This window comes from Entelurus aequoreus, linkage group LG07, assembly GCF_033978785.1.
Source record: "Entelurus aequoreus isolate RoL-2023_Sb linkage group LG07, RoL_Eaeq_v1.1, whole genome shotgun sequence".
NCBI lineage: Eukaryota > Metazoa > Chordata > Actinopteri > Syngnathiformes > Syngnathidae > Entelurus > Entelurus aequoreus.
In genome coordinates this window covers 59,401,748-59,545,926 of record NC_084737.1, presented here as the reverse complement: position 1 = coordinate 59,545,926, position 144,179 = coordinate 59,401,748, and the positions used below count along the sequence as shown (strand labels likewise).

At 41.5% G+C, this 144,179-nt stretch overlaps 3 protein-coding genes across 7 annotated transcripts in view; 1 reads left to right on the top strand and 2 right to left on the bottom strand.

Moving 5' to 3' along the window:
- arhgap1 (Rho GTPase activating protein 1) overlaps positions 1-22,864 on the bottom strand; it is a 50,746-nt gene extending 27,882 nt beyond the window's left edge. Inside the window, exon 1 of the mRNA XM_062054107.1 lies at positions 22,736-22,864. The gene's annotated coding sequence lies outside the window, so the exon portion shown is untranslated. The remainder of the gene's footprint in view (positions 1-22,735) is intronic.
- A 25,134-nt stretch (positions 22,865-47,998) lies between these two features.
- Positions 47,999-91,083, top strand: anos1a (anosmin 1a). 2 transcript variants are annotated; one of them, XM_062052167.1, is made up of 13 exons: positions 47,999-48,221; positions 50,261-50,308; positions 55,353-55,418; positions 55,530-55,752; positions 67,424-67,608; positions 67,699-67,828; positions 71,015-71,214; positions 78,195-78,321; positions 78,408-78,506; positions 79,953-80,041; positions 80,167-80,332; positions 89,750-89,964; positions 90,031-91,083. In XM_062052167.1, the coding sequence occupies exons 1-13, from the start codon at positions 48,018-48,020 to the stop codon at positions 90,184-90,186; spliced, it is 1,908 nt and encodes a 635-aa protein (XP_061908151.1). In that variant the 5' UTR covers positions 47,999-48,017; the 3' UTR covers positions 90,187-91,083. The 2 variants fall into 2 exon arrangements, with proteins under 2 accessions (XP_061908151.1, XP_061908152.1); XM_062052168.1 differs by lacking the exons at positions 67,424-67,608; positions 67,699-67,828.
- A 36,570-nt stretch (positions 91,084-127,653) lies between these two features.
- pnpla4 (patatin-like phospholipase domain containing 4) overlaps positions 127,654-144,179 on the bottom strand; it is a 19,191-nt gene continuing 2,665 nt past the window's right edge. The window contains exons 2-6 of one of the 4 annotated variants that reach the window (XM_062054094.1): positions 135,346-135,440; positions 135,125-135,260; positions 131,937-132,002; positions 131,747-131,858; positions 127,654-128,082 (exon numbers count right to left, since the gene is read on the bottom strand). In XM_062054094.1, the coding sequence (XP_061910078.1) occupies positions 127,994-128,082; positions 131,747-131,858; positions 131,937-132,002; positions 135,125-135,260; positions 135,346-135,440 (498 nt within the window). In that variant the 3' untranslated portion in view covers positions 127,654-127,993. Of the gene's footprint in view, positions 128,083-131,702; positions 131,862-131,936; positions 132,003-135,124; positions 135,261-135,345; positions 135,441-144,179 lie in introns of those variants that run through there. The other 3 variants (XM_062054093.1, XM_062054095.1, XM_062054096.1) reach the window with 3 other exon arrangements.

The window sequence follows — 144,179 nt, the reverse complement described above, 5'->3', positions numbered from 1 at the left end:
GAATAGTGTGTGTCCAGGGTGAGAAGAGTCAGCTGTGATCCGACCCACACGCCTCCTGGTCCTGGAGGAGAACAAGTCCTGGAGGGATGGGAGCTTGCAGCCAATCACCTTCTCCGCAGCACGTACGATGCGTTGCAGTCTATTCTTATCCTGGACTGTGGCGCCGGGGAACCACACTGTGATGGAGGAGGTCAGGATGGACTCTATGATGGCTGAGTAAAACTGCACCAGCATCTCGGTCGGCACCTTAAGTTTCCTCAGCTGCCGCAGGAAGTACATCCTCTGCTGGGCCTTCTTGATGAGGGAGCTGATGGTCAGCTCCCACTTGAGGTCCTGGGTGATGGTGGTGCCAAAGAAACGGAAGGAGTCCACAATGGGGACGGGGGTGGGAGAGTCAATCAGGGTGAGGGGGGATGGTGGGGCTGTGACTTTCCTGAAGTCCATGATCATCTCCACTGTTTTCTGGGCGTTCAGCTCCAGGTTGTTGAGGCTGCACCAGGACGTCAGCCGGTCCACCTCTCTCCTGTAGGCGGACTCATCGCCATTCGAGATGAGCCCGATGAGGGTGGTGTCATCCGCAAACTTGAGCAGTTTTACGGATTGGTGACTGGAGTGCAGCAGTTTGTATACAGGGAGAAGAGCCAGGGGGAGAGTACACAGCCCTGAGGAGTACCAGTGTTTGTGGTTCGACTGTCCGAGACAATCTTCCCCAGCCTTACGTGCTGTCTTCGGTCTGTCAGGAAGTCATTAATCCAACTGCAGAGGGAGTCGGGCACGCTGAGCTGGTAGAGCTTGTCTCGTAGCAGTCCAGGGAGGATGGTGTTGAAGGCAGAGCTGAAGTCCACAAACAGGATCCTAGCGTAGGTTCCTGGGGAGTCCAGATGCTCCAGGATGAAGTGGAGGGCCAGGTTCACTGCATCATCCACAGACCTGTTGGCTCTGTAGGCGAACTGCAGTGGGTCCAGGAGGGGGGTGGTGATGTCCTTGAGGTGGGGCAGGACCAAGCGCTCAAAGGACTTCATGACCACAGACGTCAGCGCGACCGGCCTGTAGTCATTTAGTCCTGTGATCCGTGCTTTCTTGGGGACAGGGACAATGGTAGAGGTCTTAAAGCAGGACGGCACGCGGCATAGCTCCAGAGAGGTGTTAAAAATGTCAGTGAAGACAGGAGCCAGCTGGTCCGCACAGTGTCTGAGAGTGGAGGGGGAGACACCATCCGGCCCGGGGGCCTTCCGCATATTCAGCTTCAAGAACTGCCGGCGTACATCCTCTTCTTTAATGGAGAGGGTCTTTACAGTCTTATTGTGTTTTTGGAGTCCTGTGATGTCATTGGAGTCCTTTGAGTCCTTTAACTCCTTTAATGATGTGCTGGCATTGGTGGGGAGGGTGATGGTGGGGGGAGCATGGCTTTGATGAGCTGAAGGCCGTTCATGACGACAGTAATGTGTGTTGAGGCCCTGAGCGAGAGTCCGGTCATTCAGGGCCTGGGGGGTTTTGGGCTTATAGTTCGTAAGGGCCCTTAGACCTCTCCAAACTGCCGCAGAATCATTGGAGCGGAACTGTTCCTGTAGACGGTTAGAGTACACAGATTTAGCTTTCTCCACTTCCCTGGTGAAGTGGTACTTCGCTTCTCTGTATGTACTTCGGTCCCCGCTTCTCCACGCAGCCTCCTTCTTCTTGCGCAGCTGTCGGATCTTGGGTGTGAACCAGGGCTTGTCGTTGTTATAACAAACCCTGGTGCGCGTTGGAATGATGCGCGCCTCATTGAACTGTATGTATGAGGTCACAGTGTCCGTATACTCGTCCAGATTGTTCGTGGCCGCTCCAATTGCCTCCCAGTCTGTCGTTTCCCAACAAGCATGCAACTCGTCCACAGACTCGGCGGTGAAACACTTAATGTTCCTCATAACAGGTTTAGCCAGTTTCAGTCTCTGTCTGTATGAAGGGATTAAGTGCACCATCACGTGATCTGATAGTCCAAGAGCAGCGCGCGGGACTGCATGAAAAGCCTTGCTCAATGTAGTGTAGCAGTGATCCAGCGTGTTCTCCTCTCTGGTTGGGCATTTAATAAACTGTCTATACTTTGGTAATTCCTGGCTCAAATTTCCCTTGTTAAAGTCACTAAGCACGATAACAAGAGAGTCAGGAAAAGACCGTTCCACATGTAAGATCTGTCCTACGAGCGCGCGCTGAGCGTCACGCACGTCCGCGCCGGGCGGGATGTAAACAGCCACGAGAATGAATGAAACAATCTCACGCGGTGAGTAAAAGGGCTTACAGTGGATGAATAAATATTCCAGAGAAGAAGAACAGTGTTTAAAAATCGCTGTCACGTCTGTGCACCAGCTATTGTTGATAAAGAAGCATAGTCCCCCGCCTCTTTTTTTGCCAGAGAGCGCCGCGTCTCGGTCCGCGCGGAGGAGATGAAAGCCCTCCAGTTGAAGCGCGCTGTCCGGGACACTTGCGCTCAGCCAAGTCTCCGTGAAACACATGATGAGGAGAAGTCCTTGTTCCTTCTCATCAGCAACGCTAGCTCGTCCATCTTGTTGGCAAGTGAGCGGACGTTGGAGAGGAAGATGCCTGGTAGAGGCGTGCGTAATCCCCGTCCGCGAAGACGGACAAGTGCGCCCGCTCGCTTTCCTCTTCGGTGCGGTTTCCCTCTTTTGAGCACAAAATGGACCAAATCCGCAGCTGGCGCTAAGATGACCGGTAACAAGTCCATAGGGATGGTGGATCTGATGTTCAGTAGCTCTTCACGGGTGTAAGAGCACCCGGAAACACAATTTATGTACAAAAACAAACAAAACAGAGCGCACGAAAGCACAGAGGCAGCCTTCATTGGCGCCATGATGATGACGTATGACTGCATATAGAAACAAAAAAAATAAACCCCTGACTGGAAGGATAGATAGAAAATCAACAATAATATTAAACCGTGGACATGTAAATACACGGTTAATGCTTTCCAGGCTGGCGAAGGTTAACAATGCTGTGCTAACGACGCCATTGAAGCTAACTTAGCAACCGGACCGCACAGAGCTATGCTAAAAACATTAGCTCTCCACCTACGCCAGCCAGCCCTCATCGGCTCATCAACACCCGTGCTCACCTGCGTTCCAGCGATCGGCAGAAGGACGAAGGACTTCACCCGATGCGTTTGGCGGCCCGGAGACGTAGGAAGTCAAGGTGAGGTCGGCGGCTAGCGCGGCTAGCACTCCAACAAAGTCCTCCTGGTTGTGTTGCTGTAGTCCGCTGCTAATACACCGATCCCACCTACAACTGTCTTCTACGTCATCATACCGCGACGTTTCAGCCGGATATTTCCCGGGAAATTTTAAATGTCACTTTATAAGTTAAAGGCCTACTGAAACCCACTACTACCGACCACACAGTCTGATAGTTTATATATCAATGATGAAATCTTAACATTGCAACACATGCCAATACGGCCGGGTTAACTTATAAAGTGACATTTAAAATTTCCCGGGAAATATCCGGCTGAAACGTCGCGGTATGATGACGTATGCGCGTGACGAAGTCGGAGTAACGGAAGTTATGGTACCCCGTAGAATCCTATACAAAAAGCTCTGTTTTCATTTCATAATTCCACAGTATTCTGGACATCTTTTGCAATTTGTTTAATGAACAATGAAGGCTGCAAAGAAGACAGTTGTAGGTGGGATCGGTGTATTAGCAGCGGACTACAGCAACACAACCAGGAGGACTTTGTTGGAGCGCTAGCCGCGCTAGTCGCCGACCTCACCTTGACTTCCTACGTCTCCGGGCCGCCAAACGCATCGGGTGAAGTCCTTCGTCCTTCTGCCGATCGCTGGAACGCAGGTGAGCACGGGTGTTGATGAGCCGATGAGGGCTGGCTGGCGTAGGTGGAGAGCTAATGTTTTTAGCATAGCTCTGTGCGGTCCGGTTGCTAAGTTAGCTTCAATGGCGTCGTTAGCACAGCATTGTTAACCTTCGCCAGCCTGGAAAGCATTAACCGTGTATTTACATGTCCACGGTTTAATAGTATTGTTGATTTTCTATCTATCCTTCCAGTCAGGGGTTTATTTTTTTTGTTTCTATATGCAGTTAAAGCACGATGCTATCACGTTAGCTCGTAGCTAAAGCATTTCGCCGATGTATTGTCGTGGAGATAAAAGGCACTGAATGTTCATTTCGCGTTCTTGACTCTCATTTTCAAGAGGATATAGTATCCGAGGTGGTTTAAAATACAAATCCGTGATCCACAATAGAAAAAGGAGAGTGTGGAATCCAATGAGCCAGCTTGTACCTAAGTTACGGTCAGAGCGAAAAAAGATACGTCCATCACTGCCTCTCAAGTCCTTCACTGTAACGTTCCTCATCTACGAATCTTTCATCCTCGCTCAAATTAATGGGGTAATCATCACTTTCTCGGTCCGAATCTCTCTCGCTCCATTGTAAACAACGGGGGCTTGTGAGGAATACTAGCTCCTGTGACGTCACGCTACTTCCGGTACAGGCAAGGCTTTTTTTTATCAGCGAGCAAAAGTTGCGAACTTTATCGTCGATTTTCTCTACTAAATCCTTTCAGCAAAAATATGGCAATATCGCGAAATGATCAAGTATGACACATAGAATGGATCTGCTATTCCCGTTTAAATAAAAAAAAATCATTTCAGTAGGCCTTTAACCCGGCCGTATTGGCATGTGTTGCAATGTTAAGATGTCATCATTGATATATAAACTATCAGACTGTGTGGTCGGTAGTAGTGGGTTTCAGTAGGCCTTTAAACACACTAAGAAGACGTATCGTATGTTTAAATGTACACATACTGCCAGTGGTGCAACTGCTACACTCTCCAACTACTCGTCCAGAAGTAGTCAAAGTACGACACCCTTTTCAACTTATTGTCAATCTTGTACTAACAATAGGTTCAATTCCGACACATTTTGTTTCTTGTGCACACACGTCTTTTTCTCACACACAACACATCTCATTATCCCTCAATAATCTTTTAGGCACAAACGTCCAAAATGCGTTGCAAAAAACAATAGCGTCCTCTGCTGCGGCTCATTCAGAAATTGCACAGTCCATCTTCACGTAGGTATATTTCTCTGGTTTATAAGTAAAATTTCTATCCATCGATCCATTTTCTACCACTTGTCCCTCTCGGGTTCACGGGGGTGCTGGAGCCTATCCCAGCTGCATTCGGGCGGAAGGCGGGGTATACCCTGGAAAGTCGCCTCCTCATCTATGGGGTGGACCACGGTGGCACGTGTCACCCCTAAATTCTGACAGGCCACCCCAGGTGCCACCGCACTCAGAGGCGAAACAATTTGAAGCAGTGTTTTTCAAACTGCGCTACATGTACCACTCGGGCTCCATCTAGTGGTATGCCAAAGGTATGCTTAATTCAGAGGTCCCCAAAGTAAGCACGAGGATTTACCCATATTTACTTTTAAAACATGAATTAAGAATTTACAGATTACAGCTATCAGTACTCACCACATGCTTCATAGTAATGAATAAAGCACAGACTCACTATATCAGTGGTTCTTAACCTGGGTTTGATCGAACCCTAGGGGTTCGGTGAGTCGGCCTCAGGGGTTCGGTGGAGCCTCTGCCGCGGAGGTCAAGACAAACCCGACTCATCGTGTAAATAAAAACTTCTCCCTATCGCCGTATTATGGATACCACCGGCCCCGAACAATGTTCCCTCTAATGATTTGCAGGTTTTGATTGATTGATTGATTGAGACTTTTATTAGTAGGTTGCACAGTGAAGTACATATTCCGTACAATTGACCACTAAATGGTAACACCCGAATAAGTTTTTCAACTTGTTTAAGTCGGGGTCCCCTTAAATTGATTCATGATACAGATATATACTATCATATATACTATCATCATAATACAGTCATCACATAAGATAATCACATTGAATTATTTACATTATTTACAATCAGGGGTGTGGAGGGGGGGGAGGATATGGACATCAAGTAGTGGACATAGAGAGAGAGAGAGAGAGAGAGAGAGAGAGAGAGAGAGAGAGAGAGAGAGAGAGAGAGAGATCAGAAGGCATAAGAAAAAGAAAAAGTATCTGCATTTGATTGTTTACATTTGATTATTAGCAATCCGGGGAGGGTGTTAGTTTAGGGTTGTAGCTGCCTGGAGGTGAACTTTTATTGCGGTTTTGAAGGAGGATAGAGATGCCCTTTCTTTTATACCTGTTGGGAGCGCATTCCACATTGATGTGGCATAGAAAGAGAATGAGTTAAGACCTTTGTTAGTTCGGAATCTGGGTTTAACGTGGTTAGTGGAGCACCCCCTGGTGTTGTGGTTATGGCGGTCATTTACGTTAAGGAAGTAGTTTGACATGTACTTCGGTATCAGGGAGGTGTAGCGGATTTTATAGACTAGGCTCAGTGCAAGTTGTTTAACTCTGTCCTCCACCTTGAGCCAGCCCACTTTAGAGAAGTGGGTAGGAGTGAGTATGTGTAATTTGTTGTGAGTTTATGCAGTGTGTTGGTTTTGTTCTTTGAACAAGGTGATGTTCATGCACGGTTCATTTTGTGCACCAGTAAAAAAAAACATATAACTTTGTATTAAATTGGAAAAAAAAAACATTTTATTTTTCACTAAAGAAGGATTTGGTGAATGCGCATATGAAACTGGTGGGGTTCGGTACCTCCAACAAGGTTAAGAACCACTGCACTATATAGATACTAATTGAACAACCATTTCAAACTCATGGTGCAATTATTCGGAAACCAATACAAAACATTAAAATATGTGAAAGACACCATTTTCCTACTGAACTACATGAACATTATACAAAATGTCTAATAGTACCACATAAATAAAAAAGTCCTTTTAGTAGACATGATGGGTAATATATACAAAACACTTTCCACACTTGAACATGTGTGATGCATTTTAGTTGCTTGAGGGACATTTATAGAAAATGAATGGATGGCTAGATATTTCTGATGGATTACAAAACACTTTAAGCGGTCAGGAAAGTAAATATGGTTCACATACTCTTTGCTGAAGGCTCCGAACAAGGCTTTTAAATCTGGCGACATGGTAGCACTTAAAACAGCCAGAGCTAACCTGAACCGTGCCATTAGGGTTGCAAAGCGTGCTCACAGTCAGAAAGTGCAGGACTTCTTCGAGAACCCCACAAACACTAGACGAATGTGGCAGGGCATACAGTTAATCACGGACTATAAAGCTGCCCCCCATCCCTGTGACAACAGCATCAGCTTCCTTAATGACCTAAACAACCACTTTGCAAGGTTTGAGGCACTTAACACCACTCCGGCGAGGAAATCCATCCCTCGCCCTGATGAGCAGCGGATGTCCGGAAAACCCTGAGGAGAGTGAACCCCCGAAAAGCAGAAATACCTGATGACATTCCGGGAAAGGTGCTTAAGGGATGTGCAGACCAGCTAGCTGGGGTTCTCACAGACATCTTCAACACCTCACTGACCCAGTCTGTGGTACCATTATGTTTTAAGACAGCCACAATCATTCCAGTGCCTAAAAAAACCCAAATCTCCTCCCTCAATGATTATCGTCCTGTGGCACTCACCCCCATCATAATGAAGTGCTTCGAGAGGCTGGTAAAGGAATACATTGGCTTCAGACTTCCCCCCACATTCGACCCATACCAGTTTGCTTATCGCCCTAACCGCTCCACAGAGGACACCATCTCCTCTAGTCTGCACTCCACCTGAGCTTAGAACATCTGGAAGGAAAGGACACACGTGCGGATGTTGTTTCTGGACTTCAGCTCGGCGTTCAACACCATCATCCCGCAGCACTTGGTGAGCAAACTGGCTCCCCTTGGATTCAGTACCCCCCTATGCAACTGGCTGCTTGACTTCCTCACAGACAGACCTCAGTCGGTGAGAGTGGGCGACAACACCTCCAGTGCCATCTCCCTGAGCACCGGCTCCCCCCAGGGATGTGTTCTGAGTCCGCTGCTGTTCACGTTGATGACCCATGACTGCTGCGCCAGGTCCACTACTAACCACATTGTGAAGTATTCGGGCGACACAACAGTAGTGGGCCTCATCCGTGACAACAACGACATGGACTACAGGGAGGAGGTGAAACATCTGGTTGACTAGTGCAGAACCAACAACCTGGTCCTGAACGTCGACAAGACCAAGGAGATCATCGTCGACTTCAGGAAGCCCAAATCCAGCCACGCTCCACTCTTCATCAACGGCACAGCGGTAGAGATGGTAAGCAGCACCAAGTTCCTGCGGGTGCAGATACCTGACAATATGACCTGGTCACTACACTACACACTCAGCAGCGCGTGCACTTTTTGCGTCGGATGAAAAAAGCACAGCTCCATCCCCCCTTTCTCACCACATTCTACAGAGGCACTATAGAGAGCCTGCTGACCAACAGCATCTCTGTCTAGACTGGAGCCTGCAGTGCCTCAGACTGGAAGTCTCTGCAGAGAGTGGTTAGGACGGCGGAAAAAGATCATCAGGACTCCTCTTCCTCCTATCCAGGAGATCGCAAAAAGCCGCTGCCTGACCAGGGCTCAGAAAATCTGCAGAGACTCCTCCCACCCCCACCAAGGACTGTTTTCACTGCTGGACTCTAGAAAGAGGTTCCGCAGCCTCCGTAGCAGAACCCCCAGGTTCTGTAACAGCTTCTTCCCTCAGGCCGTAAGACTCTTGAACGCATCATAATAATCCCCTCAATTCCCCCCAAAAATGGATTAACTCGCTGGAATATAAAGACAATATAACATACATCCATAAACGTGGATGCATATGCAAAAGTGCAATATCTTTATCTGTACAGTAATGTATTTATTTATATCTGCACCTTATTGATTTTTTATCCTGCACTACCATGAGCTAATGCAACACAATTTTGTTCTTATCTGTACTGTAAAGTTAAAATTTGAATGACAATAAAAAGGAAGTCTAAGTCTAAGTCTAGTCTAAGTATTTAATATTCAATGTTTTATCGATTATACTTCATATTGAAGTGGCGTGCAATCTAAAGCCTGGTGTATGCCTTGGTGTCACGTAACTTGTGTAGGCGCGCACATACTTAGACTTAGACTTCCTCTTATTGTCATTCAAATTTGAACTTCACAGTACAGATAAGAACTAAATGTTGTTGCATTAGCTCATTTTAATGCAGGATAAAGAGCAATAGGGTGCAGATATAAATGAATAGATTACTGTACAGATAAATATATTGCACTTTCGCATATGCATCCACGTTTATGGATGTATGTTATATTGTCTTTATATTGCCAGGTAATCTTGATCGGCGGATTAAGCATGCACATATTCAGGTGGAGGGCAATCTTTTCCGGTGTGTAGTGCGCGCACATATTGGCAGGCAATCTTTATCTGCACGCACATGTTTGGGTGGCGGGCATTCTTTTTTGATTGATGATGACCGATGATGAGCAGCCAGGTTCCAGACTTCCGTGGTCCTTCACTAAACGTCATTTTAGATCCAATATATAATTTTTTTACACAACCGTGTTTAAAGTGTTTGCCTGCCAATACTAGAACAGGCGCATTCATCTGTTTTGAGCATTTTCTCAGTCCCACCATCTTTTGTTATTCCACTGTAACTCTAGTTTTACTCTGTCCAGGTCAGGTATTTGTTGTGCAAATACTCTTAAAGGCATACTGTGTAATATTTTAAATTATTCTGTTGCCAGCAATGTAAAGAGGGGATTTGAACGAGGACCTAATCTGTTTAAATTTAAATAAAATGTTTATAAATAAATGATGAATTTAACATCCTGTTTAGTTGTTTAAAATGGATCCTTAGTAGTTGCTTCACAGTAGCCACTAATCTTCCTGGGGTCAATACAATGACAACATCTAATTAATCTCAAGAATACATACACAGAAAAAACCCTCAATAATAAAAGATATGCCTATAAAATGCTATACCTAAACAGTACTACAACCCATAATATACATAATAAAGAATACAATGGAATTAAAAAACGGTCTTTAGTGTAGTAGCTTTTTAAGCTTGTTTTTAAAAGCCCTTACATTATTTGATTCCTTAAATGCACGAGGCAGCCTATTCCACTAGGAAGCAGCTCTGTAAAAAAAAGTTGTTTGCATAGCACATGTTCTTTAACCTGACTCTCATCAGATCCTTGTAGTTCGCTGAGCTCCACACAAGGATCTGGAAAATCTCAGAAGGAGATGTATTTCAGAAGGCGAGGCCTTGTAAAAAAAATCATTGTATGTGATTGGATAAACAACTTGTCGGTTATCTTGAATGACGTGCTACTTCAACCACTCACATCGAAATCAACCCGTGATGCTGATGAGAGCGACGCTGGGAAATACAAACCCGGTCGGAAGAAGAGCCAAAACATCCTTGCCACCAATAAATGCCTTCAAAACCGTTCCCTGTTAATTTTTTAAAGAATTAATATTAAATAGATTCAACAAAACAGGTGCAATAGCAGAATCAATGTCAGCACACAACGCAGCAAGGGCTGCGGGCCGCCATTGTTGTTTGAATCAAACAGTCGCTTCGGCGCTACGTCACATCTTTCAAATCCCGCCCGGCAATCCTGATTGGTTCATTATTTTTTGCTATCTGGAAGGAGTTTGCAATGCCTTCGAGCCCAGATCCTTGTGTGGAGCTCAGCGAACTACGAGGGTCTGGCGAGAGTCAGGTTACATGTTTTTTTGCTCCTGGTACTACAATGTTTCCATTAGTCTGTTGTCTAGTGGAGTGTCTGTTAAAAACATATATTTTAGAACAGAGGTCGGCAACCTTCAACATAGCCAATTGAGCCCATTTCTCCCAAATAAAACCCACCTAGAGTCGCAAACCCTGTTTGATTCCTGAAATGACGATAATACCACTTATAATTTCGTTCCACTTATGCTATAGAATTTATTAAATCAAACACTTGACAAAATACGACTCACATTTTATTTCTGGGTGTAACAAAGCAAATCACCAAATTATTTTGAACACTAGAAAAATACACTGGTCCTTCTCTTAATAATGGATTTTAAAAAATCAACTCACTCCAAAATTTGAAAGGCATACAACTGCGGCATATTTAATTTGACTAAAAAGGGAAAACAACAATCTCGTCATCAATGAAAGCAAATTAATAAAAATGTAAATAAATACAATTTTTCTCTTTTTTGATCCGTCCATTGCTAGCTTAACGGGGGTTTACCGCCAAAAACAATACAATTGCTTGGCAGCAAGACATGACACGTAGGGGCTGTGACATACAGTTCGATCGACAATATATTAAAATATGTTTTATTTTCATATGACAAGATCCCAGAACTCTCCAAAATAACAACTGTTAAATTACAATGAACTAACTCAATAAAATAAAATGTAATGAATTAAGTAGCCATTATTTGTAGACATTTTGTTTAAAAGCCAAAGGGAGCCACAACGGAGGCATGAAAGAGCCGCATGCGGCTCCAGAGCCGCTGGTTGCAGACCTGTTTTAGAGTGTAATAATCTGCTGTCAATGTAACTTCTGTTAATTTGTGCAATAACTTGCTGCCAATGTCCATCAATTTTCTACCGCGTGTCCCTTTTTGGGGATTTTGTGTAATTTGTGTTTAGGATTCCAGTTTGTATTTCTTCCTTTTACATGTTTTTTCTACAAAACCCAAAACCCGTGAAGTTGGCACGTTGTGTAAATTGTTAATAAAAACAAAATACAATGATTTGCAAATCCTTTTTAACTTACATTCAATTGTATACACTACACAGACAAGATATTTAATGTTTGAACTGAGAAACATATTTTTTTTGCAAGTAACCATTAACTTAGAATTTAATGGCAGCAACACATGGCAAAAAAGTTGGCACAGGGGCATTTTTACCACTGTGTTACATGGCCTTTCCATTTCACAACACTCAGTAAACGCTTGGGAACTGAAGAGACCAATTTTTTAAGTTTTTCAGGTTGAATTATTTCCCAATCTTGCTTGATGTACAGCTTAAGTTGTTCAACAGTCCGGGCTCTCCGTTGTTGTATTTTACGCTTCATAATGCGCCACACATTTTCAATGGGAGACAGGTCTGGACTACAGGCAGGCCAGTCTTAAACTGTTGGACAATTTGCTCACGCATTTCTTCACAAAGTGGTGACCCTCTCCCCATCCTTGTTTGACTGAGCATTTCATAGAAGCTGCTTTTATACCCAATCATTAGGGGTGTAACGGTACACAAAAATTTTGGTTCGGTACATACCTCGGTTTAGAGATCACTGTTCGGTTCATTTTCGGTACAGTAAAAAAAATATTTATATATACATTTTTTGGTTATTTATTCACCAAATTTGTAAACAATGGCTTTATCCTTTTAACATTGGGGACACTATAATAATTCTGCCCAAAAATAGAAATAGCTCTGTGTGTGATGGATGTGAGCCACCACTAGGCTGATCAGGGCAACAACAGGCAGTCATGAATGCTAAGCATAACAATAACATACATTTACACACAGGGTCGATTGCCAGGGTTAATGTGGTCAACATATATAAAATGAAAATTAAATAAGATAAGGCTCAGAATGTTTTCTTAACAAAACCTTTCTACATATAAAGTGCTTTTTTGATTGATTGATTGAGACTTGTATTAGTAGATTGCACAGTACAGTACATATTCGGTACAATTGACCACTAAATGTTAACTCAGATAGGGCTGGGCGATATATCGATATACTCGATATATAGCGGGTTTGTCACTGTGCGATATAGAAAATGACTATATCATGATATTCGAGTATACATTCTCACGCAGTTGCTTTTAGCTGCAGGCATACACTACAGGCTCTTCCCACTCTTTCTTGTCTGTCCTTCTCACAGACAACAAGTGCACCTTCTTACATACGTCACATACGTATACGCCCTCGCGGAGCAGAGAGCTAGCAGCATGGCTAAAGTTAGCTGTGGTGCGAGTGGTAATACGAGAGAAAGAAGGTGCGAATCTGGTAACAAATGAAGGAAGAATTAATTCCCAAGGAAAACAGCAGGGGGTCCATCGTCTGGCGGTGGTTTGGCTTCAAGTGGGAATATGTTGAACAGACAATCGTAATTTCTCAAGTGCGGGGAAAAAACATTGCTACAAAAAGTATCATTACTGCTAATATGTAGCATCATTTGAAAAGTCACCTGTTAGAGAATGAAGAGTGCTTACTCCGTATGTCAACATCTCCGTTCGGTGCCACACGCCCACACCATCAAAATGCCGAGGCAAAAATTTCAGATCAACACCGTATGTAGATTAACTACTATCACAGTATTGGACAGGACGTTGAAAATGTGTAATAAAGTTGTACTTTATATAAGAAAAAAATGGCATACAAAACTATCCTTATATCTTGTTATCTGTCATTCATTCACCCAAAGGCTTCTAATCCTCAATCTCAACAACCACAATGCACCTGCTCCCGGTCTTTTTAACATCCGGTTTGCCGCAATGAATTGTGGAACATGCAGTATTTTAGTTAACCCTTCGTTGAAGTAGAAAACAACTCAATTCAATGTCGGTGTTTCTCAAATAATCAATATCAAATACATGTATAAATCAAATCAATTCTTTTTAAACTCTTTTTAGCTGTAAATAATAATAGATAAATTTATCAGCATCTAAATCAAGCATGCAAATTATGAATGATCATCACACAAGAACTATATAACCCATACGTTACAACACCGTATGAAAAAAATAGTCAACAAAAGGAGACAACGTCCGCAGGAACCTACCACATAGCAAAGGACGTACAGTCGTACACAATTTGATTTCCTATTATGCAGCTAATTTTTATTTGACACTTATTGAAATATTTTGTGTGACATCATGCACAAAAGTGCACCTTATTTGTTTTAAACTACTGTAGTGACGTTCTGTACAAAAAGTGCACTTTAATTTAGTGTTGTTATATGTCATCTTAGTGACATCATGCACAAAAGTGCACTAATAGCTTGTTTTAAAATGTCTCTGACAATTTTGCACTTTCTGTTTTGGAAATGACATGAATGTTTGTGCCACTGCTTAATAACTGTTTAATAAATACAGTTTTGGTAAATTGACTTACTGTATTTTTCGGAGTATAAGTCGCTCCGGAGTATAAGTCGCACCGGTCGAAAATGCATAATAAAGAAGGAAAAAAACATATATAAGTCGCACTGGAGTATAAGTCGCATTTTTGGGGGGAAATTTATTTGATAAAACCCAACACCAAGAATAGACATTTGAAAGGCAATTCAAAATAAATAAAGAATAGTGAACAACAGGCTGAATAAGTGTACGTTATATGACGCATAAATAACCAACTGAGAACGTGCCTGGTATGTTAACGTAACATATTATGGTAAGAGTCATTCAAATAACTATAACATATAGAACATGTTATACGTTTACCAAACAATCTGTCACTCCTAATCGCTAAATCCCATGAAATCTTATACATCTAGTCTCTTACGTGAATGAGCTAAATAATATTATTTGATATTTTACGGTAATGTGTTAATAATTTCACATATAAGTCGCTCCTGAGTATAAGTCGCACTCCCGGCCAAACTATGAAAAAAACTGCGACTTATAGTCCGAAAAATATGGTAGTTGTGATTTCCCTCTCTGCATGAAAGTTTAAAATGAGCATATATTAATGCAGTATGAACAAGAATGTTTTAATGTAGACACATAGAATCATAATACTGCTGTGATTATATGTATCAAGTGTTCATTCAAGGCCAAGGCAAAATATTGAGATATATTGAGATATATATCGTGTATCACGATATGGCCTAAAAATATTGAGATATTAAAAAAAGGCCATAACGCCCAGCCCTAGCCTCAGATTAACTTTTATTTCCCCCCCCCCAGCCTTTAACCCTGGTGACTTTCACTCAACCTTCATGTTTTTTGCCAGAAAAATCAGTTTATCCACATTGTCTGCAGAAAGAGCAGACCTATTGCAGTTACAATGTCTCCAGCTGTGGAAAATACCCTTTCGCTGGGCACGGAGGTAGCAGGTATGGCGAGGTAGTGCCTGGCTAACTTGGCAGTAAGAGGATATATGGGCTCATTGTTCTTCCACCATAGAAGTGGGTCAAAATCTAGTTTTTAATGCAATATGGTCTTAAATCTGCTGCTATAAAAACACCAACGGCATTTGTTATTGCTTTAGCCCTGCCTGACTCGCCGAGGAGAGGCTGCTTGAATGCGGTGTTTGCACGACGCCCATCTTTCTCTTCGTTGAAGCGATGTTCACTTGGGGGTGGTGCTGCTTCAAATGGGTTAGCATGTTTGACGTGTTGGCAGAAGCATACCCTACTGCTGCTGGACAATGTCGGCAAACAGCTTTCGTTTTGTCCGCCTCTCGTCCTCCATTGTTGTATCGCACCGCGAAGCCGAAGTGTTCCCAAACGGGAGATCTTAACGAGGCAAGAGGGTCTTCCAGCTCTGGCTTTTACATGTTGTCGTAGCCTAGGCTGACCATATTCTGAAATCCCAAAAAGAGGACACATATATGCGTGCCGAGGCGGGCAGCACGCCAAGGCCGGGACTAGGTGAAAATTTGCCAATGATACTCGAACTTGCTTTATAAATAATATATTTATTTAGATAAAGCATTTTTTCTCCTCTGTTGACAGCAGTGTTGGCGCTAGGAATTTTCAAAATGGGGTCCCACAGTAAATTTTTGGGGTCCCACTTTTTTGTAAGCGTTTTGAAACAAAATTATAAACGTATGCATTATCCTGTTATATCTCACATTCTATATCAGACCTGGGCATTCTGCGGCCCGCGGGCCACATCGGGCCCTTTGTGCGTCCCTGTCCGGCCCGCGTGAACCAACGTTCCCTCGAAGGTGCGTGCCTGCGCTATTGCGCACTGCTCAAGCGTCTGCTGCGCGCACCAAATATATGCCGCGCACCAAATCAAATCCCATCTGAATTCTAAACAAAATAAACATATTTATTCTATGTAATTTTGCAATGCAACTTTGAGTGACAGTGACAACAAGCGGCCCTAACGGTGTTCGTCAACACCGTTCAATTGAACACCGTTCAATTATGGTAACGTCTATCGAGATGCTTCGAGGACAGGAATTATATCGATCACTTTATTGAGCAAAACTGTTTATATTCGGACATAACCACACCAAAAACATGAGTAAAACAATTCTATCTCGAAAAACTAGTCATTTTCTGCCGTACAAACCAGGCCAAAACCAACTTGTCATCTGTCACCAACACGCATAGCACTAAACCCCTGGTGCGTTTATGGCCGCACAAAAAGTCGGACAACTCAAACACCACACAAAGTTACACTATGACTTCTCAGTCATACGTGTGCTTATTTTACTGTCATTTATTATTAATGTTAATTTATTTATATTAGTCATGGAATGCTGTTATATACACTATGTTGAAGTATTACTATTATTATTAATTATTATTGTTATTATTATTATTATTATTATTATTTATCTTACGGTATATATCAAAAATAATATTGAGCAAAATTTAATTGAAATATTGTCGATGTGGCCCTCCAGCAGTGCTCGGGTTGCTCATGCGGCCCCCGGTAAAAATGAATTGCCCACCCCTGTTCTATATTGTGTTTTGGAAAAAGGTTGTCATAAACGTTACTTAATTCATTAAAAAAAAAAAGAAAAAAAGAAAACAAATGTGTATACATATGTACATTTTTAAGATTAAGATTAAAGCACCAATGATTGTCACACACACACTAGATGTGGTGAAATTTGTCCTCTGCATTTGTCCCATCCCCTTGGGGAGCAGTGGGCAGCAGCGGCGCCGCGCCCGGGAATCATTTTGGTGATTTAACCCCCAACTCCAACCCTTTGTTGCTGAGTGCCAAGCAGGGAGGTTATGGGTCCCATTTTTATTGTCTTTGGTATGACTCGGCTGGGATTTGAACTCCAACCAAATGTATTCAGTTATAAACATGCATTCACTTTCTTCTTTCCTTTATGGATCTAAACGTTACCGCTGCTAGTAGTTTTTTCTATGTTTTTATTTAATAAGTTGTTGGTGTATTTATTTCAGTATAAAAGTGTAAAAAGTGTTTTGCTTCGGTCATGAAATGATGATAATGGTGTGCCAGGGCATTTACATACATTTTATATTTAACATACATTTGATATTTAACGCTTAAATATCTGGAGTCTACATCAACTTCAGATCTATTCCTCATTTCAAAATGTTTTAGTTTTTTTTATGTTGTTTTTTTGTTTTCCGCCCTTTTTTGTCAAACAAAACTATGTTTTTAATGGCAAACACACAAAATATGCAAAATCTTCCACCAAAAATATTATTCTAAGTGGAATATTTGATGTGAAGTAATCGGAACCTTTGATAGGTCAATAATTCATAACAACATTGATTTTGATTCAATATTATGTTTTGAGCAATGACAGTTTGAAAGAAAAAAAAAAAACAGCTTTGTTTTATTAGTCAACATTGCAACTTTTTCTAAATTACATTTAACCTTTAAGCTTCTTTATTTCACTTTTGTTATGTTTTTGTTTATTTTAATAGTATTTTTAGAATATGCCATGGGCCTTTAAAACATTAGCTGCCGGCCGCAAATGGCCTCCGGGCACACTTTTGACACCCCTGCTATAACCTGTCAGGGTCCCAGCTATGGGTTAAATAGCATTTCAAAGACCTCAACGGTGGAAGTGGCGGAGGATGACACTGCATGTCACAACGTCACTGAAGGCGGATGAAGGCTGCAACAGAGGGTGGTCTCCAGTCGTCATGGATCCATGCCACTGGATCAAGGCCCCTCTCTGCCAAGGACCGTGTGGTGGCTGCAGGCGCATCAGTCTCCCCACGCTAAAAGACGTCACACGCAGGCGTCCTCCCGAATGGGAACCCATCCATTCTGAGGACAGTCATACTCGACTACGAGTGACTGCCGACGATGAGATAATAAAAAATGTAATCTTATAAATCTATCGATAAAAAGCAGAGCCTGGAGATGCATGCGGATTTATCATAACTCTCTCGCTCTCTCCCCTCCCTCACGAATGCTGCTGCGCGCACAATTTGTTTTGTTTTTAACCCCTTCTTAACCCTGAACGTACATAGAAAATACACGCAACCCTAACTCAAAATGCCGGACATTTGAGGTATTTAAGAAACTCCGCACGGACAGACCCGCAAAAGAGGACATGTCCGGTAAAAAGAGGACGTATGGTCAGTATATCGTAGCCCGGTCGCTGCTAGCATACCGTGTGTTGTGCCTCGGTGTGCATTGTTTAAACAACGTGCGGTACGCTACTTAATGTTCATGTGGAAACCCGTTCGGTACACCTCCAAACCGAACCGAAACCCCCGTACCGAAACGGTTCAATACAAATACACGTACCGTTACACGCATACCAATCATGGCACCCACCTGTTCCCAATTAGCCTGTTCACCTGTGGGATGTTCCAAATAAGTGTTTGATGAGCATTCCTCAACTTTCTCAGTCTTTTTTGCCACTTGTGCCAGCTTTTTTGAAACATGTTGCAGGCATCAAATTCCAAATGAGCTAATATTTGCAAAAAATAACAAAGTTTACCAGTTCGAACGTTAAGTATCTTGTTTTCGCAGTGTATAGGTTGAACAGGATTTGCAAATCATTGTATTCTGTTTTTATTTACTATTAAAACAATGTGCCAACTTCCCTGGTTTTGTACATGTTAAATCTAAAGTAAATCTAAAACATTCACTGATTATGGGGCGGCATGGTGTAGTGGGTAGAGCAACAGTTCCAGAAACCTGAGGGTTGCAGGTTCGCTCCCCGCCTCTTACCATCCAAAAAAAATCGCTTCCGTTGTGTCCTTGGGCGGGACACTTCACCCTTGCCCCCGGTGCCGCTCACACCGGTGAATTGAATGATGAATGATAGGTGGTGGTCGGAGGGGCCGTTGGCGCAAATTGCAGTCACGCTTCCGTCAGTCTACCCCAGGGCAGCTGTGGCTATGAAAGTAGCTTACCACCACCAGGTGTGAATGAATGATTCTACATGTAAAAGCGACTGGGTACTTAGAAAAGCGCTATATAAATCCCAGGTATTATTATTATAATTAAAAATGAATCGATATGAAAATGATAAAAAGGCCCTCAAAAAAATATCGGAACCATTAATGTACATACTGTAAGTAACTTATCATTTCAAACAGGAAAATTCCCAGACAAAATTAAAATAGCTAAAGTAATACCACTTTACAAGACAGGAGATAAACATCAATTCACTAACCATCAATTCACTAACTACAGACCAGTTTCATTACTCCCACAATTTTCAAAATTTCTTAAAAGGATATCTAATAACAGATTAGACAAATTTATATATACATATATATAATTACTGTCAGCTAACCAATATGGATACGGAAAAAAAAATCTCAACATCAATAGCACAAATTGAAATATCCGAAGGAATTACTAATGCAATAAAACGTAATCAATGTGCAGCTGCAGTATTTATGGATCTATCAAAAGCATTTGATATAAACAATCACAATATCCTACTGAACAAATTAGAACAATAGGGCATTAGGGGAGTGGCTTTGAACTAGGTGAAAAGTTACTTAACCAATTGGAAGCTATGCGTGAGGCTAAAAGATTACATATCAGAATGTTGGGAGGTACTGTATATTGTGTTGTACCCCTGGGGTCAGCTCAAGGACCAACACTATTCAATCTATAAATAAACAACATCAGTCAAACCACAGAAGACCTTAAGGCAGGGATATGAAACATGCGGCCCGCGGGCACAGGTTCAACGCGGCTTGCGAGACAAGTTTGTTCAGTGTAATATTGAGCTGCATTGTTAAATTAAAGAAACTGCTGTTCTAAATGTGTCCACTGGATGTCACAATAGTAATTCCATCCATCCATCCATTTTCTACCGCTTGTCCCTTTCGGGGTCGCGGGGGGTGTTAGAGCCATACCGGAAGAGCAAGTATACCAAGCAAGAGGTACACGCTAATGCGGGGCTGCGACTGCTCCCCCTTGATCCAACATAAAACAAACAGGAGTAAAATAAACAATGGGTAACCCTACTTAAAATGCTGCATGAGACACTGCACATTGATATATCCATTCATCCATTTTCTACCGCTTGTCCCTTTTTTTGGGGGTCGTAGGGGGTACTGGAGCCTATCTCAGCTGCACTTGGGCGGAAGGCGGGGTACATTGATATAGTTCTGCGAAAATACTTGTCTTCTGTGCAACTTTTAAGAAAGTGAACAGTGTGTGATTTACTGCTGTACTGTCAGTCTTTTAAGTTTGTATTATTGGTCTGTTGAAATTGTTCACACGTTGTACAGCTTTTATTTTTCTATTAATACACAAAGATGCCTCGAAGGCAGGGAGTAACTCAACACTCAACAATCAAATGCAGATTCTTTTTCTTATGCCTTCTGATCTCTCTCTCTCTCTCTCTCTCTCTCTCTCTCTCTCTCTCTCTCTCTCTCTCTCTCTCTCTCTCTATGTCCACTACCCACCCCCCCTCCACACTCCTGATTGTAAATAATGTAAATAATTCAATGTGATTATCTTGTGTGATGACTGTATTATGATGATAGTATATATGATAGTATATATCTGTATCATGAATCAATTTAAGTGGACCCCGACTTAAACAAGTTGAAAAACTTATTCGGGTGTTACCATTTAGTGGTCAATTGTACGGAATATGTACTTCACTGTGCAACCTACTAATAAAAGTCTCAATCAATCAATCAAAAACTCTTGAATAGTTTTTACATCTGTTTAAATGGTTTGTTGAGTTAGCAGAGGATTAATATGTGGAAATGACAAATGAGGTAGATGGTACATAGAAGAGTTTTTATTTATGCTTTATTTTGTTTTTTGTTCAACCCAAGATGAGCTGTGACTTAAATTCTAATTGCTTTTTAGATACACTGAGATTACGTCTAAGTTAATTGTGTTCTCTGTGGTGTTTTTGAAACGGCACCAAGTTTTTACTCAGAATTTGCAATTAACTTGAAGTGTTTTGTCAAGAGGATTATTTGTGATGTGTACATAAAACGAAGAAAACAATCTGAAGTTGTCGTAGTTGTATTTAAGTTATTATGCCATGATTTTGCTCAATGCGGCCCCTGAGCGGAAATGAGTTTGACACAAAATACCTCAAGTTAATATTATTCGCAGATGAAACGACTGTATTCTGCTCAGGGGAAAACCTAAAGAAAGTAATGAAAACAAATAAGGTAGAAATTAACAAACTAAAAAGATGTTTTGATAAAAACAGATTAGCCTTGAATTTAATTAAGCAAAACTAAAGTTATGTTACTTGAATAAAGCAAGATAAAAACTCAAACACAATTAAAAAATAGATGGTGTAGACATTGACATTGTACAGGAAAATATGTTTTAGAGGAGTTATAGTAGATAACAAAATGAGACAAAATGAGACAAATCTCAAAATACAGACAAATCTCTCAGCGCAAGTGATCAATCATTTGGTTTCAGTTTCAATTTACTTCAAACATGCTATACAGCTGGGCAAAATTTTTACTCTAGTTTTATCAAATTTGGATGGATTTATTTTATAAGCAAAATGCGATAAAAAAGGGTTGAAATCCCCTTTCGCACACGTGCGACAGTTTTTTATTTATTTTATAGTTGCATGTTTTATTTTTATGCGCATTTGCGAGTAAATTTGTTGCACCGTACAACACTGTTTGGGGGGCGGGGGGGCGTGAAAGAATAATGCTAAATTAATAATATTAAAACCACAGTAGACAAAAATGGCTACAAACTTAGCACAAGTGTTTGGGACAAGTTTGGGGAGATTTTGACAAGTTGGGCTCGCAGACCCCAGTTTGAGAATCACCGTTTTTTTTTTTTATTCCAGGCTCTGTAACGTTAATTTGTCTCTTGATTGGCTCCCTTGTTTTCTTGTTAATTTAATGTCGTTAAGTGCAGCGCAGTTTTGAGCAAAATGCCCACGCCGATGATGATGCGAGGGCATTGAGCGCGTACTACGGAAGGGGATCCCGCTACCCCTTGCATAATTTTCAAATGTGTGCGATTTAGACATTTGGAACGTCGAGCGCGATCTAATTAAGACGTTTACATGCATTTTAAAAAGCTGGTTGTAACAGAATACATACTATGATTATTTCTAGAGCACGTATGCTTAGTATATTGACAGACACATCCAGCACTGTGCTAACTTTACATCCTTCTCTTTTTTGGTTTTGGATTTGGTACATTATACTTCAGGTGTATTCAAAATGTCAGTATCGGATGAAAGAAAAAGTGAGCAGCCACGTATTGGTACAGCAATATCACATAGATTAAGAACAGAATAAAGGAGACAAAAACACTGAATTTGTGCTGACGTCCAATTTGTGCTAATCAAGCTAACGTTAGCAGAGCTAGCTTATAAAAAAACATTAGCAAAGCCGTCCCTTTTGAAACACTACAACCCGTGGTGTGTAAATACCACAAATACGGACATTAATTCTGTATAATATCTAATCCTTGTAGATGTGTCTTATTTTATCAGTGATACAAATTGAGGGAAAACCATACGATCATCGCAGAGAATTGTGGCTACAGTAAGCATAAACAAACTGGTGCACAAGCAACAATGGATAAACTGCGACCTCGCCTGACTGTCACGTGTACATCCCAACAATTACAGGATACAAATAAAACAATAATAAAAGTATGTGTTATTTCGTATTTACCTGAGAGCTTTTAGGGTACAAATGTCTCACCACAGACTTGATCCGCACTGCAACAACAAACCAGTGATGCAGCACCTTTTCCGCATTGGCACTTTCAAAATATATCCGGCTTTCCGTTTCCCCCCAACACTGTATACATGTCAAAATAAAAGCAAATGTGCGACGTTTAAAACCATACAAAAAACATTTGTATCAGTAGACTATATGAATTAATACTGTCGGAAGCTGTGCTTATTTAATGTTGTTTGACACAAATATAAATATAACTCACAAAATTATTTATAAAGCTAAAATAGGTGCAACTGCAGTCATCAACTTAAAGTGCCCTCTTTTGGGGTTATTATAAAATGTGTTTTGAACTGCAAATACAAATTCATTTACAAACTTGATCTTTTTTATTGAATTTTTGTACAGTCTGTCTCTCTCAGTTAAATGAGCCATATGTAATCTCCCCGTGACTGCGTGGGTTCCCTCCGGGCACTCCGGCTTCCTCCCACCTCCAAAGACATGCACCTGGGGATAAGTTGATTGGCAACACTAAATTGGCCCTAGTGTGTGAATGTGAGTGTGAATGTTGTCTGTCTATTTGTGTTGGCCCTGCGATGAGGTGGCGACTTGTCCAGGGTGTACCCCGCCTTCTGCCCGATTGTAGCTGAGATAGGCTCCAGTGCCCCCCGCGACCCCGAAGAGAATAAGCGGTAGAAAATGGATGGATGGATGTAATAATCTGGCCGGAAATGGTACCGCAATCACCGTTAAAATTCTGTAGTCCCCTCCCCCTCTCCATGACTGATGTTGCCAGATACGCATCCGAATACAGCTCGATCCACTGGGGTACTCCAAGGAACTTCAACTTTCACTGCCTCTTAAAGTTCAAGTTAAAGTTAAAGTACCAATGATTGTCACACACACACTAGGTGTGGCGAAATTTGACCCATCCCCCTTGATCACCCCCTGGGAGGTGAGGGGAGCAGTGAGCAGCAGCAGTGGCCGCGTCCGGGAATCATTTTTGGTGATTTAACCCCCAATTCCAACCCTTGATGCTGAGTGCCAAGCAGGGAGGTAATGGGTCCCATTTTTCATAGTCTTTGGTATGACTCGGCCGGGGTTTGAAGTCACAACCTACCAATCTCAGGGCGGACACTCTAACCACTAGGCTGGGGGTTGAGGTGCTGGCACCATAATAGCTGAATACACAAGCGTTTTGTCAATAAAACATCTCCAACCAACACATTTTACACAGAAATTAGGCTATTTTCAGGAATAAGTACGTCATCCCTGCTTACAATATCACAACAAATGGCAATCATTTGGTTATTGTCAGTTGTATCAGAAAACAAAGACTAAAACGGACTACAACCAACGCTAGCAATGGTTATACTGGTGAAAATAAGTAGAGCAGGCTTAGCAGCCTAATTTACGCACAAAACTAAAGCGGAGACATTTTACCAAGGTATGCCTATTAGCAATGTTCCCTCTAATTTTTCATGTGTGTGAGCAAACGCACAAACACCCCGAGCATTCAGTGGAATACAGACATGCACACTGTGGCCATACCAGCAGCACATTTGTCTCAAACCTGACATAACAATTTAAATGTCTTATTATTATAACCAAGTGACAGTAGTCATTTTCATGAGATTATTTTCCAATATATGTGATTTGTCCTACTTAAATATATATATTTTTTAAATCAGCTATGCACTATAGTATTCTATGCCTGGGTGGGGGTCCTGCTTTGGAAAGATTGTGTACCCCTTTCAGAGATCACATTCAGTTCCCCTAAAACATGCACATGTTGCATGAGATGAAGTGTTTATTAACTTTCTGTCTGTAAAATAAATATTTTTATTAGCAATTCTGTAGTTTTGTAACATAATTTCATGATTAATATCCAAAAAATTAACATTCTTAAGAAATGACAGTAAGCACACTGATTGAAGAGTCATAGTAAAACGACCTGAAATTTACACTTTATGTATAGTGTTGGAGTTGTCCAACTTTTTGTGTGGCCATAAACGCACCAGTGGCTAATTGCCTAGTGTATGTGTTGGTGCAAGTGAGAGAGAGAGCAAGCGGCTGCTGTTGATAGAACAGATGACAAAGAGTTGCTTTTGGCTTAGTTTGTACGGTAGACAATCACCAGTTTTGCTAGATAAAAGTATTTAAAACATTTTTTTTGTGTGGTCATGGCCGACAAAAAATTTCGCTAAATAAAGGGACCGATGGAATTCCTGTCCTCCTTAAAGTGTCTGGCGCTGGCTGGTCTCCGTGATCCTGTTGGCGTGTGGTTGCCGGTCGCAGTTTTTTCAATCGCTTTGATTTGATTGAGTGGTGCTGGCTATCTGGGGGTATTGCAGCTGCTGTTTCTGCTGCCGTTTGCTTGTGGTGTGGGCGCCCGTGGCTGCTGGGTCCGGTGCGGGGGGGTGGCTGATGTTGTGACTGGTGGCAGCGTGCGCACGTGGTGGTTGTCGGAGCTGACGAACTTGCCGGTTTCATACTCGTTTATTGTCGTGTTGGTTGGCTTGTCGAGTGTGGGCCTGGGATGCCTTTGCGCCCTGGCCGTGACAAACGCTACTATTTTGAAAGGCGAAAGTTACTTTACAAAAGTATAACGCAAATTTCCCCCGATAATTTATCCAGTAATATTCATAATGCCGACCATGGGTGCCATTGTCAACTGCCACAATCGAGGTGGGAGAGATATTCCTAGCTTGTATGGCATTCTTAAGCATATTTTTGGACAAGCAGGAGCGGCTGAAAAGAAGAGTTATGTCACAGCGGGGTCTCGAACCCACAATTCTCCCGCAGCAAGATCCTCCAACACTCTGTCTGGCAGCATGCCAGGACACTCCCCCGCATGCGCCAAACGCTTCACGCCCACGCTTCACGCCCACGCTTCGCCGCAGCTGCAGATTGTCAGCGATCAGCGCACCTGGCAGTAATCAGGAAGACAGCATAAAGACCAGTCGCTCTTTGGAACCTACGCCGGGACGTCGTTAACTCTCAGTATACCCGCCTTGTTCTGTGTGCTCGAGCTCTGTGCCTCGACCTCCATCCGGATTTTGGACTGCCTCCCTCGATCCTCGACCCTCACCCGGGGGCCCTCAGACGCTTGTCGGGTGCCTCGCCTAAGGAGGGGGGTACTGTCACGGTGCGGTCTCGAACCCACAATTCTCCCACAGCAAGATCCTCCAACACTCTGTCTGGCAGCATGCCAGGACACGCCCCCCCCGCGCGTGCCGAACGCTTCACGTCCACGCTTCGCCGCAGCTGCAGATTGTCAGCGATCAGCGCACCTGGCAGTAATCAGGAGGACAGCATGAAGACCAGTCGCTTAACCTGAATTTCTTCGTGGTGTCATCTCCTTCCACCCCTCGCGTACATAACAAGTTAGCGACAAAGGCAACCACCGAGATGTGGCGTACTGACGACTTCATGTTTGTTCGGATCATTACAGGTAAAACATTCAGTAAGAAAAAATAATCTAAAATAAATAACAGCCCACTTTGCATTAACTTAATGTGCTTGGACGAAGTACTTTGATAGTAGTTGTGTTGATAAAAAAAAATAGTACTTATTTCTCTTATCCGAACAATAGCCTCCATCCACACAAAACTATAAGTGAAGGGACATGAGATCATTCTCTCAAACCTGCCTTACAGTCAGTGTGATGAGATGATTTTAGATCGGTTGTTCCTGACTATCCAGGGTTTTGAATTTGTGACGGATCATTTCTGAGAATGGATCACTAACCTGCCTTGACGACACGATGTCCACTGGGTTTATACAGATAAACACAAATGCCACGATCCCGTCCACAAACAAAACCGTCATTGCTATCTTGACTCTTATAATTTTGAAAGTCTTTCAAAGTGTAAAATGGGCTGGGTTGAACAATTAAGTAGTTCACAAAGTCCGGGTGTGAGACAGCGGAAGATGTTGTGGATGGTCTCTGCTCTACTTGGATTTGTCGAGCTTGTACGGTTCCCTGCATCCGATTACGTCTGTTTGCTCCTTATAACAATGAAGGGACATTTTACCTACTGACTCACAGTATTTCTCTATCTTATCTCATCCGGTGTAATGTTATTTTCCACGGAATAGTTAGAGAATATTACGTGTAGCGCTTTCGTGAACGATGACGCTCGCCCTTCAAAATGGACTTCCGAGAAAAATCCAAACCCCTCTATAAATCTTAAAATCAGCAAGAGGGTTAAATACATATTTTGATTATATGAATCGGTACCAGGAAGGACAACAAACTTTTATCCCCAGGTAGTCAGACTGATCAATAAGCACTGCCTGACACCTGTAGAAGTTCAGTATGCATAGATTGAAAAATAATCTGTAGCAGCTACATGGGTTTGTGAGTGACTCATTTTATATCTCCAAGCTTAGAATTCACAATAAGAACTGATCATGAGCCATTAATCTCACTGCTAGTGTCTCGGCCCAGAGGTGATCTAGCGCCAAGAATTATTCGATTTAGGCTAAGACTTTTAAAGTTTAATTTCAAGATTATACATGCCCCAGGTAAACAGCACGTCACGGCTGACACTCAAGAGCCTCGCAAGGACTGGAATGCAGTGCCTCCATTGACCATATTCTGCAACACCTGCCAGCCACGAAGGTAAACTGTCTCACATCAAGGAAGCTCACAGCACAGACACCATCTGTAAACAGCTCAAAACACTCACAGAAAAAGGCTGGCATCGTCACGGGAGAAGCATGCCGGAACAACTTCTACCTTTCTGGCTTGACAGAACCAACATCCACATGGCAAAGAGCCTGCTTCTCAAAGGTATGAGGAGGGATACAGGTGGAAATCTCAGAGAGGCTACATGAAGGCCACTAAGGAGTGACAATATGTGTAGCAAGAGCACAATAATCATTGTGGTGACCAGGCACAACAAGACAGATTAAAATATGTTGCCAGGTTTCACAGTCAAAGACAGAGCCTTTGATGATCACACCCATCGCTGTATCCCTACTCCCGATACATCGAAGAAGCAAACCTACCACCCAGGTAACACCTAACGTTAACGTAACGTTCCCTTATGGTTCTCTTTTGGTTATGCAAGATGAGAACGTTCTAAGAACGTTCTAAGAACGTTCTTAGAACATTAAAAAATAAAGTTTTTGATATGTTCTAAGAACGTTCTAAGAACGTTCTAAGAACGGTCTTAGAACATATTAAAAAATATATATATTTTTTTTTAATATGTTCTAAGAACGTTCTTAGAACGTTCTTAGAACGTTCTCATCTATATACCAAATATAATTTGCCTGCAATGGAAACAGCAACTGTTAGGCTTTTATAAGTGTTTTTTTTGCAAATTTACTTTTTATACAGTATGTTGTAACATACTGTATAAAATATCTGCGAAAGTGTTGTGTTTTGTGAACAATCTGACGCCGGCTGAGTCAAGGCTGCACGCACAGTAGGTGGCGGTAATGCACACACAAGGTTGCTTGCCAACCGCCATAAAAATCAGAAGAAGAAGAAGAAGAAGAAGGAGCAGAAGACTGCACGCATGCACAATTGAAGCAAGAACTCCACAACCAAACGTTCTTTGAACGTTATAAACGAACGTTCCCAGAACAATGCCACAACGTTCTAACGTTCACATAACGTTCCCTTGTTACCTGGGCAACCATGACATCTACAACAGTGAAGCATTTAAAGGGAACTGCACTTTTTGGGGCAATTTTGCCCATCATTCACAATCTCTCTATGCAAGACAAAAACACATACTGTATGTCTTTTTTAATGCATTTTAATTAGAATTATATATTTATTTAATGAAAAAAACTGCTCTTCTAAATGTGTCCACTTGATGTCGCAATAGCAATTCCAGTGTTACCCACGTCACACATCACACTGTTTAAAGATGACGTGTCAGCTGACTTTAAGCGCCCTCTGGATTGGCTGCCACTACTCCAATCAACGCAGGTGCAAGCAATCAGTTGCTCCTGTTGTGGTTGGTGGCAGATTAATGCTGTAGCGATGCACAATACCTTTTTTATTGAAACTCAACATTGTAGCTGAGATAGGCTCCAGCGTCCCCCGCAACCCCGAAGGGAATAAGTGGTAGAAAATGGATGGATGGATGGAACAGATAAAATAACGAAACTGTAAGATGCAAAGACTTAAGTCAATATGACCATCATCTTTGTAGTTAGAATTCCGTGCAGCGCTCACACTTTATTGACGGCACAATGTGCACTCTGAACTCCATTGTAATAATGTGTGTTTCTACATTTGTTATATGTTCTATTTTATTGTATGCTTAAATGTACCATTCTACATTTTCAGAATGTGATTGTCCTATTTTTGGCTGAAGTAAGACAAAATAAATAATTTTGAAGTTGTTCTAAATATGTAAGAAGTGATTTTTAAATTATTATGCCGTGATTTTACCAGTCCGGTTGGAATAGATTTTCCTACATGCGGCCCATGAGCAGGTTTCACTGTCGTTGCCAACATGAGCGTTGAAGTCACCCAGTAGGACAAGGGAATCACCCGGGGGAGCACTTTCCAGTACTCCCTCGAGCGCATCCAAAAAGGGTGGGTAATCTGAACTGCTGTTTGGTGCGTAAGCACAAACAACAGTCAGGACCCGTCCCCCCACCCGAAGGCGGAGGGAGGCTACCCTCTCGTCCACCGGGTTGAACTCCAAAGTGCAGGCTTTGAGCCGGGGGGAAACAAGAATTGCCACCCCAGCTCGTCGCCTCTCACTGCGTGCAACGCCAGTGTAGAAGAGAGTCCAGCCCCTCTCGAGAGAACTGGTTCCAGAGCCCTTGCTGTGCGTCGAGGTGAGTCCGACTATATCTAGCCGGAACTTCTCTACCTCGCGCACTAGCTCAGGCTCCATCCCCCCAAGCGAGGTGACGTTCCACGTCCCAAGAGCTAGCTTCTGTAGCCGAGGATCGGACCGCCAAGTGCCCTGCCTTCGGCTGCCGCCCAGCTCACAATGCACCCGACCTCTACGGCCCCTCCCATGAGTGGTGAACCCAAATTGGCTTTTACCCCTCAAAGACTTGTAGAGGATTTTCTCAAAGTTTCCAGCGCAGCACTTCATTTGCCTGTGTGTCAGGAAATCTTCTGTGCTAGTGGGGAATGTTTGCGGTTAATAGGTTAAATCTATTAATGGGATTTTTGGCAGCTTCCAAACAGGATTACAGATTTACCTCCTCAATCATGCAAAACGCTGGATTGAGGAGGGACAAAAAAAAGTACTACCTGTATGTTTTAAAACGGTGAATCCACCTACTAATACTTCTTCTTTTAACAGAACATAAGGAGGTGAGAGAAAGTTTAATCTTTCTGTTTCTGTTTCAGCGACAGACTTGGGTAGACTATAGTAAAACAGGCCAGAGCAGGGATGGACAAACTACGGCCCGCAGGCCATCCTGCTCGTTGGTCTTCTTAACCCTTGTGTGGTGTATGGGTCTGTGGGACCCGTTTTCGATTTTTATTAAAAGAAAAATGATACAATTAATACATTTTTCAAACTGAGACTCACTGGCTTAGGCTCATTTTCTGTGAAGAACATATATCAGAATACATATTTAATGAACACACACCATACAACCCCCCTACACATTTCTATTACAAATAAGATGTCCGGGTCCACTGGACCCGGGGCTAATAGAAGTGTAGACATTTATGTTCTGTGTACCACACACACACACGCACACACACACAGCAGGCCTAGACAGGGGGAGGACAGACTGTAGGTACTAGAGATGCGCGGATAGGCAATTATTTCATCCGCAACCGCATCACAAAAGTCGTCATCCACCCGCCATCCACCCGAACTAACATTTTATCAAAACCACAACTTCCCGCCACCCACCCGTTGTTATACATCTAATATAGACGATACAAGGCATTCCTGTTAATGAAATGACACTGATCCAATGCAGCAGAGACATTCAATGCGTGCCACGCAATAATATCTCTTGGCCACGCATTAGAGAAGTGGTCCCCAACCACCGGGCCGCGGCCCGGTACCGGTCCGTGGACCGATTGGTACCGGGCCGCGCAAGAAATAAAAAAAAATAAAAAAATAAAATAAAATAAATAAATAAATTAAATCAACATAAAAAACACATTATATACATATTGTGTATGTGTATGTCAATATAGATCAATACAGTCTGCAGGGATACAGTCCGTAAGCACACATGATAGTATTTCTTTATGAAAACAACAGCCCCACCCACCCCCCAACCCCCCACCCACCGGTCCGTGGTACAAATTTTCAAGCGTTGACCGGTCCCCAGCTACAAAAAGGTTGGGGACCACTGCATTAGAGCATACTTGCCAACCGTCCCGGTTTTACCGGGAGACTCCCGGTATTCAGCCGGAGCTGGAGGCCACGCCCCCTCCAGCTCAATGCGGACCTGAGTGGGGAAAGCGGCGACGGTCTGTTTTCACGTCCGCTTTCCCACAATATTAACAGCGTGCCTGCCCAATTACGTTATAACTGTAGAATGATCGAGGGCGAGTTCTTGGTTTCTTATGTGGGTTTATTGTTAGGCAGTCTCATTAACGTCCTCCCAGCGCGGTAACAACACACAACAACAGCAGTCACGTTTTCGTCTACCGTAAAGCAGTTCGTCTGCCGTAAACTGCAATGTTGTGACACTCTTAAACAGGACAATACTGCCATCTACTGGAAAGCCTCCAGAACACTGAAATTCAAGTATTTCTTTTATTTATATGTATAATAATATTTTATTTATATGTATAATAATATATATATATATATATATATATATATATATATATATATATATATATATATATATATATATATATACATATATATATATATATATATATATATATATATATATATATATATATATATATATATATATATATATATATATATATATATATATATGAAATACTTGAGTTGGTGAATTCTAGCTTAAATATATTCCCCTCTTAACCACGCCCCCAACCACGACCCCGGCCCAACCACGCCCACCCCGACCACAATTTCGTCCCCCTACAAACACCCCCCCCCCCCCCCCCCCCCCATTTACTTCCGTGGTCATGTTTCCTCTTACGTCATTGACAGCGATCGATAGCACTTCGGCTTTGACTGCCCGTCGCTGGAAGGATACTTCGTCTTTGACAGCTGCTGGAATCTGAAGAAATCGATGATTGTTTTTTTTTTGTACAGGCGCGAAATAGGACAGTCGCGTGCGGGTTAAGGACCCCCGGCAACTCTGTGACTTTATTGGACGCAGCCCCGGAAGTAAATGGGGGGGGGGGAGGCTTTTGAAGGGGGGAAGAAATTTGGCGTGACAGCTGCAGCAGTGCCTGATGAATAATTGCCTGTTTCAAAGAGTGCTGCTCGTTTTTCGTATGTGGGTTGTCACATATGCATGTACACTAGATGGCAGTGTTGCCCTGTTTGAGACTGTCACAGCATTGCTGTTTACGGCAGACGACCTGCTTTACGGTAGGACAAAAACGTGACTGTTGTTGTTGTGTGATGTTTCCGCACTGGGTGGACGTTCATGAAAACTGCCTACAATAAACCCACCTAAAGAAACAAAGAACTCGCCCTCGATCATTCACATGGGTAACAACATTTAACTATGTATTTTTTTTTCTGAATTGGTTCAACCGCCACCCGCCCGAATCTATTTAAAATATATTTTTTTCGTCATGCATCCGCCCGACCCGCGGATTACCCGCGGACTCCGCGGGTGTGCCCGCTAACCGCGCATCTCTAGTAGGTACACAGAACATCAGAGGGTCAAATGCAGTGCCGGCCCAAGCCTCCATGGGGCCCAAAGCAAAATTTGATTTTGGGGCCCTCTATTTCTGCCAATAATATTGATTGTTGATCATTCACACACCTACTATAAACTCATTGCGGCTCTGGCAGTGTTGTTTACATTATCCTATTGTCAGCCTGGCATGTCTTTACAAATGACATGTCATTTATAAAGATATGGGGGTGGCCCAGTTAAGAACATAAATAATACCAATGAATGAACGAATGATGTCCAGAGTGCCACATATGGTTCCTAATCTTAAAATGTAGAAAACATTCAGCTACAAGAGTGGCCTGGGGTTGAACAGTCCAAGTGATAAAGCTTTGTATTTACAGTAAAAGTGTCATCTTGTCTCATCAGTCTTGTACATATTAGTCTTTAATTACTAGTTTATATTTTTAGTTAATTGTTCATATTTAATGTTTACTTTGTACAAAGAGAGCGCAGTCTACTGAAGTTAAATTCCATGTGTGTTAAACATAACTGGACAATAAAGCTGATTCTGATTCACTTTATTATTTTTGGTAACAAAAACCTGAAACAGCAATGTGCAAAAATAATTCGTAGTGCAAGAAAAACAAAGTGCAACAATAAAATCACTTAAATATATATAAAAAGAAACAAATTCAATTGTACAAAAAACAACATAATTAAATTAAATATCAAGCAAATACTTAAACAATATTAATGAACAGAGTTACCAGAAACAAGGTAACATAACGGTTTATAAACAAATATAAAGTTACTACATATTAAAACTATGTAAATGTACATAACGATGTGCAAAAAATTTTTGGGGAAAAAATCAAAATAAACTACCTTAAATTAAGGTCCTTAATTCACACATTTGACCATCACATCACAGTTTTGTTCCTCTGTTCTTCACCACCCACACCACTCCACCCACTCCTTAAAACCTGTGCTTCCTGGCTTTTCTGGAGGGCAAAGTCATTTATGACATCACTGTAAGAAATCTGATGGCCGACTTTGTTATTAATACTAATCACTGCCAGTCCACTCAGTCTTTCTTGAGCCATGGAAGATCTCAAGTAGTTTTTTATTAATTTGAGCTTGGAAAAGCTCCGCTCTGCAGATGCAACAGTCACAGGAAGAGTGCAGGCTATCCGCAGAGGCTCTGCGGATATATTATATTAATTAATAATTAATAATTAATTAATAATATATTATATTAATTTCCCTTCAGGTGTAATGTTTATACTAAGAAATTAAATGTATACTGTATGGTGACAGTCTTTTCCTCACCTGATTCATCACTCACAGTTGAGCCTGAGGATGTGGACTGGCTCTGGGCTGATTCTGTGCCTCCAAAGTATTTTAACAATGCTCCTGGGGAAGTTTCACATAACTTATGAGTTGATGTAAAAAATAATGTTTATTTTACTCACATAAATTACTGTGCTCTGCTGCAAACAATTTGTGCAAACAACATATCTCACTAGTAACCTGATGCTAAAAACATATTGCTAGCACCGCGCTAGCTAGCTAACGTCACCTAGCTAAAGCTAATTACAGCTACAAATCTCTTTGATAAACTTTTTATTACCAAGTCATGCAAACATACCTTTATCATGGCATTTTTTCTCCTCTTCCACTTTCTTCTTCTTCCTTTTTTCTGCACCTGAAGGATATGTCCTTTTTTGTGACAGTGTTTTGCCTCTATCTGCGCTTTTGATGCCCAGTGCGCACTGGCATTGCACGGCAGGCGGCAAACGTCACAGGTGCAGCAGAGGCAGCTTTACATTTAAAGAGAGGCAGGAAGAATTTGATTGATTGATTGAGACTTGTATTAGTAGGTTGCACAGTGAAGTACATATTCCGTACAATTGACCACTAAATGGTAACACCCGAATACGTTTTTCAACTTGTTTAAGTCGGGGTCCACTTAAATCACTAGGCCTAGATCAGCAGCAGCACTCTGTTGACCTAAAATTGTGTTTTTGTACAATAATATATCTTTGATAATTTAGAAATCATCAGTCAGACTCGTACATGCAAAAAATAAAAAATAATAATTTTTTGTTAAATGCTTTAGGGGGCCCCCTGGTGGCCGCGGGGCCCTAAGCAAGCGCTTAGTACGCTTATGCCTTGGGCCGGCTCTGGTCAAATGTGTGAGAAAATGAGAGCAGACAGTGTTGACAAACAATGTTGCAACTTTGTGTGGGAACCGCAGGTGCAGAAACACATAAGAAGAATCCCTTTGGGATGCAGAAACTGGCAGAGAAATTTCCATGCAACGTTCATATTGTTGTTACTCAGCCAGTGTTTGTGGGTCTAACCCTCACACTTACTTTTTATTGTCATTCAAATTTGAACTTCACAGTACAGATAAGAACGCAATTTTGTTGCATTAGCTCATAGTAGTGCAGGATAAAAAAGCAATAAGGTGCAGATATAAATAAATAGATTACTGTACAGATAAATATATTGCACTTTTGCATATGCATCCACGTTTATGGATGTATGTTATATTGTCTTTATATTCCAGCGAGTTAATCCATTCTTGGGGGGAATTGAGGGGATTATTATGATGCGTTCAAGAGTCTTACGGCCTGAGGGAAGAAGCTGTTACAGAACCTGGGGGTTCTGCTACGGAGGCTGCGGAACCTCTTTCTAGAGTCCAGCAGGGAAAACAGTCCTTGGTGGGGGTGGGAGGAGTCTCTGCAGATTTTCTGAGCCCTGGTCAGGCAGCGGCTTTTTGCGATCTCCAGGATAGGAGGAAGAGGAGTCCTGATGATCTTTTTCCGCCGTCCTCACCACTCTCTGCAGAGACTTCCAGTCTGAGGCACTGCAGGCTCCAGTCCAGACAGAGATGCTGTTGGTCAGCAGGCTCTCTATAGTGCCTCTGTAGAATGTGGTGAGAAAGGGGGGATGGAGCTGTGCTTTTTTCATCCGACGCAAAAAGTGCATGCGCTGCTGAGTGTGTAGTGTAGTGACCAGGTCATATTGTCGGGTATCTGCACCCGCAGGAACTTGGTGCTGCTTACCATCTCTACCGCTGTGCCGTTGATGAAGAGTGGAGCGTGGCTGGATTTGGGCTTCCTGAAGTCGACGATGATCTCCTTGGTCTTGTCGACGTTCAGGACCAGGTTGTTGGTTCTGCACCAGTCAACCAGATGTTTCACCTTCTCCCTGTAGTCCATGTCGTTGTTGTCACGGATGACGCCCACTACTGTTGTGTCGTCCGCATACTTCACAATGTGGTTAGTAGTGGACCTGGCGCCGCAGTCATGGGTCATCAACGTGCACAGCAGCGGACTCAGGACGCAGCCCTGGGGGGAGCCGGTGCTCAGGGAGATGGTACTGGAGGTGTTGTCGCCCACTCTCACAGACTGTGGTCTGTCTGAGGAAGTCAAGCAGCCAGTTGCATAGGGGGGTACTGAATCCAAGTTTCCAGTTTGCTCACCAAGTGCTGCGGGATGATGGTGTTGAACGCCGAGCTGAAGTCCAGAAACAACATCCGCACGTGTGTGTCCTTTCCTTCCAGATGTTCTAAGCTCAGGGGTGGAGTGCAGAGGAGATGGCGTCCTCTGTGGAGCGGCTAGACTTCGACGCGCTGGCAAAAAAGGGTGAGCAACAACACTGCTCCCACTGAAAGAGAATGAGTTAACCTTGTCATACCATTTTTATGTTTATTTGAGGTTCTGATATGATATTGTTGAAAATAAATGTATAGCCCATGTTTGGGAAGTCTACTCTTAGTACCAACAGAAATTATATGCTTTGAAATGTATAATGTGCTCGCCCGGCCCGTCTGTCAAATTTCAAAAGGCAATGGTTGGACTCGCCTGGTTGTGCTCTGGCTCTGTGGCGCCCTGTCTTTGGCGGGGGCTGCTGCTCTGCGCACTTCCACCGGTCCTCCCCGATGGGGTGCTTCTGGCTGAGTCCTGGAGGGCCTGTTCCTGGCCTGCTGGACCGCATAGAGCCTGTGGTTCTCTGGTGATTGAGCTTCATACCTGCTATGTGGGGTGGGGCTTGCTGGGTGGTGCGTAGTCGTCCCCCTCCTATTACACATATTCAATGACAAATAAACACCATATCTACAGATATAAATACGGACGCATACATACACACTATCATTTACATTTTATGTATTGCTATTTCAGCATTATTACTCACCACTCTCTGCAGAGACTTCTAGTCTGAGGCACTGCAGGCTCCAGTCCAGACAGAGATGCAGTTGGTCAGTAGGCTCTCTATAGTGCCTCTGTAGAATGTGGTGAGAATGGGGGGAGGGAGCTGTGCTCTTTTCATCCGACGCAAAAAGTGCATGCTATGCTGAGCTCCTTTTTTAAGAGCGCCGGTGTGTAGGGACCAGGTCAGATTGACAGTTATCTGCACCCCCAGGAACTTGGTGCTGCTTACCATGTACACTGTTGTGCCGCTGATGAAGAGTGGAGTGTGGCTGGACTGGTCGTCCTGAAGTCGACGATGATCTCCTTGGTCTTGTCGACGTTCAGGACCAGGTTGTTGGTTCTGCACCAGTCAACCAGATGTTTCACCTCCTCCCTGTAGTCCATGTCGTTATTGTCCCGGATGAGGCCCACTGTTGTCCGCATACTTCACAATGTGGTTAGTAGTGGACCTGGCGCAGCAGTCATGGGTCATCAGTGTGAACATCAGCGGACTCAGGATGCAGCCCTGGGGGGAACCGGTGTTCAGGCGGATGGCACTGGAGGTGTTGTCGCCCACTCTTACAAACTGGTGTCTGTCTGTGAGGAAGTCAAGCAGCCAGTTGCATAGGGGGGTGCTGAATCCAAGGGGGGCCAGTTTGCTCACCAGGTGCTGCGGGATGATTGTGTTGAACGCCGAGCTGAAGTCCAGAAACAACATCCGCACGTGTGTGTCCTTTCCTTCCAGATGTTCTAAGCTCAGGTGGAGTGCAGATGAGATGGCGTCCTCTGTGGAGCGGTTAGGGCGATAAGCAAAGTGGTATGGGTCGAATGTGGGGGGAAGTCTGGAGACAATGTATTTCTTTACCAGCCTCTCGAAGCACTTCATTATGATGGGGATGAGTGCCACGAGGCGATAATCATTGAGGGAAGAGATTGTGGGTTTTTTAGGCACATTAGCAGTCTTAAAACATGATGGTACCACAGCCTGGGTCAGCGAGGTGTTGGAGATGTCTGTGAGAACCCCAGCCAGCGGGTCTGCACATCCCTTAAGAACCTCACCCGGAATGTCCTCAGGTCCCGCTGCTTTTCGGGGGTTCACTCTCCTCAGGGTTCTCCAGACATCTGCTGTGTCCAGGTTGAGTGGCTGCTCATCAGGCCGAGGGATGAATTTCCTCGCCGGAGTGGTGTTGAGTGCCTCAATCCTTGCAAAGTTGTTGTTGAGGTCGTTGAGAAAGCTGATGCTCTTGTCACAGGGGGGGAGTAGCTTTCTTGTCCGTGATGACATGTATGTCCTGCCACATTCGTCTGGTGTTTGTGGTGTTTCTCAAAGAAGTCCTGCACTTTCTGACTGAGCACGCTTTGCAACCCTAATGGCAAGGTTCAGGTTGGCTCTGGCTGTTTTAAGTGCTACCATGTTGCCAGATTTAAAAGCGTTGTTCCGAGCCTTCAGCATTCCACGTACCTCACTGTTCATCCAGGGTTTCTCATTGGCCTTGTTTACACTAACATCCTCCATGCACTTCTGAATGTATGCGGACACAGACTCTGCATACTCCTCCACACATGTGTGATTATTGTCTGTGGCGGCTGGCTTGAACATGTCCCAGTCTGTGCATTCGAAGCAGTCTTGTAATGATTCCATTGCTCCCTCCTCACCTGCTTCACTGTAGCGTTTTTCCTGATCAGCAGGGGCTTGTATGCAGGAATTAGCATCACAGAAAGATGGTCTGAGGAGCCGAGGTGGAGGTGGGGTGTAGTTTTGAATACCTGTTTGATGTCCAGTGTGCTTCCACCCCTGGTTGCAAAATTTATGTATTGATGGAAATGGGGGAACACAGTTTTCATGTTAGCTCAATTGAAGTCCCCCTCCCCCCACCACATCCCACCTCCCCGGATTGTAAATAATAATATTGTGCAACTGATTGTCTTGTAATTAATGTACATCAGAGCTATTCAAATGTTGGTATTTTTGGTATTTAGTGTATTAGATTCTGCAACCAGTGTTTGGATACCACTGTACATAATATCTGAAGAGCATGGAAATAAGCATTTCACTGTGGTGTACTCTGCATGTGACGAATAAAACTTGAAACTTGAAACTGAAACTAATCAAATGTATGTACTTGTTCTTATGCTTTCTAGCTCACTATGTTCACTGCTCGCAGTACATATCCTATGAAGTGAGACCTACACTGTCACAATGTCCATTCCTCAGATGATAAACTTGTATGATGACTGAAATATGCTGCAAGCAAACTACATGCCCCCTCACCCCCACCCCAAAAACCCTCCACATCCCACCCCCCGGATTATAAATAATTAAATGTATATACTCTGATGATTAACTTGTATGATGACTGTATTATGCTGATAGTATATATGTGTACCATGAATTGATTAACGTGGACCCCGACTTAAACAAGTTGAAAAACTTATTCGGGTGTTACCATTTAGTGGTCAATTGTACGGAATATGCACTGTACTGTGCAATCTACTAATAAAAGTTTCAATCAATCAATCAATCAAACCCTGCCACGATGAAAACTCCCTCTGGATGTGTAGAGTGCAGTTCATTGATAGAGCAGTATAAAGCATTCAGGGCTTCTTTGGTGTTTGCACTGGGAGGAATGTACTGTGAAGATCATCAATCAATGATCAAGCAATGTTTATTAATATAGCCCTAAATCACAAGTGTCTCAAAGGGCTGCACAATCCACAACGACATCCTCGGTACGAGCCCACAAAAGGGCAAGGAAAACTCACCCCAGTGGGACGTCGAGGTGAATGACTATGAGAAACCTTGGAGAGGATCGCATATGTGGGTAACACCCTCCTCTGGGGGAGACCGAAAGCAATGGATGTCGAGTGGGTCTGACATAATATTGTGAAAGTCCAGTCCATAGTGGATCTAACATTTTAGTGAAAGTCCAGTCCATAGTAGATCTAACATAATAGTGAGAGTCCAGTCCATAGTGGGGCCAGCAGGAAACCACCCCGACCGGAGATGGGTCAGCAGCGCCCCAACCCAAGTACCCCAACCGATGCACAGGCGAGCGGTCCACCCCGGGTCCCGACTCTGGACAGCCAGCACTTCATCCATGGCCACTGGACCTGTGTGTGTCCCCCTCCACAAAAGAGAGGGGGGCAGAGGAGAAAAGAAAAGAAAAGGCAGATCTACTAGTCTAAAAGGGGGTCTATTTAAAGGCTAGAGTATACAAATGAGTTTTAAGATGGGACTTAAATGCTTCCACTGAGGTAGCATCTCTAACTGTTACCGGGAGGGCATTCCATAGTACTGGAGCCCGAATAGAAAACGCTCTATAGCCCGCAGACTTTCTTTTGGCTCTGGGAATCACTAATAAGCCGGAGTTCTTTGAACGCAGATTTCTTGCCGGGACATATGGTACAATACAATCGGCAAGATAGGCTGGAGCTAGACCGTGTAGTATTTTATACGTAAGTAGTAAAACCTTAAAGTCACATCTTAAGTGCACAGGAAGCCAGTGCAGGTGAGCCAGTATAGGCGTAATATGATCAAGCTTTCTTGTTCTTGTCAAAAGTCTTACAGCCGCATTTCAGAATCAGAATAGTTTTATTGCCATTGTTTGAGAACGGGTTCACAAACTAGGAATTTTTCTTGGTGCAATCGTGCAACATAATACACATATAACACAGATTTGGTAATAACAAGAGCTGTAACTGAGCTATCAGATCGTGTTATAGACTTAGAAGGAATTCAAAGGAGCTACTGTTAGGAGTTATTGTTCACGTGCCTGATGGCCGAGGGGAAAACAACTGTTCAGGTGGCGGGAGGTGTGGGTCTGGATGGACCATAGTCTCCTGCCTGAGGGGAGAGGGGAGAATAGTTTGTGTCCAGGGTGAGAAGAGTCAGCTGTGATCCGACCCACACGCCTCCTGGTCCTGGAGGAGAACAAGTCCTGGAGGGATGGGAGCTTTCAGCCAATCACCTTCTCAGCAGCACGTACAATGCGCTGCAGTCGATGCTTATCCTGGACTGTAGCGCCGGGGAACCACACGGTGATGGAGGAGGTGAGGATGGACTCGATGATGGCTAAGTAAAACTGCACCAGCATCTCGGTCGGCACCTTAAGTTTCCTCAGCTGCCGAAGGAAGTACATCCTCTGCTGGGCCTTATTGATGAGGGAGCTGATGGTCGGCTCCCACTTGAGGTCCTGGGTGATGGTGGTACCAACTGTAATCTTTTCATGCTAGACATAGGGAGACCCGAAAATAATACGTTACAGTAATCGAGACGAGACGTAACAAATGCATGAATAATGATCTCAGTGTCGCTAGTGGACAAAATGGAACAAATTTTAGCGATATTACGGAGATGAAAGAAGGCCGTTTTAGTAACACTCTTAAAGTGTGACCCTTACGAGAGAGTTGAGTCGAAGATAATACCCATATTCTTTACCCAGTCGCCTTGTGTAATTGTTTAGTTGTCAAATGTTAAGGTGATATTATTAAATAAATGTCGGTGTTTAGCAGGACCAATAATCAGCATTTCCGTTTTCTTGGCGTTGAGTTGCAAAAAGTTAGCGGACATCCATTGTTTAATTTCATTAAGACACGCCTCCAGCTGACTACAATCCGGCGTGTTGGTCAGCTTTAGGGGCATGTAGAGTTGGGTGTCATCAGCATAACAGTGAAAGCTAACACAGTATTTGCGTATGATGTCGCCTAGCGGCAGCATGTAATTACTAAAGAGTGTACCGAACCCTGGGGAACTCCATATGTTACCTTAACATAGTCCGATGTCACATTGTTATGGGAGACGCACTGCATCCTGTCAGTAAGATAAGAGTTAAACCAAGACAAAGCTAAGTCTGACATACCAATACGTGTTTTGATACGCTCTAATAAAATATTATGATCGACAGTATCGAAAGCAGCGCTAAGATCAAGAAGCAACAACATAGATGACGCATCAGAATCCATCGTTAGCAATAGATCATTAGTCATTTTTGCGAGGGCTGTCTCCGTAGAGTGATTTGCCCTGAAACCGGATTGAAAAGGTTAATGATAAATGATAAATGGGTTATACTTGTGTAGCGCTTTTCTACCTTCAAGGTACTCAAAGCGCTTTGACAGTATTTCCACATTCACCCATTCACACACACATTCACACACTGATGGCGGGAGCTGCCATGCAAGGCGCTAACCAGCAGCCATCAGGAGCAAGGGTGAAGTGTCTTGCCCAAGGACACAACGGACGTGACTAGGATGGTAGAAGGTGGGAATTGAACCCCAGTAACCAGCAACCCTCCGATTACTGGCACGGCCACTCTACCAACATCGCCACGCCATCGCTCCCGGTTCACAGAGATTGTTAGACACTAAGTGTTCATTTAGCTGCTGTGCAACAATTTTTTCGAGGATTTTTGAAATAAAGCGAAGGTGGGACACCGGTCGGTAGTTTACCATGAGGTCAGGATCGAGGTTAGGTCTTTTGAGCAGAGGATGAATAACCGCTTTTTTGAATGCTAGGGGAACAGTACCAGAGGAAAGTGATAAGTTTATAATATTTAGCACTGATGGACCTAATAATACAAAAAGCTCCTTGATAAGTTTCCCAGGAAGTGGGTCAAGTAAACATGTTGTTTGTTTTATCCCACTTACACGCTGTAATAATTCCTCTAATGTTATTTCATCAAAAAGAGAGAGACTATTTTGGAGGGCAGTATCCGTCGTATCTGTGTTAATATTATCCAGTTGTAGCCGGGATGCTTTGTCTTTAATCTCCTTTCTAATGAGTTCAATTTTCTTATTAAAGAAATTCATAAAGTCATCTGCCGAGTGGGTGGCGCTAGTGGGAGGAGTCCCTTGTTGGGTTAGCGATGCTACTGTACTAAACACAAATTTATGATCGTTTTTGTTGAGGCGGATGAGATTTGAGTAATATTTAGCTTTAGCTAAGGTAACCATGCGTTTATAAGTTATTAAACTATCACTCCATGCTTGATGGAAAACCTCAAGTTTAGTCGCGTGCCATTTGCGTTCCAGCTTTCTCCATGATAATTTATGAGCTCTAGTTTCTTCTGAAAACCATGGGGTACGCCTTTTAGGGGCCCTTTTTTGCTTTAGAAGTGCTATACTATCAATGGTTCCCTGTGTATCAATGGTTCCGCACAGGGCGTTGTCAAAGTTGTTAGTGAGGTTATCAATAGAGCCAACATAATTTGGGAATGGTGCCATTACCGAAGGCAGTAGGTCAGCAAGAGTCATCGTTGTGGCAGCATTAATGTTGCGGCTGCTATAGCAGTTATTATTATTTTTAGCTTGTTGACAATGAGTCAGAACTTCGAATTTTATAAGGTAATGATCGGACATTACTTTAGTATACGGGAGTATCATAACTTTGGAGGTGGTGACACCCCTGACAAGCACTAGATCTATCGTATTACCGTTGCGATGCGTGGGTTCATTTATTATTTGTGTAAGACCACAGCTATCAATTATAGTCTAGAGCGCCACGCACTGAGGGTCCGATGGGGTATTCATATGGATATTAAAGTCCCCCATTATGATTATATTGTCGGCGTGCGTCACTAGATCAGCAACGAACTCTGAGAATTCACTGATAAAGTCCGAATAGGGCCCTGGGGGGCGGTAGATAACAGCCAGGTCGAGAGGCAGCGGTGTGACAGACCTCATAGTAAGCACCTCAAACGATTTATATTTATTATTTAGGTTAGGGGTAAGGTTAAAGGTTCATAACACTGAATTCCTGGGGTATATAAAATGGCCTGCATTTTATAGTCAGTAGTTCTACATCGGGAGAGCAGTGACATGAGACCATCTCCCCGTTGTTGCACCAGTTGTTGTTGGTGTATATGCAAGTACCGCCGCTTCGGGATTTACAGGTGAGAGTGCTGCTCCTGTCCGACCGAAACAGTGTTAGCCCCTCGATGCGAACTGCCTCATCTGGAACAGATGGTTTCAGCCACGTTTCTGTGAGAAATATGGCACAGCAGTCGCTCATCTCCTGTCTTGCATTTAAATCTAGCTTTAGGTAGTCCAGTTTGTTCTCCAGGGAGCGGACATTTGAAAGCAGGATGGAAGGAAGCGGCGTTCTGTGAGGATTAAATTTTAGCTTTGTTGTTAGCCCCACTCGGCATCCCCGTTTCTGCTTCCAGTCACACCGCTTTCGTCTCCTCCGTCGACGGTCCCCGCTCGTACGAGGCTCCACTGCTTCACAGCTTCACAGGCCGCTGGGTGTAGCCGGCGTAGTATTCCGATGCTACCGAGGAGGTCCAGAGTATACGCATCTTTCGGTCTAAAACTGTTCGATTTATCTAGATCTAAAATTGCCTGGTGGTCGTATGCTACCTTGGAGTGACTACACTGCAAGTTAACTGTGACATTTTCAGAATTGACCAATTTATTTGCCCAAAAAGTTCCATTACTACCACGGGCCTCTGCACCGCCATCTTTCCTACTAAAAATAGACTTAAGTCCACAAAACGGCAAGTAAAAATTCAGATGGTTCAGTGGTTGCATGAACAAATCCAATCACATTTCTTTGTAACCTCGCAATCAACTTAAAATCGGCTGCAGACGTGTGTGTGTGGCTTGGCACACCCAGACCACGGCCTCTTATGAAGACACAAATCTATTGAAAGTAGTATAGTGCACGATTTGACCAATCTCAAGTCAGTAGGAGGTGCTTCTTTCTTGCGTTTTGATTAAACAACTGTTACGGTGGGGTCACATGTTAATGCGCTGATCGTTTCTCTAAGATGCAGACGGAACTCCGGAGGCAGCGTGCAGATAGGACAATGATTTATTTACCGTAAATCAGTCAGGCAGGAATACAAGCGGAACAAGCGTGCCAATAGCACAGGTAGCGATGGAAAAGCTAATGAGAAAGCTTAGCATAGAGAACAAGTCAACAAATGGTGAAGCTTAGCTCAGGAATCAAACGATATACGTAATTGTTGCGTAAAGCAAACAAGACAGCCAGACCGAGTGTGGCAAAAAGCAGGAATAAATAGCTCTCTGATTAGTGCCCGGGAGCAGGTGAGCGTCCCGAACACTAATCAGAGGCAGGTGAAAATAATCAGCACCCATGGCAACTAAGAAACACAAACCCAGGGGTGCTGAAAACAGAACTAAGGTAATCCAACTAAAATAAAACATGATCAGGGCAATGGATCAACATAGCGATTGTCAGCCTGACATTGCCGTGTCCCCCGAGAATTCCTTAAAAAAAGGAATGGTCGTGTCATGAAGAAAGTGAAAAATAAGATAGATGTGCATGGGCAAAACTGCCTCGGGGAAATTAGTGCTGCACCTTGTTCGAAAAGATAGTGACTACAATGATTGTAAACTTTAGACAAAATGTGTTTTTACAGTAGCCAGATTATAGTTTCATGTGAAACCCCCCAGCTCCTTCCGGAGATCCAGAGAGGTACAATTGAGCTAGAAAATTGATGGATGGATTTGTTTGAAGTCTTTTACATTTAAACATGACAGCATGTCACAAAGAATAAAAAATACTTTGACTCCTGTTTGACTACTCAACATAATAATGAAGTACAGAACAGCTTCTTGCGGGGGCAGCCGTATACGTGACATCCTCCTCGGTCTCCGGTGCCGCCACCACCCGCTGCTGCTGTCCACCTGACATGGCCAAGGAGTCACAAGATCATGTTTTGACAGCATCAGGTCGCGAAATGAACAGCTAAATTAGTAGATAAATTAGTAGATGTCCTCACAAATAAAAAATAAAAATAAAAATAAAAAGTACCAATGATTGTCACACACACACTAGGTGTGGCAAAATTATTCTCTGCATTTGACCCATCATCCTTGATCACCCCCTGGGAGGTGAGGGGAGCAGTGGGCAGCAGCGGTGGCCGCGCCCGGGAATCATTTTTGGTGATTTAACCCCCAATTCCAACCCTTGATGCTGAGTGCCAAGCAGGGAGGTATATGAATATGAAGCATTAAATGCTTTGCCTCTTTCTTTTTTACATTGTTAAAATCAAATGTTGCTGAGCCCAAATGTCAGTGTGGGGGAGGCAATTGTCCATATGTCTCTACGATGGGCACATCAATCGGTCTGAGGAGTAAAAGTTGGAGCTTTTTTATGTAAACTGTTACCCAGCCTCTGTGTCGCTAAAGTATCCACAGCATGTAGAATGTACGTACGGTAGCTATGGAGATGCCCTGAGGCAGCGCACATTCCCACGTCAGTGTCAGTCTTGATACAGTACATCTCAACTTTGCCCTAAAAAATAAACGTATGGCACGTTTTCGTGCGTACGCAAGCTTGTTATATGAGGCCCTTGGTGTGAAAGTCACCGCACGTCACTGTATTGAAGTGTATTGACAAAAGCATTTCATTTGAGACCCAAAAATGGATGCATCCAGTGATGCAGCAGTAGCGCACTCTTACTTGCGAAAAGATAATCAAACACGAGAACCAAAAGGGACAAAATAATCTAAACCGTATCACTTAAAGACCTACTGAAACCCACTACTACCGACCACGCAGTCTGATAGTTTATATATCAATGATGAAATCTTAACATCGCAACACATGCCAATACGGCCGGGTTAACTTATAAAGTGCAATTTTAAATTTCCCGCTAAACTTCCGGTTGAAAACGCCTTTGGATGATGACGTATGCGCGTGATGTAGCCAGTGAAACAGAAGTATCTGTCCCCCATTGAATCCAATACAAAATAGCTCTGTTTTCATCTCATAATTCCACAGCATTCTGGACATCTGTGTTGGTGAATCTTTTGCAATTTGTTTAATGAACAATGAAGACTGCAAAGAAGAAAGCTGTAGGTGGGATCGGTGTATTAGCGGCGGACTACAGCAACACAACCAGGAAGACTTTGACTCGGATAGCAGACGCGCTAGCCGGTGCTAGCCACCGACCGCACGGATGATCGTGGTGAAGTCCTTAATCCTTCTGTCGATCGCTGGAACGCAGGTGAGCACGGGTGTTGATGAGCACATGAGGGCTGGCTGGCGTAGGTGGAGCGCTAATGTTTTTATCATAGCTCTGTGAGATCCCGTTATACTAAGTTAGCTTCAATGGCGTCATTAGCAACAGCATTTTTAAGCTTCGCCAAGCTGGAAAGCATTAACCGTGTATTTACATGTTCATGGTTTAATAGTAGTGTTGATTTTCTGTCTATCCTTCCAGTCATGGGTTTATGTATTTTGTTTCTATCTGAATTTGAGACTGATGCTATCACGTTAGCTCCATAACTAAGTTAGCTTCAATGGCGTCGTTAGCAACAGCATTGTTAACCTTCGCCAGGCTGGAAAGCATTAACCATGTAGTTACATGTACATGGTTTAATAGTATTGTTGATCTTTTGCCTATCTTTCCAGTCAGGGATTTATTTATTTTGATTCTATCTGCATTTGGGCCCGATGCTATCACGTTAGCTCAGTAGCTAAAGAGCGTTGCCGATGTATTGTCGTGGAGATAAAAGTCACTGTGAATGTCCATTTCGCGTTCTCGACTCTCATTTTCAAGAGGATATAGTATCCGAGGTGGTTTAAAATACAAATCCGTGATCCACAATAGAAAAAGGAGAGAGTGTGGAATCCAATGAGCCAGCTTGTACTTAAGTTACGGTCAGAGCGAAAAAAGATATGTCTTGATCTGCATTCTAGTCATTCACTCTAACGTTCCTCATCCACGAATCTTTCATCCTTGCTCAAATTAATGGGGTAATCGTCGCTTTCTCGGTCCGAATCGCTCTAGCTGCATTGTAAACAATAGGAAAATGTGAGGAGCTGTTCAATTGACTACGTCACGCTACTTCCGGTAGGGGCAAGGCTTTTTTTTTATCAGATACCAAAAGTTGCGATCTTTATCGTCGTTGTTTTCTACTAAATCCTTTCAGCAAAAATATGGGAATATCGCGAAATGATCAAGTATGACACATACAATGGATCTGCTATCCCCGTTTAAATAAAAAAAAATCATTTCAGTAGGCCTTTAAACTACGTAGTAGAAATTCATGCCTGAATGCCCTTCTCTTTTTTGACCTTAAAATAATTATCCTCGACCTCAATCAGACCTGCAGTCTTAAGCAGAAATTGGGTTGGGTTCCTATGGGCTAAATGTGATGGCTTTTATGCCAAAATATCTAACTTTTTCCAGGACAAGTTCCCACGAGAACCACACACTGAAATTCAAATTGTACTGTATCAACATCCTATGCCAAAATGTTCACAACTCCCTTACATCATGTATTGTATGGAGCTCCTCCCCCAGCTATAAAAAGAGTTGCACAGCAGAAGTTCTATATGACTGTCCCACCACTGCTCTCATTCAGACAGAAAGATGTGGATTGCTGTGATGCACATGCAGCAGTGGATTATTCCCCTACTCTTTATCTTTCTCTGCGATGTCTGCTCCAAAAAGCTGCTCCGTTGCATCAAGGATGATGATGATGATGGCAAAGATGGCGAGTCCTGGCTGGAGAGTTTCCCAAGGGCGCGGTGCAAGTCCCGCTGCTTGAGTTTGCACAGCGCAGCAACACTGCAGGTAAACTATAGATTGCAATCGTACGCATATTCAAAAGTTATCAGCCATACTACAAACGTTACTGCACATTATGCCCAAGAGTGATTACAAAGTTAAGCTTCATTCACTAACCATGTTACAAAAAAGGTCAGTTAGGATAACACATACTGTCGGTTGTAGAGAACATTCAAACCCTTTATCTATTTGAGCAAAAATATTGAAATTCAATGATTAGGTGCATTTTCAAACAGTTAAAATTATGCACAAAGCAAACAATAACCTTCTACCCAACAATGTAAAATCTTTTTTCTCAACAAAAGAGGAATACAACCTTAGAGAAAAAATGTACTTGAAATATTTATATGCACGTACCACACTTAAAATCTTTTGCATATCAGTATGGGAAGTGATTTATGAAATGGATTAAACAAGGAAGTCAAACACTATTTTCTGTGATCACTAAGATGATCCAGTTTAAGAAATTGTTCAAACTCAAAGTGTTTACAAAGAACAAGGAAGGATAATCCTGACAACATCTTGAACCTTTTGAGAAATCTTATTCATCTCATTATGTCAAGCACAACTTATAAAAAAACTATTATTCTTTAGATCTTTACTAATAAATCCATCCATTGTCTACCGCTTGTCCTTTTTGGGGTCGTGGGGAGTGCTGGAGATTTAATTTGTTGGCGTTACAAATTAAGCACAGGTAGTGAAAAAAAACAAATTAAATTGCTATCAGAATCAGAATCAGAATCAGAAATGAAATGGAAAAGAGAAGAATTTGTAGGGGCGGCATGGTGAAATTGGTAGAGTGGCCGTGCCAGCAATCGGAGGGTTGCTGGTTACTGGGGTTCAATCCCCACCTTCTCCCATCCTAGTCACGTCCGTTGTGTCGTTGGGCAAGACACTTCACCCTTGCTCCTGATTGCTGCTGGTTAGCGCCTTGCATGGCAGCCCCCGCCATCAGTGTGTGAATGTGGAAATACTGTCAAAGTGCTTTGAGTACCTTGAAGGTAGAAAAGCGCTATACAAGTATAACCCATTTATTTAATTTATCATTTGTAGAATTAATGAGGCGCTCCCAGCAGGCGCAAGACATTGATACAATGTTGATTATACATACATGTCCTTTAAAAGCGATTTTGAAACAACGTTGCCAAATTGTTGTATTAGTATTTAAGACAACATTGATGTCCAACGTTGGATCCACATTACTGGTTGCGAAATTACCAAATTTCAAGGGTCAAATCAACGTCACAACCTGACATTGAATAAACAACATCAAAAAGCATGTTGTTTCAACTTTGTATTTGTGTTGTAGAATATTGGTTGGGAAATTACCAAAATTCAATGGTCAAATCAACGTCAGAACCAAACTTTGATTAAACGGCATCAAAAAGCATGTTGTTTCAACGTTATGTGTGGGTTGCTCGAAGTCCGGACCTAATTCAACAAATTCTCAACGTTGTTGTGCCTGCTGGGCTGCTTCTTCCTACTCTTTTTCGGACATGTTGTAATGAGAAACTGGAAATATATGATGTACTATTTTGTAGGTTTGAGCATGTTCGTAATCAATAAAAAACATAACCATAACCAAGCCGTTCTTGAGCAAATCTCTTCTAAACGGCCCATTTATCTATTCACTGCAGTCACTGCAATGGACATTCAAAGTTGTAAAAAAAAAATATATATAAAATTGCATGGGGAAAAAAAATATTAAAAAAACAATTAATCAACCAAAAACTTCACAACACCCATACAGTACCTCGGCGGACCCCCTGTTGAAGACCCTGGCTTAGACAAGGCAAACAAGAAACAAACCCTGTAGAGTAAGACAAACTATGTTGCCTGTAAACCATATTTAAGATTTATCATGGACCCTTTCATCTTGTCTGAGTCAGAGTAATTTATTGTGTGAATTTCCTACAGCACAGATGCACAGCCATTCTACTGTAGGTCAATAAAGGGCCGGGATATGTTATTAGCAACAATCATGTTTCAGCATTTACATGTCATTGTTAAAATAACTAAAATTGTATTGTTTTGTCTCCTTTCAGAACAATGGATCACTGTCATGGTGCCATAGTCAAAAGGAGTGTGCAAAGGTAGGTTGCGATCACACATGAAGCTTGACGGCTTCATGTTCTCCTTTGCAAATACTTTGCTACACATTGAGGTGTCTGTTCTCATCTGTTCTCGAAGGAAAATCCATATATTTACCAACTGTGTTGTTTTTGCAAATTGCCTTGCTCAACTATTATACCTGTATACTGTAATATCTAACTTTATATGTCTTCCACCAAAGCGTTTTTCAAATAGCCTGACAGGGTGTTGTCATAAATTAGTAGATGACACCCTGCTGTATAAAGAATCCCTTTTAGGAAAAAAGACTACTTTACCTGGTCAAAGAACAATGACCCACTAAAAACAGATCTGTAGCCACCGGTATAATGACTGGCTTTGCATATTTACCTCCATTGGATTGGGTTGAGTGTCATTAATGCACACACCAACACTATATCAAAGTGGCCACTTGCATCCTTTAATTTTTCTGTATGTGACCCTCCTAAAACAAAGTCTACAATTTAATTACATTTTGATTGTTTTATATTTCCAAGTCCACGTTCATAAAAGGCACAAGCATAAAATCTTAAAAACCCATTAGCTACGGGTTACTACCATTTAGTAGTAACCAGAGGTGGGTAGAGTAGCCAGAAATTGTACTCAGGTAAGAGTACTGTTACTTTATAGATTTATTACTCAAGTAAAAGTAAGGAGTAGTCACCCAAATATTTACTTCAGTAAAAGTAAAAAGTATGTTGTGAAAAAACTACTCAAGTACTGAGTAACTGATGAGTAACCTGTTCGTTTAATGATAACGGCAACAAATAATGCACAAAGACATAAAAATAGCAATGAGAAAATTCAGATCCAGGAATATCTCTTAAGCAACTAAAACTTAGACTTAGTCTTCCTTTTTATTGTCATTCAAATTTGAACTTTACAGTATAGATAAGAACGAAATTTCGTTGCATTAGCTCATGGTAGTGCAGGATAAAAAAGCAATAAGATGCAGATATAAATAAATAAATAGGTTACTGTACAGATAAATATATTGCACTTTTTCATATGCATCCGCGTTTATGGATGTATGTTATGTCTTTTTTTATTCTAGCAATTTAATCCATTTTGGGGGGAGTTGAGGGGATAATTATGATGCGTTCAAGAGCAAACAATAATATATATTAAATAATAATACATTAACATAAAAAAAATTAAGGCAAATTGATCCACAATAACTTAACAGCACCATAGGCTCAGTAGGCAGAGATTACAAAGGAAAATAAAAAGTTAGCCTTTACGCAAACCATAAACTGATAGGTGTGGGCTGCACTTGGGAAGACACTGATTGGTGTTTCTATGCATGCGTGTGTGTGTGTGTGGGTGTGTGTGCGTGTGTGTGCGACTGTGCGTGTGTGTGTGTGTGTAAGAAAGGAATTTGTAGCGTCTTCGCTGCACTGTTCTTTAGGGAGAATCTCGAAGCTAGGCTCTGCCAGGTTTCTTCAGCCAGGGAAAACAATACAGATTAGAATGTTTGTGTTTGAGTGAGCAGAATATTTTTAAACATTTCACTCTAATGATCTGTTCTCGGTCTCAAATTCATCATACTTCGCAGAGCAGACAGCTTCTTCAAGCTGCTATCCAGTTTGCTATTTAGTCCAAAATCAGAAAAGTCTGAGTGCCGACAGCTCTGAACATCCTTCAATCATTTGTGGCAGTTATGGGTTACCTTGAATGGCTTCCAGTATCTTCCAATTTGTCAATACACCAATCAGCAGATGTCCTGTTATCATGGCTCCGAATAGGTAGATGTCTTCAACATCCTCGACTGCATGCCGCACTCCACTTCTCCCATGAGTCCACTTTGTGTCTATAACAACCATTCCGTCAGGGCAGGCAAGTTCCTAAGCTTCTCATTGAGAAGATTTTGTCATTTTTGTTGAGAGGCCAGTCGATCAATTCCATTGTTTAGATTTTAAAGAGCAGTGCAAAAAAAGGCTCCAAGAAATATGTTGAAGAGGTTCATTTAGCCTACTAATGTGTATTTATAAATGGTTGATTTATATAGACTAGTAAGGTTGCAGAAGCAAGAAAGCCGAAACTTGTCAGGTACAAAACTTTACCTTACTAGCCTATATAAATCAACCATTTATAAAAGGCTCCAAGAAAGTTAAGAAAAGACAAGACGAAAGAAGCAAAAGCAAGAGAAGTTGAAAACCAAGCAAGAGGGAAGGAAAGCGCCCGCTTTTGGTGAGAGCCATAGAGAAATTTGCCAAAACAGTACGATGATTGCACGTAAAGTACTGTAAAACCATGCAGATTATATTTGTACATTCTCTATTTACTGTATTGCTGCTGGTTTTTGGCAATGATTATGACCATTTGATGTGTTTTACTTTATTTTATTTTATATTGGTGAAGTTATTACTTACAGTGGGTATCCTTTTATCTATTTTGTTGAAATAATCTAAATTACTATTCTGTTTAACTTGTATTCCAAAAAAATTATGTCAAAATAAATGTAATATTTAAAATAATTAAAAATTCCTTTTTAGGTACCCATTCAGGAATTACTTAACACCAGTGCTGTTTCAAATGTACTGATAATATTCAAACCATACCCAACCCTGATTACAACTGATTGTACAAATACTTCTGGACTGATCTCAACAATTGCAGTGACTTTATTTCAAGGGGGCGCAGCCACAATCTTTTGCCAGAGCTTGCAGCAATGGACAGCATGAGAAATGGCAGCGTCACTCTGAATTAGTGTGGCAATTTTCTTTGGAGGCTTGCAAGGGTAGATGGAAGATGGCAGACCAAGCGCCGGAATGTCAAGTTGATGTTGATGTGCACGTAGTCTACTTTAGCTCTAACTGTGTAAAACTGGCTATTAAGTTTCTTAGACAACAACTGCAAAGCAGGGGTGGGCAATACTGCTACTGGATCGACACCAAAATGGTAATACATTCATTATTATTAAATATTTTAGTATCATTAATCATATGAATAATGATTTATTAAGATTTATTATGTTACTAATAAATACAAGCAATTACTGTATTAGCTGACAACACAAAAAGCTAATGCACATGCGTGTGTTACGTCATTTTATGGTAAAACACAGAAGAGGGCTGGGTATAATGCTTACAACATAAAGTTAGCACCCTCTATGATTCTGCATAAAGGCTGCAAACAGCATCTTTCAAAGCAAATGGGAGAATAGGGCCCTTAGTGCATAACAATTCCAGCAGACATCAATAATTAATATACAAATTCTGGAAATGTACAATGGCGTTAATCCTAAATTAATCCTGCATGTAAAAGTCCAAATGTTGTCAAAAAAGTTACAACCTGCTTGTGTTGTAATGTTGATGTGGTGGGTATTGAGGAAAAGTTATGTTGCTTGTATGGACAGCAGCAGAGAAACGTGTCTGCGAGTTTAAAACTGAGCACTTATGTTAAAGGCCTACTGAAATGATTTTTTTTTTTTAGACGGGGATAGCAGATCCATTCTATGTGTCATACTTGATCATTTCGCGATATTGCCATATTTTTGCTGAAAAGATTTAGTAGAGAACATCGACGATAAAGTTCGCAACTTTTGGTCGCTGATAAAAAAAAGCCTTGCCCCTACCGGAAGTAGCGTGACGTCACAGGTTGAAAGACTCCTCACATTTCCCCATTGTTTACACCAGCAGCGAGAGCGATTCGGACCAAGAAAGCGACGATTACCCCATTAATTTGAGCCAGGATGAAAGATTCGTGGATGAGGAACGGGAGAGTGAAGGACTGGAGTGCAGTGCAGGACGCATCTTTTTTCGCTCTGACCGTAACTTAGGTACAAGCTGGCTTGTATTTTAAACCACCTCGGATACTATATCCTCTTGAAAATGAGAGTCGAAAACGCGAAATGGACATTCACAGTGACTTTTATCTCCACGACAATACATCGGCTAAGCACTTTAGCTACGGAGCTAACGTGATAGCATCGGGCTTAACTGCAGATAGAAACAAAAGAAATAAACCCCTGACTGGAAGGCTAGACAGAAAATCAACAATACTATTAAACCATGGACCTGTAACTACACGGTTAATGCTTTCCAGCCTGGCGAAGCTTAACAATGCTGTTGCTAATGACGCCATTGAAGCTAACTTAGCAACGGGACCTCACAGAGCTATGCTAAAAACATTAGCTATCCACCTACGCCAGCAAGCCCTCATCTGCTCATCAACACCCGTGCTCACCTGCGTTCCAGCGATCGACGGAGCGACGAAGGACTTCACCCGATCATCAATGCGGTGGGCGGCTAGCGTTGGATAGCGCGTCTGCTATCCAAGTCAAAGTCCTCCTGGTTGTGTTGCTGCAGCCAGCCGCTAATACACCGATCCCACCTACAACTTTCTTCTTAGCAGTTTTCATTGTTCAATAAACAAATTGCAAAAGATTCACCAACACAGATGTCCAGAATACTGTGGAATTTTGCGATGAAAACCGAGTTTTTTGTATTGGATACAATGTGTCCGCATACTTCCGTTTCAACGATTGACGTCACGCGCATACGTCATCATACATAGACGTTTTCAACCGGAAGTTTCGTGGGAAATTTAAAATTGCACTTCATAAGTTAACCGGGTCGTATTGGCATGTGTTGCAATGTTAAGATGTCATCATTAATATAGAAACTATCAGACTGCGTGGTCGGTAGTAGTGGGTTTCAGTAGGCCTTTAAGCATGCTCACTGTGTAATGGAATGGAATAGTGTTTAAGAAGAGCCTCAGACTGTCAGGAAATTACATCAATTACAATACATACCTAAGCAATGTCTCCTTCAAGGGATTGCGGTCTATGGCTGAGCATTCAAAATGAGGCACCAGTATGTGCTATCTACTGTATTGGTTACTACTGTTTACGTTGGCACCGGTGACATTATGATATTGAGTTTTTGGTATCTATATCGCTTCACTGCTTGGTCGCAACGTAACTGTGAAAATATGGTGCAAAATCCTTTTCCTTGAGTATTATCAGAGAAATATAAAGAACCAATAAACATGTCAACATTGTGGGCTTTCTGACAACTTCCACAGTGTTTGGAGCCGTGTAAAAACTCTGGGTTTATGAAAAAGAAGAAGAATTGCAGAGAACTGTGTGAGGTAGACACTGCAACACACTTACGTGCATCATAATACTGTATTAATGTTATATGCATTGGATTTAAAGGGAGTGAAATTGAAATGCATTTACCGCAACATCTATCTATTTAGAGGTTGTTTCCAAAAAAGCACTGGGAGTGTTTGGCCAGCTGTCAGTTCCTTGTGTCAGTGATGGAACTGAAGCAAGGTGATTGTCCTCCTCCGGACTGGGCCACTGGCTTTGCGGCCGCCTGTGTCGAGAGCTGTGATTATGACACAGAATGTCCAGCTCAGAAGAAGTGCTGCTCCAACAGCTGTGGCCACACATGCCAGACTCCTAAAGATCTCTACAAAGGTAAGGATGACAAGAAACTAACACTCAGAGGCGGTGTAAACAACACACATCCAGTTCGCATGTGCTTAAGTAAAAAATGGTGAGCAACTGGTGCGCATTCTCCCCCTTGACTTAAGTCTGTTTCTGAGCGCCTTAAACCAAGATGCACACTTTGGGTGGAACAAGCCTTAAATAAGATGAGAGACTTAAGTAGACTTAAGTACTTTTGTTTTTATGCACCTCTGAGGCTGGAATAACATTTCTAGATCACTGCAGGATTCAGCCAGTAAGGTGGTGTCATATGCCTATCTTAGATGATTGATATTCAAACCCCCTATTTTGACTCTGATTGCCTCACATTCATCCAAAGCTTTGCTCATTATATCTTCTGCATATAGGTTAAATAGAAGGGGTGCTAGTATACATCATTGTGTGCTAAGGCGGGCCTATACTTAAATGTGAAAAAAAAAACAGATAATGACAACAGAAAACATTAGAGAGTTCAAGTTGGATCAAGAATACAAAGACGCATGAGGTGGGTGGGGTCGGGGTGGTCGGGGGCGGGGTTAAGGGGGAGGAGTATATTTATAGCTAGAATTCACTGAAATTCAAGTATTTCTTATATATATATATATATATATATATATATATATATATATATATATATATATATATATATATATATATATATATATATATATATATATATATATATATATATATCATGAGGGAACTCTCCTGAAGGAATCAATAAAGTACTATCTATCTATCTATCTATCTATCTATCTATATATATATATATATATATATATATATATATATATATATATATATATATATATATATATATATATATATATATATATATATATTTATATATATATATATATATATATATATATATTTATATATATATATATATATATATATATACATAAAATAAATACTTGACTTTCAGTGAATTCTCGCTATATATGTATATATGTATTCTATTATATATATACATATAAATTAAATAAATACAGTGAATTCTCGCTATATATGTATATATGTATTTTATTATATATATATATATATATATATATATATATATATCATACTTGCCAACCTTGAGACCTCCAATATCGGGAGGTGGGGGGGGGCGTGGTTAGGGGCGTGGTTAAGAGGTATATTTAAGAGTATATTTACAGCTAGAATTCACCAACTCAAGTATTTCATATATATATATATATATATATATATATATATATATATATATATATATATATATATATATATATATATATATATATATATATATATATACATATATATATATATATATATATAAATACTTGACTTTCAGTGAATTCTAGCTATCTATCTATCTATCTATCTATATATATATATATATATATATATATATATATATATATATATATATATATATATATATATATATATATATATATATATATATATATATATATATATATATATATATATGTGTGACGGTCCACAACTGTATGTGGCAAAATGCAGCTCCACACTGCTGTCGCTTCAACATATTACTGGCACCAGGTGGATTATGAATTTCTTTTATTACAGTGTCCTGCAAAACAGTGCAAATAGTGAGACTGTGAGTCCACTTGGGTCACGGGATTATCAATCACAGTTCTGAGCACTTCCCGCAGGTAAAGTACATACCACTTCTCACCAGCAACAGGCGCTGTTGCAACACTTCATTCATAATTTAATCAAGCATAATGAACGTCTGTTTCTACACAGTTATATACATATATATATATATATATATATATATATATATATATATATATATATATATATATATATATATATATATATATATATATATATATATATATATATATTGTGACAGTTTGACCCCACACTGTCACTGTTTGACCTTTGGACTTCCTCACAAACCGTGCACATTTGTTGGGAAGCTCAACATGGACAAACTACAAACATTCAATCTTGTTAGCTAGTGAAAAGCATGTGCTCAACAAACAAATTGTTACCTGTCACCCACCATGGCTCTGAACAGTTGACTAAAAGAGTCAGGGTGGGGTTGAGGGCTTTATATAGGTGAACACACCTGCATTCACTAATTAGGCCAAATTTGGGTCAAACCATGATTATCAAAAGCTGGGTATTACAGAAGGACACTGGACATTTGAAAGTTGTGTTGTCTAAAGCCTGAATATACTGTGTACAAAAATGACTGCTCTACACATGCAAAAGTACTATGTGAATACTTTTTAGACATGTGATGCTTATTTATGGTGTAATTTCCAAAATAACTGTTTTCTTAATTCCCCCTGTCAAATTGGTCCCAGCTAGTGGGCGGAGCTATGGGCTATTTAAGTTGGAAAATGCCGTTTTTCTGACAGTCTGCTGTTGGTCACTGCCAGAGGAGGTTCTCTGTCCTGAGCAGGAGTTTCGATCTTCATGCATCATCTACTGAGATTGTAGGTGCTTTGTTTTCCTGTCATTGTTCACCTTTTGACACTTTTTGGGATTTCAATAAATGTTTGTAAACTGTTACCAACTGCGTGCCTTGCCATCCTTGATTTGAAAGTCTGGTTTGCAACGGTTACATTACCTTCACCCGAGGCGGGGTGTGACATATGGTGGCAGTGGTGGGATGGCAAGCCGCAGAGTTTACAACAAATCTGGCAGAGGGCAGGCCAGAACTGGTTTGAGATCCCAAGTGTCGAAGGTGGCAATGACAGAGGAGACTGATGAGATGGCTGGTCGAGGGGCCACGGCGATGAGGCTGGACCGGACGACTATGGCTGAGGAGCGTGAAGTTGGATGGAACACAGAGGAGTCTGAAGAAGACGTCAAAGGTTTTGAGAACTCTGGGGCTAGGCGTAAGCAGCATAGGAAGGGTTCTGGGAAGGCTAGGTGGTCTGCTGAGCCACCAAAGACTGAAAGAGTGCTAAGTGAACCTACCCTGGTTAACATGTTCCAAGACTTTTTGATTGGACAGCAACGTAGGGAAGCTATCATAGTCTGTGAACTCCAGGAGTTAAAAAATGTCTGTACAAGGCCTAGCCTAGATCACTCACTCACTAACCAAAATGCTAACCGTACTACTGATGATAGTCGTTATGAGCAGTTGCCCAAACCCAGAACTCGCCCACAGCCAACTCCTAGTCCTCAAGCGTCGCCGTCCAGAGATTCCTTGCCACCTGACCATCATCTCCGACAAGGCCCAAAGATGCTCCCGTTCCAGAAGGGTGAGGACATCGAAAACTTTCTTGTCCGCTTCGAGCGCATCGCTCGCACCTGGGGCTGGCCTCAGTCTGACTGGGCCTGCCGACTTGTTCCACTCTTGACCGGCAAAGCTCTGGATGCCTATTCTGCGATGGAGGAAGATGCTTCCAACGTCTATACTGACCTTAAAGAAGCCCTCCTTGCTAAGTTTGATATCTCTCCTGAGACTTATAGACTCCAGTTCCGGTCAACCTACATTCCCCCTGGTGAATCTCCCAAGGAGACTTACAACAGACTCAAAGGTCTCTACAGAAGATGGATCAAGCCAGAGCAGCATTCCAAAGAAGACATTGCAGAGCTCTTCATTCTGGAGCAAATGCTTCGCATGCTGCCCAACGAAATGAAGACTTGGGTGAAGGAACATGAGCCAGAAGACGGACTTACTGTTGCTAAACTTGCAGGCCAGTACTTGAATGCTCGTAAAGGACTCCGAATGCCAAGGCAGCAGAACAACCGTGTAGCAGCCCAAGGTGCAGCCGACCTGTCACACCAAAGAGGTGTGCAGAAAGCAGGTGGTTATAGCACCTCAGGGGACAACAGACTGCTCCCGAGACAGAGTCCAGTGAAGGATCTCATCTGCTACCACTGCCAACAGCCAGGGCATCGAGCCCCAGTCTGCCCCTTGAAAGGTCCCAAGCTGTCCAGCTTCTGTCATGTTCCCCATCCATCTGTCCCAGCTTCAGTCATGGCACCTGCTCTTGCACCCAATTCTGAACCTGAGGCCAAACCTATCATGGTGCCAGCTTGTGTTAATGGCCGTCCAGTGCAAGCATTGTTGGACACAGGTAGCTCCATGACACTGTTGAACCATTCTTTTGTGTCACTTGGTAATCTTGACTATCAGCATGCCACAGCCATTCAATGTGTCCATGGTGATCAAAGAATATATCCCGTGGCTGATGTGACCATCGTCATCGATGACCAGGCTTTCTTGCTCCGTGTGGGGGTTCTTGATCACATGCCCCATGACATGATCTTGGGCAGAGACTTGCCTATTCTGCATGATCTTGTTCATCAGACACACACGCAGAAAGTGAAGTCCAGTTTTATTCCAGCCATTCAAGAGGCTTATCCAGTACTCACCCGTGCCCAGACAGCCAAGATAGGGCTGGAGCCTCTTCCTGACTTGGACCCTTCTCTATGCCAGGGTGGTCAGAAGGGCCCGCCCAAAAGTAAGAGCCAGCGCCGCCTGGAGAAAATCCAAGGTACTCCACTGTTGGGTAATGTGTCAAGCTTGAAACCTGATGAAGAGTGGCAAGTACCTGAAGACATCCGAGAGCTACAGAGAGCTGACGTCTCACTGGCTCCCCTGCTGGCTAAGATGAAAGATGCAAACATCCCCTTGCAGCCAAACCAGGGTGAAAAGTATGTCTTGGAGGATGGAGTTCTGTATGTAGCAGATCAGTCAGAGAATCGCTTGGTGGTCCCTACCTGCTGTAGGCCCCTTGTACTGCATCTTGCTCATTCCATACCTTGGGCTGGTCATCTTGGGCAAGACAAGACTCTTGCTCGAGTCAAAGCTCGCTTCTTTTGGCCTTTAATGGTCAAAGATGTTATTGAGTACTGTCAAACCTGTCTACAGTGCCAGAAGACCTCTCCGAGACGACCTGAGAAAGCCCCACTACTCCCTCTTCCTCTCATTGATGTTCCTTTCCGGAGGATTGCAATGGATATCGTTGGACCCCTGGAGAAAAGCAGTGGAGGCCATGAATACATCCTTGTCCTCTGTGACTATGCCACCAGATTTCCCGAGGCCTTCCCACTAAGGAGTATCAAGACTCCGAAAGTCATCTCTGCACTTGTACAATTCTTCTCACGAGTAGGAATTCCAGATGAAATAATCACGGATCAAGGAACCAACTTCACCTCAAAGCTCATGAAGCAGCTTCACAAACAACTTGGAATTACTGGCATTCGCACCACCCCCTATCATCCACAAACTGACGGGTTGGTGGAACGCTTCAACCAAACCCTGAAGTCCATGCTGAGGAAGTTTGTAGACGACACCGGTCGAGACTGGGAGAAATGGCTTCCCTTCTTGCTCTTTGCCTATCGAGAGGTACCCCAAGCCTCTACCGGGTTTTCGCCTTTTGAGCTTCTTTATGGGTTCCCTGTTCAAGGCCCCTTGGACCTCTTGAAGAAATCCTGGGAATCCAAACCACCTGCACCACAAGGGGTACTTTCTTATGTGCTGCAGATGCGAGACCGGCTGGAGCAATACAGAGCCAAGGCAAGAGAAAATCTTGGAAAGGCCCAGATGAAACAGAAGACCTGGTATGACCAAAAAGCACGTCACAGGGTGCTATACCCAGGTCAAAAGGTCATGCTCTTGCTTCCAACCTCAAGCCATAAACTGCTGGCCCAATGGCAAGGTCCTTACTCCGTGGTCAGACAAGCTGGTCCAGTCACCTATGAGATCTCACATCCGGATAAAGGAAAGGCATCCCAAGTGTACCACATCAACCTTCTGAAGGAATGGAAGGAGAGGAAATCCTCTGTGGAAGGAAAGGATGTCCAGGCCAGTCAAGTACCTACTCAAAGCAAGAAGTTGCAAGAGAAAAAGGTGATGCTGGCACGGGAAGTGGAAATGGAGGATGATGTGGAGGAGACAGATCTGTCCATGCTCACTACACCACAGAAACCTGATGTAAGCCACTTGTCTGCACAATCTGCCCTTAAACTATTGCAAGTGTGTGAAGAATTCCCAGTATTGTTCAGTGGAAAGCCCGGAAGGACTCCACTAATTGAACATGTCATTCACTTAAAAAACCCAACACCTATCCGTCAGCGCCCATACAGAGTGCCTGAGCGGATGGTGGAGCCCCTCAACCATGAAATCCAAACCATGCTGGATCTAGGAGTGATTGAACCCTCAAACAGTGAGTGGTGTAACCCCATTGTCCTCGTTCCTAAAAAAGACAACACGATACGAGTTTGTAATGACCTACGCAAAGTGAATGCCGTTTCTAAATTTGATGCTTATCCTATGCCACGTATTGATGAACTTCTTGAGAAGCTCGGCAAAGCTGTGTTCATCACCACCCTTGACCTGTGTAAGGGATACTGGCAAGTCCCTTTAAAGAAGGAGTCTAGGGAGTACACTGCCTTCCGTGGACCAAAGGGTCTCTATCATTACACAGTGATGCCGTTCGGACTCCACGGAGCCCCCGCAACCTTTCAGCGGCTAATGGATCGCGCTCTGCAGGGGTGTGGCCAGTTCTCTGCTGCCTATCTTGATGATGTGGTGGTTTTCAGCACTTCCTGGAAAGACCACCTCTCTCACCTGCGTCAAGTCCTGCTCCGGATCCATTCTGCTGGGCTCACTCTTAACACCCAGAAATGTGAGTGGGCCAAAACTGAGGTGTGCTACCTAGGTTACCATCTTGGCAACGGGCAGATACGCCCTCAGGTGGACAAGGTGAAGGCTATCCAAGACAGTCCTAGACCGCGGACAAAGAAGCAGGTCCGGTCATTCTTGGGGCTTTCTGGGTGGTACAGAAGATTTGTGCCCCACTTCTCTACCATCACAGCTCCTCTTGTCGAGCTGACTACCAAAGCATCCTCTAATCCAGTCAAATGGACAGAAAAATGTGAAACTGCCTTCACAAAGGTCAAAGCTATTCTATGCTCTTTCCCGGTCTTACAAAGTCCTGACTTCAACCAGCGATTCCTTGTTCAAGTTGATGCCTCCGGTGTGGGCCTTGGAGCCGTCCTAGCCCAAGGAAAGGAGGGCGAGGAACAACCGCTTCTATATCTGAGCCGTAAACTGCATCCCAGAGAAACTAGGTACTCTGCCATCGAAAAGGAATGTCTTGCCATCAAGTGGGCATTGGACAGCCTACGTTATTACCTTCTGGGACGGACCTTTGATCTGGAAACGGACCACAGAGCATTGAGCTGGATCAACTCCATGAGGGATAAGAACTCCCGTGTCACCAGATGGTACTTGGCGTTACAGCCCTTTTGCTTCAATATCACACATCGAGCTGGCAAAACTAACTTGCTAGCTGATTACCTGTCTCGTCTCCCTGAACTTGCTGTCGCTGGAGAGGAGGGAGGTAATGTGACAGTTTGACCCCACACTGTCACTGTTTGACCTTTGGACTTCCTCACAAACCGTGCACATTTGTTGGGAAGCTCAACATGGACAAACTACAAACATTCAATCTTGTTAGCTAGTGAAAAGCATGTGCTCAACAAACAAATTGTTACCTGTCACCCACCATGGCTCTGAACAGTTGACTAAAAGAGTCAGGGTGGGGTTGAGGGCTTTATATAGGTGAACACACCTGCATTCACTAATTAGGCCAAATTTGGGTCAAACCATGATTATCAAAAGCTGGGTATTACAGAAGGACACTGGACATTTGAAAGTTGTGTTGTCTAAAGCCTGAATATACTGTGTACAAAAATGACTGCTCTACACATGCAAAAGTACTATGTGAATACTTTTTAGACATGTGATGCTTATTTATGGTGTAATTTCCAAAATAACTGTTTTCTTAATTCCCCCTGTCAAATTGGTCCCAGCTAGTGGGCGGAGCTATGGGCTATTTAAGTTGGAAAATGCCGTTTTTCTGACAGTCTGCTGTTGGTCACTGCCAGAGGAGGTTCTCTGTCCTGAGCAGGAGTTTCGATCTTCATGCATCATCTACTGAGATTGTAGGTGCTTTGTTTTCCTGTCATTGTTCACCCTTTGACACTTTTTGGGATTTCAATAAATGTTTGTAAACTGTTACCAACTGCGTGCCTTGCCATCCTTGATTTGAAAGTCTGGTTTGCAACGGTTACATTACCTTCACCCGAGGCGGGGTGTGACATATATATATATATATATATATATATATATATATATATATATATATATATATATATATATATATATATATATATATATATATATATATATATATATATATATATATATATATATATATATATATATGTATGTATATATGTATGTATATATATATATATATATATATATATATATATATATATATATATATATATTGATTTTATTGTATAAATAAAAGAAATACTTGAATTTTAGTGTTCATTTATTTACACATACACACACACACACACACACACACACACACACACACACACACACACACACACACACACACACACTCATCTACTCATTGTTGTACTTGAAAATACAATGCTTTGTTAAGGGTTGAATTGTCCATCCTCTTTCTATTCTCTGTCACTATTTTTCTAACCATGCTGAACACCCTCTCTGATGATGCATTGCTGTGTGGCACGCACAAAAGTGCTTTCATCAAATGCACGAGAGTGTGGAATCTTCCATCTCTCCCTAGCATGGCCCAAAACCGGTCAATCCTTGCTTCCTGGGGAAGTTCTTCCCTGGCAAGCAATTGGTACTCCAGTACTTGTACCCGGAGGCTGGTCAGGTCCAATCGCAGCTGCGGCAGACTTTTTTTTGGGGGGGGGTGTGTGTGGCCTCCAGCTCCGGCTGAATACCGGGAGTTTGTCGGGAGAAAATCTCTGTCGGGAGGTTGTCGGGAGAGGCGCTGAATATCGGGATTCTCCCGCTAAAAACGGGAGGGTTGGCAAGTATGATATATATATTAGGGATGTCCGATATTATCGGCCGATATATGCGTTAAAATGTAATATCGGAAATTATCGGTATCGTTTTTTTTATTATCGGTATCGTTTTTTAAAAAAAAAAAAAAAATTTTTTTTTATTAAATCAACATAAAAAACACAAGATACACTTACAATTAGTGCACCAACCCAAAAAACCTCCCTCCCCCATTTACACTCACACAAAAGGGTTGTTTCTTTCTGTTATTAATATTCTGGTTCCTACATTATATATCAATATATATCAATACAGTCTGCATGGGATACAGTCCGTAAGCACACATGATTGTGCGTGCTGCTGGTCCACTAATAGTACTAACCTTTAACAGTTAATTTTACTAATTTTCATTCATTACTAGTTTCTATGTAACTGTTTTTATATTGTTGTACTTTCTTTTTTATTCAAGAAAATGTTTTTAATTTATTTATCTTATTTTACTAATTTAAAAAAAAAGTATGTTATCTTCACCATACCTGGTTGTCCAAATTAGGCATAATAATGTGTTAATACCACGACTGCATATATCGGTTGATATCGGTATCGGTTGATATCGGTATCGGTAATTAAAGAGTTGGACAATATCGGAATATCGCATATCGGCAAAATCCATTATCGGACATCCCTAATATATATATATATATATATATACATATAATTAAAATAAATACTTGAATTTCAGTGTTCATTTATGTACACGTATACACACATAACACTCCTCTACTCATTGTTGTATTTGAAAGTGCAATGCTTTGCAGCCAGTAGCACAGCCTTTGAAGGAGCATAGGTATGGGCAGTGTAATATTCTGGGTTGGAGTCAATAACCAGGCGAGGTGATGAAGTTACGTCTCTTTACTTCATACTTCAGAACCGACTCCCACACTTGCCGTCAGGGTGCGCAATACAACGTAAACTGTTGGCCGACCAAAAAGTTACCACAGAACCCAACATTCACCAGGAGATGGCAACAAACAACTTAGATCACTCTATTACAGGCAGCATCTGTGAAATGTAATTTGCAGGAAAGGAGTGAGTTTAGGGTTGAATTGTCCATCCTCGTTCTATTCTCTGTCACTTGTCTACGCCATGACTATGTCTTCTTCATTCTTCTGCTTCGTCTCCTTCTTGTTGTGTGTGCAGTTGTGCACTCGCCAAAAGCCGTAGATGTTATTACGTGACTCTGTTTATATGAAGGAAAAGCGGACGTGACGACAGGCTATCTTCACTCAGGTCCCCACGGACCTGGAGGGGGTGTGCCTTAAGTCCAGCTGGAAATTTGGAGAAATTCGGGAGAATGGTTGTCCCGGGAGATTTTCAGGAGGGGTACTGAAGTTCGGGAGTCTCCAGGAAAATTCGGGAGGGTTGGCAAGTAGTGCAGTCGTTCTGTTCCTAGGCAGTAAAATATATGAAGACGGTGGGTGTTCAAAGGAAATCCAAAGATTAGCAATGGCCAGAGCATCACTGATTAAACTGAATAATATGCTCAAGAGCAACCACATTCTTCTAAGCACCAAGATCTAAATGATAGAGACTTTAATATTCCCAATAGCAACTCATGGATGTGAAAGTTCTACAATGAAAAAACAAGACTCACAAAAATACTTGCCTTTGAGTTATGGTGTTGGCACAGAATCTTAAAAATTCCATGGACGAAACAAATCTCAAATAAAGAAGTGCTAGAGAAATTTAAACCAAGCATTTCATTATTAAACAGGATCATTAAACAACAGCTAAGTTACTTTGGCCATATCAGGAGAAGAAACAACATCATGTTTGGAAAATGTGAGGGGAAACGTCATTATGGAATGACATTAGCTGAGCTAAGAGGTCGAGTGGTGAAAAGAACAGAGTGGAGAAGATTGGTGCATGATATCATCCAAGGTCGACATTGACAAGACAGAACCTAAGAAAAAGAAGAGGGTAGAATAAATTTAGCGCCCCAAAATGGTGAAACGTTATATCGCACTTGAAGTTTGGATGCAGTGTACACCACACATGATACGATGATAAGAGAAAACTTCCATGAAACTGTCAAATCTATTCTGATCGCCGCAATTGAGACACCTGGAAACATCCATTGAGATGAGAATAAAAGCACTATATTGCCACTCTAAATTAACTATCAAAAGTACAATTTTTGTCTTGCGAGTTTGACCGCAGTGGAAGGGGACCGCACGTACAGTATATCGGCTGTGTTTAAATGTCCTGAAACTAAAGGACATTATCATTGAACTATGAAACTAATAGACAATACATATTATAATGTAGCATCTGTCAATTGAATTCATTGATTTTTTGACAATTAACATCAAACTGTCGCACTTCCCTATGCAAGCACACACACACACACACACACACACACACACACACACACACACACACACACACACACACACACACACACACACACACTAACAGCTGTCTGCGAAGGGGTTATTATTAAAACAAGTATACAAAGTTGAAGCTGTTGTAACGTACAAAATATATCACCAGAGAGACACACTTACCATCACATGACAAGTATGGCCTGTATTGATACGGCCTTTTCAAATTTGAAGTGATATTGTTATTATGGATTTCAAAGACAATGACAAGTGTTAGGAAAAGTCCATGTCCACAATGTTCACACGGCCTAGAAAAAAAGACCTGCCTTCTTTTCAGACTTTTGCCTAACTTACCTTTTTGTCTTACGAATAAAAGGGTCGTGCGTTACTTCAAGCGCGTAAAAAAATAAATCAAATACATATCTTCCTTTGAATGCGTTACATAAACAAATGGGTCACAATCCTCTCCCAGGGGTTCCTTCCAAGCCAAGGAAGCAGCTTGGATTTGAGGAGGTATTCCCCGGCCAACTCGAGGTGCATTGGAACCCCAGAATCAACATGTCTGCTGAGCCTGTAGTCTACATCCTGCAGAAAAGGTGGAACTTTGGCATCCAACCCAGTGAAGATGCTGCTACGCCATGGCAAATAGTTGCAAATGTAAGTGTGCTACTGTAGTGGAAAAAGTGTGGATTTGCAGTTTTCCTGTTGTTGTTTTTTTCACCCAATACGTCACCTCATACTCCGTAGACCACAGAGCAGAGAGTCCGACTTTCTGACATTCGACCAGGCCGTTGGTACCAGTTCAGAGTTACAGCTGTCAACATGCACGGAACCAGAGGTTTCACCACTCCGAGTCGACACATATGCTCCAGCAGAGGTCAGGAACCTTCTAAATGTTTATAGGTTATTTTGTTCCAGACAGTCTATTATACGGTATCGTCTAATGCAGGGATGTCAAACCTACGGCCTGCAGGCTGAATCCCGCAAAATGAGCCTGCTAAGTATAAAAATTAGCTGCAATTTTTTAATGAAAGAAACTGCTGTTCTGGATGTCGCAATAGCAATTCCAGTGTAACCCACTTCACACTGTTTAAAGATGACGTGTCAGCTGATTTTAAGCACCCTCTGGATTGGCTGCCGCTACTCCAATCAGTGCAGGTGCAAGCAATCAGCTGCTCCTGTTGTGGCAGACTAATGTGGTAGCGACGCACAGTACCTTTTTTTTTTATTGTAAATTATCCATTCAACAGATGCAAAGACTTAAGCCAGTATGACCATCATCTTTATAGTTAGAATTCTGTGAAGCGCTTGCAATTTGTTGACGGCACGATGTGCACTCGGAACATTCTGAATGTTCACATTGGTTAAGTCTGTAGTTGTGTTACCTTTAATGTGGCTATTATGGTGTCATTTTGACAAAAGTTTTTTTTCATATCATAAGTGTAATATATGAATGATGATAAATTAATGTGTTGTGGCAGTTGCAGATGTCACCAATGCCGCAGTTTGAGGAAACAATCGGTTGCTTTTCCAAACACGTCTTTAATGAACTGCCAACATGAGAATGCTAAATAGGGAGTGCTTATAGTTTAATGGCTTTGTAAATACACTGAGACACAGTCTAAGTTCATTGTGTTCTTCATGGTGTTTTGAAACTCCACCAAATTTTCCTTTGAATTTTCAACTAACTTGAAGTGTTTTGCCAAGAGGATTGTTTATAATGTGTACATTTTCAGAATGTGCATGTTCTATTTTTGGCCAAAATAAGACAACATTTTTTATTTTGAAGTTGTCTTTATTTTAAAATTATTATGCCATGATTTTACCAGTCTGGCCTGCGTCAGGAGAGATTTTCCTCCATGCGGCCCTTGAGCTCAAATGAGTTTGACACACCTGGTTTAACGAGTCTGGATTAATTTGATGAGATAACAAGAGGAAACATTTGGAATATATATTTAAATTCCTTCCCCGAAAATGAAACCTATCCAGTTTCAGGTTGCGCGGCTGCGTGTCAAGTGTGCTTACTTTCAAACATGCTGACAATAATATATAATAATAATAATAATAATACCTGGGATTTATATAGCGCTTTTCTAAATACCCAAAGTCGCTTTACACGTGTGTGTGTGTGTGGGGTGGGGGTGGGGGGGTGGGGGTTGGGGGGGGGGAATTAAAACAACTTTATTAGGAAAAGAGACTAAGAAAAGAAAAAATAAATAAATAAATAAATAAACACCAAGGGCAGGGTCAGTTTGGAAAGGCTAATGTGAAGAGGTGAGTTTTTAGGGTGGTTTTGAAGGTAGGGAGGGAGGGGGCATCTCTGATGTGCCTGGGGAGAGTGTTCCAGAGAGAGGGGGCAGCCACAGAGAAGGCCCTGTCGCCCCAGGTTCGGCGCCTGGTCTTGGGGACCTCCAGGAGGCCAGCATCACTAGACCTGAGGGAACGGGACGGGACGTGTGGCTGGAGGAGGTCAGAGAGGTAGGGTGGAGCCAGGTTATGGAGTGCCTTGTAGGTGGTGAGGAGTATTTTAAAGGGGATTCTGTATTTGACAGGCAGCCAGTGGAGGTCATGAAGGACAGGTGTGATGTGCTCTCTGGAGCGGGTTCCGGTGAGCAGGCGGGCAGCGGAGTTCTGGACATATTGCAGTTTATTGAGGGTTTTGGAAGTGATGCCGTAGAGGATGCTGTTGCAATAGTCTACCCGGGATGAGATGAAGGCGTGGATGAGGGTTTCGGCAGCAGAGGGTGTGAGGGAGGGCCGGAGACGGGCAATGTTTCTGAGGTGGAAGAATGCAGTTTTGGTGATGTGGTTTACGCCTACTCCCGAAAGAAAGTCGGCCACGGCCATCTGCGCACCCGGTCTGTGGATCACTCTAAAATTGTAGGGTTGTAAAGCTAGATACCAACGGGTGATCCGCGCGTTGGCATCTCTCATGTGGTGGAGCCACTGGAGGGGTTTGTGGTTCGAGCAGAGGCTGAATGAGCACCCCAGGAGGTAGTATCGGAGGGCCCCGACCGCCCACCTGATGGCGAGGCACTCCCTCTCTACTGTGCTGTACCTGGCCTCCCTTTCCGATAGTTTCCGGCTGATGTACAGGATGGTTCGGTCGACGCCCTCCACCTGCTGAGACAAAACCGCTCCCAGTCCTCTGCCCGACGCGTCAGCCTGCAGACAAAACGGAAGAGAAAAATCAGGCATGTGCAGGACCGGCTCCTCGCAGAGGGCCTTCTTCAACCTCTTAAACGACTGCTGTCACTTCTCCGTCCACTGGACCAGATCTGGAGCACCCTTTCGGGTGAGGTCAGTGTCAGCAGCCCAGGCACGCTCAAGGGCGCGTGCATGGAAGCATGAGTAGCTGAAGCACGTGGCCAGACGCCCACATCATGACATGGGCTACATGGACTCTATCCCTCGGACTAAAGCACCAGCTAGCCTTTTTCAAGCGTGCACACGCTCATTCAAGCGCCAGAACCGATACCAGAGCTTCCTAAAGCTCAACTCCCGTGAGTTCCAGCACCCCTGCTGCTCAAGGCTCTCCCTCCATGACCTGTTGGTGCCACCCGTTCCTGCTTTTCACCAAAACAAAGCTATAGCGCCACCTGTTCCTGCTCATTGTCAAGGCAAGGCTCCAACGCCACCCGTTCAAGCGCCACGCCAGCTCAAAGTTCCCACGCCACCTGTTCTTCGTGTCTGTACGTTGTCTACTATCTTTGCATCTTGGGGTCACAACTGCCGCTATATGCGGCGCTATCGTAACACTGTCTTTCATTTATTTTATACATTACGTAAATGACAGCCAGTAACGAACAGCCAGGGTAATGCCACCTTTTAAAGAAATTCATAACCCTCATAATTATTACTATTTTATTCATATACCTAAAACACAATGCGCTTAATCACTGCTGTTACTCCTGAAACTTTTTTTTTTTCCGAAAATAAAATTCAGAATGGGTGCTTGAGCCCTATTGCCCTTGCCCCAGCCAAAATCCAAAGTATTCGTGTAACCCTTGCATTCCTTTGCTGTTAGGCATTACCATCACGAAATGTGTATCTTTTTATTCAGACCCGAGCCGCCCTCCAGCCCCGACTGAGTTGAGAGTGACCAACATGATGTTCACTGCAAGCAGTGCTGTACAGGTCCAACTCCAGTGGTGCATGCGAGGAGACCTCGATGTCCCTGTTCACTATTACAAGGTCAGCTGGACTTGGACTGGTCAAATCCCAGCTTCTTCCATGACCAAAAGGAAGAAAATAGTCAGAGAGGTAAGGGCTGATGTAACCACTTTGCTTCTAAAAAGGTCCAAATAATACACCAGTGTTGCTCATACATGAAGTTGTTCATGGTGGTCGTACATAAATACCTTTGGACTCCAACAAATAGATTGGGCGCTACGTGTTCACCCTCGCTCATAAACACACAGGGTTTCCCCTAAACCATACCATACCATACCAACTTTATTCATAAAGCCCTTTAAAAAATGCCAAGATACCTGTGGTGGTTGGGTTGTGGTTATGTATGGGCATGGTCACGTGACATCATCGAGTAATTTGTTGTCTTTGAAAAGGTTAACAAATATGTATATATACATTTAAAACAAGTCTGTTATTATTAATTAGCATTAACATATTTTTTATCCTTTTGCCATATTTTAAATTGTTGGTGCTTTTTTTCAAATGTACTTTGTTGAGATTTTTTCAAATGTTTACATTTGATTTTTAATGACTTTTTAAAATTTAAACAGCTAGAAGCAAATCTAGTATCTTCTTCTGTTATTATAAAATGTACTTGTGTTTAGAGACTTTACTTCTGTCCCTCGATGTCCCTGACAAAGAGAGCTGCAGCGTGCATGACGTCATACTTGCTTCGTGCTGTTGTTCTCTATATGGAAGTAGAATTGTCTCACATCAACTTATATATATCAATATGATATTAATACATATGCATATATTAATAAATATACAAATACAAATGTGATATACAAATAAATAAATAATTTGTATAAATAAATGTGTATTTGTAAATACATTTTTGAGATTTGAAAATATATACAAATAAAATGTATAAATATAAAAATGTGACATACAAATAAATCAAGAATTTGTATAATTAAACGTGTATTTGTAAATATATTTTTGAGATTTGAATATAAATATGCTTGATTTTGTATTTGTATTTGTATAGAATTTGCATACGGGGATCGCTTTTTTGCTTTTGTGTCTATGAGACATTCCTCTCACAAACCAGATGCACAAATACATGTGACCTACACACTCCCCTGAACAACCAGCAGAAGGCACTGCAGTCAGAGCGGTCTCGGTCACAGAGCATTATAAGCATTATATGCAAAATGCCCGGAGTTCTCTGCACAAAAACAATCCGCGTCTTTACAGAGAGAACGCACAACAGGCCTGAGCTTGCTAACGTTAGCGTTGTATTAGCTAATGTTAATTTATCCAGTTAATCTGAAAGACCGTGTTAGCTGCTTATTTTATTGTATCAATGCTGTTTAATGACCTTGTCCCGATGTAGTTACTGCGCTCATATCAGTGCAATGTGTGTCAAATCATCATCATATATCAATCATCATGACTCTCCCTAATGTTCCTCTGATTGGCTCGCCAGTGTCTGACCATGTCTATGACTGAGACCGCTCTGGCTGCAGTGCCCTCTGCTGGTTGTTCAGGGGAGTGTGTAGGTCACATTTTTTTGTGCGTCTGGTTTGTGGGAGGAATGTCTCATCGACACAAAAGCAAAAAAGCGATCCACATATGCAAATTCATTACAAATACAAATATAAAATCGAGCATATTTATATTAAAATCTCAAAAATATATTTACAAATACACGTTTATTTATATAAATTCTTGATTTATTTCTATGTCACATTTTTATATTTATACATTTTATTTGTATATATTTTCAAATCTCAAAAATATATTTACAAATACGCGTTTATTTAAACAAATTATTTATTTATTTGTATATCACATTTGTATTTGTATATTTATTAATATATGCATATGTATTAATATCATATTGATATATATAAGTTGATGTGAGACAATTCTACTTCCAAACCGTGAGACATTCTCTTCTTTAAAAGCCGCCACTGTCCTCTTAATATTTGCACCTTTTGTAAATGGCTGTCTGCAATATATATAAAAATCACGTCCACACCGCAGACATGTTGACAACACTCCTGGCAATGGTGTGAGTTTTGTTTACATCTGGTTTCAGTAGCGCGGTTTTCGGTGATCAAAGTCTTTTTCGGTGGTCAAAGTTTCGGTACATCCCTTGTCAATAGTGCGCAAATAATATCCATCCATCCATCCATTTTCTACCGCTTGTCCCTTTCAAATAATAGGCTATATATATATATATATATATATATATATATATATATATATATATATATATATATATATATATATATATATATATATATATATATATATATATATATATACTGTAACAACCAGCTAATGTTAATGTTTTATGTTCGTGTGGTTTGGATTTGATGTCAGTTTTTCCCATGTTTGCAAACACACCGTCCGTGCCTGAAAGGTGATTGTCGGAGAATGAGGAAGTTTGTTGTCTGTCCGGGGAAGCGAAGACTCACGAGACAAAAGTAAGGTAAAACCTGTTGGAATTGGGCCATTTGTTATCATAAGATTGGTAATAAAAGTTAATGATAGCGTCAGACTTTGTGCGATTTCTTCTGGGGGCTACAATATATTTTATTACTTTTATTTGTTTTCAAGTAAAAAACAGCAACCTTATTCTCAGGCGGCTATACAAATGCTATGCTGGCGCGCATTCAATTACATTAAGGGGGACACCCTGAACACTACTTTACGTGTACGTACGACGCACCATGGGCCTCATGTATTAAGACTTGTGTGGCGTTCCTACGAGCAAATTGTGTACACTCAAATCCAAAAAATGTACGCACCACAAAATTCAGATGTGCACACACACATTAATCCAAGCACGTTTCCTCTGTACATCCCAATCAATGTAGAATTGTGCACACATGCTGTCCACGCCTCCTTTTAAATATGAAAATCATATTTCAATTAGCCATGCTCTTGAGATTCCCCACTCTACACAGTCAGAAAACAAAAAAATTGAGCAAGATGGCTTTTTTTTTTACTCACAATGAGTTGGAGTTGCTTATTACTGGAGTGGAGGCGGGCAAAAATTTACAGTATTCTATGTTCACGTTTTGTGTAAAGAAGTGCATGAAAAATGTAAATTATTATTCATGTGAAATTTTACCCCAAATATAATTCTGGACACGTCATGCTCTGTCACGGATTACAATATATATATATATATATATATATATATATATATATATATATATATATATATATATATATATATATATATATATATATATATATATATATATATATATATATATATATATATATATATATATATATATATATATATATATATATATATATATATATATATATATATATATATATATATATATATATATATATATATATATATATATATATATATATATATATATATAAAATCCCTTTAGTTCCAGTGGCCTTTGTGGCGCGCGTGACTACGGCTTGAACTACAAAGCAGAAGGTTTTGAGTTAAAATCCATGTCGTAGTTGAGATAAGGTTTTTAAACTTCTGTGTTACTTATGTTACAATGGCTTAATATGCTAAACTTCAGCATAGAGATGAAAAAAAGTGTATTGTTCATTGTATTGCTCTACGTAATATTAGTTATATGGTAGTGGTACAACCATGATTTCAGCTTTCAAAGCTCCTCTTAGACCACCATTTTTTGACTTCGATATTTGTCATATCATGGTTACGGCCCTGCCTAAAATATAGGTTTATTGCATTTGTGCATTAAATATACGAGCGAATGATAATGTTTCCGGATGACATATACATATTTGTCATGTGATGCTTATATAGCAATAAGTGCTTTGCCACCAAAAGTTCAGGAACTTTACATTTCTGGAACATCTAGTTCCTGGAACTATTGGTTCCTGTAAAAGGGTGTGGTTTTGGGTTTCCTCCGCATTTCACAGTTCAGGGTAGTTTATACAAATTAGGTTGACGTATGGAGGAATTGTTTATATTTCTACACTAATACCATGTAAATATTCAGACAATATTGGGCAAGACACTTCACCCTTTGCCTCTGATGGCTGCTGGTTAGCGCCTTGCATGGCAGCTCCCGCCATCAGTGTGTGAATGTGTGTGTGAATGGGTGAATGTGGAAATACTGTCAAAGCGCTTTGAGTACCTTGAAGGTAGAAAAGCGCTATACAAGTACAACCCATTTATCATTTATAATATTAGGTCCTATTTCTTTTATTAAAGTGTAAGTAAATGAAATACAACACAAGAATATACAAAACCGTATGATTTAAAAGATAAAGTGTACCGAATTGTTCTTAAAAAGTCAGGCTTTTGTCCGCAGTGTCCAAAAGTCAGAAAGTCCCCCCCCGCCCCCGGTAAATGATAAATTCATGTAGGTCAGGTGAGTCCTTATGGTCAATTTCACCTGTAAATAACACTATATAGATAATAAATGTTAGTGTTTATCTCAGAGCGACGACACAAACACATTGGATTCAGTGTGAGCTAGCATTAGCATTCTGTTCACTCGGGTTGAGGCTAAAACTACAAAAATAACATGTCACCGACTATTTTTACAGCATGTAATGAAATAAATGGTAAATATTTGATGTGATTTACCTTCGTTCCACTCGTTTGATTACTTAATTTTACATTTACCCAATATAGTCAGAGTAGTAAGCAGCTGAATACTTTATATTCCTCTATAAATACGTTTAAAAGGGTCCATCCACTTCTTGTAGCTTCGCGTATTGAAATGAAGATTGTACAACATATTAGACAGCATTAGACTGCATATATATATATATATATATATATATATATATATATATATATATATATATATATATATATATATATATATATATATATATATCGGGCAGCACGGTGGTACAGGGGTTAGTGCATGTGCCTCACAATGCGAAGGTCCTGAGTACGATCACAGGCTCGGGGTCTTTCTGTGTGGAGTTTGCATGTTACTTCCGGGTACCCCGGCTTCCTCCCACCTCCAAAGATATGCACCTGGGGATAGGTTAATTGGCAACACTAAATTAGTGTGTGAATGTGAGTGTGAATGTTGTCTGTTTATCTGTGTTGATGGCGACTTGTCCAGGGTGTACCCCGCTTTCCGCCTGAGTGCAGCTGAGATAGGCTCCAGCACCCCCCGCGACACCGAAAGGGACAAGCGGTAGAAAATGGATGGATGGATGGATGGACTGCATATCGTTTAAAGACTATAGGGCTGACCCGCGACCCCAAAAGGGACAAGCGGTAGAAAAGGGATGGATGGACTATAGGGCTGAGTAAAAACACTGGAAGATAGTTCCACTGATCAGCGTTCAACACACAGATATCCCACAAAAGTTCCTGCATGTCGAACATTTTTTAAGTTCTTCTTTCACTATGTTGTATAAGAAATACACAAGAAACAAGAAATAAACAAGTCGCCGCGCATACTCTAATGGCAGTCGTGTGTTCGAAAACAACGTTTTTCGGAGCGCCCCTGACTGTGTTGAACCAGTCATCATTCGACAACAGTCGTCCTTTGAAAAATTCTCAGGACTTTCCAAAAGTCCCCCCTCGCTGGCAGGAACTAAAACAAATTCCTGAAGAACTAAATCTACCTGGTTAGTTTTTGGTGGAAACACAAGGGGAACTTTATTTAAAAGGAAAAGTTCCTGAAAAAGTTTCTGCGGTGAAAAAGGCCTAATGTGTTTGCAATCTCTCGGTCGTCCTCAGATGAGCCTTCCATTGCCGCTTCCAGTCATCCTGGTTCTCCATACATTCGGCCAGCTCATTGGTGCTCCTGCGTCTTTTTTGAGTAAATCCACAGATGTTACTGTGGGACGTCCTTATGACCAGTGCCCGTGTGTTTGTGTATGCGAGTCTCAGCTTTTTTGTGGCTCACCCTGAATATTCCAGCATACAGATTTTCATTGGTAACATGTGCGCCCTTGTTGATGTTAGCACAGAAGTCCAATAACACGAACACCACTCTGATTCAGATCGGGGAGGCCGTTCCTCCCAATCACGCCCCTCCAGGTTTCGCTGTTGCTGCCATCGGGGGAGTTGAAGTCACCCAGGGGGGATGATGCCCTGCAGCACTCCCCTCAGGGTCCCCAAGAAGGCCGGGCACGCCAACCTGCCATTTTGCGCATACGCTCAAACCATAGCCAGCACCCGTCCCCCGACCCGAAGGCGCAGGGAAATAACCCTTTAGTTCACCGGGGATTACTCCAACACACAGGCGCCAATGCACAAGCTCAGGCTCCTTCCCCACCACAGAGGTGAAGTTCCATGTCCCGACAACCAGATTTGGCTACTGAGGAGCGTCACCAAGGTATTCCCCTTCGACTGCTACCCAGTCCACATAAATGAGAGTCCACTGGGCGAGGTGCCGTTTCCTCGATTTTCTTTTCTAGAGTGTTTTGTACCGCTCTTAGTCTGACCCATCACCCCGGACCAGTTGCCTTGGGAAACCCTACCAGGGGCGTTTGGCCCCTGACAACTTAGCTCCTTGGATATATATTGGGTACTCAAACCTCTCCACCATGTTAAGGTGGTGATTTATGGAGGGGTAAACCTGTAATGTCCAAAACACAGTCCTTGGACAATTGTATAAATAAAATAAACACAAATACCCAGCAAAAAATGTTAAATTCAGCAGAAAAGCATGATGTAATGGGAATTATTTACTAAATAAAACAATACGTCCATAAATACATGTGTTGACTTTTTTTTTATGCCTGTGCAATCCATCCATCCATTTTCTACCTATTGTCACCTTTCGGCATTGCGGGGGGTGCTGGAGCCTATCTCAGCTGCATTCGGGCTGAAGGCGGGCCCTGGACAAGTCGCCACCTCATCACAGGGCCAACACAGATAGACAGACAACATTCACACTCACATTCACACACTAGGGCCAATTTAGTGATGCCAATTTACCTATCCCCAGGTGCATGTCTTTGGAGGTGGGAGGAAGTCGGAGTACTGGAAGGGAACCCTCCGAAAACTTGCATGGAGAGAACATGCAAACTCTGCCCCTGCAATCCACCACTTAAAAAGCATTGCAACCCTGTGGGAAACACTGTACACACCAAGATACTCTTCTGTGCAGAGCCAGGTGGTACTGGACAGCATGCAGTCCAACCACAGTTACAGTGTGGAGGTCCAGGCTGTCTGCTACTGGAAACAAACTCAGCTAAAAGGACCTCGAGCCATTGCTCACTTTCACACCCTGCATGGTATGTTAAGAGTGTTGGAAGTGTTGATATTAGTGTAATACTTTCTAACTTGATGGCTGGAATTGTTGGTTCAATTATTTTTATAGATAAGTCAAGAGACCTACCAGGTGACATTCTGGATGTGGGGACACCTTTCTATCAAAATGGACAGCTACAAGTTCACATTTACTGGAAGAGCAGCACAGGTGTGTAGCAAGGTAGCTCAAGTTAAGGATACATTCCCTACATGCTTATATTTTTTAGCTTGAGATGGTTTGATACCACTTTTTCAGTGTGATACCAACACCAAAACTACTCCGTTGATACCAATCAGTCCTCTTCCTTGTTATAGTAATACATTTCTATGCATGTACTTTGCTTAAAAGGGAACTGCACTTAAAAAAAAAAAAAACTATCGTTCACAATCTTTAAGTAAGACAGTGGGCATAAAAAAAGAAAAACATGAGTTCTTGTTTGTAATTAAATGCGAGCAAAAGTCTGTTCACAGTGGAGCTTAGGAGAGTCAGTCTATTCTGCCTATAAAGCGCTTTAAAAAAATCTAAACACTTCCATCAACGTTTTATATACGCGATGTAAGTATATACATGTATGTAATGTAGTAAAAGCCACATTCATAATAACATTGTGTTTATCGTGATTTGGTCATTTTAAGTATCTGGCGGCACATTAATTTCACAGACGCATCACAACATTTGTTTTTTCCTGCAACATCATCACTGAATATTACTCACTGCAGACTTCATGAGACTTCAAACATAATAAAACATCACTTACTGTACAATGTCTGCTGTCATTAAAATGCCGACTGTTAGGATGTTGGTATATTCCTGTTTAGATGAAGAATGACTCATAATCCTTGCAAAGAAAGACGAGCGTGGAACCAAGCGTTTTTCCGGGTCTTTTCCGCCATTTCCAGGGTCTAAGTTCATTCATTTATTCTTTGTTTTTATTCAGTCATTGGTGTAGCATAATATTGTTTTTAATATTGTTTTTAATATTGTTTTTAACATGGCTGTGCAGTACTTTGGAAACATTCTTGTTGTGTAAATGTGCTATATAAATAAAGTGGATTGGATTGGATTGGATAAGTTGGCTGTCAAAGAGTACCAACTTCTCAGTTTATTTCCACATCATTTTACTATTCAGGTCAGAGGCATAATTTGTAATCTAGAATTAGAAAGCAGCTCACTGACTGAGGATGTCAATATAGCAGCATAAGGAAGTTACCTCTCTATGATCAATGTGCTGCTAAATGTAGGTCCTTAACGTTAGCGCTTATGATAACAATATCACTAATACTTGGTTAATATTCAGGTCACAAAATGTAAATGGAGTATTTTTGACGCTTTTTGGATGGTTAATTCCTGGGTTTTATGGTCCCTATAGACACAATGATGTCATGGCTCCCATTGGCTCCATTGTACGCAGACATTTATTTAAAAGTTAGAATGCATTAAAAAAGACGAATGGTTCTTGTCACTCGTAAGATTTGAGTATTTTAGGCGTAAAAAAAAAAAGAAGTGTGGTTCCCCTTTAATATATATATTAAGACAACATCATACTAAAACATCTTCATTTTCCTTTCAGGAATATACATTTTGTTCACCTCACAGCTTTTTTTCCTTACGTAGACCCTTCAGTCGAATACTACCGTATCCAGTGGGTACCAGAGTATTGTGAGCACAACCAAACCGCACAAAGGAAAAAGACTAACACGCAGGTTGAATTATGTTACATTACCAGTCAACAAATATTGGAAGTACTCCATTGTGCTGGCCTGTGTTTGTTATTTTTCTTTATAATTCAAAATGAACATTAATATACAGTGTGCTGCTCTGATCCTAGGGGACCTTCTTCAACATGCAGGATTTGCTCTTCTCCTGTAAGTACAAAGTCCTGCTGCAACCCATCAGCAGGACCAGCCATCAGCCAGCCAAGAGCATCAGCTTCATTACACCATCCTGTGTCGCCATCCAGGCCAAGAGTTCAAAACTCATTGCCTGTCACGGAGGTCAGTGGCCAACATTATCGACACTGTAGCCATTGTTGTAAATTTCTGTCGTGTCACTCTCCCAGGAAAGAGTGACCATGTGAGGTGTGTTGAGCCAAGAAGATGCCGACGAGTAGTTGTTGAACAAAGCTTTATTGATCAAGTGAGCCTCGTGTCGGGTCCTGCAGGAACCTGTGAAGAGAGCCCAATGATAACTCTTTTTGTGTACAACAGAAAACCCCAACCTTATATCCCTTGTGCAGATAGTCACATCATCTTATTGGATCTTAGAGCGTAATGTCTCTTCTGCTGGTGACTTAATATTTTGAACCGTGGTACTATTCAGGAGCCCTCCGACTTGGATTGCTGTCCTGATATGATCTTGCTGCATTGGACCTTAACTGTGCTTACCAATTCATGTCCATCTATGATCACCTTGTTTCCAGGTGTCACAGTGTCCAGTGACCAACAAAATATGTGAATAAGTTTTTGTATATTGTAGTCAAATATTTATTGTATTCTTGTCTTCCAGCGGGACAGTTTCTGACACATTTTGGTTGTCGGCTTCTAAAATGTTGGCATCATTTTGCTTAAGATTAAAGGCCTACTGAAACCCACTACTACCGACCACACAGTCTGATAGTTTATATATCAATGATGAAATCTTAACATTGCAACACATGCCAATACGGCCGGGTTAATTTATAAAGTGCAATTTTAAATTTCTCGGGAAACTTCCGCTTGAAAACGTCTAGATATGATGACGTTTGCGTGTGACGTCAATGGTTGAAGCGGAAGTATTGGGACACATTGTATTACAATACAAACAGCTCTGTTTTCATCGCAAAATTCCACAGTATTCTGGACATCTGTGTTGGTGAATCTGTTGCAATTTGTTTAATGAACAATGGAGACTGCAAAGAAGAAAGCTGTAGGTGGGATCGGTGTATTAGCGGCCAGCTGCAGCAACACAACCAGGAGGACTTTGAGTTGGATAGCAGACGCGCTATCCGCCGCTAGCCGCCGCTAGCCGCCGCTAGCCGCCGCTAGCCGCCGCTAGCCGCCGCTAGCCGCCGCTAGCCGCCGCTAGCCGCCGCTAGCCGCCGACCGCATCTATGATCGGGTGAAGTCCTTCGTCGCGCCGTCGATCGCTGGAACGCAGGTGAGCACGGGTGTTGATGAGCAGATGAGGGCTGGCGTAGGTGGAGCGCTAATGTTTTTATCAGAGCTCTGACGAGGTCCCGTAGCTAAGTTAGCTTCAATTGTGTCGTTAGCAACAGCATTGCTAGGCTTCGACAGGTGGCACAGCATTAACCGTGTGGTTACAGGTCCAGTGTTTGGTTCGGTGTCTCCTGATAGTAGTATTGTTGATCTTCTGTCTATCCTTCCAGTCAGGGGCTTATTTATTTTGTTTCTATCTGCATTTAAGCACGATGCTATCACGTTAGCTCCGTAGCTAAAGTGCTTCACCGATGTATTGTCGTGGAGATAAAAGTCACTGTGAATGTCCATTTCGCGTTCTCGACTCTCATTTTCAAGAGGATATAGTATCCGAGGTGGTTTAAAATACAAATCTGTGATCCACAATAGAAAAAGGAGAAAGTGTGGAATCCAATGAGCCTTTGTACCTAAGTTACGGTCAGAGCGAAAAAAGATATGTCCTGCACTGCACTCTAGTCTTTCACTCTCACGTACCTCATCCACAAATCTTTCATCCTCGCTCAAATTAATGGGGTAATCGTCGCTTTCTCGGTCCGAATCGCTCTCGCTGCTGGTGTAAACAATGGGGAAATGTGAGGAGCCTTTCAACCTGCGACGTCACGCTACTTCCGGTACAGGCAAGGCTTTTTTTTATCAGCGACCAAAAGTTGCGAACTTTATCGTCGATGTTCTCTACTAAATCCTTTCAGCAAAAATATGGCAATATCGCGAAATGATCAAGTATGACACATAGAATGGATCTGATATCACCGTTTGAATAAAAACAATTCATTTCAGTAGGCCTTTAATTCATTATTTCATTATACTATGATTGGTAAATTTGTTCAAATGATATGTAAACAATTTAAATGGGATGGTGCTATAAGCTCAAATATCCCTTTTAGTGGATGTATACTATTCTGTTTCATATTACTGCTATCTATTTGTCTCCAAACATCCCTGGTATTTGTCGTTGATTGTTTGCTACCCTAATTTAGAATAACTTTCATTGCTTTAGTCTGCAATTTTTTGTTTATCTTATACTATTCGCATGTGCTATTACCCTTGGACACCGTCATTTGACCACAGACTGAACATCTTTCTGCTCTGCAACCAGTCCATCTCGATTAGACAGTCGATTTTATCTTTTGCATCTAGTCTGGCTCGTAATGTAACCACAAGGAAAATGTATAGTTGTATTTCTGCTTTTGTTTTGCTTCAAATTTCAAATATTATTTAAGTTTAAAATTATGGTTCCCCAAAAATATGCTGTATTTTGAACTTTCTCTTAACTTGCCCCCTTGCACACAAGCTTGCTCCTGTGCTTCTTAAATGACCATTGCATATTTTCTTCACTTTTGTACTGACGATAAGATTATTTACCACATGCACAACTGGGCTTTACAATATCTTGTACCCACAACATCTTATTCAACACCTTAATGAAACGGTAACAGCTGCGTTTGAACACCCTTGTGAGATTCAAATAACATTTAACATTCCCTGATATGTAAAATGAAGCGCAAAGTAAAACACTAAAGAAACTCTCTCATACACCCACTTAACCATGTAAAATGTGTTGTGTCAGGAGGGATTGTAGCCAGCATGGTTTGCAGATATGTCCACAGCTTTAGCAACATTTCCTGTGACGACAACGCGGCTCCACTGTCTTTGTATTGTTTATCGCCACTGGTTGCATTGGCCGTCCTCCAGCATCTACATGTAACAGTCTTGATAGACAGTTGCATTGCCTTAGTCGCCTCCTCTTTCAGTAGACACTGTTCCTTGGAGGGCTGGCCTCCAATTGGAGCATGACAGTCACTGGTTGGGTCGCACCTGCAAAGACCACCACAGCCTGTTTCTTCTCCTTGTTGATAGTTGTCGGCATTTCACGATCATTCTCGAGAGCGGCGTCTGCGCTCCCCGTTCCGAGCTCGTCTTGCTGTGCCCCAGGACCTGTGCAGACACCCTTTGCCATGCACCCGCGCCAACCCGCTTCAGCCAGCTTGCATCTCGCTGGTGGCGGCAGTCCTTGTATTTTGGCTTGCAGGAAGAATAGTATCAGTTGTTCCAAGTCATTGCTATTCTTTGCAACATCCATTTCAGACTGGTCAGCAGCCGCCTTATTCTTGGATCGTAACCATCCATGGCCTCTTCCTGTGTGCTGACCACCATACATTCAATCCAACCTTGTTGGCCTTCAACCACTCCCTTTCGTGACATGTGCGTTCCCTGTCTTAAGTATGTCCTCATCTGCAATGTTGTAGCTGCCCTCTAGGCTGACTATCGTGACCTGGGTGTAAATATCAGTGTGAACGATCCTTCTATGTACCTGTATTACCAATTACTACTAGGTTACCACCAGTGTTGGGTTAGTTACTGAAAACCAGTAACTAGCTACAATTACTAGTTACTTAATTTCAAAAGTAACTCAGTTACTGACTCAGTTACTTACACCAAAAAGTAATGCGTTACTGTGAAAAGTAACTATTTAGTTACTTCTTTTTTTCTTCTTCTTTTTTTTAAAGCTCCCATTAATGCCCTTTTAGCCTTCATTTCAGTACTGTTATTGCACTGGAGAATAATACAATCTGTTGATCAACTTGACATGCATTTGTATTTTCCTTTTAACATAATTAATGAAAAACAGTGCAACATAAAAAGGTATTTCTCCTTTCTTTAAACTTGGACCAATGACCATTAATAAAAAACAACTGAAAGTGCAACATAAGAAGGCACATCATCTTCCTTGAAACATAGATAGTGAAATAAAGTCTGACATCTGGAGTGATGCTGCTGTCTTCCACACTTGGAGCCATGGATTGTAGAATCCTTGTTTTCAGTGGCAGGATCATTGACACAGATGGTGAAGTTTCAGTGCTCAGTAGAGATGTAACAGTTTTGAGGGGTTGAAGCACCTGGAGGACCTCCTCTGCCACTCTCACATCATCAGACAGGTTGATGATGTCTTTGACATTTTTCTGCAGGGTGTTGTGGGTCAATGCAGAGTATATAGCTGCCTGCTGCTCCAACATATCATAAGTGGAGTTCCACCTCGTTGGGACATCATGTATGAGCTTTATGAGTAGGCAGCTTTAGCATTTCTTGCTTTGTCTTAAGCACATGAGCAGCTGTTGTGCTTTGGTGGAAGTAGGTAACCTCCTTCCTGATCCTCCCAAGGAGGCGCTCCATCCTATTGACTGAGATGTGATGCCAAATTCACTACTTGCACTACCTGTGGTCCCAGTCCTGCCTCATTCACTGCAATTATTTGATTTTTGGCATTATCACGTGACTTGGATATTTTTATCCTCCATTCCTCCACTGCTTGTGTCAATACCTGCGCAAGGGGACTCTCGTAGAGGGGGCGTGTCTTCTCATCTGCCAGTCTGCTGTGATGAAGTGAGCGCTTATCGTCACATAGTTCCCCTGGACGTCCACCCTTCTGTCATGAGCGCAACAGATGATGCCCGGGATAGTTCATCATCCTCAACTTTTTTCTTCTCCTGCTCATAAAGATCTGGCAAAATCTTATCGCTGAAGTGGTTGCGCGACGGGATGTCGTAACGTGGCTCAAGCACGTTCAGCATGTGTTTAAAAGCCTCGTTTTGCACAACCGAGTCTGCACCTATAAACACCGATTAAATGGCGCGGGGCGTTCAAGCTCCTCCGTTACTCCACTCGCCATGACCACGCTGTGTGTGGACTGAACGTGCGGACACCTTTTTTTTTTGTTTCATATATCAAACCGCGGATCACGTGTGTGCCGAACCGAAGACACGCCCCCCCCCACCCTCCTCCCCACACCCACAGCCACACCCAGACACACACACACGCCTCTTTTTTTCTCTCTGGCGTGTGACAGAGGAAGATTCAGAAGAAAGACACCGCAGCGCTTCTGTTTCTAGCCGATACTACATAAAAAATAACGTAAAGTAACGCAGTAACGCATCATGTAGTAACAGTAACTGAGTTACTGGATACAAAAAAATAACGCGTTAGATTACTAGTTACCGGCTAAACTAACGGCGTTACAGTAAGTCCCAACACTGGTTACCACCAGACACAGTTTACCTCAAGTATTGTTCATAAAAGATGTGATAGTTTTCATGAGACACTCATTACCTTACCTTATGTAACAACCTGTGCGTATGCAAAGTCCTACCGACAAACATTGAGTAATTAAATGTACAAGAAAGACTTACCAGAACACTTTGAATGGAGTTGTCATATTTAAAAGTTATTTTTTTAATTAATGTAGAACCAATGTCCCTATTATAAAAAATTATCAAAGAACTGGGCCTTCATCGTTACAGCTTGAAAAAAAACAACTAATTAAGTTTGCTTTTGTCTAAGACTAAATTATGCTATCGTTTTGTATTTGTCAGTGTCCTTATACCTTTTTCCCTTAAATCAACGACTGTTTAGATAATTAACGCTAAATCGACTTGGAACAGTTAAGACCACATATGGACAAAGACATCAAACAAGCATGTACCTGTACATTATGTTGTCTTAATGCAGGGGTCTCAAACATGCGGCCCGCGGGCCAATTGCGGCCCGCGAGACGTTATTGTGCGGCCCGCACCTTAATATGAACGTTTAATGTTAGTGCGGCCCGCGAGTTTTATATGAATGGCGCTTGACAGCACTGTGTGCGGAGCTGAAGCCTTCTTGCCAACCCTCCCGACTTTCACACATCAACAATACTGAGGAAAACAATATTGAGGGCTCGAGGTTTAGCGTCCACATTTCCTCCATACAAACAATGTGCCTGCACAGTCACATGTTGTATGCGGCTTTAACAGACTGCAATGCATACTTAGTCACCAGCCATACATGTCACACTGAGGGTGGCCGTATAAAAAAAACTTTATCAATGTTACAAATATGCGCCACACTGTGAACCCACACCAAACAAGAATGACAAACACATTTTGGGAGAACATCCGCACAGTAACACAACATAAACACAACAGAACAAATACCCAGAATTCCTTGTAGCCCTAACTCTTCCGGGCTACAAGGAATCTACCAATCATGGTGTGGTATATGGCTCTCGAGGGCCGAACATTGACATCACTTGCGTGATGCAAGCAGAGAGACGTTTTGCTGCTTTTCCAGAGACCTGCATGCGCTCTACCTCTCTCCCTCCCTCACTCACTCACTCACTCGCTCGCTCTCTCGCGCTCTCTCTCTCTCGCTCTCTCTCTCTGTCTCTCGCTCTCTGTCACTGTGTGTGTCTTTGTCGCTCCCGCCGGTCCGGGCAGGGGAGACGAGGAGTCCGGTAGCTTCCGAAAAACCGAGCGACAATACAAAAGTGTGGTGCACTGGACCCCAGCGCTGATACTCCAACAGAGAGTCGCTGGGCGAATCGGACGTGTAACACGCTAGTCGTGATCGGGGCTAATTGTGCTACCGTAACTGTAAACTCCACAGCGAGCCCCCCACATGTCTTATTTGCACAGAGAAAGTTGCGGTGCACAAGAAATACAATTTAAAACGTCATTATACCACTAGACATGCTGAGGACTATGCAAAATACCAGGGAGATGAAAGAGTGAACCGGGTTGCACATTATGTGTATGTGTATACATTGTTGCTGACTGGAGAAATCGAATTATTATTGTTAGAATAGAATAGAATAGAATAGAATAGAAAGTACTTTATTGATCCCTGGGGGAAATTCAGCACCACAGTTCGCTCACAATAGACAATAATAATAATAAATAATATAATATATATAATAATATAATATATATAATATATTATATATATATATATATATATATATATATATATATATATATATATATATATATATATATATATATATATATATATATATATATATATATATATATATATATAATATATAAATAATATAAATATATTCTACATATACTACATATACTCTACATTTAAGTGCAGTCAAAGAACATATGCATTATACAGTCTGATGGCTGTCGGTATGAAGGACCTCCTGTGTCGTTCCGTGTTGCATTTTGGGAGTCTGAGCCTTCCACCGAACGTGCTCATTCTCCCCGCAAGGTCAGAGTGTAGTGGGTGGGAGGTGTTGTCCATAATGGCTAGGAGTTTTGCAAGACTTCTCCTCTCTTGTTATTACTTATGACTGATTTATTTACTTAATTCTCATTTTGTTCATTTATATTTTGATTTTATTTTGTGTTGAAAATTAAAATAAAGACATATAATTTTTTTTTTTTTAGGAAATCTTTTCTTGCGGCCCAGCCTCACCCAGACTCTGCACCCAGTGGCCCCCAGGCAAATTGAGTTTGAGACCCCTGTCTTAATGCATAAACAGTCATATCAGTGACATTTCATTAATCAACAATAAGCTTCAGATGGTCAGTCCGTTGTCAAAATGTTCTTTAAAAATCATAAGGTGTATCATGGTATGCAGTACAGATGTTCGCTCACATAGTGTAAAACCATACTCGCCTTTAAAAGATTCTTTGGAGAGTCAATCAGGGTGAGGGGGGATGGTGGGGCTGTGACTTTCCTGAAGTCCATGATCATCTCCACTGTTTTCTGGGCGTTCAGCTCCAGGTTGTTGAAGGAGGCCTCTTCTCGACTGTTACTCAGCATTTTAACAATACCGCTCGATTAAACTAGGTTTAACTTTCACTTTCACTTTCACTTCATCATTCTTTCCGTTACATTTCTATTCTTACTTGTTCTAACTTAAAGGGTACTCCGCCCTTTTTATTTCAACTTAAAAACAAATTAAGGCGGCGTCGTTAGCCCAACACACAAACACCGACCAAACCCACACACAGGTAGATTCTAGCTTGCCCCACACAGCACAGTAAAGTCAAGGAGCCAATTATTTCTATCATGTGAGAAAACACTCACCTTTTTTATATGCCGGCTTGATAGTGAGAGTTAATCTCAGACCGCTGCTCCGCTGTGGACTTTGGAGCAACGAGTAGTTTGGATCGTGACGCCAAATTGTTGTATCTTTCTGTCCTGTCACTCTGCGAGGACAGAGTGACCGTGTGAGGTGTGCTGAGCCAAGAAGACGCCGACGAGGAGTCGTTGAACAAAGCTTTATTGATCAAGCGAGCCTCGTGTCAGGTCCTGCAGGAACCTGTGAATAGAGCTTGTCCGAATGATAACTTTTCTTCTGTAGAACAGAAAAACCCAACCTTATGTTCCTTGTGCAGATAGTCACATCATCTTCTTTGATCTTAGCCAGCGTGCCAGCCTGTCTGGACCTAGCCCCGGTGTATTTGTGCAGGTAACGAGACCAATATGTGTGTGAGCCCCAAAACTCTTGAGTCGGGAGACCTTTGACCCTCTATCCCAATCTCCGACCATGGGGACCATCTCAGATGTGTTGCGATGTTTATATTCCATCCATTCATCCATCTTCTTACGCTTATCCACGCAGGGGCAGCAGCCACTTCGTCCAGCTCCTCCCGGGGGATCCTGAGGTATTCCCAGGCCAGCCGGGAGACATAGTTTTCCCAACGTGTCCTGGGTCTTCCCCAAGGCCTCCAACCGGTCGGACGTGCCCTAAACACCTCCCTAGGGAGGCGTTCAGGTGGCTGCCTGACCAGATGCCCGAACCACCTCATCTGGCTCCTCTCGATGCGGAGGAGCAGCGGCTTTACTTTGAGCTCCTCCCGGATGACAGAGCTTCTCAAACTATCTCTAAGGGAGAGCCCCGCCACCCGGCGGAGGAAACTCATTTCGGCCGCTTGTACCCGTGATCTTGTCCTTTCGGTCATAACCCAAAGCTCATGACCATAGGTGAGGATGGGAACGTAGATCGACCGGTAAATTGGGAGCTTTGCCTTCCGGCTCAGCTCCTTCTTCACCACAACGGATCGATACGGCGTCCGCATTACTGAAGACGCCGCACCGATCCGCCTGTCGATGTCACGATCCACTCTTCCCTCACTCGTGAACAAGACTCTGAGGTACTTGAACTCCTCCACAGTTATATTCTCTCACTAATTTTGAGTTTCTACATTTCTACCTCTACTCCTGGGCCTTTTGGGCCCAACAGGTCACTTTTCAGACAGCGGGGACTCACAGATAAATCTTGGAATAATTAGGGGGTCCCCTTTTCAACTGAATAACCCATCTGGGAAACTCTGTGACCTAAATGGGCTTTATGCTGGCACACAATTTTTTTAAGGATAGTGTACTATCTTAGGTAAATAATACACAGCACCATCATAGGAGCATTCACTGTGTCCTTTTTTGCAGTGACCCCTCAGAAGGTTCTGGTTAAGTTAACCAACCTGACGGTATCCTTCAAGTTCCATGGTAGTAACATGACCACCATCTTTAATTGGGGGGTGTCATCTCACCGTTACCTCACTGGCTATCAGGTGACCTTGGTTGAGGTCACTTCAAGCAGCCGACTTGACAACAAGAAGCTGCACCGCAGGTTTACCTCACAAGCCCAAATTTTACCTGAGGTCTGTACTAGATAACTTGTCTTGCTCTGCTTTTTACTTTTCTGCTGACAGTATTTTTCAACACAGGATGTTAGCAGTCTGGTAGTGTCTGGCCTACATGCTACCAGTGTCTACAGGCTAGAAGTCCGGGCAATCGTTGCTGATGGTGAAGGTCATGCCATCAGCAGAATCTTCCAGACTCCGGGATTACACAAAGTGGAAAAGCATAGGAAGTATGATTGATCAAGTGCACAATAAAAATAAGACATTGTCATTCATTGATAATTGGCACTGACCTGATAGCCACTCAGCGTAAACTCCCTGCACATCCTTCACACATTCTAAAAAAAAATTCACCCAGTGTTGACTCATTTCCTGCTCAAGTGTGATACCCTACTTATCTTTATGCTGTATCATGACACTGTGATGTTGACACTATTGCATGCAAACACCCAAGTATTGGGTGCCATGACCTGAAGGGCATCTTAAAGTGACTTTCAGAAACACATGTGCTTCTTCCTTTATATTGTAAAATGCTGTATATAATGTGTTTAACATGAGTTGTAATATTTATATCTGTCTTTACCTCTGAAGACCTTTTGTACTACCATTCAGTGACAAAATATGTTCTGTACACTGCCTGCTTTTTGCATTTTCCTTTATTTAGGAGATTGTTCCACCAGTGTCCTTTGTGCACATAAATTAAATGCTCTGAAACCCTTAGAATAGTTTTTTGCACACACTGCACAATGTGCTCCATACAACCTATGGGCAGCTTTTTGTAGCGTGACATGCATGTTATCAGTGTTCCTTCTAAATCATCTAAAGGTCTTTGTGAAGAAAAATCAAACTACACACATTTGTGTTTTGAACTGGTGCTGCCAGGATGTGATTAATTTGTTCTCTTTATAAAAAGCTATCTCTAGTTAGATGACAACTCTAGTTAGATGACAACTTTTCAAGTGTCTTCCAATACACACCTGGTTTGATCATTTACAAGCAGAATGAGAACGTCAATTCTGTACTTCATTTGCAAAAGAGGCAAGTCATTATGGTTCTAAACTGTTTGGAAAACAGTAGTCAGCTCTTAAAGATTTTTTTTACACCACTTTTGTGAGGATTTTGTTTTAGTTGCACCCAGGAAGCAGAGAATGGAAGGATAGCTTAAAGTGGAACTGCACTTGTTTTGGAATTTTGCCTATTGTTCACAATCATGAAAGACATGACGACGGATGTATTTTTTTTAATGCATTCTAACACGTAAATAAACGTAAATAATAGTCAGCTTACAGCAGAGCCAAAGAGAGGTCCTCAATTCCGCACATAAACCCCTCCCGAAAAATGCCCAAAAACTAAATTTACATTTCATGACTTGAATATTAACCAAGTATTAGTTATATTATCATTGTAAGCGCTAACGAAGACAAACTATTTAGGTGGGTGGGTGGGGTGGGTGGGGGGGGTGGGGGGAATGGGGGGGTTTGTTAGGTTGGGTTACTATCAGCATACTTCAGTCATCAACAATTATATCATCTGAGAAATGGACATTGTAACAGTGTAGGTCTCACTTGGTAGGATATGTACAGCTAGCGGTGACCATAGTGAGCTCAGAAAGCATAAGAACAAGTATATACATTTGATTATTTACAATCCGGGGAGGTGGGATGTGACGGGGGCAGGGGGTTAGCTAGGGTTGTAGCTGCCTGGAGGTGTTCTTTTAGTGCGGTTTTGAAGGAGGATAGAGATGCACTTTCTTTTACACCTGTTGAGAGTGCATTTCAAATTGATGTGGCATAGAAGGAGAATGAGTTAAGACCTTTGTTAGATCGGAATCTGGGTTTGACGTGGTTTGTGGCGCTCCCTTTTGGTGTTGTGGTTATGGCGGAAGTAGTTTGACATGTACTTCGGTATCAGGGAGGTGTAGCGAATTTTATAAACAAGGCTCAGTGCAAGTTGTTTTACTCTGTCCTCCACCCTGAGCCAGCCCACTTTAGAGAAGTGGGTAGGAGTGAGGTGTGATCTGGGGTGGAGGTCTAGAAGTAGGTTCCCATAAGCTCCATTGTCAGCTGACTTTTGATCGCATTTTTATTTACTATTTAGAATGCATTAGAAAAAAAAATCCATCTGTCGTCATGTATTTCATAATGGTTGTGAACAGAAAAAAAAGTGCAGTTCCCCTTTATAGGGGCTGTTTGCAACTTGCTCAAAGTTGCATTTTTCAAACCAAAATGAATAAGAAAATACCACCTCTTGTACATCTTATGTTTCTATTAGTGGTTCAACATAACATATATATTCTTAAAAGGGTGATATTCTTACAAAAAAATTGCTTGTCAGCCCGAGAAATCAGTTTGCCGGTCAGGCTGTCAACCCCCGCTGTGTCATGCACTCTCACACGAAGGGAGAAAGTGCACATACAAAAAAGAAATCCAAGAGAAGAAACTAACAATTTGCAGTCGTGTTGTTGTTATGATAGAATATGCATTCAGTGATAGCCAATGTTAGTAGCTAAATTTAACCAAATTGCTACCATTAGCTGACAACACACAAAGTGAATATGTGTGCGTTAAGTGTAATATTTTAGCAAAGAAGACACATACTGGAGTCGAACTGTAAATGGAAGCAGCCTGATTTCACAGTAAATTGCGCCATTAATGAAGTACAATGTGTGTTCTACTGTCTAATGTAATTCTTATGTACAGGGTGATTCAAAATGAATATGCCGAAATCATCACGGAGCTATTCAGTTCTTAAGCATTGTAATAGACTGAATCAATGGTCATTTGATACAGGAGTTATCCAAGTTGTATTGTGTTACAATTTCACCATTGTGGTCATGTAATCCTTTCGACACTGTTCAATTGTAGATATACCATGTGTTTATTTACACTCAAAATGGCGACTCCTCAACAGAAGGAGATTTGTGTGACGATCTGTCACTTCACTTCTGGTGGTGGTGGTTCCTTGTTTGGTGTTTGTTTCCTTCCGGCGCTCTTATTTTTGTTCCCCTTCCTGCTTGTCTCCCTGACCGCTCGTTTACCTCACCTGTCCCTGATTGGCAGCCTGGCACACCTGGTTGCAGTTGCCAATCGGGCGGTTATTTATGCCTGCCTCGCCTGTTCCTCAGTGCTCGAGGATCGATTATGTTTAGGACCTCTGCATGCATGACTGCTTCTTCCTTGTTTGTGAGTATATTAAAGGACTCTTACCTGCACATCACTCTCCTATTTCCTGCACATTTTTCTGTGCTTGAATTTGCAAAAACTGAAACTGTGCAGCATGCTTTTAGAACATAATTTGGTAAATTTGGGAAAAAAACATGTAAAGCATGAAATAAATACTCCAAGTTATGTACAACACATGTGTTTAAGCTAAGTTTTCTATTGTTTTTCATTTTTGAAATTTTTTGTGATAATTTTGGCGTATTCCTTTTGAATCACCCTGTATAATGCCATTGTTGTTCTTCCCCTTCGTCTTAAATTGATCATTTAGGTTTTTTATTTATCTATTTGTTTTTACCAATCTTCTTAAAAGACATAATTATGATTCTTAGAAGCCAGTGGCTCTGCTTGGTATCATCAGAGTTTTAGGATCAAGGTGACACATTGTTAATATTTACTGTACATTGAGAGTCAGTACTCGGCCAGCAGAGTGAGCCACAGTACCGCCAAATTTAATGCAACCTTCTCTGAGCGCTGAGTCTGAGAACTGAAATGAGTTATGTTGATACGGTTAAATTAAAGCTCTGATCTTGGACTGAATGCTGTAGTAAAGTAGTGAAATTCACCCAAAAACTGAACCTCGGTTATGGTTACTGTAATTATCATTATAATAACCAGTAAATACAAGGCCAGACATTGAACTTTTTCAAAAGCATTGAATGTATAATTTTTGATTTTAACTTGAATTTTTATGAACATGATTGCATTCCAAATAAAACACAAGAGGCCTGATCTACTAAAGGTTTGCTTGTATTAAAGCACGTGCTAAAGTAATAGTGCATGCAAAGCTGATCTAAGCTGTGCAGAGGATTGCTTCTCTTAAATGAGCAAAATAAGGAATGCAATCCATTTAGCCTCTGTTTTCATGTATATGCAGAATATATGATGATTATCAGAACGCCCACGATACTGGGAGGATAGAATGCACACTTAAATATATAGCATACACAATGGGATTTATCTAGAATAAAACTGTTCTGCGGCAGCTTTGTTGCATCTTTATTTAGCACGTCTGAACTGTGGGTGCAAAATGGCATTTGTCCAGAAATGGCTGTGAGAAAGAAGATGATCGCACTGCATTTCTGTCCTACATATGTGTCAACATATATGCAATGTCAAACATAAAAACATTAAACATAGTTTTTTCAGCACTATCATTTTCACATTTTACAGCTGCTGGATAATTCAAGGGGTTCATAAAAACATATTCAATTGATGGTGTTTAGGTGTCTGCTGGTGTTTTTTAAATTTATTTTAAAGACTTTTGTTTTTTCATACAGAAGATATATTACTCACATATCTCATATACAAAAAAATCTTCTTGCAAAATGCATTTTCTTGCGTTTGAAACATTCCAGCACACACTCGCAGTGCCAGGATCTCCTAGGGCGCAACTACAGCGCGCTTAAAAAGTGGGTTCTGTTGTAGATGCATTGCAGGACTGCTCCCCAAATACCCAAAAAATTGTATAAGCCTGCAGCATATTTCAAAACATAGCAAAACACCACAGGAGCATTATAACAGGAATGTGCGATAAATGAGTGTCGCAAAGGCAGTGGTTCTAAAACGTTTTTCACCAAGTACCACCAAAGAAAAAACGTTGCTCTCCAAGTATTCATTAAAAACAGGGCAAAAGTTTTATTTAACAAGTATATTTGATATATTGGCCACAGTTTGAGAACCACTGATGGATGGATGATGCTCTATGGTGAAAGCTGTTTAGTACAAGCAAAAACCTAATTTAAATAAGGCGGTCTGCACCACTTCTGCATTTGTTATCAACACGCAGTCTTAACGGACCACAGGAAATACGCCTACAAATAGTACACACAATTTTATAGACTGCACATGTTGTTTCATGCATGGTATTTGGATCTTAGTAGATGTGAAGTGAAGTGAATTATATTTATATAGCGCTTTTCTCTAGTGACTCAAAGCGCTTTACATAGTGAAAACCCAATATCTAAGTTACATTTAAACCAGTGTGGGTGGCACTGGGAGCAGGTGGGTAAAGTGTCTTGCCCAAGGACACAACGGCAGTGACTAGGATGGCGGAAGCGGGGATCGAACCTGCAACCCTCAGGTTGATGGCACGGCCACTCTACCAACCGAGCTATACCGCCCCAGATCAGGCTTAAGGTGTTTAGGCACATCCAGTACATTAATACAACAGTTGAGAATAATTTTCTCATTCATTTAGTACTTGGAATATTCCGATCCAATATTGATATGGGTCAGATTTTGACCAGAACAAGTGTATTGGATTATATCAGCATGTATTACCAACTCCAGACCTAGATGAATCTGGACCCTTATGAAGGGTTACACATAGGCTAGAATGTAGAAAAAAGTACTTTAGAGTTTCAATGCATGCAGAGATGACATTTGTGCCATTTTATCAGACTAATTTTTACTATACTCTCTAGACATTCTGGCCTATTCATCTGAAATAGTTGGCTTACTTTGGTTGCATTAAAATGAGTGCTTAAATGTTTTTTATTACTAATAACATGCTTCAAGAAAAAATAATGGATATTAATAATGGAGCGTGCATGCTCATAAACTACAGTTCACTGCTGTTATATGGACTTTTTTAGCAATAGATTAGTATAACTTTATTACTGGAATAGAAAGTAAGAGGTTAGACCAGGGGTTCCCAAACTCCGGCCGGATTCGGCCAACCAGCGTCCAAAATCCGGCCCGCCAGAAGTCCCAAGTTTAAAAAAAAAAAATATATATATATATATATATATATATATATATATATATATATATATATATATATATATATATATATATATATATATATGTATGTGTATATATATATAGATGTATATATATATATATATATTTTTTTTTAATTTTAATTTTTTAATTTTTTTAAATTATTATTATTATTTAAAATTTGTCCTTTCTAATCCATTTTCTACAGCTTGTTACTCTTGGTGTCTCCTAGCCGCTCAGGCAAATCATAATGTCTAATAATGCATTTTCCCATCGATAACGTGATATCATTGCGCTCTGAACATATATATACAGCCCGGGCCCCGGCCACATTTTTTTTTTTTTTTTTTTTTTTTTTTTTTTTTTTTTTTTTTTTTATAATGTCCTGCCCAGCTTCTCGGGCAAATCATATAGCAGATGTAGATGCCCATATCGGCTGTTCAGATTTACTTTACAAAAGAGAAGTGTAGGATACTTCTCTTGTTGCCTTACTTGTATTTTGACTTTATTAAATGTATTTATATTATCATTTGGTGCAGCCGGGCCGGAGCAGGAGGGGATAGAAAGAGAGAAAAAGGAAGACAGAGGGGGGAATTGTGGGGACAAGAGGGGGATTAGACAGAGAGACAAAAACAACAACAGCAAACACAACAACAACAACAACAGAGCAACATCAGCAAATACGACATGTACAAATATGATGGTAAAAGTAATAGCAAATAAGCAGTTAGCGAAAATTTAAAAAAAAATAAAAAAATACAGAAATGACAATGAGCATTATTACACTAAAAATGGAGCAATATGAATACCAATAGAAATAGTGCTATTGATAATAAACAATACCAGTGCTTTACCTTTATTATCAACAATACAATTGTTCAAATGCAACAATACATATACGTAATGATAACTTGAGATACGAAAGAATGCAGAAAAATGGAGGGGAAGAAAGAGAAGCAACCTTAACCTTGTAGATTGTTATAGTAACAATAGGTTAAGCTTTGTCAGTGTGCCATGTGTTATACCCAGTTTACCCTAGGGCAACAACGTTAATATATGTTTGATGAAACGTGATTATGTGCATGAGTGTATGTGTGCATATGTACTTGTATATGTACAGTATGTGTATGTGTGCTTGTACAGTGAATGTATATGTACAGTATGTGTATATGTGTGTACAGCGAATGTATATGTACAGTATGTGTATACAGTATGTGTGTTTGAACAGTGAATGTATATGTACAGTATGTGTAAATGTGTGTTTGTACAGTGAATGTATATGTACAGTATATGTATGTGTGTGTTTGTACAGTGAATGTATGTGTAGTATGTGTGTGTTTGTACAGTGAATGTATATGTACAGTATGTGTATATGTATGTTTTTACAGTGAATGTATATGTACAGTATGTGTATACAGTATGTTTGTATAATGAATGTGCGTGTGGATGTACGAACTTTGAGTGTGTAAATATGTACTGTATTTATTTGTATATGTATGTGGGAGCGTAGGTACCTATGTATGTCTGTATGTATGTGTGTGAGTATATGTGAATTTGCATGTACAATACATTTGACTCCCAGTGTGTGCGGGAGCCAGAGTACGGCCCCAGCCTCCCCGAGAACCCATCTCACAAACAGTAGGTGTGGTGCCCAGGGAACCAGGGGCCACCGCCCCCACGCAGCCAAGACGGACAGCGACAGGAACCCCAGAGCCTGGCCCACCGTGCCGCCCACAAGGGCCAGCAGCAGGCCGCAGACAGACGCACCCGGCAGAGGACAAGGCACGAGAAAAACAGGGGGAAGCCAGACCCCAAGCCAGCGAGAGACCACACCCCACACGGACAGAAAGGCGGGACGCCCCGCCCGAGGGGCCCGGAGACCCCCCGCAACCGGACGGGAAGACCGCCCCCGCCCCACCGGCAACAGGGCCCCCACGAGCCCCCCCCCCACCCCCGGAGAGCGCGGCGAGGCCAGCCCACGGCCACCCCACCCAAGCCGGCCGCCACAGGACCACCCAGCACGGGGACACAGGAACCACCCACCCCACCCGCAGGGACCCCAACGATGGAGATGGAACAACCAGCAACCGCCCCGCCGAGTCCCCCCCCCGAGGTAGGGGAATAAATAAATAAAATAAATAAATACATAATAATAATAATAATAATATTAATAAAATATATTTTTTTAAAAAATATAAAAAAGGGGGGGAAAAATAAATAAATAAATAATTAAATCTATTTATAAAAATAAATAAATAAATAAATAAAAAAAGAATTAAAAGAAGATCACAGACATGCTGACACACAAGGTCGCTACCCCAACAACTGGCTGACTCGCAGCACCTCGGAATACCCTGCAGCACCAAGCCACCACAGTAGACGCAGGGACCAGACCCAGCAGGCCCCAACCAAGACGGCCACCCGGAAGGGATGGACGGCGGGACCCAGGAGCTCCAGACACGCAGTCCGGATGCAGTAGCCTGAGGCGCCGACCCCCACCCGACAGGCAGGCCCAGAACGTACCCCCAGAAATATACATACATATATATATACATACACATAAACATACACATGTACACATACACACACATACACATGCATACACATACACATATATATACATACATACATACATACATACACACACACACACACACACACATACACATACATATACACAGTTTGTCAGCCCCGACAACCACCACGCGCGCGCGCTGCCACCAGTCACAACATCAGCCACCCCCCTGCACCAGACCCAGCAGCCACGGGCGCCCACACCACAAACAAACGGCAGCAGAAACAGCAGCCACAACACCCACAGACAGCCAGCACCACCCAATCAAATCAAAGCGATCAAAAAATAAACCGCGACCGGCAACCACACGCCAACAGGATCACAGATACCAGCCAGCGCCAGCCCGCCAGCAAGCCCAAACGCCAACACGCAAACAAGAGACACCAACACCCCCCCCCGCCAAAAGACCCCACCACCCCAACCCAAACCCGCACAAACACACCACCGCCCAAACAACCGAGACACAGTATCCAGACCAGACACGGACGCCGCGCCGCCACCACATCAGGTCGCCAACAGAGACCCCACAGCGCAAGGTCGGGCCACACGGGCACGGACCCCACCCAACAGGAAGCGAGACCCGCGCGACGCCACACACAAATAAAAAATAAAATAAAATAAATAAATATATATATATATACATATATACATACACATACATACACATACACATACATACACACATACACACATATATATATATATATATATATATACATACACATATATACACATTAAAAAAAAAAAATAATAATAATAATAAATTAATAAAAGCCTGGCAGGCCACCAGAACGCAGTCCCCGGAATCCGCGCCGGCCGACGAGGCAATGAGGGGTGCGCCGAACCCCAACCCCCCCACATGCATGTGTACAAGGCCCCCAGAGTGTCTACTGTGTAGTTAAAATTAGGAGGTCAGCCATTACAGCCGACCTCCAGTCCCTATTGATGCGTGTACTGTAGCGTGAGTGAGATATGTATGCTTGTGGGAACTAATAATGCGATTAAAATTGGGGGACATCAAGGTCTTGGTGGGTCCCAACCAAGCCGAGCCCTCCAAATCCTAAGTGTCTAATATGCAGCTAAGATTGAGGGATGGCCGAGCAGGGGACAAGACAGGAGGACCGGAGCCCCATAGGAGGCATCCTCAACCCCCCGCCATGCCTCCCCGCAGGACAATCCCCCAAAGTCCTGTATTTGTGTGACTGTGTGTGCTATAAGTAGGAGGAGTAGAGGGCCCGGACATCCCCCCCCCAGTCCATGCGGCCGACAACCAGGAACTACGGCCAGGAAGCCGCCCCCCCCACGGCCCGTGACCCACACCAGACCACTTTAGCGTGACGTCACGCGAGCCCACCCCCCGCCAAACAAAGCCAGCCCCCGCCCGCCCCAACCCAACCCCGCAGAGCCCATACCAGCAACCAAACGCAGAAAAACTGCACAGCCCCATGCCCAATGCAAACACCGCATCCCGGCCATCCACACAGCAACGCACCCATACGAGTTCCGGCCAGGGGATGGTGCCCCCCAACTGGGGAAGAAGTCAATGCACCCCGTCCGCACGCCAGCCCCCAAACCAGCCGTCAAGCCAACGCCAGCCAGCCCCCACAACCCCACAAGCGCACAGATACCAGCCACAGTCCCCCAACCACTCCAACCCAACACAGCGACGCCAACCGCCGGCAGTACCACAGCAACCATCACCACCACCGCCCGTCCGCAGTACAAACACCCGCGGCCGCCGAAACCTGAAACAAAAAAAAGCGACCTACCCCGTAAACCACAACAACGCACACCCCCAGCTACCACAGAGGCCGCCAACCCACCTACCCCAACTCATCCACATACAGGCCAATCGATCCACCGGACATCCACACCCATACACACACCTACACATACATACACACATACATACACACATACACATATACATACATATATGTATATACACATACATACACATACACACATGCATGCATATACACATACACACACACACACACATATATACACCTACATACAAATACATATGCACACATATACACACACACATACATACACCAAAACAAAACAAAAACAAAAACAAAAAATATAAAAAATAAAAATAAAAATAAAAATAATAAATAAAATAAAATAAACCCTTTAAATAAAATAAAATAAAAATAAACATGAGGCCTGGTTGCCAACAGTGTCCAGCGCCACCAAACCCCGCAGCCATACCCGCACGTCCAGGCCCCCCCGCCCACCACCCACCAGGCACCCCATCCGGCAAAAAGCCATAAGGGCCCAGCCCCGCACCCACAGCCGGCATGCCATGGCATCTCTGCAGGCCTGGTGCCGCGATCAGCAATGCACACCGGGGCAGCGACACACACACATGTACCTACATACATACACACAGATTCCACCATACATATATACAAATGTACACACACACACACACACGCACACACACACACACACACACACACACACACACACACACACACACACACACACACACACACGCACCTATATATACATGTATATAATTTAACAGAATAAATAAAATTTATTAAATAGATAATTAAAAAAAAATATATATATATAAGTATATATATAAATAAAATTAATAAATAAATAAGGGCGGAGTAAAACACATTTTTTTAACCCAATGCGGCCCCCGAGTCAAAGAGTTTGGGGACCCCTGAGTTGGACTGTACATATACTATGGGTTGCACCCTATCATTCTTTATACTCATATCTCCGTGAAGACAAGTCTTCAGCTTCAACAGATGCGTGTGAATCTATCAAAGCTGCCTCCATTGATCCTGCTAACCGTTTTACTGATACACTAAAAACTGAATTACTTAGATGAGGATCTCATGAGGTAAACTAAAACTTCACATTCCCTAAAGGAGATGATGGAAGAAGTTTCCAGCGCCATGACTTCCACAGACATTTACTGAATGGAGAGAATGTGGCTCATGTATTCCCTTAATTTTTCCCCATGCTAATTGCACTACATACAAGTGTTAAGTTATTTAAATGGTTTATATTTTTTCAAATGGTCCCTGCGCCCATTCAAATACCTGGGAGTACAACAACAGAACAACATCAGCAAAAACAATATATACAAATACCACACCAAAAGTTTTAAAAAAGAACCAGTTAATGAAGATGGTAATAACACAGAAACAACATTTACAATTATTGGGCTCCAAATTGAGCAATAAAAATAGCAATATAAATGTCACTAGACTAATAATGATGATTACCTCCATTATCAACATCACAATCGCTTCAAATGCAACAATACATACAGTAAATGTAATGAATACTTGAATTAAAAAAGAAAGCAGATAAAGTGAGGGGGAGCCTTATAGATTGTTATGGTAAAAATAGATACGTTTTAGCTGTGTGCCATGTTTCTACCCAGTATTCCCAGGGGGTGAGGAGACAATGTTAATATGTTTAATAAAACGTGATTGTATGCATGAGTGTGGGATCTGAGCCAATGATGTCATTGTGGCTTGTGCAGCCCTTTGAGACACTCGTGATTTAGGGCTATATAAATAAACTTTGATTGATTGATTGATTGATTGATTGATTGATTGATTGATTGATTGATTCATTCATTTATTGATTGAGTGAATGTATATATATGTGCATGTATGTATGTTTGTACAGTGAATGTGCTTGTTGATGTTTGTACCGTGAGTTTGTATGTATGTGCGTACCCATGTATGTATGTATGTATGTATGTATGAATGTATGTATGTATGAATATACATCTGTATGTATGTATGTATGTGCATGTGCGCATGTATGTATGTTTGCATGTACAATATATTTGGCTCCCAGTGTGTGTGGGAGCCAAAATACGGCACCAGCAACCCAAAAATCCCTACCCAAAACAGCAGGTGTGGTGCACAGGGAACAAGGGACAGGCAGGCCGGCCAGCGACAGAACCGACATGATCGGGCCCACCGTGCCGCCGGGCAGGCCATCTTTTAGCAGTCAGTGTTAGCGAGTGCTCGGCCTCCTCTATGCAGTAGTGTGCTGGGGGAGCAGCATTAGAAAGGATGCCACACACATTGATAAACTGTAGCTTTTACTGAGCTGGATAGCCTGACAACTGTGGTAGAACGAAGGACTCTGAGTAGGCTCCTGTCCTTCATAGACATCCACTACACAGCATCATCCCCTGACAGAGCAGTTTCATTGACAGATTGTGCTCAATCTCCTGCTCTACTGACAGACTGAGCATATCGTTTCTCCCACACGCAGTTCAGCTTTTCAACACTTCCTCTGGGAAAGTAATAAAACAAAGTTATTACCATGTCACTACACGCAATTGCACACTGTTTTTGGTCCTTTTGCACTAAAAAAAACGGAATTAGGTTTGTTGTACATTTGATCCTATTTTAAAATTGTTCATTCTTTAAAAAAAAAAAAAAAGTATACCTTGCATGCGTCTGTGTGCTTCTAACCTTACAAGCTGCTGGAAATGTGAATTACTCCTTGGAGATGAATAAATTATCTATCTAAGATACATTTTCTGGCCAGTGATGTCATCCAAACCCCCCACCTTGTCAAAACCTCCCCAAACGTGTCCCATTCGTTTGTGCTACATTTGTGCTGGTTAGTGTGGCAATTTTTTTGTTTATTATAGTTTTAATGTTATTAACTTACATGTCATGACCTACATGTGTTTCTCCTATTTTGTTGCAGTACCTGGTTGGGGCAGCACGGCGGGAGAGGGGTTAGTGCATCTGCCTCACAATACGAGGGTCCTGAGTAGTCCTGGGTTCAATCCCGGGCTCGGGATCTTTCTGTGTGGAGTTTGTATGTCCTCCCCGTGACTGCGTGGGTTCCTTCCGGGTACTCCAGCTTCCTCCCACCTCCAAAGACATGCACTTGGGGATAGGCTGATTGGCAACACTAAATTGGCCCTAGTGTGTGAATGTGAGTGTGAATGTTGTCTGTCTATCTGTGTTGGCCCTGCGATGAGGTGGCGCCTTCCGCCCGATTGTAGCTGAGATAGGCTCCAGCGCCCCCCGCGACCCCGAAGGGAATAAGTGGTAGAAAATGGATGGATGGAGTACCTGGTTGCTGGGTCATAGGCCGGTACCACCCGCGGGCCACCTAATGCTTATCATCTCCTGATTACTAAAGCTCTCCAGACCCAGTACTCAGCGCAAGGAGATGTTAATAATAATAATAATAATAATGGATTCGATTTTATATCGCGCTTTACTATTATTAGATACTCAAAGCGCTCACAGAGAAGTGGGAACCCATCATTCATTCACACCTGGTGGTGGTAAGCTACATTTGTAGCCACAGCTGCCCTGGGGTAGACTGACGGAAGTGAGGCTGCCAGTTTGCGCCTAGGGCCCCTCCGACCACCACCTATCATTCATTCATCATTCATTCACCAGTGTGAGCGGCACCGGGGGCAAGCGTAAAGTATCCTGCCCAAGGACACAACGGCCGCGATTTGGATGTCAAGAGGCGGGGAGTGAACCTGCAACCCTCAGGTTTCTGGCACGGTTGCTCTACCCACTACGCCCTTATGTTCAGATGGTTACACTTCCAGTCGTGTAGATCTCTTCTACATTGGCTCCACACGCTCCTCTCTCCCTCTGGCTCAATCCCTGCATTGCAGGGTTGTTCTTTACTGTTAGTCTCCACACCTTAAAGGCCTACTGAAATGATTTTTTTTTATTTAAACGGGGATAGCAGATCCATTCTATGTGTCATACTTGATCATTTCGCGATATTGCCATATTTTTGCTGAAAGGATTTAGTAGAGAACATCGACGATAAAGTTCGCAACTTTTGGTCGCTGATAAAAAAAGCCTTGCCTGTACCGGAAGTAGCATGACGTCGCAGGTTGAAAGGCTCCTCACATTTCCCCGTTGTTTACACCAGCAGCAAGAGCGATTCGGACCGAGAAAGCGACGATTACCCCATTAATTTGAGCGAGGATGAAAGATTTGTGGATGAGGAACGTAAGAGTGAAGGACTAGAGTGCAGTGCAGGACGTATCTTTTTTCGCTCTGACCGTAACTTAGGTACAAGCCAGCTCATTGGATTCCACACTTTCTCCTTTTTCTATTGTGGATCACGGATTTGTATTTTAAACCACCTCGGATACTATATCCTCTTGAAAATGAGAGTCGAGAACGCGAAATGGACATTCACAGTGACTTTTATCTCCACGACACTACATCGGCGAAGCACTTTAGCTACGGAGCTAACGTGATAGCATCGGGCTTAACTGCATATAGAAACAAAAGAAATAAACCCCTGACTGGAAGGATAGACAGAAAATCAACAATACTATTAAACCATGGACCTGTAACTACACGGTTAATGCTTTCCAGCCTGGTGAAGCTTAACAATGCTGTTGCTAACGACGCCATTGAAGCTAACTTAGCTACGGGACCTCACAGAGCTATGCTAAAAACATTAGCTCTCCACCTACACCAGCCCTCATCTGCTCATCACTACCCGTGCTCACCTGCGTTCCAGCGATCGACGGAGCGACGAAGGACTTCACCCGATCATCGATGCGGTCGCCGGCTAGCGTCGGATAGAGCGTCTGCTATCCAAGTCAAAGTCCTCCTGGTTGTGTTGCTGCAGCCAGCCGCTAATACACCGATCCCACCTACAGCTTTCTTCTTTGCAGTCTTCATTGTTCATTAAACAAATTGCAAAAGATTCACCAACACAGATGTCCAGAATACTGTGGAATTTTGCGATGAAAACAGAGCTTTTTGTATCGGATACAATGGTGTCCGAATACTTCCGTTTCAACGATTGACGTCACGCGCATACGTCATCATACATAGACGTTTTCAACCGTAAGTTTCGCAGGAAATTTAAAATTGCACTTTATAAGTTAACCCGGCCTTATTGGCATGTGTTGCAATGTTACGATTTCATCATTGATGTATAAACTATCAGACTGCGTTGTCGGTAGTAGTGGGTTTTAGTAGGCCTTTAAGTGTGCTCTTTCTGTTACTCACACTTTAAGGCCATGTCTACACTAAGTCGTTTAACCCCTTAAACAAATAAGTATTTAGCCTAAGCCCCGTTTCAGCCACACTAAACCATCGTTTAAGGTCCCCCTCCTCGGACAAATTTTTACACGGGTAATTCAGCCGTGTAATTCTTGAATCTCCGGCTCTTAGCTTTGTATGGACTCATTGATCGTTTACAAAGTGAGTTCGGAGAGGAAGTGACGCCAGAAAGACCTCGCTCACACAGAAAGTGACGTCAGAAAGAACACGCCACAGCCAGCTTCATAATAAAGCTCGGAGCTAACCACTGGAAATATGAAGGCGAGTCATTCAGACATGCCCGTGTCTCTCCTTTTTCTACATGTACAGACGCTTGTGGAAATCACACATGAATGCCTTAAGAGAAAGTGATTGCAGCCATTTGGGATACAACACTTCTCAGACGGCAAGAGAACTTTCCAATGTCCGGCCGGGTCAGCTGCTGTGCTACTTAGCGAAAAACTTTGTCCATTTGTCGAAGGAGAGTCAACACGAATGCGAGTTCCCCTGGATGGGATAAAAAAAAAGATAGCGTGTGCTTTGTATTACCTGGCTGTCGAGGAAAACGGCGAATGCATTTGGACTGGCAAAGCAGACTGTATCAGTTATTGTCCGCCATGTATGTCGCGGACTCGACGTCTCGGCCCAGAGTATATAAAGTCACCAAAAAGCAATGGACAATTAAGGTGAAGTGTCCTGACCAGACATCTAGATCCCTAGATTAATGTTAAATGTTCTTTATTACATTGTTTACGTGTCTAATAAAGATTTGATTAACTTATGATGGCTCAGGTGTGATTCACTACAATAGGGCCCCACAGCACACTGGATTCCAGTTAATTGAAATACCACAACACTGGATATTGTTCAGATAAGTTAAATATAAGAACTTGCACACAAAGCAACACTGGAGATGGCTATGACGTGCGCATTTTCCGCGCATGCGTACTAGGTCCCGTTGCGCCGGCGGACTGAGGTGGGAGGGGGTCTTGAACGGTGGCATTGTTGTGTGTGGACACGGATAAGGTTAGGTGGGATTTACCCTGGATAACCTTATCCGGCTTAGTGTAAACGGGGCCTAAGTGTGCATCCTTAGTTATTTTTTCCTCTCTCCCTTTGAATGCTCCTTTCGTAATGATTTTATTTTTTTTACTACGCATTTGGGGTCCTGCTAGAGCTGGGGTGTCAAACTTGTTTTCATTGAGGGCCACATCGCAGTTATGGCTGCCATCAGAGGGCCGCTTGTAACAGCGAATAATGTATGAATTTGCCTCTGGATTTCATTATTAATTATATATATACATATATATTTTAAGTAGACTGTCGATTTTACAGTAAAATCTTTACATTTACAAAATGTTACTGTAAAATAATGTTGTTTTTTAATTTCTTTCAACATTTTACAGTGCATTTAAAAACAGTACCACTGTTTTGTTTTTTGTTTCTACGGAGTTGCCAGAATTGTACTATTATATTGGTTATATTGTTAATGGAAAAACAGTACAAGTTCCTTTTTTATTCTGGCAACTTAGCTGCCAGTTTTTCTACCGTAAAAACAAATGTATCGTTTTTCCATTTACAGTAATACACCGTTAAAAACAAGATATTACATTAAAAATATGGCATCTCAGTCAACAGAATTTTAATGCACATTTTTTAAAAGTTTTTTTCCAATTTACAGTAATATGCTGTAAAGAACACGTAAAATGTATTGTCATTTTTATTACAAACCCTGTTTCCATATGAGTTGGGAAATTGTGTTAGATGTAAATATAAACAGAATACAATGATTTGCAAATCCTTTTCAACCCATATTCAATTGAATGCACTACAAAGACAAGATATTTGATGTTCAATCTCATAAACTTTATTTTTTTTTGCAAATAATAAATAACTTAGAATTTCATGGCTGCAACACTTGCCAAAGTAGTTGGGAAAGGGCATGTTCACCACTGTGTTACATGGCCTTTCCTTTTAACAACACTCAGTAAACGTTTGGGAACTGAGGAGACCAGTGGCGTGCGGTGAGGTTAATGTCTGGTGAGGCACGACTGCATCATCACAGTCAGATTTACAAACATATGAACCTGCAGTGCAGGTGTACCTAATGTTGTGTCCCTGCGGTCGTTCGCGGCTCCTGCAGCGCGAGCATTGTTGTTTTTGCACTTTTTGGCTTCTTGTTAAGTGACTTTTTTTGGGTGGATTCGGTCTTGCACGTGGAGGGTTTGGGTGTGGGCTTTGGTTGGTGTGGCCGCGGCGCTCCCGTCGGGGGTGTATTCTGCGGCGGAGGTGCTTGGCACCAGGAGGCGGGGTTATGAGACGAGCCTCCAGTTTTATGATCGCTCAGCACAAGAAATATGTTACACACATACAGATGTTGACAAAATACACTGTACATTATATACCTCAGCTAACTAAACTATGGAAATGTATAATATAATTCATATAGCAATACAGTCTCACTGCACAGCAGGCCAGCAGTTAGCCGAGTCATTGCGCACAATCCATGTTGAGGCACAAATCAGTGACGTGCCTCAACTGGCTGCTGATCACCGCACCGTCTCTTCTCAGTATTTGAACGGCAAATGTGAAAATAAAAATAAAAATAATCTAAAACTGGTGAAGTTAAATGGAAAATAACTTTAGTATTATCACTGGATACATAAAACCATTTAATTATTTTTTTTTTCTTTTTACTTTTTTTTTCTTTCCATGATGGCAGGTGAGGCCGTGCCTCCCCTGCCTCTAGTGACGGCACGACACTGGAGGAGACACATTTTTTAAGCTTCTCAGGTGGAATTCTTTCCCATTCTTGCTCGATGTACAGCTTAAGTTGTTCAACAGTCCGGGGGTCTCAGTTGTGGTAATTTAGGCTTCATAATGCGCCACACATTTTCAATGGGAGACAGGTCTGGACTACAGACAGGCCAGTCTAGTACCCGCACTCTTTTACTATGAAACCACGTTGATGTAACACGTGGCTTGGCATTGTCTTGCTGAAATAAGCAGGGGCGTCCATGGTAACGTTGCTTGGATGGCAACATATGTTGCTCCAAAACCTGTATTTACCTTTCAGCATTAATGGCGCCGTCCCAGATGTGTAAGTTACCCATGTCTTGGGCACTAATACACCCTCATACCATCACAGATGCTGGCTTTTTAACTTTGCGCCTATAACTATCCGGATGGTTCTTTTCCTCTTTGGTCTGGAGGACACGACGTCCACAGTTTCCAAAAACAATTTGAAATGTGGACTCGTCAGACCACAGCACACTTTTCCACTTTGTATCAGTCCATCTTAGATGAGCTCAGGCCCAGCGAAGCCGACGGCGTTTCTGGGTGTTGTTGATAAACGTTTTTTGCCTTGCATAAGATAGTTTTAACTTGCACTTACAGATGTAGCGACCAACTGTAGTTACTGACAGTGGGTTTCTGAAGTGTTCCTGAGCCCATGTGGTGATATCCTTTACACACTGATGTCGCTTGTTGATGCAGTACAGCCTGAGGGATTGAAGGTCACGGGCTTAGCTGCTTACGTGCAGTGATTTCTCCAGATTCTCTGAACCCTTTGATGATATTACGGAGCGTAGATGGTGAAATCCCTAAATTCCTTGCAATAGCTGGTTGAGAAAGGTTTTTCTTAAACTGTTCAACAATTTGCTCATGCATTTGTTGACAAAGTGGTGACCCTCGCTCCTTCCTTGTTTGTGAATGACTGAGCATTTCATGGAATCTACTTTTATACCCAATCATGGCACCCACCTGTTCCCAATTTGCCTGTTCACCTGTGGGATGTTCCAAATAAGTGTTTGATGAGCATTCCTCAACTTTGTCAGTATTTATTGCCACCTTTCCAACTTCTTTGTCACGTGTTGCTGGCATCAAATTCTAAAGCTAATGATTATTATGATTATATTTATCAGTTTGAACATCAAATATGTTGTCTTTGTAACATATTCAACTGGGTGGAAAATGATTTGCAAATCATTGTATTCCGTTTATATTTACATCTAACACAATTTCCCAACTCATATGGAAACGGGGTTTGTATTTTGATGGGTAGTTTGCTATAAATTCATTAGTCAAGCAGATATTTAAGTATTTTTCTATTTAGACAAAAACATGTTTGAAAAGTATGATAATATACTGTAATATTTGTTGCAATAATGGACATTATTAAAGTTTAAAAGGCATGCAACACGCGCACCTTTCGTTTTTAGGTTTTTGTTTTGGTTCTTGGGCGGCGATGGGCTCCCTCATTAGGACCCCGGCCACTCTGCCTGCTTGGAAAACCACTTTTTTACTTTTAAACATCTATATATATATATATATATATATATATATATATATATATATATATATATATATATATATATATATATATGACAGCTATATATATATATATATATATATATATATATATATATATATATATATATATATATATGACAGCTATATATATATATATATATATATATATATATATATATATATATATATATATATATATATATATATATATGACAGCTATATATATTTATAGCTGTATATATAACAGCTATATATATCTTGTTAGGAACGCGCATGGCTGCCGTTTTTGTGACCCCAAGATGTAGGAACCAGGAGAGCGAAGAGGAGGTAAGATGAGTTTTAATCTCATACAACAGAAAAATGAAGCAGTTTTGCATACAAAGGTTCCAAACATAGAGTGTGATCTTCGAGTACTGTGGAGTGCTCGTGAGGTTAATGGCTGGTGAGACACTGACTTCATCACAGTCAGATTTACGAATATATGAACCCTAAAGAGTATCTTATTCACCATTTGATTGGCAGCAGTTAACGGGTTGTGTTTAAAAGCTCATACCAGCATTCTTCCCTGCTTGGCACTCAGCATCAAGGGATTGGAATTGGGGGTTAAATCACCAAAAATTATTCCCGGGCGCAGCTCCCCTCACCTCCCAGGGGGTGAACAAGGGGATGGGTCAAATGCAGAGGAACAATGTCATTACACCTAGTGTGTGTGTGACAATCATTGGTACTTTAACTTAACTTTAACTTTACACATACAAACTGTAGCACACAAAAAAGCACATTAAAAAACGTTATTATGGTATTATGGTCCATGATGGCACGTGAGGCCCCGCCTCACCTGCCTCCCCTGACTGCACGTCACTGATATACGGCTGTATATGTATATATATATCAGTGACGTGCAGTCAGGGGAGGCAGGTGAGGCGGGGCCTCACCTGCCATCATGGAAAGAAAAAAAATGTAAAAAGAAAAAAAATGTATTAAATTGTTATATGTATTCAGTGATTATACTATAAAGTTATTTTCCATTTAATTTCACCAGTTTTAGATTATTTGTATTCAAAATCACTGAATTTTCACATTTTCCGTTCAAATACTGAGAAGAGACGGTGCGGTGATCAGCAGCCAGTTGAGGCACGTCACTGCGTTGTGCCTCAACATGGATTGCGGACTCGGCTAACTGCTGGCCTGCTGTGCAGTGAGACCGTATTGCTATATGAACTATATTATACATTTCCATAGTTTAGTTAGCTGAAGTATATAATGTACAGTGTATTTTGTCAACAACTGTATGTGTGTAAAGTATTTCTTGTGCTGAGCAATCATAAAACTGCTGCGAAGACGCACTGGCTGAGGCTCGCAGTAATCCCGCTTCCTGGTGGTAGAGAATGCAACCCCGCCGTAGAATGCACCCCCTGACGGGAGTGTTATATCAACTAAAGCCCACACTTAAACTTTCCACGTACAAGATTGAATCTATTTAAAAAAGTTATTTAATAAGAAGCCAAAAAGTGCAAAAACAATAATGTTCGTGTTGGAGGAGTTGTGAATGACTGCAGGGTCACAACATTAGGTACACCTGCAGACTGCAGTACAGATTTCATATTTCATTCATTCACAACTCCTCCAACACAAACATTATTGTTTTTGCACTTTTTGGCTTCTTATTAAATGACTTTTTTAAAAATAGATTCAATCTTGCACGTGGAAAGTTTAAGTGTGGGCTTTAGTTGATAACACTCCCGTCAGGGGGTGCATTCTACGGCGGGGGTGCATTAATCCAGCACAACAGCGGCGCATGGATTTCATTTATAAGTAAAGGTAAGACCATAATAACGTTTTTTTTATTAAATGTGCTTTTCTGTGTGCTACAGTTTGTATGTGTAAAGTTAAAGTTAAGTTAAAGTACCAATGATTGTCACACACACACTAGGTGTAATGAAATTTGTCCTCTGCATTTGACCCATCCCCTTGATGACCCCCTGGGAGGTGAGGGGAGCAGTGGGCAGCAGCGGCGCCGCGCCCGGGAATAATTTTTGGTGATTTAACCCCCAATTCCAACCTTTGATGCTGAGTGCCAAGCAGGGAAGAATGCTGGTATGAGCTTTTAAACATAACCCGTTAACTGCTGCCAATCAAATGGGGAATAAGATACTCTTTAGGATTCATATGTTTGTAAATCTGACTGTGATGAAGTCAGTGCCTCACCAGCCATGAACCTCACAGCACGTCACTGATATATATATATATATATATATATATATATATATATATATATATATATATATATATATATATATATAGCTGTTGATATAGACAGCTATATATATAGCTGTTATATACAAAAGCAGCAAACAAGCAACATATTCTTTGAACCTTCATACCATAATATTGGAGCAGCAATCCTCACTATTCTAAAGGCTGTTTTATCTAAGATGATTTAGTTAGCTGCGATCAATGGAGCATTTTTGTGGTGTCTTGTATGTCTTTTGAGTTTGGCAAATTCCTTGTTGTTCATCAGAGATAGTTTCATGTCAGTGTCAAAGTTTCCTATTTAGATAGAATTTTTGTTTTGTTTTTCTTGCTTATAGCAAACCCCCGGGGTTGACGGTTTTCATCAGTTGTTGCTGCAGTGTAGGACTGGAATGCACGCGCACACAGATCTGTCTACCATGTGCACTGCACTCTGTGCCCTAAACTGTGCTTGGAGCTGCATACTTAAGTACTTTCTCCTCTTGATGCAGGCTGTGGATGTCCTTAGTGTCTATGACCTGGGCAGGGTGCAGGGATCTAAAAGTGGTGTTATTGAGAAGAAATTTCTTAAGGGAATTTACACTTGTCATGTTTGGTCCAATTAAAACCAACTTTGGTGTGTTTGCTCTGCAAGTACAGTTCGTTTGGTCAAGCTTGAATACAGTCTCCTGAACACTTTCCAGACCATACGAGCTGACACGGACCACCTGAGAGATGGGTCCTGACACGCGTGTACTGTGCAGCAGGTTCACTCTGGTGTGGTGCGCCTTATTTGAGCGCAAGACCACACTAACACATCAAAACACTGGATATGATTTTACCAAATGCTACCATATCCTGTAGATAACATGTGTCAAACTCAATGCCCGGGGGCCAGATCTGGCCTGCCATATCATTTTATGTGGCCCGTGGATCCCTGGAAATAATATGCATCAATAAAGTGCCTTTTATTTTCTTACTAAATGTATACATTTTGTAAATTTTGACAGACCACTGTATTTTACAGTAAAATTATGTCAAATAAGCTGCCAGTTTATTTCACCTTAAAATCTACGGCAGTTCTTACGGTGTATTACTGTCAATGGAAAAATGGTACCACATTTTTTTGCGGTACAAAAACTGTCAGCTCAGTTGTCAGAACTTGAAAAAACAGCGGTACTGTTTTTTCATTTACAGTAATATGCTATAAAAATCAGTCAGTTTTTTTCGTAAAAAAACAGTGCTACTGTTTTTCTATTTACCGTAATATATTGTAAACAAAAACACTGTATATATTACAGTAAAATGCTGGTGACTGAATTGCCAGGTTTTTTTTCTGTAAAATCCAAATTTTTTTAGTATACGTAAACAAATGTATAAAATAATCAAATGCATAGGAAAATGTATATATTATTGGTTGTTGCAAGCAGCCCTCTGATGGGAGCCATAACTGCGATGTGGCTCTCTGTTACCATCTGTTATGCCAGGCCATTTTTTGTTTAGTTTTGGTATGTTTTTGGTTCACTTCCTTTCTTGTGCTCTTATTTTGTTCTGCTTTCTGTTGTTATATTTTCCTTGCACTAACTTCATACTGCTTCTTAGTGCTGTCTTCATTACCTGGGGGTGATTAGTATTATGTTTTTCACCTCCTGCTAATCATCACCTGGGCAGTATTTAAGCCAGTCACATTTCTTTTAGGTGTGGGGGTCATTGCTTAGGGTTTATTTTATTTTATTTTTTTATTAAAGGGATGTTTGGAGTCATGCACACGAATAGTGGATACTTGATTTTTGCATCACTACTTTTGTTTGTTTGTTAGGACCCTGTGTTTTTTCTGTGCATTTTCCCTGCTGCACTTTAGACTTAGACTTCCTTTTTATTGTCATTCAAATTTGAACTTTACAGTACAGATAAGAACGAAGTTTTGTTGCATTAGCTCATGGTAGTGCAGGATAAAAAATCAATAAGGTGCAGATATAAATAAATAGATTACTGTACAGATAAATACATTGCACTTTTGCATATGCATCCACGTTTATGGATGTATGTTATATTGTCTTTATATTCCAGCGAGTTAATCCATTTTAGGGGGGAATAGAGGGGAGTTTAGTGTGTATTTTGGATTTTTTTTACATTAAATACTCTTTTACTTGCACGCTGCCTGCTGCCTCTTACATTTTGGGGTCACAGCTCCTGCTACGAAGTTTGACACCCTTGCTGCAGGTTATGTTAGGTTGGTACCGTATTTTCCGGACCATAGGGCGCACCGGTTTATAAGGCGCACTGCCGATGAGCGGGTCTAGTCAGGTCTATTTTCATACAAAAGGCGCACCGGATAATAGGGCGCATTAAAGGGGTCATATTATTATTTAATTTTTTTGTCAAAATTAAAAACACTTCCTTGTGGTCTACATAACATGTAATGGTGGTTCTTTGGTCAAAATGTTGCATGGATTATGTTTTACAGACCATCTTCAAGTCGCTTTCTGACAGTCGCTTCAGGATGCGCCGTTTGTGGGCGGTCTTATTTACGTGGTTCACCTTCGGCAGCGTCTTCTCCCCGTTGTTGTAGCGGTGTAGCGTGCAAGGACGGGAGTGGACGAAGTGTCAAAAGATGGAGCTAACTGTTTTAATGACATTCAGACTTTACTGAAATCAATGACTGAGCAGCATCTCCTCATCCGTGGCTCACTAGTGCAACAACAATGCCGGAAATGTGTCCCGTGAAAAAACGGCGAACCGGAACTCTCGAATAACTAAAGTTCCGTGGGTGAATAAGGTAAACTCACTACACCGGTATGATTTAGCGCTTTCTTGGCGACTTTACTGACAGATATAAGTAAGAACTTTCACCACTTTGTATTAGAAATGTCAACAGCGGAGGATGAATGTCCCATAACAAGAAGATAGAGAATAAGAAGAAGCTTATCAACTACGGTGCCGAACGGACTACAAGGGCGGAAACGCGCAAATGTTCAGGACTTTTATGCAGATCCCAAATACAGATCAGCAGGTACCAGAAGGTGAAAAAAGTTGCTTTTGCATAATATTGGGAAACAAAACGCCAAATAATATGTCTTACCTTATACACACACACCATAACAATACTCGTATGTTGAAGCACAGTACAATCCATCAAGCGGTGTGGCTTCATACCTTACCAAAGTCGTACTAAAACATTTTCATAGATTTTTGAGCGCCGTGTGTAATGTTCTATATTTTCAATGTAACATATAACATTTTGGTGTTGTTTACTTCAGTCATATTTAGGGTTGGGTATCGTTTGAATTCGTCCGATTCCGATTCTTTGTTTCGATTCCGATTCCTGACTATTCTCGATTCCGATTCTTCTTGTACCATGCCGGGATCAATGTGTTTGACAGGTAGTCCCTGGAAGGTGGTATGTATTTTGGGTTGAGAGTTTTCACCATATCCCTGCAAACATAAACAAACATGTAATGTTGCTGTTACTGTTTAGCCCAGTATCAATTAGCTTAGCTCTAACGTTATTGCTTAACTAACCTAAATGTTGGAGATTCCAACTCTGAAAAGGGATGCAGTCTTTTGACTATGTGTGCAGTGACCTTTCTGTGGCACTCTTCCGTCTGTGGCACCGACATCTTCCCCATTGCCACTACGGTGAACGGAGTACGCTGAGCACATCGCGGAGCCTGGCTAGCAGGTTGTAAATTGTCTATGAAAAAATATGCGGGCTAATTTGTTAGCTGCCTCAACGTTGGCGCAAAACACATTATTTATTGCATATATATTGTTTTACTTACCGGATTCCGACTGCAGTGCAGTCACCGAGGTGCCAGGCTGGGCGTCGGAGCCAGAGGAGGACGGTCGGCGCAGCGTGTCGAAGACGGGACACGCATTTATTTGTACTCCATGAACTCGGAAGTGCTTCATCATGTTCGACTTGCACCCTCCTAAGCACGAAACAGTCCTGTCGCACGTGTTACATTTCGCCGATATTTTATTTTTTTTAGTAAAATAAAGCCACACTTTCGACCGCCGACGCCCGCTATCCATGCTTGACTGACTTGCTCGGCTACATAGGCTCAGCTATGCTAACACTTCCGGCGGTGGGCGCTTCTTCGTTGGTGTTCAGCGGCTTCTTCTTCAGGTCGGCTCACTTATTCTTTTTTTCCGGTCGGCGGACTGGGTATCGAAACTAGGAATCAAAATTTAAACTTTTGAACGATTCCGGGAGAATCGGAAAGTTAGTCCCGGTTCCAATCGATACTCGATACCCAACCCTAGTCATATTGCTGTCTACACGTATATTTTAAGTGTGACTACCATCTACTGGTTACACTTATTATTACACAATGTACCAAATAAAATAGCTTTGAGGTCAGTAAGCACAACCAAAATTATTCTGTACATTAGGCGCACCGGGTTATAAGGCGGGTAATAAACTGTAGAGTTTTGAGAAAATGAAAGGATTTTAAGTGCGCCTTATAGTCCGAAAAATATGGTACTTTACTAATATATATACTTATTTATGAACATACACTGATTATCACTATAATCAATCAGTTCAATAAGAGTTGGCATTTGGTAGACCACCGGGTAGCACAGGTATCAACTGGGACTGGAGTACGCCTGGAAGCTGCAGATTGTCTGGAGGCGGCACATTCCTTTGCCCGGGACCAGCTGGAAAATGCTGGTTTGAGGCAAAAGAGGAACCACGACATGCGTGGGAAAGGGCTGGAGTTCAGGACAGACGGTTTGGGTGTAGCGCCCATAAGAAAAAAGGATATTGCCTCAAGTTGGACAGTCTTGGAGACGGACCGCGTAGGGTGCTTGAGAGGTTGGGGGAGGTAGTTTACGGAGTTACAGTTTACAAAAGGGGAAGAAAGGTTGCCCTGCACCATACAGTTCCCCAGTTTGTGCCGCTGTTGGTGGGTCGGACGTTTGGTGGGTCCAAGTTCCCCACATTCCACCATTGTTGCTCTCGTTCAGCTGCTAGTGCCACCTAGTGACAGACTGGAGACAGGCAGGGCTACTAGCCACATAGAGAAACTGGGTGAGTTGTGGCCAACAGCAGCTCTTGTATGTTCTCTGTCGATAATAAAGCGTCTCTATCTACTTCTATACTGCGGAGCATTACTATGTATTGACCTACATTGGAGTAAATTTCAAACCATGAAATTAATTACTGAATGTCGTGCCATCTCATGTGTGCTGGTATGGTAAAGTTGCTTGAATTAGTTTTAGTATCTCTAATGCACAAAATGGAATAAAAGGGGCCTTCACATCCTTTAATTTTTCTGTATGCTGGACGTAATTAGTATTTTTTTTTGAAAATTTTATTTATTGTAGATACCTGTCGGCTGAATTTTTGTGCTGCATCCTAAAAATCATTAAAAACGAAAGCAAAGCACTTTAATGTAAAATATTTTTTACCAAAAAATAACTGAACTGTGACCTTAAAATCGAGGTATTTGCCAAATCAAAGGAGAATACCCAAACCAACAAATATTCTCTGCTATTGCTATACTGTCACTTTAACAGTAGCAACACGAGTAACTCATGCTTTTGTAACTTGTTTTGATTAGGTCTTGCTTTTATTTTTCCAAATGAACAGGAGGAAAGTCCACATTTTGTGAGAAAGGAGTCCAAATTCCAGGAATTCTTCACTGGCCCAAACAAATCCCAAGCAGCAAGCAGGTGAACCAAGCAGCAACATAGCCATCTTTCCAACTATGGCTCAGTTGAATGGCGCTGCGCTCCCCGAGGACAGGGAAAGCTTCACTCCTTGTGTCACTCAAGACAAGTGAAGCCTGAAATCTGGGTCAGAACTTTAAAACAGACCTCAGGAGTCCAAAACAAAATGTTCTTTCTGTGAAATATGGATAAAATGGCTGTCAAGTGACCCCCACTCATGTGAGGTTTAAACTACAGCTTTCCCCCACTTGAAAAGGCAACTTGCTTCAGCGTTTTGGACAGGGATTTACTCAAAGACCAGGATTCAGCTTTATTTTTTATTTTTTCCAAGTCGACGAGGCCAAAAAAATTCAAAATTCTTGAACACAACCACAAAAAAAGCATTAAGAAAATGTGACCAAAGAAGCCATAACCAACCAACATAACCTAACTCGAATACAATACCCAAAACCAGTGAAGTTGGCACGTTGTGTAAATTGTAAATACAAAAAGAATACAATGATTGGGGACGGCGTGGCACAGTTGGGACAGTGGCCGTGCTAGCAACATGAGGGTTCCTGGTTCAATCCCCAGCTTCTACCAGCCGAGTCAAGTCTGCTGTGCCCTTGAGCAAGACACTTCACCCTTGCTCCTGATGGGTCCTGGTCAGCGCCTTGCATGGCAGCTCCTGCCATCTGTGTGTGAATGTGGAAATTATTTTCCTCTTTGGTCCGGAGGACATGACGTCCACAGTTTCCAAAAACAATTTGAAATGTGGACTCGTCAGACCACAGAACACTTTTCCACTTTGCATCAGTCCATCTTAGATGAGCTCGGGCCCAGGGAAACCGGCTGCGTTTCAGGGTGTTGTTGATAAATGGCTTTTGCTTTGCATATTAGTGTTTTAACTTGCACTTACAGATGTGGCGACAAACCGTAGTTACTGACAGTGGTTTTCTGAAGTGTTCCTGAGCCAATGTGGTGATATCCTTTACACACCGATGTCGTTTTTTGATGAAGTACCGCCTGAGGGATCCAAGGTCTTGGGCATTCAATGTTACGTACAGTGATTTCTCCAGATTCTCTGAACCTTCTAATGATATTACGGACCGTAGATGGTGAAATCCCTAAATTCCTTGCAATAGCTGGTTGAGAAATGTTGTTCTTAAACAGTTTGCTCAGGCATTTGTTGACAAAGTAGTGACCCTCGCTCCATCCTTGTTTGTGAATCAAATTACATCCAGAGCAGCCATCTTTGAAAATAACTCGGGGATGATGAGAATGCTCCGACTTTCCGAGTTGGAAATTTGACGTCGAGGGGCGTTCCAGTTAAAATTCTGACTAGGAATTTGGAAATTCAGACTTCCCACTACAAATAGAGCGCACCATTCGATTCAGGCCTGCTCAGTCAGTCACGGCAAGCCGCGAGGGCCAAAGTTTATTATCCTGAAAAAAATATAGAGTAGTGGAGGGGGAAATATATGCTTGAGAAATGTCAAGTGCGGCGTGAGAAAGGGTTAAATTGCCAGATAGTCACGCTCAAAGTGTGAGGCCTGGCAGATCCTGGGGGGAAATGTATTGTCCAATTTAAGCTTCCCATGTGGGCGCAGTGCCTTTTGTGAAGGCAGCAGTTGGAAGCCAGTGACTAGGCTTTTCCGTCATGCTTGTTTGGAGATCGTGCGTCATTAACAGTCAGCTGAAATATTAAATGAAGCTGGAGAATAGTCTTGGTAAGGTGTACACTCATAATTTAGAAGCTTCAAATAAGTCCCATTAGCAGAAGCAGCAAATGATCTTGCAGTACATAACATAATTCGAGTCTGCGTGCGAGTGTGTGTGTTTGTATTGGGAGTATTCTCAGCATCACTGTAAACCGACATCGTAAACACAGTTAAAAAAGAATGGGAGATTAACTCCAGAAAGTGAAATTCACAGCAGGATTTCTAGGTAAGATTATAGATGGATAGATAGGTCTTTATTGTCATTGCACAAGTACAAAAAAACTTTCTGATGATGAGCCCTTTAACCCAAGTTACGGTCAGAGCGAAAAAAGATACGTCCTGCACTGCACTCTAGTCCTTCACTCTCACGTTCCTTATCCACAAATGTTTCATCCTCGCTCAAATTAATGGGGTAATCGTCACTTTCTCGGTCCAAATCGCTCTCGCTGCTGGTGTAAACATTGGGGAAATGTGAGGAGCCCTTCAACCTGCGACGTCACGCTACTTCCGGTACAGGCAAGGCTTTTTTTATCAGCGACCAAAAGTTGCGAACTTTATCGTTGATGTTCTCTACTAAATCCTTTCAGCAAAAATATGGCAATATCGCGAAATGATCAAGTATGACACATAGAATGGATCTGCTATCCCTGTTTAAATAAAAACATTTCATTTCAGTAGGCCTTTAATATACAGTATACCTGTTGTAGTAGAATTTCTGACCTTTTGACCTATATTTCTTGTCTTTTAAGAATGTTCGCTCATTTTCAATACTCTTGTATTTTTGTGCCATTGAATGGACCAGTTGTGGGACAAAAGTCAATATTAAGTCGTGCCAACCTGTCTACAGAATGTGTTGACTGTCTAAAGGATTCGAGTTGTTATGGAACAGATAGGAAAAGCAAAACAAGACATTGACGCACTCGATAAGGAACGATGACGCACAACAGACATATAAAAAATGGCAGAAGACCGGAACTCGGGGGTGATTTTGGCTTATGTGTGTCTTGTTTGCTCCGGAGTAACATGTGGTTTGTCTGCACGGCCAACTCAATTCAACCTGCACTTCTGATAATGGGTAAATAAATTTGTTGTACTAAACTACTTTTGTTGCCTGCCTAAGCTTCGGACAATCCACTACACAAATTGGCGTCACGAACTAGGATGGTCCAGAACTCTGCAAGTCAACATCCGCTCCCGGCTTCTCTCTCAGGCAGACAACGCTTGCATGCGCGCATCTAATAAAAGGTAAGCTATTTTGCTTATTGTGTAAAAGTTATTTGTCTGAAGAGAAACGGGATCGGTAAGACGAAAACTGAAATTTTTTTTCATAAAAGATAGTTCTCCAAAAACAACCTGGACTGGGGTAAATTATGGTTGGATTGAGTTGTTTTATATGTGATCATTTGTCTGTGTGTTTGTTGAAAACTTGTGATTTCTTGTTTTAAACATAAGGGGATTGTTGATAGAATTTTGGTGGTTTGGAGTGTTTTTGAAGCATAAGACGATGTGAGACGAAAAATTTATTTTAACCTCTTCATCCTCTGTCGTTGTTGGCAGAGGATGCTTTTTTCTGCAAGTACATTAGGTTAGCTGGAGTTGGATACAGCTAAATTATAGGCAAGAGTTGCTAACTGGTGTGACATTTGGCCCATACAAATTGATGACGTCTATGAAGGTGCGACATATCTGTTTATGTGGAAACTGCAGCGGTGGGAAAAGCCTCTTATAGGTGACCGCTCATTGACTCCGGTAAAGGAGATCAACTGAGCGTATAGCTGTCACGACAAATTTGGAAATTTGCTGCAAATAGACAGGTATTGATCGGGCTGCATATGGTAGAGCTTTGGTGAAACTTGGTGAAACTGTATGGACTGACCAGACACGAGTCTGTAGGATGCTGGGTGATTTCCAGTGGTCCTATTGGGCGTTAGGCCAGGTTTTTCCGTGTTGGTCAGGGATAACGCAGGTGTTGCTCCAATGAAACGGGTTAATCGCCGTTTTATGAGCAATGATGGAACCTGGTTTTTGTGATATGAGACGGCCGATTCCACAAAAGCACGTGTGCATTAGTTGTTTATATTGGTCCGGACCAGGGGGGCGTGGTTTGTGGGATAAAAATGTGTGTTTTTTAAATTTATATATATATATATCTGCGTATTTTAATAACTTTTGTGTAGCACCTGGTTTCTTATCTGGTTTAATTCCCCCCTTCCTTTCCCCCCCTCTGCCTGTTCGCAACCTCCCTTCTCGCTTTTTCTCACAGCCCCGCTATCTGTAAAAGTCTGGAAATTGTCTAAAATGTGTGTGCGTGTGAGAAAGTAGACAAAGTTTATGTACAGAAAACATACGAGTGAATGATCTATCCATTTAATTATCTTATTCCGCTCTCGGAGGTTGGATCGCGGGGGCAGCAGCCTAAGCAGGGAAGCCCAGAATACCCTCCTTAAACTTGACTATTTGTCCATCTAAGAGTGAATGATAAATGTTGTTCTTATTATTAAGGTTCTGATATGATACAGCTGTGCTTCTGGATGAGAAAAATAGTTGTCTATTGCATTTACTTTTAACTGTGCTGGTAAATTCTCTGTGTGAGTGACTGTGTGACGCATATAAAGAAAAAAAAAAAAAAAAAAAAAAAAGAGTCTAAGCTGGAAGACATTTTGAGATAAGAGTGTGTGCGTGTGGCGAGGCTGTGTGAGTGTCAGCTGTACGAGGCGTGGGCCGAAGAGGTGTGACAATGTTAGGATAGCATTGAGTTAGGATAGCATTGAGCTAGGATAGCATTGAGCTAGGTTAGCAAAAGTTTGCTTACTGAGGCATAGTAAGGCTAAGTTAGCATCTAGCTTGGCATTACTAAGTGTGGTTGAACAGTTATTCTCGGTCTGTAGAGTGTGCTAGTAGTAGGTGCTTGCTAAGTCCAGTAAAATAATAGATATATGGAAAATTACACGTTTAAATATCAATAAATACATACGGATTGTGGGACATTGAAACATTGTTTAATTCATCATTCATTTATATGTCTAGTATACTTTTTTTGGTACGGCCTTGTTGCTTATCTGATCCATCCAGTTTCTGTGTGGAAGTTGAGACACACACACGAACATCATAGATTAGGACACATTGTAACTTTGAATTAATAGTTATACAACAAATAAATTAATAATATTGAATTTAAATTTGATAAAGATAAATTGATCATACATTGACATTTTAATTTTTTTTAGGAATAAACACACAATAAAATAAAAGTTAAATTTATATTCTAAAACATCTAGGGGTATCTGTGCAGGCTGTGAAACATAGAGTCTGAAGAAGTACAGATAAGAGCCACTCAGCGCCATTGTCAAAACAAAACGTAGAGAAGCGTTAAACAAATTCTAATGTTTTGAGTTCCAAATTCTGGAGGAAAAAACCTCAACAAAACGTAAAACCATTCAGACGGACTTGGGTGGTAGCCACGGTTGTGCTAGGTCAAGCGAGGGTGGAAAGGATGTGCAGCCGGGGGACTACCAACTTCTCTGAACAAGACAAGCTCCAAAGTTGTAGCCAGAACATGCTCACAAAAAATACAGGTGTGACAGCAGGACGAACAGCAGGATACAAACAGACCCCTGCTGGACATAAGTGTCAACGGACAATGTTCAACACAATCTTTGAAGCATTCCTTTGTGGTCAACCTGCACACACCTTGTAATGACCTGCTTACGAACTGTGCCCTGACAATTCAATACTGCACAGAAGGAACTTCCTGATGTTGCCTGACAGCACGACATCAGCTGACAACTACTGGGGACGCCTCCCAGGAATGAGTGGAAGACGGGGACTGTTCCAACTGTCCTAGCACTGGCTGACTGAGGTGCGTCCGTATGTCCTGCCACCCAAACCGCCAAAGTGTATGATCACCAATTAGACGACTCATAATAGGAGCCTTTTGACTCTTATATATGGTGGGACTCAAGGTATGGCCGCTCATGTGAACTATCCTTACAACAATTAGAATGGTGTAAGATGGACAACTAATGACCCACGTTGTTCCCTCTGTCCTGCCTATGAAACCAAAAAATGAGGTCAAATGATAAAACAATAATAATAATAATACCACATTTTCAATTATTTCAGTTGTCTGTTAAAAACATAGCTATTGGCTGCAATTTGGACATTTCTGCTGTAGGCTACAAAGAGCTAGCAGCTACACAACAGCTGAGCTAAAACAAAATTAAGCATATCAAATAATTATAATTGCTTATTACGTACACAAAGTCGCAGAGAGACAGAAGTCTGTAGAAAGTATTCAGTAACAAACGTGTCCGCATTATTAAACTTTCTACCACAGGAAACATACTGAACAAATACAGCAGTTACTGTCAGACTCTAATCCGGATTACCTTGTCTATCAGAGACATGGTTAAAACCCACAACAACTTTCGTTCTAATTAATGTCCCGGGGGACAAGCTTACAGAAAAGACAGATCGAGTGACAGAGGGGGGAGGAATTATGATTTATGAAAGGGAAAACATTAAAAGTAGATCAATTTGAGTATGTTGAAATCAAAATTACATTTTCCTCAGAAATGTATTTCAAGGTAATTGTAGTATACCGACCGACCACAGCTAAAGACATTTTTCTTGATTCATTTTCAGACATCCTCAAACAGCATAGTATGAAAGAAGTAACGTCATGGGGGACGTTAATCTGGACTGGTTAATCTGGACTGGTTAAATAAAACACGTAGAAATAAACTTAAGGATATTATAAACGGCTTCTACATGATACAAATGATAAGCAGCCCGAATAGAATTACAATTGGATGGCAAAAATCAAAGAGAACATCTGTAAATACACGAATACAAAACCAGAAAGAAGAGTGCTAAAATAAAAATACCTTGGATTAATAAAACAATTTGGATTCTAATAAAGACATGAGGACTCAGCTCTCATAAGAGAAATTATAACAGGTCTAAATACAGATCGTATGATTTAAAAGTTTTGAGGAACAAATTTACAATGTTTATGCGGAAGTCTAAGGCTGACTTTCACTTAAAATTAATCAAAGCTGAAAAAGGGAACATTAGAAAGTTATGGAAAACCAGACACAAACTTACGGAAAGAGAGCAAACAAGAAACAACACTATAACATTAAATATCAATGGCGCTACAATCGCAGACAGTCTGGACATAAGTAATAATTTTAATGAACATTTCATCCAGTCTGTACAAACCCTGAATAAAGAGTCCCTCAAAATCAGTACAAATAATTGTCATTTATTCAGGACGGACTAATTTTAGAATTAACAAATGAAACAAAGTTAAACAAAATCTTCACTGCATTATCAGACTCACGATCTAGAGATATATATATGGGTTGGACACTATCTTCCTAAAAACATATAAGGATTGTATTATTGCTCGTATAACAACGATTGATAAATAAATCAATAACGGAAAACACTTTCCCTACCACGTCGAGAAACTGCTACTATGATTAAATCCATAAAGCAGGAAATAAAGAAGACCAGAACATGTACAGACCAATTAGCCTTCTCCACGTTATAACAAAAGGAATAGAAAATTTGAAATTAAAAAGTGGCTTTGGAGCAATCAAGGCTGCTCAGACGGTCACTAAGAGGGGCATTATGTTGACACATCAATTTAGTGAGTATTATATTTATCCATGAGAGCATTTTTGCTGTAAATTTTGAGGTATGGGTGTTAAAATCTTGGTTGTTTTTACGAATGATGACAGATGTGAACAAGAGCATGTATTGTCTGTGTGTGATGATGTAAATAAGGTGTGGTTGTATTGTATATTAAGAATGTGTCCATGAAGGGGCATTTTAGGATTTCTCTTAATCTGATTACATGCTACAGTATGATTATTTTTGATTAATTATTGATTATTATGAATGTATATATTTATTATGATTAATTAGTGTCATAATTTTATTGCTTGATTTTTGGATCCCTTAATTTAGGTAGCCAGGGACTACAGATGGAAAGTAGCTATTTAGATATAATCTGGTACGGAACATATCTGTTTCTGAACTTAATGTTTCTGTGCATTGTCCCATCATAGATAGACTAAATTAAATACAACTATTTAGTGAATTATTGAGGCCACAATAATTCACTAGGTGTTGTAAAATATCAAAGTACTATTGCAAAAGCGAACAGTGACCTCAAACATGACCTGTCCTCCGCCTCTGTTCTTGCTGCGCTTGAAACATCTTTTTCTTGGATGTTTCTGAAACTAATACTACTACTACTACTATTACTATTACTACGACTAACACTGTCCCTGTGAGAGGGACAGAGGGGGGAGGTGAGTTTGGATTGGGTCAAGTTTGAGCGTGTTGAGGTTTTATTTAATCAATATGATCAATCCGGTACAAGGATAAAGGAACGTAATGATTTAGATTGACAATTGCAGTGGTTGGCGAAAGCAACCCCAACCTCAAAGGAGGGTGCCAATTCAGTAATTAAATGTTTTGTGAATGATCTAATATCCCGACATGGTTTCCACAAAAAGATTAGGTCAAACAACGGCACCTATTTTGAGAAAACAGGTTAATCTTCTTCAGTCACAAGATCAGCACTTCTCAGGACCAGCAGCTTCCTAGGAAGGTGGAAAGACCATGAGACCAAAATGGTAAGTTTGCAAAATGTAGAATTTGTGTCCCAGTTCCTCTGTGCAGATTTGAGGATGAAAGCAGCCACTCCAGATTCCCTTGCACTCGCTAAGAGGGGCACGGTCAAAGCCGATCCAGGACCAACACCCGATACCTGACTGGAAGGAACCGAGAGGAGAGACAACACCTTGCCAGCGATGACGAGAACGACTAAGGTTGCCAGCCAATATGTGTCCGTCGGGACACCAGCAGCTGTGGGAGGAGGCCCTGAAGCAAGCCGAGGGCCTGGACCAAAGCCCCACGCCCCATACTCTGCCCCAACCTTCCCCAAAGCCCCCACAGCTCCAACTCTACCTGAGTTTTCCCCAATTTCGGCCAGCACGCACATGCCACTGAACAGTCTGCCCAATGGACTGAACCACACCCCAAGAAGAGACAGAGACAGACTGTTTGAGTGGATCTCTTTCTTCACCAAGGCAGCCAAAAGCCCAACGAGGTGTCGGCAGGCCACCAGCCTGAGGCACCACCGAGTCATCTATACGAGCACTAATCGAACATGGACTCATACGAAATTCAGTTGTGTGTTCAAAATTAATTGGTAATTAACAATATTGGTAACTACATCCATTGCAAATGCCGGGAAAAATATTTTTGCAAATGTCTTAGTCATAAGTCTATATACATTCATCTATTTATGTTCAATGATGTTCATGATCAAAGTATTTGTTATTCCCTTACTAAATCAAAGGGTAGGCCACTAATTGTGTTCTGTGAGATGGTTTTACTGCAGGCTGGTAACAGCGATCGCTCTGAAGGAGGGTCATAGACGGAATTTTTGCCTCGTATAAAAACATTGAGGTTTTTGCCTCTATCTGCGGTAGAGATTTAAGTTAGTGGTCTATATCAGAAATTGTTTTGGTCCAGGGTCTTAAGACCCTGGAAGGCGGGTATGTAGTAGAATTTCTGACCTTTTGACCTATATTTCTTGTCTTTTAAGAATGTCCGCTCATTTTCAATACTCTTGTATTTTTGTGCCATTGAATGGACCAGTTGTGGGACAAAAGTGAATATTAAGTCGTGCCAACCTGTCTACAGAATGTGTTGACTGTCTAAAGGATTCGAGTTGTTATGGAACATACAGGAAAAGCAAAACAAGACATTGACGCACTCGATAAGGAACGATGACGCACAACAGACATATAAAAAATGGCAGAAGACCGGAACTCGGGGGTGATTTTGGCTTGTGTGTGTCTTGTTTGCTCCGGAGTAACTTGTGGTTTGTCTGCACGGCCAACTCAATTCAACCTGCACTTCTGATAATGGGTAAATACATTTGTTGTACTAAACTACTTTTGTTGCCTGCTTAAGCTTCGGACAATCCACTACACTGTTTCACGGATTACTGCTTTATTCTCGGCCTCAGTCCTGATAAATATCAGGGTCTCCCATCCCCTGAAAACCATTGGATGTAGAACAGGGTTTAACAACCTTTATCATCCAACAAACATATTTCAAACGGTCATGTGGGATCATGACATAGGGAAAAATATTGCCCATTAGGTACAGAAAAATATCACACAGCACCGTCATAACATTTAAGCATGTTTTATTTATTTTACAGGCAAAGGTCCATGTAGAATTACACTGTGTGCTTCCAAGATTTTGCTTCTTTTTTCTTGCACTCACACAATCCTCCTGCCCCCCAGTCAGGACACAATCATGTGCTAAAAGGGTCAGAATTTAAAGAACTCTTTTCAAAAATGCATTTTTTGCTCAATCCGGAGTTTCAAAAAATATTTTGAAGGGAGCCAGATCAAGGAGCTGCGAGTTGCCAATCCCTGGTCTAGAACCTCCACAGTTATTGAATGTGAAAACCTATTTCATTAAATCCTCGAGCTTATCCAACCCTCCCGATTGAGGAACCTCATGGCATCATCAAAACCTTCCTGACAGAGGGACTGCATGCGGCAGGTTGTTGGCGGGAACAAAGCCTGGTTCAGACGTTTGATGTTTTCCACTGATAACTGGGGGAAACCAGACAGAAAAGGCCAATTTTAGTATTATTGTCCACAGAGCAAACTTCATCCAAACTAATACACATTGAATATTATAAATTGGAGTGTATTTTAGCACCATTTTAATTGTGCTTTTATCATATGTTATGTTGTAATTGGCAGCGGAGCAATATTGAAGTTACTCTACCTGTTTCACTGACAAATTAAAGGGGAACTGCACTTTTTTTTAAAATTTCGCCTATCGTTCAGAATCATTATGAAAAACATGACGGATGGATTCTTTTTAATGCATTCTAACTTGTAAAATGTAAATAAAAGTCAGCCTACAGCGCAGCCATTTGGAGCTTCACTCTTTCGCCAATAAAATCTAATAAATAACCATTCAAAAACCACCAACAATACTCTATTTACATTTTGTGATTTGAATATTACCAAGTATTAGTAATGTTATTATAAGAGCTAACACAGGTGAACTATTTATAGCAGCGCTGTGATCACTTCCGTTTGTCCCTATGTTTACATCATCGCGTGGTCTGCTGCTTGCTCCCTGTACCTTTATTCTAGATCATATATCATGCATCTCACCTGGACAGAAAACGTTTGAGTAGGTATTCCGACAAGTTGACAGCTATTTAGGACCCGAAACTGGCGAGGACGACACAAGAAGACGCTTGGTCCCCCCTCCGCCCCCAACCCCTTTTCTTTGTGAGGATTATGAGTTGCACAGTAAGTGATGTTTTATTATATTTGTTGGTTCTCATGAAGTCTGCAGTGAGTAATAATTAGTGATGAAGAAAAAAAAAAGCAGGCGCTGAAAAGCTTTTTTGAAATCATTGCGCCACAAATGCTTAACATCATGATAAATGATAAATGATAAATGGGTTATACTTGTACAGCGCTTTTCTACCTTCAAGGTACTCAAAGCCCTTTGACAGTATTTCCACATTCACCCATTCACACACACATTCACACACTGATGGAGGGAGCTGCCATGCAAGGCGCTACCAGCACCCATCAGGAGCAAGGGTGAAGTGTCTTGCCCAAGGACACAACGGACGTGACTAGGATGGTAGAAGGTTGGGATTGAACCCCAGTAACCAGCAACCCTCCGATTGCTGGCACGGCAACTCTACCAACTTTGCCACGCCGTTCCCATCATCAAAACACATAAATATTAAATTTTATGATAAATGTGCCAGTTATAACATTAAATACACATCATGTTAATAAAACCTCAATAGAGATGTTTGGTTGTTTTTCAGGGCTTTATAAGCGGAATTGTGCGACTCCCATAGGCTCCATTATAAGCAAATTTTTGATTACATTTATTTAATACGCTAAAAAAATGAAATTACATCTATCGTCATGTCTCTCATAATAATTGTGAATGATAGGCAAAATTCCCCCAAAAACTTAGTTCCCCTGTAAATTTACATTTAAATTAACAGTATACATAAGTTGGGTTGTACTGAACAACATCAAAAGCAGACTGCAGGAGCTCAAAAGTTTGCGCCACAGCAGGGGATGAACAATATATGGCCGCATCATTTGCATGAAAATGGAACACAGCATCTTAGCCCATGTCTACACTAAGTTGTTTAAACCCTTAAACAAATAATTATTTAGCCTAAGCTCTGTTTTTAGCCACACTAAACCCAGCGTTTAAGGTCCCCCTCCTCGGACAAATTTTTACACGGGTAAGTCAGCCGTGTAATTCTTGAATCTCCGGCACTTAGCTTTGTATGGACTCATTGATCATTTACAAAGTCAGTTCGGAGAGGAAGTGAGGCCAGAAAGACCTCGCCCACACAGGAAGTGACGTCAAAAAGATCACGCCACAGCCAGCTTCGTAATAAGCGGTTTTGTAGCTCGGAGGTAAATATTGGAAATATGAAGGCGAGTCATCCAGACATGCCCGTGTTTCTCCTTCTTCTACATGTACAGACTTGTGGAAATCACACATGAATACCTTAAGAGAAAGCGATCGCAGCTATTTGGGATACAACACTTCTCAGACGGCAAGAGAACTTTCCAATGTCCGGCCGGGTCAGCTGCGATGCTACTTAGCGAAAAACTTTGTCCATTTGTCGAAGGAGTCAACGAGAATGCGAGCTCCCGTGGATGTGATAAAAAAGATAGCGTGTGCTTTGTATTACCTGGCCGTCGAGGAAAACGGCGAATGCATTCGGACTGGCAAAGCAGACTGTATCAGTTATTGTCCGCCATTTATGTCGCCGACTCAACGTCTTGGTCCAGAGTATATAAAGTCACCAAAAAGGAATGGACAATGAAGGTGAAGGCAAAAGAGTGAGGAGTGTCCTGATCAGTTATCTGGATCCCTAGATTGATTAATGTTAAATGTTCTTTATCACATTCTTTACGTGTCTAATAAAGATTTGATTAATTTATGTCTCAGGTGTGATTCACTACAATAGGGCCCCACAGCACACTAGATTCCAGTTATTTGAAATACCAAAACACTGGATATTGTTCAGATAAGTTACATTTAAGAACTTGCACACAAAGCAACACTGGAGATGGCTAACGTGCGCATTTTCCGCGCATGCATACTAGGTTGCGTTGCGCTGGCGGACAGAGAGGCGCGGGGGTCTTAAACGGTGGCATTGTTGTGTGTGGACACGGATAAGGTTAGGTGTGATTTACCCTGGATAACCTTATCCGGCTTAGTCCAGTCACCTCTTTGACTAGACTAAGATGAATGCAGCAAAGACATCCGAGATAAAAACCAACGCTTCCCATCCAACCTGATAGATAGTACTTTATTGATTCCTTCAGGAGAGTTCCCTCAGGAAAATTAAAAATGATGGAGCTTGAGAAGTGCTGCAAAGCGTAATCGGCAAAGAGGAATGGGCGAAACTGCCCAAATAGAGTTGTGCCAAGCTTGTACGATCGTATTAAAAAATACTTGAAGCTGTAACTGTTGCCAAAGGTGCATCAACAAAGTACTGAGCAAAGGTTTTGAAAACTAAGTTACATGTAATTATTTGTTTTTAATAAATTTGCAATTAAAAAAAAGTTTTATATCGTCATAATGGGGTTATTGTCTGTACAAATTTGAGGTCAAAACTGAATTAATTCCATTTTAAAATAAGGCAGCAACATAACATTTGGAAACAGTGGAGAAGCGCTGTGAATACTTTCTGAATAAAATGTAGGTAGAAGAATATTTGTCATGTGTCACGTGGCGGATTTGGGAGAGTGGCCGTGCCAGCAACCTGAGGGTTTCTGGTTCGATCCCCACCTTCTACCAACTTCGTCACGTCTGTTGTGTCCTTGAGCAAGACACTTCACACTTGCTCCTGATGGGTCGTGGTTAGGGCCTTGCATGGCAGCTCCCGCCATCAGTGTGTGAATGTGTGTGTGAATGGGTGAATGTGGAAATAGTGTCAAAGCGCTTTGAGTACCTTGGAGGTAGAAAAGTGCTATACAAGTATAACCCATTTACCATTTATAACTCTACTGTTACATTATTATTTTGGTGGGACTCACAAAATGTGGAACTTGTACAAAGACCAAATATCTTTTGTATTATTATTTTTATAACAATTGGATAATATGTGTATTTCTGCTAATTTTTTCAGACTTTAGAGACACTCTGAAGTACCCACATTTATGTTCATATTGGCCAAACTAAGTTGAGTCTTAAACTCACTGCCCTTATGCAAAGGACACACGTTCTGCTGCCCAGCGAACGGGGACACAGTGATGGTTCGACCCACAGGCAGAATTGGAAGGCTGTCGGTGAACCCGCCATCAATCCACTTCTACTGACAAACATAATAAAAAACATAAATGCAAACATATCACATGGTTTTGCAATGAAGAGCTACAGTAGTTAGTACCTGTCCTCGGAAGTCCACCGGTTGGAATCCAGCATAGATTGGCACAAAACTGCTAGCCAGGAGAGCCTTAAGGGAGTAACAAACTCAAATAATGAAGATCAATGATTCACAGCCACATTAATAAAAAGGGATGAGCTTGAAGGAGTTTAGCCTTGAACTGCAACAAAATGTAATTACAACGTTTACAGTCTTGAGTCTGTAATTTAAACTAAAATCTCATACAATCTTATTCTGATATTCAAAATCAGTCTTTTTTTACTGTGACTGTTTATTGAACCTAGGTGATTTTGTGTAATGTGTAGAAACGTCTACAACCTTCAAATAACTGCTAAAAACTCCCCTAAAACAATTTTTAATACTGGACAACTCAATTTTCATTTTGTATTCTCACTTCCTTTTTTCAATATACACTTGTATTGTTTATTTGTTCTTATTACATTTTGTTGCAAATTGTCTGAGTATCTTTAAAAAGCATTATTTAAATAAAACTAATTGGTACTATTATCATTATAAATTAATTTGTATTGATTAAGTGAAGTACAGTGCAGCACGGCGGAACAGGGTTTAGTGCATGTGCCTCACAATACGAAGGTCCTGAGTTCAATACCGGGCTCGGGATCTTTCTGTGTGGAGTTTACATGGAGTTTACATGTTCTCCCCGTGACTGCGTGGGTTCCCTCCGGGTACTCCGGCTTCCTCCCACCTCCAAACACATGCACCTGGGGATAGGTTGATTGGCAACACTAAATGGGCCCTAGTGTGTGAATGTGAGTGTAAATGTTTTCTGTCTATCTGTGTTGGCCCTGCAATAAGGTGGCGACTTGTCCAGGGTGTACCCCGCCTTCCGCTCGAATGCAGCTGAGATAGGCTCCAGCACCCCCCGTGACCCCGAAAGGGACAAGTGGTAGAAAATGGATGGATGTGTGAAGTACTGTACTAACACGATTATAAGATGACCCTGATTACAAAATAACATCTATTGTTCTGGATTTGTAAATTATAAAAAAATCAAATGATTCAAATGTTTAATCAAAGTAGTCACAGTTTATAAATTATTCAATTACGATGTATTACTACTTGAAACTATGTCTGAAATATGCCCATTTTCACTCACAAGAGCCAAAGCTCACAAGTTTTTTGGGCTATGAGCTTTCTGCCGATTAATTAGTACGAGCAAAAATTTGCGTCACAAGCCTCCCAACAACTCATTAGCACAGAGAATGTCACAGTGAACCCTGTATGATCGGGCAAAACATAACTTTGTTTTTCCAACCATGGGTCAAAACAAAGTGAGTTTAAAGGACAGTACTTAGAAGTAGATTATAGTCACGAAATTAAGAAAGAAACTTTCAAATAACAGAGGGCTGCGTGTAGTGGTCTTGGCGAAGGAGTATGTGCTAATTTTGTAAAGAGAATCAATACTTAATGTATTAATACTCAAACGATACAATATTCATTTGCATAAGTATTGATACTATAACCCTATCTAGGGCTGGACAATTCATCTAAATTTGATTTTGATTATTATAAACAAGTAAAAACGATTAAAACCCTTTGATGCCCAACCTACTACACTCTTCCACGAATGGGGTCAAAAATGACCCTAATTAAAATCAATGCGTTTTTGCAATAACTGGGTTATTATTCTTCAAAACCTTTGAAATCAAAGAGGTATAGTAATTTCATATTCCAAGTATTTCTCAAACATGTTTGACATAAGGTCATGTACATTTTGATTTATTTTTTCATTAATATTAAGGAATTGCAGTGTTTGTATCACCACTCACTCTTTCACAAGTGGGGTCAAAAATTACCCCCAGCAGTTCCAATGAAATCTTCTATGAACGATTAATTCTTAGCAACTCTCAACTGTCCCGCTTACACATCTGATGTCATCTCTCACATCTGATGTAACATTAAAGGCCTACTGAAACCCACTACTACCGACCACGCAGTCTGATAGTTTATATATCAATGATGAAATCTTAACATTGTAACACATGCCAATACGGCCGGGTTAGATTAGTAAAGTGCAATTTTAAATTTCCCGCAAAATATTCTGCTGAAAACGTCTCGGTATGATGACGTTTGTGCGTGACGTCACGGATTGTGCGGACATATTGGGACACCATTGTGGCCAGTTATTAAGTCGTCTGTTTTCATCGCGAAATTCCACAGTATTCTGGACATCTGTGTTGGTGAATCTTTTGCAATTTGTTTAATGAACAATGAAGACAGCAAAGAAGAAAGCTGTAGGTGGGATCGGTGTATTAGCGGCTGGCTACAGCAACACAACCAGGAGGACTTTGAGTTGGATAGCAGACGCGCTACCGTGAGTACAGCTTCCAAACATTTGATCGCTTGCCCGTACGTGCGTGCCGCTATGTGCATGTCACGTACGTAACTTTGGGGAAATATATGTGCTGTATGAACTTTACGGAGGTGAACGGTACTTTGGGCTGTGGGATTGAGTGTGCTGTGCGGGTGTTTGATTTGTATTGGTGGGTTATATGGACGGGAGGGGGGAGGTGTTTGTTATGCGGATTAATTTGTGGCATATTAAATATAAGCCTGGTTGTGTTGTGGCTAATAGAGTATATATGTCTTGTGTTTATTTACTGTTTTAGTCATTCCCAGCTGAATATCAGGTCCCACCCGCCTCTCACAGCATCTTCCCTATCTGAATCGCTTCCACTGCCCTCTAATCCTTCACTCTCACTTTCCTCATCCACAAATCTTTCATCCTCGCTCAAATTAATGGGGTAATCGTTGCTTTCTCGGTCCGAATCGCTCTCACTGCTGCTGGTGGCCATGATTGTAAACAATGTGCAGATGTGAGGAGCTCCACAACCTGTGACGTCACGCCACTTCCGGTACAGGCAAGGCTTTTTTATCAGCGACCAAAAGTTGCGAACTTTATCGTCGATGTTCTCTACTAAATCCTTTCAGCAAAAATATGGCAATATCGCGAAATGATCAAGTATGACACATAGAAAGGACCTGCTATCCCCGTTTAAATAAGAAAATTTGATTTCAGTAGGCCTTTAACTGTCAATACTGTCCCACTTACACATCTGACGTCAGCAGTCTCACCCCCACCACCCAGGAAGGGTAAACATTTGTCACAATGTTGTAAAAGTACATGATTGATTTGTACAGTGTGTTAGTGTGTGTGTGTATATACGCACCTTGATGAGGTCTTCTCTGGACTTAAACTCGGACACAATGTGGTTCTTCCCGCTTTTGAAATGCGTCAATGAGACATGGAGGCGATCAGATGCCAGAATGTGGGCATCAGCAGGAAGCATCTCTTCAATCCCTTCCCTGCAAAGAGGCAGACATTTTTAGTCCAACACTTTTAAGTCTCTCTGCTCCAGTTGTTGTAAGACAACATCTGATGTGTGGTTACCGCAGCTTGAGCAAGACATTGTATCCAGGGGTGACTGCCCCAAATCTCTGTTGTCTCACATTAGTAGCTAATTTATACGTAAAGTCTTTGCAGTGCTGAAAGAAAAAAATCACAAGGTAAGACAATATAAAATAACAGGCACTATTAGAAATGTTTGTGAATAAATAACTGTGAAATATTAAGATTAAAAAAATGCTGCTACATATATATATATATATATATATATATATATATATATATATATATATATATACAGTACATGTACGAACGTACGTACATACACACACACCCATATATGTACATATATATGTACATATATGTATATACAAACCCTGTTTCCATATGAGTTGGGAAATTGTGTTAGATGTAAATATAAACGGAATACAATGATTTGCAAATCCTTTCCAACCCATATTCAATTGAATGCACTACAAAGACAATATATTTGATGTTCAAACTCATTAACTTTATTTTTTTTTGCAAATAATAATTAACTTAGAATTTCATGGCTGCAACACGTGCCAAAGTAGTTGGGAAAGGGCATGTTCACCACTGTGTTACATGGCCTTTCCTTTTAACAACACTCAGTAAACGTTTGGGAACTGAGGAGACACATTTTTTAAGCTTCTAAGGTGGAATTCTTTCCCATTCTTGCTTGATGTACAGCTTAAGTTGTTCAACAGTCCGGGGTCTCCGTTGTGCTATTTTAGGCTTCATAATGCGCCACACATTTTCAATGGGAGACAGGTCTGGACTACAGGCAGGCCAGTCTAGTACCTGCACTCTTTTACTATGAAGCCACATTGATGTAACACGTGGCTTGGCATTGTCTTGCTGAAATAAGCAGGGGCATCCATGGTAACGTTGCTTGGATGGCAACATATGTTCCTCCAAAACCTGTATGTACCTTTCAGCATTAATGGCGCCTTCCCAGATGTGTAAGTTGCCCATGTCTTGGGCACTAATACACCGCCATATAATGATACATGGGTTATACTTGTATAGCGCTTTTCTACCTTCAAGGTACTCAAAGCGCTTTGACAGTATTTCCACATTTACCCATTCACACACACATTCACACACTGATGGCGGGAGCTGACATGCAAGGCGCTAACCAGCAGCCATCAGAGGCAAAGGGTGAAGTGTCTTGCCCAAGGACACAACGGACGTGACTAGGAAGGTAGAAGGTGGGAATTGAACCCCAGTAACCAGCAACACTACGATTGCTGGCACAGCCACTCTACCAACTTCGCCACGCCGTCCCTTCATATCATCACAGATGCTGGCTTTTCAACTTTGCGCCTATAACAATCCGGATGGTTCTTTTCCTCTTTGGTCCGGAGGACACGACGTCCACAGTTTCCAAAAACAATTTGAAATGTGGACTCGTCAGACTACAGAACACTTTTCCACTTTATATCAGTCCATCTTAGATGAGCTCAGGCCCAGCGAAGCCGACGGCGTTTCTGGGTGTTGTTGATAAACGGTTTCCGCCTTGCATAGGAGAGTTTTAACTTGCACTTACAGATGTAGCGACCAACTGTAGTTACTGACAGTGGGTTTCTGAAGTGTTCCTGAGCCCATGTGGTGATATCCTTTACACACTGATGTCGCTTATTGATGCAGTACAGCCTGAGGGAGCGTAGATGGTGAAATCCCTAAATTCCTTTCAATAGCTGGTTGAGAAAGGTTTTTCTTAAATTGTTCAACAATTTGCTCACGCATTTGTTGACAAAGTGGTGACCCTCGCCCCATCCTTGTTTGTGAATGACTGAGCATTTCATGGAATCTACTTTTATACCCAATCATGGCACCCACCTGTTCCCAATTTGCCTGTTCACCTGTGTGATGTTCCAAATAAGTGTTTGATGAGCATTCCTCAACTTTATCAGTATTTATTGCCACCTTTCCCAACTTCTTTGTCACGTGTTGCTGGCATCAAATTCTAAAGTTAATGATTATTTGCAAACAAAAAAAAAGTTTATCAGTTTGAACATCAAATATGTTGTCTTTGTAGCATATTCAACTGAATATGGGTTGAAAATGATTTGCAAATCATTGTATTCCGTTTATTATTACATCTAACACAATTTCCCAACTCATATGGGAACAGGGTTTGTATATATATATATTTATATTAGGGGTGTAACAGTACTTGTATTTATATTGAACCGTTTCGGTACGGGGGTTTCGGTTCGGTGCGGAGGTGTACCGAACGAGTTTCCACACGGACATATTAAGTAGCGTACTGCACGTTGTGTAAACAATACTCAAAATGCCGGACATTTGAGGCATTTAAGAAACCCCACCCGGACAGCCCCGCAAAATAGGACATGTCCGGTAAAAAGAGGACGTATGGTCAGTCTATCCTAGCCCGGTTGCTGCTAGCGTGCTAGCCTCAACTCAATTTGAGTTATGGTTGCGTGTATAACAATGTACGTTCAGGGTTAAGAAGGGGTTAAAAACAAAACAAATTGTGGGCACAGCAGCATTCGTGAGGGAGGGGCAGAGACAGAGAGAGCGAGAGAGTTATGATAAACGCACATGCATCGCCAGGCTCTGCTTTTATCAATAGATTTATTAGATTACATTTTTTATTATCTATAGCAGGGATGTCAAAAGTGTGCCCCGGAGGCCATTTGCGGCCCACAGCTAATGTTTTAAAAGGCCCACGGCACATTCTAAAAATACTATTAAAATAAACAAAAACATAACAAAAGTGAAATAAAAAAGCTTAAAGGTTTATGTAATTTAGAAAAAGTTGCAATGTTGACTAATAAAACAAAGCTGTTTTTTTTTCTTTCAAACTGTCATTGCTCAAAACATAATATTGAATCAAAATCAATGTTATTGTGAATTATTGACCTATCCAAGGTTCAGATTACTTCACATCAAATATTCCAGTAAGAAAAATATTTTTGGTGGAAGATTTTGCAAATTTGGTAAATAGATAACCAAAAAATGTTAATTTTGTTGTTTTCTTACTGTACCGAAAATGAACCGAACCGTGACCTCTAAAACGAGGTACGTACCGAACCGAAATGTTTGTGTACCGTTACACCCCTAATATACATACATACATACATACATATATACAGACCAAAACAAGCTGATGGGACAGAAGCTACATGCGAAGCTAGCTCGTTGCAACATGGCTAATGCCTCAAGTACCGTATTTTTCGGACTATAAATCGCAGTTTTTTCCATAGTTTGGCGGGGGGTGCGACTTATATTCAGGAGCGACTTATGTGTGAAATTAACACATTACGGTAAAATATCAAATAATATTATTTAGCTCATTCACGTAAGAGACTAGACGTATAAGATTTCATCGGATTTATTGATTAGGAGTGACCGATAGTTTGGTTAACGTATAGCATGTACTATATGTTATAGTTATTTGAATGACTCTTACCATAATATGTTACGTTAACATACCAGGGACGTTCTCAGTTGGTTATTTATGCGTCATATAACGTACACTTATTCAGCCTGTTGTTCACTATTCTTTATTTTATACCGGGGCGGTATGGCGTAGTGGGTAGAGCGGCCGTGCCAGAAACCTGAGGGTTGCAGGTTCGCTCCCCGCCTCTTGACATCCAAATTGCTGCCGTTGTGTCCTTGGGCAGGACACTTCACCCTTGCCCCCGGTGCCGCTCACACTGGTGAATGAATGATGAATGAATGATAGGTGGTGGTCGGAGGGGCCGTAGGCGCAAACTGGCAGCCTCGCTTCCGTCAGTCTACCCTAGGGCAGCTGTGGCTACAAATGTAGCTTACCACCACCAGGTGTGAATGAATTCTCTGTGAGCGCTTTGAGTATCTAACAATAGAAAAGCGCGATATAAAATCTAATCCATTATTATTATTATTATTATTTAATTTAAATTGCCTTTCAAATGTCTATTCTTGGTGTTGGGTTTTATCAAATAAATTTCCCCAAACAATGCGACTTATACTCCAGTGCGACTTATATGTTTTTTTCCTTCTTTATTATGCATTTTCGGCCGGTGCGACTTATACTCCGGAGCGACATTATACTCCGAAAAATACAGTATACCTGAAATCGAAGATCCTCCACCAACATTCAAATCTGGTGTGTGGAACTACTTTGGTTTTCGTGTTAAATATGACCCTGATGGAAAGTATGTCGTGGACAAAAATACAACGGTATGTCGCAAGTGTCAAACACCAATAAACTACAACAGTGGAAATACAACAAACATGACAACACATTTACGCCGACATCAGCCCGATGCGAAATAGGTGGAACCAAACAAAAACAAAGAGCGACAACACACAGGCTACAAACTTTAACCTGGGCATTTAGAGAGCCATTAGCACATTATTCAAAGAGGGCAAAAGAAATCGATCGGGCGAATTGCTACTTTTATTGTGGTCGATATGCGACCCTTTTCTTTTGTGGAAAATGTTGGGTTTGCTGCGGACACTTGAGCCCCGTTACAAGATTCCTTCACACACCTACAGTATATCCATATGCACCACAGAAGATGGGTGATTTATCGGATGCATTTATTACATTTTTTTTTTATTTTTACAAAGTGCTGTTTTTGTTGCATATGGTGTTAAGTATACACTGCAGAAAACAGGGCAGGTATAGCTTCCCCAGATACATTAAATTTAATTTAAAAACTGTACTTTTCAGTTGACACAAATGTTGATATTTGTAATAAACTAGGCATGGAAATTTCTCTTTTTTTTGTATCGACAAAAATCAAACCGTGATACTAAAATATTGAACTGAACTGAGCCGAACCATGAATTGTGTTAATTGTTGCACCCCTAATATATATACTCACAATTTTACTTTTGAATTTAACAGGTTGTAGTGTGAAGACTTCTTGGCTTGAACGTCTGGGCAATAGAGCTTTTGACTTTTGAGGCAATAATCTTAAAAAATAATCTTGTATTTCAGTGTAGAGTCGGGATTAATGTACAGTTACATTTACCTTAAAAGTGATGTACATCACTAGCTCAAGATTACACTTTTAAACCAAAAAAAAAATCTAAGACCACCAACGGCTAGCATATGTTACAAGTAGTGGTTTAAGAAAACATATTTAACATATATTTCTTTATTTGTCACAATTAGAAGTTAAATGTCATAAAGCATTTTTCACAAGCCAGAGGAAATACTAGATTTGATTGGTTTTAGTAATTGCCAATCATGGCTGCCTCGTACCCACCCAGAGGAGACATATTCGCACACGGCGTACAGTTAGAAGTTATTGTCGTTAGTAATGTCAAAAGAATGAGGGTAGTTTACATAGGCTTGAACAAGAAATGCATTAATTATCTTAAAATACCCTTCTCTTCGACTTTCTCTCCTCACATTAGCCGGGTGTCAACTCCATTTAGGTGCACGGTCAGCTGACATACTTCTGACAGGCGATTTAGATGTATGTTTTCTTTTTGAAAATAAAGCAATGAGGAACATTTTTATTATATTTGAGATGTTTTTCAAACGTATTATAGGCAATAGTGCATATTTAATAGACTTTATACGGTATAGCCATTCATATGATATATCACTTAAATTTGTTCTCATATTAAAAAATTGAGTTCATGTAAAAAAATTAAAATAACATATTTTGCAGGTGTGGCAAAATGTATCTTGCCATGGCGTTGCACCACGATTGTTTACATGTAGAGGAAACCCTGATCATATATATGACTAGGGCTGCAACTAACGATTAATTTGATAATCGATTAATCTGTCGATTATTGCTTCGATTAATCGATTAATAATCGGATAAAAGAGACAAACTACATTTCTATCCTATCCAGTATTTTATTGGAAAAAAACAGTATACTGGCACCATACTTATTTTGATAGTTTCTCAGCTGTTTGTAAATGTTGCAGTTTATAAATAAAGGTTTATTAAAAAAATAAAAATTTAAAATTAAATAAAAAAAATTTTTAAATTAAAAAAATAAATAAATAAATAGCCTTTGCGCATGTGCATAGCATAGATCCAACGAATCGATGACTAAATTAATCGGCAACTATTTTTATAATCGATTTTACTCGATTAAATCGATTAGTTGTTGCAGCCCTATATATATGACATGATCATTTTGATTTGCAATGATGCATATATTTTCTTTGAAAATGCTAAACAAATGTTTTATGTATATTTAAAAACAAATATTAGTGTTATTATTTATTAATAATACCATTAATAATATTAATATTAAAATGTTGTTCTTTTATCATCAGAATCAGAATTAAAATCTGCTTTAACACAAGGAATTTGACTTGGTAAACTGTGCTCTCTTTGTTCAATGCAGTTAACATTTTTGCTTATTGCAAAAGATAACAGGCTACAATTTATTCTGCTCTCCATGAATGTTGCAATTTAGTTTGCCAAATATGTAAACAGTCCTTTGAATTAGATTTGAAAAAAAATTACTTTAGGTGTTTTGTTGGGATTCTTCACAATGAAGTCACTCTAAAACTAACCACACTAAGGCAAGTACATTATATATACACATGAAGTGCACATACGTGTAGGACTCACGTTAGATTAATAATATAATTTGGAATAAACTGAAAAAAGCAATACAATTATGCACGGCGAAGGTTGCGCTCTAATGCCGCTAGCTTAATGCTAACATACAATAGACTAGCTCTTAGACAAGCTAACTCAAATTAGCAGGGCCAATCGCAGGGCACATACAGACAATCATTCACACTCACAATCATATCTATGGACAATTTGCATTCTCCAATGAAGCTAACATGCATATTTTTGGCAAAATTGGCAAATGAGGTCGCTACACATTACAATAAAGAACTAAGCAGTATTTCAAACGTAATTGCACCAGTAAAATCCCAATCTATCTTTTTCACCAACACTGCTACCTGGTATCCCCCCAAGTTCCCGAAAGCTAAAGCAAAAATATTGCCAGCTTGAGCGACTCCATAAAAACACTGGTCTCACCATCCAAAGGAAATGCATGAAAACCATAATCTATTTTACAAGGACTTCATCACCCAAACTAAATGACTTTATTACTCCAGCCTAATCACTTCCAACAATGGTCACACTGAGGCGCTATTGTCATTATTTTACAACATTTTCTAAACTCAGGACTGCCTACACCCCCACTTGTACTCAACTGACACCTGCAACTCCATAATACTATTTTTTTAATGAAAAAATTACACAAGATCCAACTGGTCCATAACTCTGCTGCCCGGATCATAACCAAACCCCCTCATTACATCACATCACACCCAACCTGCAAAATCTTCACTGGCTCCTGATCAGGCAAATAATTAACTACAAAATCCTCTATATACCTTCAAGGACATCCACAACTTCACCCCTCATTATTTGTCTGACCTCCTCCACATCATTAAGCCAACACGCTTACTCAAATACTCCACTTCCATCCACCTTGCTGTGCCATCATCCCACCTCATCACCATGGGGAGCAGAGCTTTCGGTCACTCTGCTCCCAAACTCTGGAATTCTCTCTTATCTGACATCCGCAATATTGACTCACTTCATACTTTCAAATCAAGACTCAAAACCCACCTGTTTAAAATTGCTTACTCGCTGTAACTGCCTCTACACTAGAGGGAAATAATACATTTTTAGATGCATCGCAATTCGGACATGGACATTTATAAAATCGATTAGTAAATGTCAATAGTCAACATTTATTGTAAATAATGTAATGCAGACAGTTCTAAAATTTGGCTGACTGCAGCGAGCCATCTCACCAAGAGATCCAACCAGCTCCTTTATTTTAGGGCACTTATGTTGCAGTTTTGCACACTTCCATTAATTTAATAAATGTAATGGGAATTATCTAACTGTTTGTTTTACTATAAATGCAGTGTTTTTAAAAGTTGCAAGTGATAAACCCTTATTTAGTGAAATTAAAAATGTAAAACTGCATTAATTAATATATTAATTCATAAATTAAAGTTAAAGTTCCACTTATAGTCACACACACACACACACACACACACACACACACACACACACACACACACACACACACACACACACACACACACACACACACACACACACACACACACACACACACACACACACACACACACGAGGTGTGGTGAAATTACCCTCTACATTTGACCCATCCCCTGGAAGGTGAGGGAAGCAGTGAGCAGCAGCGGTGGCCACGCTCGGGAATCATTTTGGTGGTTTAACCCCCAATTCCAACCCTTGATGCTTAGTGCCAAGCAGGGAGGTAATGGGTCCCATTTTTATAGTCTTTGGTATGACTCGGTTTGAACTCACGACCTACCGATCTCACGGCGGACACTTTAACCACAAGGCCACTAAGCAGGCTCAGGCTAAAGATTCATCAATAATGGATTTTTAATCGAATCGTAGCTCCTGAATGGTAATTGAATTGTGAGATGCCCAAAGATTCCCACTTCTACACTACACTGTCCTTTATTTGTTTGTTACATGTTGATTTTATCTGTTGTTTGTTTTCCATTATCTTTTAATTATTTTATCTGTACATGTTGATTGGCAACACTAAATTGGCCCTAGTGTGTGAATGTGAGTGTGAATGTTGTCTGTCATCTGTGTTGGCCCTGCGATGAGGTGGCGACTTGTCCAGGGTGTACCCTTCCGCCCGATTGTAGCTGAGATAGGCTCCAGCGCCCCCCGCGACCCCAAAGGGAATAAGCGGTAGAAAATGGATGGATGTTGATTTTACTTTTTGTGGTTTTTATCATTATCTTTTAATTATTGTATTTGTATATTGTAAAGTGTCCTTTGTTTTTTTTAAAGGCGCTTATGAATTAAATGTATTATAAATATTAT

Excerpts from the sequence above, each read along its gene's own strand:
- anos1a (XM_062052167.1), top strand. The coding sequence starts at position 48,018 with ATGTGGATTGCTGTGATGCACATGCAGCAGTGGATTATTCCCCTACTC. Across the intron at positions 78,507-79,952 it reads TTACTGGAAGAGCAGCACAG|ACCCTTCAGTCGAATACTAC; the intron begins GTGTGTAGCAAG and ends TTCCTTACGTAG. Across the intron at positions 80,333-89,749 it reads ACTCATTGCCTGTCACGGAG|TGACCCCTCAGAAGGTTCTG; the intron begins GTCAGTGGCCAA and ends CCTTTTTTGCAG.